Source organism: Oxyura jamaicensis, chromosome 7 (genome assembly GCF_011077185.1).
Source record: "Oxyura jamaicensis isolate SHBP4307 breed ruddy duck chromosome 7, BPBGC_Ojam_1.0, whole genome shotgun sequence".
In the NCBI taxonomy this organism is placed as follows: domain Eukaryota; kingdom Metazoa; phylum Chordata; class Aves; order Anseriformes; family Anatidae; genus Oxyura; species Oxyura jamaicensis.
In genome coordinates, this window is record NC_048899.1 from 26,243,644 (window position 1) to 26,367,193 (window position 123,550).

The window sequence follows — 123,550 nt, forward strand, 5'->3', positions numbered from 1 at the left end:
ACAGGCATACTGTGAAAGATGGAGTCATCGTGTTCACCTGAGGAGGATTGCACTCCAGGACATCAGACAGACAGCCGCTTCCAAAAGTAATAGGTCTAGCAGAAGACAGCGGTGTCCATCCCACAGTCATACAAGGGAAGTTTGTTGACTTTGACCGAAGTGAAAGAAATAACACTATTTGGGAGTCATAGTTTAATTTCTGGTATTAAAGTCATACATAATGTGAGTAATAGCCATTATGTTCCCAGACTTAAAATTCTACGTGTTTACCTTCACATATAATTGCAGAAGATGTACGTGTGCAGGTCAGAGAACATGAAAAATAATTAAAAGAAAGCCTTAATTCTGAGCACAGTTAACCAGGGGAACTCTCTGCCACAAGGCATTGTTCCGATTGCTTGGCTGTGTTTGAAGGAAAGATTTTAAAGCAAAGGTTAATTGTTGAGGCTACAAAAACCTAACTGGTTTGTGTCTTATCAATTTTCTTGCACTTTCCTCTGAGGCGTTTTTCAGCTGGGCATTGCTGCAAATGGGATGTTACAATAAATGGACCACTAGCTTCAGCCATCACAGTAGTTGCATTTATTAGGTTTTGGTGTGTGTTTTTTTTTTCTTCTTCTAGAGATGTTATTTCAATGCAGCATAGCACAAAGTGTGTAAAAAGTGAGATCTCAGAATAAGATCTCAAGGTAAACGTCTTAGTCTCTTTCTAGCTAATTCTGGAGTTACCTATAGCATATACAAGTAATTCTAACCACACAGTTATTTTCATAATTGCAAAGGTTGGAAGTTTAATTAGACAATCAGAAGGAAGCCCTCAAGCCAGCCCATTTTCTTAAACAGCTCTACCTAGGCAATGGGAGCAGCATTGTGTAACGCGGCGATTTATTCTGAATAGCATAATGTTCCCTTATCTTTTTTTTCCTGGTTAATTTCCTGACTGAAGTAGCACATAAAACCAAGCTGGTTAGACAACGTGTCAGGAGCCACGTGTCCTATTCAAATTTGAAACCGAGGTGGAGAACCAAGAGAGACTGGGTCTGTCCCTCTTTTCTTGCACGTCTGTCCAAGGTGCACCATGCTCCTGCCATGACACCACCAGCACCATCTTCAGATCCCAGCTCCTGCCACCACTGACTACACGGGATGGATTTTTTGTTCTCTCAAAGGTTTCTGGTCCTCGGGGATACAGAGAAAAGGCTTGAAAAATGAGCCAGAGTGAAATCAGCGTTTGCAAGGTAATTCCACCCACTGCCACAAGCAGAGGGCCATCGCCCTGCACTGTGCCAAGGAGCTCAGCCGGGCCCTGGAGGCCCTCCCTTCACCACTGCTTTTCAGTTTCAGTTGCCTCCTTCCCCAAACGCACCTGCAAGCATGTACACGCTCACCCCCTTTTCAGGAATTTTACTATTGTTTTAAAGACGGAAAGGAGGAAGGTAAATGCAAACTCTGCCAGGTCTGCAGAGCAGAGCAAGGAAGGATGAGAGTTGAACGGCTGGGAATGAGAGCGGGCAGCGAAGTGCAAACCAAACAAAACCCACGGCTGGGTGCTGGGACAGGGCTGCAGGACAGAGAGGAGCAGCAACCCCGGCACGAGGGCTCGGGGCTGTCCCGGGCCCCTGTCAGGCTCCCCGTGGACACCAGCCCCCGGCTGACTTTCAACGCACCACAGCCACTCCGCACGCCTGCCTCCCTCCCGCGGAGCATAAACAGAAGCAGCTGGGCCCAGCTCGGCTCCGTCCCACATCTCGCCTTGCCATTTGCACCCACGCGCAGCGAGCGGTACCCGGCTACAACAGCAGCAACGTTTCGCACGCACGTGACCGAGGTGCAAACGACAAACCCGAGGCTCTGGCACATCCACCGCCTGCCAGGCTGGGCCCCGCTCACCCCACCTCCCCCTCACTCCTCCCCCAGGCCTGCTCCTCCGCAGGCTTCTGCTCCCCGCCGAGGACAGCCTCCCCCTTTTCGGGGGGCTCGCCTTCTCTCAGGCATCCCCCCTTCTCCCTTATAACGCCAGCTTGCTTTCTACCCTCCTTACCTGCTTTGCTCTCTGGAGAGCCCTGCTTCCCACAGTTTCCAGTGACAACATTTCGTGTCCATGTTTAAAGGCCCCACACGACATTCAGGGCGCAGGCAGTAGCTCGGTCCCTCGCCACGAGGCATCCCTAATCAATCCTATCAACTAGGGCTCCTGTCCTGGACTGTCCCCACAGGAGCAGTGGGTGGTCTGGGAGCTTCTGGGCTGGATTTGGTGGGATTTCACATCTTTTTCTTTTGCGGAGGTGATACTATGATGCCAGCTACACTTGTTGTTTTTTTACCACATGCAACACCAACACACTGGCAGTTAACAAGCTACAACACAGCACCACTTGGCAACACAGAAAATGGGCAGAAAATCCCCAAGTGGGGTTGGGGACAAAAACAACAACAACAAAAAGACCAAAACCATGAATTGACAGCATTAAGGATGCATGAGAAAGAAGCACAGAGGCTGCCAGAGAGCAAAGATACTCTCCTGGGTCAACAAGGGACATCACCAAGGCAAGCACCTGCCACTTCACCCATCAGACACCTGAGCAGCTCCCCAAGAGCAAGAGAGCCCAAAAGACAGACTGATTATGATACCAGCTCCCTCCTTGAGATCAACTCATGTTGCCGGCCACAACCAGGGACCTGGGAGCCCAAGAGGTGCCACCCAGTCCTGTGCAACCTCTGACTTTGACCGTCCCAAACATTAATTACTACACGGGCAATACCTGTTCATAAAGACCATGGTGTAATACCGAAAATGCCCACCGCACGCAGCAATGTCCTGGAAGGCAGGGGCACAGGCAGCTCAGCTCCATCTTGGGCAGCCGGTGCAACGAAATGCCAACAGAAATGAGCTCGGGCAGGGGTGGATTTGAGGTAGGGGAACCCAAAGAGTTTCATTCCTGTTGCAGGAACGACGTTTGGAGCTGTCTTCACTTGTAACACCACATAATTCTAGGTGGCTGCAGATTTATTACTTTATTCTCCCAAATTTGGAAGGTTTCCACTTTTGACCACATGAAAGAAAAGCATTTTCCTTTTCTCAATACGACCTCCATTTTCTATTCCGAGACAAAATCCATTACAGCAAATCCTGGAAAAACAAAACATGTAATCATTTTTCCTGAGAATTTGTTATAATTCTGAAATGGATTTAGCTGGGCCAGAACCTTCCCCCCCCCCCCCCCAAGCACACTCTCCACTAGCAAGAGACACTGCTTGCAAGACTGTTTTCGAAAGCTAATGATTGCTCAGTGCTCACTGCAGAGATTTCCCATGTTATCAGCCCGACTCGCAATCGCATCCGAAGGCCTACACCATGAATTACTTGCCAATTAAACAGTGTGTGCACAGAGGCTGCGTGTTTTACACCTTGACAGTTATTACAGTCAGAAGCTAACTGGAGCTTTGTCTTAAATGGGAATTATCAAGTGCTGGACAGTCTGAAGCACAGACCCAAGCTGACTTAGAGGGAAGACATAACAGAGATAAATTTACTGTTAAAATTTTATCTTGGGTGGGAGTAAAAGCAGGAAAGACATAATCAAAATATCCATATCTTTCTTGCTCTTTTACATCAGACTTCTTAATCCTGCCTAAAGACACTCAGAAAAGTAATTTGTGTAATGGAAAAAATATCAGGGAAGATAGTTGCCCTCTGCTACAGCTAATATCATTAATACCTTTACGTCTGTTCCCCCACACACACCCTTGGAGGGTGGGGAGTATGCAATCTAGTTGGAGCACTGAAATTATTAGGCATCTTTGAGACAGAAAACTAGTATGAAAATGAAAGTGTGATTCTATTCATCCCATGTTTGTGCCTCGAGCAGTTTTCGGTTTAGGATCCCTGGAGTATCCCATGGGTGATGTCCCCACTATGGGACCTCGGAAGCTCCTCTTCACCCCAGCACGGGGGAGCAGCTGGACTATGCTTTGCTGCAGTTAAGCCCTTTATGGCGCATGTCGTCATTGTGCCCAGCCAAGTGCTGGGAGATGTTTCATTTACCACTTGTTTCAAAAAGTAAAGCAAAAGAGGTCTTTAAAGTATTTATGAGAGATTCACTTTGTTTATGCCATTTATTTCATACATAATATATGCAAATTTAGTTATTTTATCAGCAACATAAAACCTATTATCTAGTGAATTTCAAGCCTGGGGTAACTCCCAGCAACCAAATACAGGATTTAATAATAATTCTGTCATCAAGTGAAATCTTTCCCCGAGATAGATACCAAAAGCAGCCTGCCCACATAGCAAAAAATAGCAAGATACTTATTCCTTCTCAGAGGCTTTACAACAGGGTCAGACCTGAGAAAGTGGCTGTAGTGGCCCTTTTACTTCCCTGAAGTTTGGAGCAGGATTGACTGCAGCAGAGGACTGCATACAGCTTCCTATATTGTTCACGTTCTTGCTCTATCCTATTCCACCATCCTACAGTAATCCCCATCTACAGAACAATATGAAAATATCAGCTTTTTTCCTGAAATGAATACCAGGAGTTGTTGACCAGATGATAAAGATTTTAATATTCACAAAAACAGAATGTCAATGAAGAACATCTTGTATGAGAATTAATGCTTCCAAGTCGTAATAATCATTCCCAAAATGCATGCAATACTACCAGGAAAAGCTTTACTCTCTCCTTTCTCTTACATTGGGAAGTTTAATTAAGCACCCACTGAAGACTGAGAATTACCTGCTGGAATTGTTCAGCTGTTCTTTTTTATTATTATTATTGTTATTCTTGTCTGTGCTGGCCTGCAAGCCAAACCAGTTTTGATTTCCATATCTTTTATTTGTATATTGTTCAATCAGGCACGGGCCAATTCCACATTAAAAATAAATATACTATGTCACCATCATAAACTGCAGTGGCCAAAACCATAACGTGCTGCTGATTAAGGCTGTGCAAATAGAGCATCCCCTAAAGCAAGAAGAATGGGCACCTGCACTCATGGGAACTGAGGGAACAGCCAAAGTCTGGCTCTTCAGCAGCTTGGATGACCCTGCAAAGAATTATCAGCTCCCTGCTTTGCAGTAGAAAGATCTGAGCCTCCACAGCCTGGAGGGGAGGAAAAAAAGCAGCTCACAGATGTAGGTGATGTTTCCAGTCACGCTGTTCCACACCATGAGCCGAGGAAAGGAAAGAATGACAGGGAAACTCTTCCGTTTATAGACCAACGATCTGTAAGGTATTGAAAGCTCAGTTCCCCAAAGGCCAACATAAATACTTTACCACCAGGCTCCTGCACTCCAAGGGCTGAAGGCAATCTTCTCTTGCACCCCAATTCCATCTGCAGTTCTTACGGTAGGATATCCCATGACAAAGATCAAAAAAATTAACACCATCCTATGCCACTGTGCTCTGCATCCCTCATTACTGTCGTGATTTTCATACTGTGAGACCTGAGTTTGTGGTACGTGCGCTCCACTGCAAGTCCAGAAATCTGAACTCTGTTTCCACTCTAACATACATCTCTGGTTAGAACTAAAGCTGCACTAATTTAACCCAAGATTAATTTTTAAACTCTGGCAAGAAGCTTTATACAGATGCATATTTCTATTTAGGCTAAGTTCTTTCAGGTGCGGTTCAAACTTGGGAACTTGAAATAAACCTGATTTACACTGCAGTAGATTGTGTTTGCAGATTTCACATCTGAATCCATTTGATTCATATTGAATCTATTTCATCTGCATTTTTTAGTATCCATTCCCCGCTTTCTGCCCCTATTTAAGTGTTAAGCTCTGTCCTATTCATATGAAGAAATTCACATATTCATGTGAAAATGAGATATGCAGGTTCAGCTTTTACAGCTCTTCTCCAAATCCTGCCATGAAACAGACAGTTAATAATCATCACCAGACATGTTGAACCGTTTCCCTGCCTATTGAAATTACTATTCTTTCTCAACAATATCTTCCAAAAAATATTTTACAACCCCCAAAAAAGCTGTATGTAAAGTATGTGAGAAGAAAAAAGAAAAATCAAATATTTAATTTGATTTAATCACAAGCTGTGTTTTCTGCATTAACTCAGTCACTTTGCAGTAGTCATACCTCCATCACTCTCCTCTCCTTGCATGCTGGACACATCCACTACCTGTTCTCCAAAGGCTGCCTGCCTAGATCAGCGTGGCTGGGATATTTTGTTTGTCTCCATACTTAGTCTTTTGCTTTACCATTTTTCCCCTAAGGCCAGCTTTTGTCCTCCAAATGTAAACAAGCCTTACTTCCCACAATTTCAGACTTTCTGTGAGTTTGACACATTTGTCCAGCCTCCCCTCTACCTATTTTTTCACGTGACATAACACCAGTTTATTCCCAAAGACAACAGTCCAAAATACAATGTAGTTCCAGTTTCTGTGGATTACCTGGGACATCACTGTCTCTCCTTCCTGCTGCAGGGTGTTGGCCAAGATACACACTCAGGTTGTCTGCTCTGAGTAGCCCTGCTTGAGGCAAGTTTGGCCAGATGACCTCCAGAAGTCCCTTCTGCCCTCAACTGCTCTGAGACCCTGCAGTCTGGTACTGTAACTCGTCACCAGCCTCTGCTACACCAGACAAAAGTCTTAACATCTGGCTCACTTGTTTTTATGCATAAGAAGGCTGAGAATAGGTAGAAATGCCCTTTTACTTTTACTTGAGGTGATCCTTACTACCCATTTCCAATCGCTTTTGGGCCATCTTTCCCATATGATCCATTGGCCTTCAGCTAGACCTTAACTTCATCATTTCCGGCCCTCTTACTTGCACTATCTGGTCCCTGCAGACTATTCCCAAGTAATCTGGAGGAAAAAAAATTAAAAAAACAGCCTTCACAGATCCTCTGCACAAGTAAAAGCATAACATGGGCATCTTATACTTTCAGCAGGAGGAGCACGCCATTACCATAGTATTTCTTTCATCGTTTAATACATGCAGTTTTGCTCCACTGGTCTTCCTACAGGATTTTGCTGCAAAGATCAATTGATCATTAAATACATTTTGTTTGCAAGCTCTTTGGGAAGGCACCATATTTTGTTGTCTGCCTGTGCAGTGCCTGGAGCAATAAGGTCCCTTCACACCATAGCAATGTCGATAATATATACTCCCAACTGTGCTAGGTGCTATACATACATACAGTGACACGTAGGAGATTGGTGTTGCCACTTTTTTCTTTGTTGCCTACTAGTCTAGTTTAGGTAACAGATGAAGACAAGATAGGATGATAAATGATCCTGCATTATATGGTTGCACATCTTAAACAGTTAAAATCAACACATATTTGTAAGTGATTTGACTGGGGAAAGCATGAGGCACTACTAATGGAAGCAATCTCAGCTGCAGTAGAAAATACAGGCACAGTATCATTGAAGGAATATCCAGACTAATTTGTAATATTTTCCATTAAAACAGATTTTGTTAACCTGTAGGCACCAGGACACAGTAAGATATCCAAGATATAAAGGGGGGGAGCAAAAAAAAAACTTATATAGCAGCAGCTAGACAATACAAAAACAAACGAAAAAAAAACTTGTCCAGCAGTTTGCCACCAATGGGAGATAGTTCCCTGGGCTTGGGGTACCTGTGCCTACCTAGTCACTTGTCCACAGGCCTCTCCACAAAGGACTGCATAAATAACACAGGTGTTCCTCTTGCCTTTGTTAGAGGACAATTCTTAGGCTGCCTTGGCTTTGCGGTGGGATAGACATTAATAAGCACTATCAGCAGAAGCACCATCCCAGCAGCACATCTGGGCATCCACAAGCTGAGGCTACCTTCATGGTGATAGTACCCCATCCGGAGGTCAGAGAGAACCCAGCCCCAGCATGCTGGCTCTGACAGGTTCCTCTAACAGAGCAGTGCAGCCCACAGAGCAGGCTGCTGACAGGCCCAGAGCTGGGCTCGCTGCAAGAGGCCGCAAGCACTCCCGCCGTGCCCAGCATCACCTACTGGAGCAACTGGCCAGCACAGCCAGGAGTACAGCCGAGTAGCACGTACTCACTCTTCCAAGCTCCTCCCAAGCATGAGATCAACTTTTTGTTCTTACCCAATGCATAGATGTTTGCCAGAGATTAAAATAAACATTGCTGTGGTTTTGTGTTAGCATCAAAATCAGGAGGACTGTCAGGCGCTAGCGCTTGACACTGAAACCCATCTGCAAGGCTCTCTCTTGGTCTCAAGGGATTCTTCTTTGCATTTTTTGTATATTTGTGCCACTGCTGTTCTTCCTTGGTGCCTTCCACCCAAAAACATTGCATTACAGACAAAGAAGCAGACACCAGGAAAGTCATCAACTTAATAGTCCCTGTGCTGCAGGGCAGGGGTTAAATGCAAATCATCCTGATACCCAACCCGTTGTAGCTGGCTATGAGACCTCTTGGGCTGTGCAGCAGAAGCAGATCTGGGATTCTCTGTCACCAGAATTACCAGAGGTTTATTACATTTTGCTCCATTCCCAGAGGCAAGAGCGTGGAAGGTCTCACACACTAACAAGTCCCCCATCCCAGCTCCCCAGCTCCAGCAGCCTGCAGCAGAGTATGGCAGCTCACCTCTGCCATCAGAAGTTCTGGAGGCAAATCCCCAGGGGAGAGGCATGTGAGCAAGTGCTATTCTCTATTTGATACTCTGATTGCAGAAATAAAGCTTTCACTCTTGTCCAAATGGCACTAGCATTTTACTGTAGAAAAAGAAAATAACATTCTTACCTGCACTAAATTCCAGGCTTCTGCTTTCCTCAAAATACCCTCATACACACCTCTTTTAGGCAGGTAAACATGTTTCCACACACATTTCAGGCCTGCTTCTGAACCCATTACATCAATGTCAAAGAAGAATTACTCCAGTAGAGGCAAAACCAGTGTAAAACAAGCACATGGGGAAAAGAATCACACCCTTCCTTTTAGTTTCTGTGTAGCCCTTTCCCCCTCCCTTTGCATAAGCCTCAACTCTCCAAGTTCAAGGCAAATGCTTGCAATATTTCTGTGTTATCCTCAGTAATGTGACAAGAGTAATTACAGAGTCCAGGGAAGCTAAGTAACACTGCTAAAGCAGTGGGTGGTCTAACGGCTTGAATAGCTCCTGTGCACTCAGGTTGGAGGGGGAGTCCCCCAGGCCCCCACTTGGTACCCTAGGTAATTCAGCCACGCTCTGCAATACACTGGCCTTTTTGTCTGGGACGTCTTGGCACCAGCATTGCTTCACTGACTTGAGACATACCCAAGTTCTTTCAGGTGGTCTGCAAAGTTAACTCACCCTTAAAGAGTTTGTCCTTGGTACCCACCAGATTCCCTTCATCCTCCATTTCAGTCAAGAGCTCCAGGCTGAAGCACTCTGCACATTTTGCAAGGAAAAACTGCTCAGAGACAGCTATTCCAGGTGCACAGGCTTCTGCTGAGTACAGCATTATTTGGGGTGTTCTCTGAAAAAAAAATCTACTTTTACAGTAAAAGAGTCATTTGCCATGTGTAATGTGCTGAAATACTTTGCCACAGCAAAGTCTGGTCTAAACATGTTGTTGGCCAATAAAAGGGGGGAAACACACTGCCAGTAAACATTTGCGTGGTATGTCTTTGAAGGCTTCAAGGCAGACTAAATGGAATAATTGTGAAGATGTATTATTTATAATACAACAAATCTTCCCCACAAGATATAGGTCTCCATTAATCTAGTACCCAACTGCTTTTAAGTGCATTTTTTTAATGTGTTTACCCTGCTAAGGGAGTTATGTTTTATTATCTCCATTTTGCATTTGGGGAATTGAGGTACTGGGAGATTAATAGATTTGCTCGAGGTTACATAGCAAATCTCCAGCAAAGCACAAATGCAGACCAAGTGTCCCAGATTGTTCTTCTCCCCTGGATGTATCCATCGATATGCCAGGGCACATTAAAACATCAAAGGTCTCTTGTGACATGACTTTTTCCCTGTATAAAAAAAAATTGGTCTCATGTGAGCAGGCAACATTGTATTGGAGTCAGCAGAAGTTCACCTATTTACATGAAAGCTGAAGCAAGATCTGGAGCTGTTGTTGGAATATCCTTATTCTTCCCAGCTATCCAGTGCTTTCAAACAAATTCAAAATACCTTTTCACTGACGAAAACTGCTGCATCTGGCAAGTGACCTGTTCACTGATAAAGATTCACTGATCCCGCTTACATTTCACATGCTACCATCTGAAGTCAGATATTGCTTCATGTCTCCCTCAAGCTTAGCGGACCTGCAGAAAGGTTCAGCTTTTGAAAGTCTGCCCACTTACTGAACCTGCTAAATGGGGATTTAAGACAGTGGTTTTCTGGATAGGTTGGTTTGGTTTTGATCTTGACCCATGTGAACAGGTGATGGGAGTACTGCACTGGTCTTGAGCCCATCATAGAGTCTGGGAAACTAGGAAGACTGCAAGCCCCTCTCTCCAATTCACCAAATGCCAGCTCAGTCCTCTCAGCCCAATCCTCCCCGGGAGGATAAAACCCCAGCCAGTGCAACCAGAACATCATTGCATTCAAGATGATGAGGTTGAATTCATTTCCAAGCTCCAGTTTAAAGCTAAGCATAAGGGGAATTTGAATGAGTAATAGGGCTGATAGCAGCGACAGCAGAATATCCTGTGCCTGCAGATACCCACACATGCCCTTGTCAGCACGTAGAAGGAGATGACATAAAACCTCCATGTCTCACCACAAAAATAAAAAAGGGAACAACCAAGGGCTTTGCCTAAAGCACCGTGCCTGGCGAAGGTAGTAATGGGAGCTTGAATTATTCATTTACCGGACTAAAAAAATCCCTTTGGTTCAGCAAAGTGAGCTGCACTGAAGGTGTTCTGTGGAAAACACGAGACTGGTGAGCTGTTCCTTGTCAGCACGGACTGTGGGCCCACTTTAGCTCTCTCACACACACTGAATGGCAGAGCTCCTGTTCTTCTTTGAGGACAGAGACTCAGTAAGATTGCTCTGTGAGTCACCGTATCTAAGTCAGCCTCATGACTAGAGCAGGCGAGACACGGTCCTCACTGCAGAGCTACCACCAGGGAGCCCACGAGCAGGATTCACCTAGCGAGCAGGCAATACCTCCTCACAGCAGGGGACAATTTCATTTTCCATTTAAAATCAGGGATACACAGAGGTAAACAGCAGCCACGAAAGTGTGGGCTGCTCCATGCCTCCGCTCAGTTTGAATAAGGTTACCTCGGGGAGGAGAGGTGGTTTTGAGGTGAAATACAAGACCGAGGAACTCAGATATCCTTACCCTCCACCAAGGTAAGCCCCACATGCAGAACATGATGCTCTGCCTCCAGCACAGCGTCTGGGCTGCCCAAGACACGTCAGACCTCCCTCTCCAGTTAAAGATTATTCGGTGTCAAGCGCTCGCCGGCACTCTGAACAGCTGAACAATGAGTTTTCCCACTGCCTCTCCTGCTAATGACGAGCGAATGAAGAATCCCCTAGGGAATTTCCCTTCATCTGCTCACGAGTGCCACTTCGCTAGTCACATTTATCTGACAAATCTTACAGATGGCTTGGCATGAGCTTGCGACAAGCACTCCATCTTTGGAGCTGGGATTGGCTGCCCGAGCCACACGACGCTTCCTGTGGCAAATTGGACAAGCCCACGGGAGAGCCTCACGCTGCTGGAGAAACACCCCCGGCAACCCCAAAGCGGCATCAGGCACAAGACACTGACGAAGGTGATGACATTCCCAACGCCGCAGCCACCACGAGAGGAACGGGGTCTCTCAGCACAGAAGAAATTGTGCTCCAGCCCAGGCAGAAAGACATCCTAGAAAATGACTCCCCTTGAGCCATTTTCCTGCTGTTACTGTGCTGAATGTCTTTCTGTTAAAGATGAATTTCCCCCATTAAAATAATAGGGGAAGAGAATACGAAGACCCATCTGCAGGCCACATTTTTAGAGGGGTTTCTGTTTGTTTTCCAACATTGTCTGTGAAACGTTGGTTGAGTCTTCTGAGCTCTTTCCAGATGTGTACTTTCCTCATCCCATGTACCCAACTCTAATTCCATTTTGAAAGCTGTTTGACTCAGGCAAATGAATAGCAGGATTTTAAAGCAGATACAAATAGTAAAACTAGGGTTTTGCACAGTCCCATAGGTACTGTAGATGGGACTGTCCAAACACAGACCCTTCTAATCCACCAAGAAAATGCCCTTAAGACCTGTTCAGAGTCAGACTTAAACCCCATAAAATCCAGGAAATTCAGGGATAAGCCTGGCTATCTGGACTGATATTCTGTCCTCAGTTCACCTTACTGGGTAAATGTTAATGAATGCGTTTGTTTATTCCCTACAGTTCTATGCGGGGAATATCAACAATCTGATATTATGGGAGGAGGTGAAATTTTTTCTCCTGTATGTGTGTGTGTAGGAGTTGCTCAATATAATTTATTCTCTCACAATAAGACTTTACAGCTCCTCGATCCTTTCAGAGCTCTGAAGCTATGCAGGGTCTGTCTTGTAAAGCTTCAGAGAAGAGGCCTCGAAGGAAAATCAGTTATTACAGGAAACAGGGCTGATTTTCCGCATCACACAGCCTCTCCCCTCCATTCATATTAAGCTGTATTCCAGTGCAAAAGCCCATCCAGATGCTTCTCACAGAGGATCTGAACCCAGACCTTCACAGGCAACAGGAGACCAAGTCCTCCAGTCAAGAGCAGAGGGGAACCAGAGTGCACAAGGCTTCTGGAGCAATGGCTCACGTCCACCTGCTGCAGCACCCTGTGTAGCAGTGGTGCCACATCAAGTATGAGCAGAAGAACAGCCACACGAGTCCTCCTAGCCCAGCACCAGGTCTCCTGTAATGGTCAGAGGTCTAGAAAACAGCAGAAGCAAGGCAGTCACGTATGCTATTTCCCTCACATTTCAGCTAGCCATCAGCTGTTTTCAGATCAAGGAATTTCCTAAGTTAAACATGGTTTCTAACTACTTAGTAATCTTCCAGAGGTCCAGAAAACAGCAGAAGCAAGGCAGCCACGTATGCTATTTCCCTCACATTTCTGCTAGCCATCAGCTGTTTTCAGATCAAAGATTTTCCTAAGTTAAACATGGTTTCTAACTACTTAGTAATCTTTCATACATTTCTTTACACAAACTTGTCCAGCCATCTTTTGAACCCTAACAAGTTTTAGCCTCCACAGCAATGCTTGGCAGCAAATTCCCCACCTCTACTACCAGTTGCACAGGAAACATTTTTCTGTGCTAAGCCCGGCTTTTCCTAGTTTTTTTTAATGACCTTAAATCACATATTGCCACAGAAAATAAAAAAAAATCCTACCCACACTTTCCCCACTACTTTTGGTGGGGTCCTACCCCACACCAAAACCACCTCTTCTTCAGGCCAAGGAATCTCAGCCAACTGGATCTTTCCTTATGTGGAAGCCATTCCGATCACCATTTCTTATCCTTTCTTTCAATTATACCAAGCTCTGCTGTGTTTGGGATGAGCAGTCCAGAACTGCTTCTGGTATCCAGGGTAGTCATGTATTTCATGTATATTTGCCACTATCTCTTTTTCCTCTCCTCCTGAGCTCCCAGCATGACCCTTTCACTTCACACTCAGGAAACACTATCTTTCCCCTGTTATAGGCAACACGAAAGTATCAAAAAGGCTTGCCCTTAGTCTTACAGCAGATCGGTGAGTCAGCAGAGAAGCAGACCAAGATTTCCAGAGCCCTTCGTGATACTGTGCAGTCTGGCGGTACTTTCTGATGTTAGCCTCTGCCCTGGTGACTTGGCCACGTTCCAGTTTGGACAAAGTTCACTTACAATTTTTAAGTGAACAAAGCTGACCCAAGTTCAGTTATAAGTTTCCATACAGCACTGCTCTTTCATCCCATCAATGATGGGTACCTTGACCGAAAGTCAGGTGCTGCTACATTTAGGAACATGTGTGTGAGCTTCCAGGTGTCCTCTCAGAGTGAGGAACAATAGCCACAGACCCTTTTACCCACCTATAAAGCATTCTACACATCTATCAACTGTTTTTTTCCCTTCCTATCCCCAAAAAACACAGTACAAGTGAGTTTAGCTTGAGCAAAGATTTCTGCAGCCTGAGAGGGAAGATGTGCAGAGACTCTATGGAGTCTGCTCGAGGTTTTGCTATCAGCAGCTAATTTGGTGTGAAAGATATGCAGCTACTACTGTGATGGGTAGCACTACAAGCTCATAGGGTAGGCAAAGCTTCCATTTGTGACAAAATTCATCCCTGATAAAAATGGCACTATTCCATCAAAATCAATAAGGTTGCACCTGTGAGTGCCAGCTGTGAATCAAGTCCATGGTTCTCAAATGATGCAAAGTGCTTCAGGAGGAAAGATGCTATATTTAGGTCCCATATTATTGCTATGTAGACATTTTCATAACCCCTAATTATGGGGCTTTTTTTTGCAAGCTCTGTAGTATTAACTGGATTGGATAAATATATAATTAGAGAGTGTTTCAACATGCACACTCTTGATGCTGGAAGCTTTATCAGCTCTTTCTTCCCTTCATGATCTGTTTTGCTTTTCTTTTAAAGCTGTTTCTATCAATTATAGCAAGATTTACTCAGAGCCCCAATACAGGGTCACTGCAGACACCCTGGTAGGATAGAACAGAGCTACATTTGTTCCCAAACTCTTCTGATTTCCAGAAAGACACCTCCAGATTGTCACCATACCACAACATCACCCAAAGCCAAGCGGATCGGACAGAAAAACCTAACAACAACAAAAGAGCAACAAAGAAAAACCTTTCAGATGTTCCCTGACCCCAATTTGTTTATAGGCCAAGGGTTCACACTCCAACAGCTTGATAGAAAATCTAGTGCTGGATCCTGCCAGTGGACAGAACATAAGACCAAGGAAATTCTTTATTTTCTGACCATTGACAGAGATGCACAAGTAATTTCAAAGATCTCTAGACTGGAAGTAGATACACCCCTGCCTAGAAGAACAACCACCCTAACAAATTACTAAATTGGTTGACAGGAAAAAGCCAAGTTACTTTTTTCCAGCATCCTGCTTTGTCACGGTGAAAGAGATCACCGATGTTTAAATCTAACTAATCCTACAAGAGTGGGGTTGAGGGAAGTAGCATCAGCATTTTCATTCTGTTTCCAGCTGTTGAAGAAGCCTGTATCACTGTTTATTGCTAACCAAAAATAAATAAACCTTACACAAATACGCTTGTGCGCAGGCATGGCTACTAAGTGATTTATCAGAGTCTTTCAGATGTGCTTACAAACCTTTTCCTCTTACACCAGCTTACGCCCAGTGAGAATCTGAAAAGCTAAATTACAAGTATAAACACTTCCAAACATAACTTAATAATAGAAAGAATTAAGAACACTGCTCGAATGACACGATACGGATGCTGTATTATTAAACAAACGGCTCACAATGGTATTATGACATGAGTCATAAAGCCTGATGCCGTGAACATATTGCAAAAAAAGAACAATAGCTGTTATCGCCAGCTACAGAGATACACAGAGCACAATACCAGGAGCCCAGCTGCTGACTGATCTGAAGCAACGCTTTTGTCTACAAGCCAACGGGATAAATTCACACCTGGTGCAAAAGGGTGCAACCGCACTGAAGCTAGTAGAGTTGCAGCATCTTCAGCTAGGCTCCGACACTGCACCAGAAGTCCTACAGTCTTGCAGCCTGTTTATGACTGCAATTGACAGGGGAATTCCAATTTGGTAGGATTTTGAATCCACTTTCTGCAGGTGTGAATAGCTGAATCTGGCCCTACGTTAACACTAACATATTTTAAGCCTAGCAAATCACAGGGTACATCTGAATTGTTGTAATGTTAAATACTGTCACCAAAAAAAGTTTGCAGAGACAGAAAACAGGCAGCCATCAGCACGTGGACTGGTTTACCATTCCTTTTGTTGTCGTGTCTGGTAATTGTGGACTGCAGCTAGTGATGCTGAAGAAAAACTACTGTAAGAGCTGGCACATTCACAAGCCCAACAGACAGAGCATGGAATAAAATCCCGGGGTGCACTTACAGCATGTGCTTCCCATAATTAAAAGTCTATTTGTGGCACTTGTAGTAGGAAAAGCTTTCATTTGGGGTAAAACTTAAACATAACTCTGCTTCCAGACCATATCTCCTTGGACTGGGTTACTGCATCAAGCAGGAAAAGTAACGTCCTCCAAGCCCCACATCTGCAATTATCAGAGGGGGATGAGGACAACGTAAGGAGAACCCACCCGTAATATGAAACGCAGGGCTTGGTTCACTGTCACACACCGTTCCCTTAGTGATTCCACCACTGCGGTGTGCTGCTAATATAAACAGTCAGCTTGATTTCTGTGTGCATACCTCATGGCAAATAAGAGACACCCAGCACTGAGGCTTAGTGGGACCTACAAGGCCCAGGGGCCACCCAGCAGGTCCTGGTGTAGGCGGCACGGCCCATGCAGGACACGTGAACAGGGTGCTGCGATATTCTGCCTATTTCTCAGTTTTGACAGCAGCACTGGGGACCCCTGGCAGCTGCCCTAAAGGCAGCCTCAAGGTTGCTGTGAAGTATGCTAAAGACCAAGCCAGCTTCTGAACTATTTCAAAACACGGGTTGAGCAAAAGTGGTTTGCTGCGCTCTCTTGGATGTGGAGCTGGCTGAAGCACAGCCACATCTGAGCACAGCCTGCCTTCTCTTCTGCCATCACAAGGGCACCTACCTACCCTGTATAGAACGCAAGGAGGGTGCAGTACTCAGAAGTCAAAAAATCTGTTCAAAATAGTGATTAGTTACATTCCATTACCTTTGATCCATTAGCAGGATTCCCAAAATACATTTTAATAGAGATATTAACCTGGTAGAAGGTGATTCATTTGGAGAAAGTCTTACATTTTGCATGTGTTTACACATAAAATGCATACTCACCCGTACAAACATGCCACCCAGATCAAGCCAAGCATACACAGTACATAAGACATAAATAAATACTTATGAATCACCAATAACCACCTCATAAATTACACGGCCTTACAAAGTATCACTGCTAGAGATAATTCACACAATTGGATACAAAATACACATATACGACTCTCATTAAGACAGATAAGGACTGTTTGTTTCCTTTCACAAGAGCCCGAGGCCTTAATTTACTAAGGTGCCGAACTATTATTATGTTTTTTGTTTTTTTAAAGCTTGTAGCCCCACAGCTGTGGGTCAGTTCCAAAATCAGACCTAAAAATGAGCCATAAGAGACCAAACACAACAACTGCAAACGCAGCGAGCAGAAGACAGGACAGAAGGGTCCAGAAGTCCAGGAGCCCCCAGCCTGCTCCAGCTCACAGGAGCAGGAGCCAGCAGTTTCCAGGCAGCATTTACACCTCTTTATCCTTAATAGATGGCACTTCAGCATCTACCTCTCCTACCTGTTCCCGCTGCAATGCCCAGGACCAGCTCCCACTTCGCACAAACCAGGACCCAAGCTCCAGCCGCAGGAGAGCGCAGCAGCTGCAGCACTCCAGAGTTCACAACAAACTCTTCCACAGGACAAACACGAGCTGCTCTCCATCCGACAGAGCACAGAGGGACAAGATCAACCCTGCAGCCTCAGCCTGGGCAAAACCTAACTGCCACTCTGGTACCACTTGACTGATACAGCCCAAACACTGCATGTTTGTTTTGCTGACACAAAGGTTTAAGTTTGCTCCCCAGCCACATCTTCTTTCCTCTTGGATACAATACTCATCTTCATAGCACTTATTATAACATATTGCAGCAATGATGTGCAATTATCCTCAAAAACAAAGCAAAAGCTCAAGATAAAAATAACAGGCACTGAACACACTTACCAGCTGGGAGAAGGCAGCACGACTGCAGTCTACCACAGCGCAGCCATTTTAGGGAGGCAGCTGCATCTTCCAGGCTGATTTCAAAGGCCGGTCTACAGGAGGACAAGCCGGGAGGTGGGCTCTCTCCAAGAGCAGGCAGTGGCCAGGCTCAGCTGTGACTGCCCTGGTTCTGTGGAGGTTTCCTGAGGTAGAGACAAGCCTCAGGTGTGGGTCTGGGTGCTTTGCAGCTAGGTTCAGTGACTGCATTTGGGCTAGGTAAGAGCTTGAAATGCTTGGCACCTGGGAGGGCTCATCCCTTCATTAGGACTATTAGGTGCCCAGCAACCACAGCTCTCATTTTGGGTCCTCCTTGATGGCAATGTGTGACCCAGGAAATCAATACACCTCCTGGGTTTTCTTCTTGACCTCTTTTTGCTTTGTTGGATGTCTCTACTTTGACACTACCCACAAGAGACTCCTTCGGTGTCAAGTTTATTACTAGGCTCTAACTCTTCCATTCCCATGCATTTACAACAACATGTCATGAAAACAAATTATAGTAGAGAAAAAAAATATATCCAGCACCAAAAAGAGGGAGTCTATGAACTGAAGCAGTGACTTCAAATTCTCAGCAGCAGATCATAAACATGGTAAAACTGACCAAGTGTGAGGAAGCTGTATGGACGCCTGATGTCCATGTGTCTGACAGCTTCACAGATCTCTCAGGTTATACAGCATCTGTGTACAAACTTGGCATCTCTGCTTTGTACAAGGAAGACTGGTTAGAGCTGAACACATTCAAGGAGGGCCTCTGTTGAATAGTATTGGCCAAATCAGATTAAAAACCCAATATCTATGATGAAGGCTGCAAGCTGCCTGCTCAGAGAGGTTCCACTGATGTGAACCAGAAGCTCCTTGCATGTGGTCAGGCCCTAAATTTGATACTGGAATTTAAAAACAAATTAAGATTCCCATGCAATATTGACTTTTTTTTTTTTTTTCAAGAGTATAAGATTTTACAGCATGGAATGCTATATGCAGTGGTTACATGAGTCCAAGTAATTGTACCAATTATATAATTTGATATAATTGCACTAATTACATAAACACATAATAATGAAATATAAGTTATTCCAAGAGCTAAACTGGAAGAACATTAAAGAACCTAAATCTGCTCCCACTTATTCTAGTACAAATCAGAAACAATTCCCCTGAAATCAATGAAGTTACCCAAATAAAATTGGTCCCTAACATTACAAGAAGCCAGGTAAATGCAACTTTTGGTTCAAGGGCACTGACTGTGCAAGCAAATGAAAGCTACTGTGGTATTCTGTACTGAAGGAGTTTGCTAATTCCTGGCCAAATTCCAGTGTATGCAGGGAGCCTCCCTGTGTTTATGACCAGGTGAGTTGTCTTTCCCTCATATTCTGTATCTGTCATGCAGTATCTGTGGCCTTTGCTAAGTCTTTTAGCTGCTGATTCTAAACCTAAAGATGGATTTTTTTAGAAATACTGAGAATGAGTTAGGCCTGATCAGGATTTCAAGAAAACCAGGTTCAGGTGTGTCCTTAGTTATGCTGTTGCCTGAATTAAATCTGCAGACTTTAGGGGAGTTTCTGCAGACTGACACCAGTATTAACAGAAAGAGACTTTCTTCTTAGATAAAAGTTTATATTCCTGATCCATTTCACAAAATATTTTCAATGCTAGAAACCACACTAGAAACCACTCCAAACAAAAAATACTATTAAGAAGGATTCATTCAGTGAGGGGTTTCCCTCTTCTCCCATGGCAGGGGGAATGCAGTAATTAATTTCAGTTGTTGGCTTCATCTCTCACAAGTAGCAAAGCAAAGGACATGAGACCTGGCAGTTTTGGAGCAGGTGTCTGTTATGTGTGGAAATACATGATGTATGCAGAGTTAATCCACCGAGTGCTCTGTTGCACCACATCGTGACAGTCACCGTGTTCACACAGCCCTCATTAACACCAGTGGGAGTTCCAGCACGGGGGTTTTGCCTTTGCTAGAATATTTTAGAGGATAGAAATTCTCCAGCTCCAGAGATTGATTCCACTCCACAAAACAGTACAATGACTTAGCATTTACAGGACCAAACTCAAAATCTATAAGAGACAAAAGAGAGAGCAATTCACCTCAGACAGGGGGATATGGACCTCACCCAGGTGATTTTTTAGATACAGTGCCTAATGTAGCATAAGGCAAAGAAACTGGATGCTCAATTTTATAAGGCTAGGAATTAGAGACAGGAAAATAAAACCCCAAATTTTCAAAAAGCAACCATCAAGTTTGGGCATCTAATTTTTCAGCTTGCCTAATTTCAGAAATGCAAGGGGTGGCAGATGCAAAAAGCGGAGTCCCTGCAGCCCCCTGAAAAAAGCTAGCAAGAGCAGTAGCTTTGTCACATCCCTGAAAAACCAAGCCCAAACTGTCTCAGACTTGCTGCCCCAAATTAAGACCTTTTTAATTTTATTTCATTTTAGCCTTAGAAACCTGTGTGTCGGGTTGCTGTCAGCAGTAGGAGTCAGGAACACCTCGCTCGTACACTGTGCTCAAAGCAGCAGGTGATTCCACACCTCAGAAAACCCAGAGGGCTGCATCCAGGTCAGTTTCCAGAGACTGCTTCACATAAAATAAAAAGACCTAGGAACCTGGACTATGATCCATCCCCCTGAGGTGATGCCCCCACACCATATAGATTTATGCTCTCCTTTGCATTTCTACATCTGCCCCACGAATGGCAGGGCTGTGGCTTCACACAGGGGGACAGGGACAGCAGGGGAAGAAAGCTGTGAAACTTTTTGCCAAGAAAAGGGGGTTTTTATGCTCTCCTCTGTGAGATTGTTCAGGAGCCCAGGCTTGCCTGCGGGTTTGCAGTGGGATGCAGGGTGCAGGCCACCCCTGCTCCTGGCCAGCTCCAGCTCGCAGCCATTTGGGCTGCCAGCAGCTCCCCGGGCCGGGGGGTCCCCAGCCCACCCCCAGACACCCTGCTCTCCTTGTGGCGGAGCACACGAGTCCCCACGTCCAACACAGGGCCTGCATTCAGCCCCAGAAACCAACCACCTTACAGTGGGAACGAAGCCTAAACAGGCTCAGCCTGTGGGGCCCTGCACTGAAGAGATTTCTCCAATACATCCCACTTCTGAAAGTGCGGCCCACTCTTATTTACAAAGGCTGGCTTTGGCAGGGGGTGGGCAGAGCTGTGCTTGAATTTGAACTGTAACCAGAACCCATCATTAGCTGCACGAACCTGCTTCTTCAACACTTTCCAGGTCTCGGGGTCAGAGCTAACGTTTGCTAAGTCAACAGCAGTCCTTCTGTCAGCATCAGCTGGCGCTGGGTCGGGCCTGCGGGAGGAAGGATCCATCTGCGGAGATCAACGAAATCGATACCGGGATACACACGCAGCCGACAAGGACTTCTGCGAGTGTTTGTCAACATTTTTTGGTTCTGTTAGTAAAGAGGACATGTTTTACTCAAAAAACATCTCCCGGGTGGCAGTGAGTTTGAAAAATAAAAGTCCATCAGTGTTAGCGCTGACCTGTTTTTCCTGGAAGTGCTTTCCACCTTACTTCTCACTTCTGGCGAGCGCGCGGGGAGTGACCCCGGCGAGGAGCCGCATTCCTACACAGGGGGTGAACCAGGAACTCGCTCCCAGCCAGCGGCAGGTATGCGGAACGCTGCCCTGCCCGCACGGCGGCTCCGCCGAGCCCCACGGACCCTCACCGGGGCAGGCAGCAAGAAGCAGATGCTTGCTTGCAAGTGCAGGCGGCAATAAAGCGAGAGCACAACGCTTCAGGACGGCAGCTGAGCTCTGAGGCACGGCTTTCTGCAGTGACTAATACGAATACGGTCCTAACGCGACAGTTCGCTGCCTGCACCTGCGCTCAGTCCCGAAAGTAACTGAGCGTCTCCAGATGTTACACGCTGCACTAAATAATAATAATAATAAAGCACATCCATTTTTCAATCTTTTTTTATTATTATTTATTTAAACTGTACACAAATGTAAAATACTTCAACAGCAAATCTAAGTGAAATTTGTTTGGTTTAAATTATTATGGAACAGAACCTAAAAGGAACTTTATTAAATAAACATAAAAACTGGATTTAAAGGATGCACATATTGTAATGTATTCTACAATAGTCATTTTTTTCACTCTACTTTCCATGTGCGTATGGTATAGAAAAGACACTGAATAGAACAAACAGAATCCATTTTGTACCCTGAAACAATTGGTAGGCCTCGTGAGGGATTGCTCAGTATGACTACATGATATATGATGGCTTTGCCATCTCATAAAAATTATAACTAATATGTTGGCCTCTTTGGTTCCAAAATTTATGTATAATACATTTAACTGTATTCATTTTTTGCTGCTATAAAAATAACATTTTTTTCAAATGGCAGTTTTTTGACTAATCATGCAACTAAATCAGTGCAAACATTAAAAGCAATCATTCGCTTTAAAAAAGAAGCAAAAGATTTAATTTCAAGTATAAAAAAATATAAAAAAGTCATATCATAAGTCCAGTTTTGTCTAGTATGGGTCAACACTTTAAATTGCATAGCTCATGCGGCACCTGTTTACCTAGATAGTGAGCAAAGATAAGTGCACTATCAAGTACCACTTTTCAAGGCATTGAAATTTGCAAGTGCTATTATACGTGCATTCAAGCAGTTTGCAAGTGCTATGCTGTATCATTATTTTCTGATCTTTATGGCCATCCTTGACACCTCCTGGTAAGGAAATTGAAAGCACTCTCCTCTCTCCTCCTTTCCAAGACTTGTTAAAATGTTCCTCGCCCGTTATTAAATGCACTGCATTTTTTCAGAATGTCTCCACTGCATGACTGTCACTCCTCTTTAGGGTTCATTGGTTTAGCCATGGTAGCGGTCGCTTGCTTGCTTGCTCCCCACGTGGCGGGCCCTTGCCGAGTCCCCCGCTGAAGAACGCAGATTGCAACTTTGACTCTTTGCTCTCGGATTGCTGAGGGATGCTCACGGTCAACGCAGGGCAGATACGGTGTCAAATCCCCTCCTCCGAGACACCACAGGTACAGCCATCCACGGGATGCTAGTGGTCAGTTAAAGCATCGGACAATGCCAGCCCAGCTTGTGACTTCGCAACAGCCCGATGTCAGAAATACAGCCGTTGCCTACGCGTCTGTCTCCTTCTCTCTCTCGGATGTCACCACGTGATTCCTTACTGGAAGTGCTGTAGGGAGATACGGGTTTCTGTGATGCTTTTATTTAGATACATTTAAATTAAGAGGAAGTGATCACCTACAAAGGCAGGTGTCCTGCAGCTTCTCGCTAGACCTAAGAGGTGACAGTCGACTTTTTTTTTCTCTTTTTTTCTAAGTTTGGTCATTTTGACACCTGCGTGCAAGAATACGTCGTGTTCTCGCAGTCTGTGCTTTTGCCTGAGCAAAGGGAGCTCGTTTCGGTCTGACTTCGCCGGCAGGCGGGGAAACAGCTGCGCAGCCGTTCACTCGTACTGGCAGGCATTTAGGTACGTTGTCACTGGTCACTGACTTCCTGTGCTCATGTCCCTTTTCCAAGCTGCCTTGTGTCTGTGTCTGTGTGTGTGGGTGTCTGTGTGTGTGTACGAGCGCGTGTCTGTGTGCGTGCGCACGGTGTGTGTGTGTGTGTGTGTCTTTAAGATATTTCATAGCATTAACTTATAAGTGGTAGGATATATAAGTGTCCAAGATCCACAAACTGCCACTGTCCTGACACCAAAGTGAAATGATTTTTTTTTTGTCAAACTTTTCCACAGTGACTTTTCAACACTGATGCCTGGATACACAGTGAAACTTCCTCCAACACCATCTCATATGGGAATGTTCTCTCTCTCTCTCCCCCCCAAAAACACACACCTCAAATCAAGCACAACCACATTCTTCCACAATCATATTGGGAACGTCCCTTTTCACAATGTTGTATTCATCATCAAAGTACAGCATTGACATTGTGCTAAGTTTGGTTGGAATGCAACAGGAGTTCACGGTGCCCGGGTTCAGCCCCCGCATTCGGTACTGATTCACGACGGCGGTGTGAAAGGAGGAAGCCGACCCCGGGACGCCGGCCAAGTAGGCCGGGCAGCTCCCTTCACAGTAATTCCCATAGTAACCTGATGGTGCTATGATCCAGTCATTCCACCCAATGAGTCTAAAGTCAATGTAAAACTGTTGCCTGCAACATAGATTGGTCCTGCCATCGCACTCCAGGCCTCTTTTCCGGATCCTGTGTTTGTTATCGGCGAGGCGGGCTTGCACCACTAAAAAAGGCCGGTGGGATTCCTCCCCGGGGTCCACATAAATTGGCAGCACTGAATACTCTTCACAGCCCTCACATTGAACATCCAAGTTCAGTCTCCTTTCTCCTCTCTCAAACAGAGCCTGGATCGCCTCTGTCATGGGAAAAGTGTGCCAACCACTTCTTTTGAGATCGACTTTCTTTTCAACCACATTCCACTTGTTGCTAGTGTCCGGGTCTTGGAAATAGACTTTGACTCTTACTTTTCGCCTGCTGCCTTTCTCTAAGACATATGGAAGCAGCTTCAAGTAAAGCCACAGGCTGGCTTGAACGACAAACAAGTTCTGGTTCCCTTCATTCGAGATGAAGAAATAGAGGCGGACTCTAGATGAGGCCAGATCGTCTGCAAGATAAGGAGAGATCAGCAAGATTAAGTCAAAAAGAAAATGTATCTTTTGTGCGATTCTGGATTCAGCGGCAACGCCAGAAGACAGCTGATCGAAAGAGCGACGAGGCTGCATCAGCCAGAAGGCATGCACTGAATCAGATATCCCGAATTCGTAATCGAAATTAATTGCAAAGGGACTTCCCGCAGCAACGTTCGTACCCGGGCTATAGCCGAACGCGTCAGATCCGCAGCCACCGGTCCGGGCTCTCCAGAATACTGGATTTTTCCAGCCAGATAGCTGCAAGGACGCCGCAACAGTACCTTGAAAAGACTGGCGCTTGCGCTGCCCTATCTCACTCGTTTAAGAATAGTTTTAACTTTCAGCCGTCGGCCGATTCTCACAGGGAGAGTCTTTTTCAGTAACCACTGAAATGTCAGTGCCAAACCGGGGATTTTGTTTCAATTTTCACATATTCTCATCGCAGTTTGGCAGAGCAGATTCACGAGATGGGGGGGAAAAATATTTCAGCAGTGTGCCTGCTTGTCCAGCAGATTAAACTAACCCCCCTCTTAGTCGGGTACAATATCTGCCATTAATCATTCCCATCTCTGCTTTTCCCCCGTAACGATAAACTCACACCAAGGCGACCAAACGAAGCAGTTGCTCTCACTGCATCGCCATTACTGACTGCTCTCAGTACACTTCTCAATAACACCACAATTAAAGGAGCGAAATTATCGCAGAAAACCAAATGTCACCAAATGTCTGACATAACCCATTATTTGTAAACACGAGAGCCTGCTGCATAAATTGTGTCAGAAATACCAGCGTCCCTGCCGCAAGCCCGTACTGTAAGTCCTACCCCAATTTGGCGTAGGTGATAAATGTGCAAGCTGGCCTTTACAGCGGGGACTGTAATTCTGGTCCTTGAGTCGGAGCCTCCCCATCGCTATTTAAAATTATTGCTGGAAAGGCGTTTTCTCATCCATCCTTATCTGTTTGACTTCCTTCTGTACAGAGCCAAATGTAGATTTTTCTTCCTTTTCTTTTCCTATGAATCTTTAATATTTTTCATTCTCTGAATGGGATTTTTTGCATAGTCGGTGTCTTCATCTGTTACCCTAGGTGCCTTCCTAATGTGCCTGCAGGGCCCATTCGGCACCTTGTAAGATTTCAGGGACAAAAAAATTTCACTGCGCTTGTCTGTGTTTTACACCGACTCAATTTCGGAAGTGTTACAAAAGCCAGTGGTTAACTGAGAACCAAATGGAAGCACAAGCCCACCCCAGATCTCCCATCAACAGCCTGACAGAAAATAATAACACCGCAAATGTACGCTGAGAAAACCTTCCGTACGCTAGCAAATACACAACTTCTCCATAAACTGTGGTGACAGTGACAGAAAAAGAACAGTACGGTGTTGCTGCACCGATCCACATCGCTCGTGTTGTACGGAATTGTGTGTGCCCATAAATTTTGTATGTGAATATAACAAGCAGATGTATAATGCAACAGATCCCATAGATACTGTAAATGTATATGCCTTTGGTAAGTGGGAGGGTAGATAAAGAAGATGAGTAGGCAGCACACAGGCTAGAAAGAGATTTATTTTGTGGACAAATGATATATAGATGCCACGGGAAGATAGAGAGGGAGAAAAATGAAGTGAGTGAAAGAGCGATGAGGGAAAGGAGAGATGGGCAGATAGGCAGGAGACAGCTAATTTGCAGAGCGCTGGTGTTAGGGCCAGATGCGCAAAGTTCGCAGGCACAGCGGCTGCCTGGAAAAACCGCTGGAAAGCTACGCCAGAGGGATTCGGGGACGTGTAACCGCGATGGCTGCGCAGGACCGAGCTGGCTGGTACCGAGGGGATGGATGGCACAGTTAGCGCGGCCCGACGGACAGGGAGCAGGCAGACACCGCCGGCAGCAGGCTGCGCGCAGCGGACAGACAAGGCCAACACCATGAATGAACGCTAAATAAATGGGAAACGAACGGAAAAGGGCGGACAGGCAGATGCAAGTCTCAACAGACGGATGCACGCAGCGAAGCAGCTGAATGTGCAGGGCAGGCAGAGGAGGCGAGGGATGCAAGAGAACGGAGCGGGACAGGCGGAGGAGGGAGGGACGGGGACAGCGGCAAGCAGCTGGAAGGACACCGGAGGGGGACCCGGGGACACGGAGGGATGGGGGACGCAGGGCGCAACCTGGAGAGGAGCTGGGGCATGGGGCACACAGGGGAAGGACAGGACGGAGCAGAGGGCAGGGGTGAGGTGTGCGGGGAGGGAGGATGAGTGGGGGCAGGAGGATGAGCCGGGTGGGCAGGTGCCTGTGGCAGGCAGGGGGACAAGCGGGCAGGGGGACAAGTGGGGGAACAGGCAGGGGGACAGGAGGGCAGGGGAACAGGAAGGGGCTCAGGCATGGGGACAAGCAGTCAGGGGGACAGGCAGAGGCTCAGGCGGGGGGTCAGGCAGGGGGACATGCAGGGGGTCACGCAGGGGGACAGACGGGCAGGGGACAGACGGGCAGGGGCCAGGCGGGAGCGGCAGGGCAGAGAGCCGGGCGGCGCCCACCTGTCTCGGCGAAGCTGATGATCTCGGAGACGGGGTCGTGGGCCGGCGGCCCGGCGCTCGCCTGCCCGTCCAGGCTGGGGATCTCCACGCGGCCGTCCTCCCGCACCTTGCCGGCGTGCAGCTTGCGCAGCGCCGTGACCATGGCCGCCTTGGGCACGGCGTGCGTGATGTTGGGCCGGTCCCGCATCTGCAGCCGGCTCAGGATGTGCCTCTTGACCGCCTCCAGGAAATCCCCGTCCACCTTGCCCGGCTCCTCGGGCCGCCGGAAGCCGCAGGAGGTGCATGTGTCCTGCGGGGAGCCGCCGGCGGGGGCCGGCGGGGTCGGGGTGCCCGAGGCGCCCAGCAGGAGCAGCCCGCAGGCCAGCAGCGCGCCCAGCACCCCCCGGCGAGCCGCCCCGTCCATGGCGGAGGAGCGGGGGGCCGAGCTGGGGGCCGCCACCCGGAGCGCCGCAGGGAGCCCGTGTGCAGGCAGCGCCGCGCCGAGCTCCGAGCGCTCCGCGGCGCGGAGGGGGCGGTGGCAGCCGAGTGGGGGGCCGCAACCGCTCCGCGCGGGGGGGGGGGGGGGGGGCGGACGGGGCCGGGGCCGGCGAAGGAAAGGAAGGAGGGAGGGAGGGAAGGAGGGAAGGAGGGAAGGAGGGGGCGCCCGGGGAACGGCGGCGTGTGCCGCCGGGGGGGGAGGCTGCACACGCAGGCACCGAGGGCGAAGTTGGGGAGGGAGGGATGGAAGGAGGGAAGGGGGGGGAGAGGCTGGCGGTGCACCGAGAGCCCGGCTCTCCGACGGGGGAGGGGGCGGCAGCAGGTGAGGGGGTGGCTGCGGAGCCCGGGGTGGGGGGGGAGAGGGGGAGCGGGCCGGGGGTGCGAGGGGAGCCGGGGAGCTGGGGAAGGCGGCGCCGCGCTGCCCCGGGGCCCCGCGCCGCTTCAGAGGGGCATCCCCGGGCGGCGCCGCGCCTGGTCCATCGCTCGCTTCGGCAGGTCCGGGCGGGCCGCGGAGAGGAGCTCTTTAGTCCGGCGTCATGGAGGGGGGTCAGGGAGATAAACGAAGCAGATTTATATACAATCCAATTTATAGCCTGGAAGGAGGGGGGGGTGAGGGGGGGGGAGAAGTGCCACTTGTACCCCCCCGCCCACTCCGCCCCCGCAAGACGACGAGCCGCAGGCCGTGGGTGCGGGTCCCCGGGCGGCTCGGCTCGGCTCCGCACCGCTCCCCTCCCGAGCTGGCCCGGAGCGGAGCCGGGGGCTGCGGGGAGCGGGGCCGATGCCGGCAGCCCCCCCGGCGGCGAGGCTGGCCCCCCGAGCCCCACTCCGGAGCGGCGGGGAGGCTTCCTTCGAGGCTCAGCGCCGAGGATGCTGCGGCGGTGCCCGGCGCGGCCCCGCACCGGGGACTCGATCGGCTGGATCCCGGCGATCCCAGGAGCGGCTGCACGGATCCACTCGGTCAGACCGGCTCTTCTGCTCGCTCCCTCGCTCGCTCTTTTTAAACGAGATCTCCCTTGCCGGTGGTTTGGGGTTTATTATTGTTGTTATTGTTATTATGATTTTAAGTGTGATTTTTGTTGTTGTTGTTGCTGCTGCCGCTGCCGCTCCAGTTAATCTGTCTCCCTCTCTGCCTCTTTCTCTCTCTCTCCGCGTCTTTTTGATCTTTCGCTCGCCTTGTGCTGGCTTGAACGCCGTGTTTGGGTTTGTTTTGGTTTTTTTAACGCGTCTGATGTTCCCTCGCGGATCCGCAGTGGAAGGTCTCGGGGAAGCGGCTCGCTCCTCGCTTATCTTCCTCTGATCTCCTCCTGCTAATTTTCCCCCCCTGCAAAATCACGACATTGTGGCACTTTCTACTGAAACTTTTATACAGGAGTTAAAACCACGTGGGAACTCCAACCTATAACAGAGACGCCATGGGTTCCTCACTATTTAGGAGATTAAGTTAAGTCTTTTGCCCCCTGGGCTATTACAGTAACTTCCTGGTGTTGGAAATATTAACTGCGCTGCTTCTTTAACTCCCCCCGTCCCCTCCCTCCCTCCCGGTTCCCGCAAACACACCCACCCCGCACACCGGCCCGGCAGGACGGACGGACGGACACCGAGCAGCGGCATCCCCGGCATCCCCCCCGCCCCTCCCCGGGCCGGGAGATGGATGCCCCCTCCCCCGGGGTGCTCCTTCCCTTTTAAGCACTTGAAAGAAGAAGTCATTAGAAAGTTTCCCGTCGGGTTGGCTTCGCGACGGGGCGGGTTTCTGTTTGTTTGTTTGAATGGGCCGGGTGAGAGCTGCCGGGGCTGCCGATTTTCCTGGGGAGGGGGCAAAGCGGGGGTCTCGGGGCGGCAGCGGCAGATAACGGGAACCCGGAGCTGGGTGAGCAACCCCGGGTATCTCCCCGATATCCTCGCCCCCCGACGGGCTAGGGGAGATGCCCAGCAGCCAGTAGCCTCAGATGCCCAGAGGCTACGGGAATCCTCCTCCGCTCCCCCCATCCCGGGGCAAAACGGGCTCGGGAAGCGCCCCCCCCCCCCCCCCCCCCCCCCCCGCGCGCCCCCCCCGGGGGAAGGCTGGGCACAGGGCGCCCCCTCCGGGCCGCCACGGGAAGCGGGAGCCGGGGGGCGAGCAGCCGAGCCCCGGGCCCAGGGGTGCTGCTGCTGCTGCTGCTGCTCAGGGGCAGGGTGCCGCCGAGGGGGAGGCAGAGGGAGGTGCGCGCCGGGGGCTGGGATGTGGTTGCAGAGCTGGGGTGGGGGCTCTGACAGCTCAAGGGGCTGCCGGCTCTTCTAATCGCAGCTTGTTTTTTTTTGTTTGTTTTTTTTGTTTTTTTAACCCACGAAGGAAAATGTAACTTCAGGAATGAAAGCAAAGCCCAGAACCTGCTGCCTTTTCAGCGAGCTGAATGCTAGTTTTCAAGGGGTAGGTGCGGGATGTGCAAAGAAAATAAATAAATAAATAAATAAATAAACAAACACCTTTTGAGTGTTTTAGTTTTTAAAAGGAAAATAAAACTTCTTACACATGTCTAGACTGCGTGCACGTGTGAGCTCTGTTAGCTGTCACTAATAGCAGCAATGCGAGAACGTAAAGGGGTCAGCTGGAGGATTGGATTGTTCCTGTGGTTTAGGAATTAAAGGGAGAAATGCTATTCTCATGTTAGCATGAACATTTTTTCTTGTTCTGCCCTGCAAAAGTAGAGACTTTTTTTTATAACACTTGATGCTGTACTGCAAACTCGCACTGCAAGCCCGGTCCGATTGTTCATGTTGGGTTTAATATAAAAGGAGATGATCTTTAAGATCCCTTCCAACCCAGGCCATTCTCTGATTGTGTTCTGCGATGCTACAATAAACACTGGCTGCACACACAGTACCGTGAATCAAAGCTAAACCCTCAGTATCACTGGAGCTACCCTGACGGGAGATCAGAATTAGATACTGTATTTCCTCCCTCCCATTAGCAGGTTTTGAATGGAAAGCCTGGAATGTAAAAAAAGAAATAATGCTAAAAATCCAATCACTCTGACATCCTGTAAGCTAATAAGAGCACGTGAATGCAACAAGCTTAGTACTTCACAGTAATTAATTTGACAGCAAAGAGCTAACAAGAAAACAACAGGCAGAGCAGTGATGACTGGTTCATAGAGGTCACCATCACACAAGAAATAGGTGTAAACACAGCCCCTCTCCCTTTGGAAACAGCTGTCTCATTGGCCCAGTAAGAATGAAATGCCAAAGAGGAAGAAAATACCATGCCTTCCACGGGGGGGAACAAAACTGGGAAGGTATTTGTTGTCGTAACACGAGGTAGAGATTTTCTTTTTTAAATGCAGCACTTTTGACTTGTCCCTGCTCCCCGCTGCAGTGGCGTGTTTTGGCTTTTTTTCCTCCTCTTCTCTTTTGGTTAGCCAAAGACATTTTGCATATTCAAACACTGGGAAGACTTATCTTCTCCAGCAATTACTAACAAACGAACACACTAATAAACCCCATTGTTATTTAAAGTGTGTCCACCAGAACTCTGGAGGCAGCTCTCGCAGTGGACCTGCTCTGGCTTCCTCCTGGAGACGCAATCAAACCTCAGATGCTTTCGGGCAGGAGAGCCTACAGGGAGGGCAAACAGGGCTAGCAGCAAGAAACGTGCCGTTTGATTTCTCATCTTGCTCAGGGAGCACGGCTTATTGATTGAGTCATAAAGCTCTGTTAATTTTAAGATCTCCTCAGCTTTCAGTTCTTTCCCCTGGGCATAAACTTGTTGCTTACCCCGAGCAGATGAACCAGCAGGGAAATGGTAGCTTCACGCTCCCCCCGCACCTCCCCCCGTTCTCTGTTTGTTCTGAGCTCATCTGTGTGAGGACTCGTTTTCACACACACCTTCTCAAACCGGCTGCTGTTCATCTGATTCAGGGTCATGCTTTTCCATACATTAAACGCGAGGGAGAACTGGGAAGGAAATGGCCGGGATTTGTGCTTAATGGGCAAGCGCACGTTTTGCCAGGAAGCCCCGCTGTGAGAAGTGCAGGTTTGGAGGGCATTTTCTGCAGAAACATCAAGTCTCACGGCTGGAACCTGATGCTTATTAAAGCTACTGGTATAATGAGATCATGATGAACTCAGTTCCTCAGCCAGTGTAAGCCAGCGTGCTTCTGAGGCATCGGACTGCTACAAGTCTCTCTCTGCAGCCCAGCTATGTGCCAGAAGGCAGCCGGTGCACAAGTCACGCTGTCCCAGAGGCCAGGCGGTGCAGCCCTGCGCGTCCCGAGTCTGGAGGATGCTCTAAAGCGGAGGAGACAGCAATGGCACGAGGCAGCTCCCTCCCTGGGTTGTATTTTCATAACACCCTCAGTGGGACTGTCACAGTTTACACTAGCTGAGGATCTGGCCCCACACATATTGTTCAAGCACCTTTTATGCTCTTAAACCAGTAATAATATCTGTTAGGTAACCTTACTAATCCCTTTGAGGAAGGATTTTCTTTTACTGTACTGATGGCTGAAGTGACTAAAGCTTTATATATAAGAGGCCTGGTTTGTGCTACAAATGCTTCTCCTTTGATACCAGCAAATACAAGTTTCACTAGCACAAGCATCTTTTTCTGCAAGCATTTCCCAAATAAAATAGGCTATACCGGCAAAAGCACTTTTTTTTTTTTTTTTTTGCTCATATAGCTGCATCTACACAGAGGATTTTTGCACGTAGTAGAAGGCAATCTGTTTTAAATGGCACTTCAGAAGAGCATTGCTATCCCACAGAAGTTTCAAGGATAGAACTGGAAACATGCACTTCTGCCCTGTATCTGAAAGAGCTTTTTACAAGTGGCCATAATATGGCCAAGAAATATGGTTACAGGGATGGGCTGCGGGTGCTGTGCTCAGTCTGGAATTTTTATTCATGCCCTTCTTTTGCTTCAGATGAAATTATGTATCTGTAATCAGGCTGATTCCTCAGTACCCATAAATACTTTTAAAACAACTTCAAAAAAAATAAAATAAAAAAAAAAAAAAAAAAAAAAAACAGTGAAAGTTTCAGAAGCACCTTAGCTCTGTAAAGGAAAAGTCCTATTGGAAATCAAGTATGTAAATGACATTCTGGAAAAAAAAAAAAAAAAATGTATGTTTTCTGAACTTGCAGAGGCAAACCTAACTCATGGCAAAAAAACAGCAAGAGGTTCATTTGGCTTCTTTGCTCCGCCAGTGCCTCTTTAAGAGAAAACTGTCTGTTAACAGAGCTTTGTTCTTCATAGGAAAGGCTCCTATACCGAACAGCAGCTGGAAAAGAGGGTATAGCAGGCAGAAGCAAAGGACCTGGCCACCTGGGAATCCTTTTCTAAGGCAGGTATAGTGAGAATCTGGAAGATGAGTCACAGAGAAACAATGAGCTGGTTTAAAACAGAGCCCTCAACAGGTCTGGAAGAGCACCTAATGAGTTCCAGCTCCTTGAACAGGTGTCAGGCAGCAGGACATGGGGGCAGGCAGAAGGACTGGATTTCAGGGGCACACCGACAGTCACAGCCACCCATTCCCGCTGCCCCTGTTCTCGGGCAACTGCAGTCCCGCTCTGGGCTCCATTACCTGGTGGTGCCGCACAGGCAGCATGCCGGTCGATCCGTCCTCTTCTCAGCCCCTTTGTGCTCCAGGAAGGTTTGGACCCACCCTCCTGGGCTCTCTGCGTGACACAAAGCGCATGCGGGTGGCTTGTCCCAGCCAGGTCTCCGAACAACGCAGTCCCTTTCGGTAAAGGGATGTGCTTCAATTTCCAAAGTAAAGGAACCAAACACCGTTGGGTAGATACCCCATACGATATTCAGAGGGTGTCCGCTGCTTGTGGATGGCCCAGAAGTGCTCGTTTTCCTCGCACACTCTGTCCTCTGCAGTCCAAAGACGTAGTCTTATAATCAAGCAGTGACTTCCTCTGAAGTTGCTTGTATTGACCTAAATAGGTTGGGGCGGGTGAGGACACACAGACAACATGAAAAAGCTGTGCTGGTTGCCCAACAAAGAAGTGTCTGCTTTGTGGTGAGCACTTTTAACATATAAGCACTTTTAACATACTGTTAAAGAACATGATTTTCATGTTTGCATTAGTTCACACCAAAAGCCTTGCAAAGTAGCAAAGTGAGTGAAAATAAAATCTGCATTTAAGTGGTAAACAAAACAGTTAAAATTTGACTTCTCGTAATTTGAGTGCTACACACTAACACAATGCATTTCAAAGTCAACTGGTGTATTTCTTCCATATATCCAGCTGTGATTCATCTAGCAGATCGGGAAAAGAAACACTAGGATGGAGCAATGTTAACTTTAGCTGCCCTGAGAAAATCAGTGATTATCAAGGAGTGGGGACGAGATGGAGAGGTCTCCCTCCAAATTTAAATAGTGCTCAGAAGCAAAAAAACATCTGGCACCTTTGAAATGCTGGGGGGGGGGGGATATGTGTGTGGTATGGGATACAGAAGCTCCAGCCATCTCCTGATGGACAATTGGTAGCACCTGATGAGCACCCAGACATAAGCAACTCTCTCTTTTCTGCAAGCAAGCAACACAATTTAAAGGAAGCGTCTACATGTAGGCCAGGCTGCAGCCAGAAGACACGTGCTCAGGCCTGAATTTTTTTCTCTGTACCCCCTTTTCACCAGCTGTATGTCAAGTATAACAACATTCAACCTTTGTGAGTTGCTTTGAAACCAAGCAGAGAAAAGTAGCATACAGAAATTCGTCCTATTCACAGAGGCTGACATTAACAGCATGGCCTTGGTACTGCCTGGCAAAAGTCATTTTCAGTCTATTCATACTTAAATTGCCCAAGCTTATTTTCTGTGAGTCTTTTGTTACGGAAAACCAGAACTACTATACCGTGTGTCTTATTTGCACAAGAACAGTTGGAATTAGCTTTTAAATATTATTGTACTACGATTATGCAGTCACTGCTAGAGCTGGGGGCAAAGCAGGAACCCAAGGAAGGTTTCTGTGATGGCATGGCTTACCCCAACTGCATCCTCGTCCACCAGTCCGAGGAAGGAGCATCTTCCCCCGAGGCTGAGCAGGAGCACCTTACCACATCGAGGAGCTCTGTCGATTCAATGCAGCTGAAGCGCGGGCCCGTGCGACTTGCAGCCGTCTGCCTGGCGCGTTTGGCCACCGCAGGCCTCCAGCATGCTTAGGCCATCTTGCCCAGTACGTGAGCCATGCTCACACGAGCCACACACAAGCTCCTCTGTTCCCACTGATGTTTCAGTGCTATCAAACCATGAGGGGGCTTATTAACAGAAAGCTCCCAACTACCTTCTGCCCTGCCCACACAGTATTTATGATTTTTCAGTCAGCACTGCCTGCCCCCTCATGAGGGAATAGCTTGAGCCTGCCACGTGACTAAAACAAAATGGATGGTACACTCCACAACCTGGGTGCTAACATCTGCCATTTTGTGGTGCTAAGGGACATAGTTTGGGAATGGGACTCAGTAGGCTGGGTTGATGGTTAGACTTTTATAACTTTGATAATTCTATGATTCTTCCAGAATGCCGCAAAAGCACATACCTGGTGACTTCGGCTATCCTTTCTGCTGAGACCCCTGCGATGCCCCCTCAAAGATGTTTTAAGGATGAGGGAACTTTTCAGTTCCCACTCACAGGCAGGTCCCATACTGCTGTCTCATCCACCACTGCCTTCGCAGCTGTGGGGCACCTTATTAGTAAAGAAAAACCCTTACACTTCTCCACAGCCCTTTGCCATTTCTGAGCAAATCTCACCCCCTAACATTTATTGTTGTGGTTTAAGTCCTTACAGCAACATTATTGAAAATAAATCATAGTATGTTGAAATGTTACTGTGAAATATGCTATTATACAAACCACTGCTCTGCAGACAGCAAGAAGAGGAGCACATGGACCACATTAAGCAAACATTGGGCCCACCAGACTTACGCAGGTACTGAAACATTAGGAGGGTGCAGAGAAACAACAGGAAAGTGTATTGTTTTAGGGGTTTTTTGCTTAAAAGATGAGAGAGAGAGCCTAGGGGAGAGGAACGCATGAAAAAGAGGAGGATGAGCCTTTTTTTTTTTTTTTTTTTTTTTGGCTACTCCAGATGGGGTTTTCCTCTGTTTAAATGCTGAAGGACAGAAAGATTTTAAATTAAAATCTTAATAAATATAGCCCTGAGGCTAGTAACATTATTACATCCAAGATGATTACAGCAACCAAGCCACAAAAGAAATATATATATATATATATTTATTTGAAGCATAATAAGCCTCAATATTTAGTCAGGAGAAGGCTAGGCAGCTAACTGACTTCCAAAGCAGTGAATTTTGCATTCCGCTGCGCTGAAAGGATAAACCAACACCGTATGTACTTTGCAGGGCTTGGTTTCATTTCTGTACAAGATAGCATTATTACTGTTTCTACTTATATATAAATTACAATTGCTCAGACCACGTGCATAAGGGTTGTCAGAAGAGAAGCCCGAGTCTGCAATAAGTGATAGGAGATATGGAGATAATTAGTTAGCTTCCTTGTGAAAGGACAACTTGGGTCCTCCAGCTTGCTTGAGTGAACAAGGTTTGTTCTCCTTGAGATATCTGCCTTTTTTCAATTGATTCTAATTTGAAGACAAAGTACCACAATTTATTTGTGTGTTGTTTTACTGTTTGTTTGTTTTAATTATGGGAATATTTTAATAAAGGATATGGGGAAAATACAGGGATACAAAGAAGAGGATACAAGCTGATAAAGATGATTAAATCATAGAACGACTGCAGAGTGGGTCATGAAGTGTTATAATCCCCAACTCCCCTCTGCTTTCTGCCTCAATGTGTTAATGCATCACACTTTAGTACAGTGACACTTTCAGCCCTAGGTGGAAATTCACACATGATGAAGAGGTGGAGGAGGATTTCCAGATGGTCAGACCTCAGGGAGTGCGAAAAGGTGGGGGGAGGAAGGGAGAAACTGCTGAAGGAAATCGGACTTTGGTCACATCAGTAATTTCCAGCTGAAAAAGGAATATTAAAAAAAATCCCATACCAAAGCCAGGTGCATTCAGGTTTGGATGTTGTGTATGATAATTCCTCACCACTGCTGGTCATGAAAGATGCCTTGGAACTATTGGCTTATCCATGTGTAACAGTAGAAGGGGCGAGCTTAGTTTCCTTGGCCAAATTTCAACATGGGTACTAAAGCATCCCAACATAGACCCAATTAGTTGCTCTATTCTCCACAGCTCCTCTTTGCTAGAGGCTATTACAGAGTAGTACTTGCTCTGTACTGTGCACAAACTTTCCCTACAGCAGAGATTGCATTTGATTGCTGTGTGTCCTCTGGGGCCCTGTTCTGCAGGGCCACATCTCCAAGCTCAGTGAAGGGCACCGAGAGAGAAAAAATGTAAGGCCTGCAGCTAGTGGGTCCCCATCACACCCCAAAATAGGCCCCGCTTCCCCTTTGGGAGAGTACAAGGCAGCAGCTGCTATCACACAGCTGGACTTCTCTAAGGCTGCCTCATTTACTGTGGCCTTTTGGGGGGAACGGGAAAGTAGTCATGGTCCAGAGTTCAAGAGGTCTGGTCCTTCAGGATGAGAGGTGCTAGGAGTGCATAAGGAATTTGCAGTAGATAGTACTTTGCACAGCCACAGCTCTTTCCAGCTGTCAGTGTCAGGGGACCTTTAAGATAATCGCTTATTTAGGCAATAGAGTACCTCTACACTAAGGAGAAAAAAAAAAAAAAAAGAGATTGTCTCCTTAAAATAGTATAAAAGGTGAACATTAGATATGATGACTCTGACCACAGTTCTAAAGGCTCTGCTTCACTTCTTAGGTGTTCCTTGGATCAGAGCATTTCCCCTACCGCAAAATAGACACTAAGGATGCCAGTGGTATGCAGTCATGATGGAAAGCACTGTTTTGTTGAATATCACCAGTATGATTGTACACTATTTACCTGTATTTCCTGGATGGCAACAAAGTAAGTTGACCAGAGGATGATGAACTACTTGGACAAATGTCATGAGAAATGAGGCTGTCGCACACTGTTTACACTTTGGGGAAATGTTTGTTGAACATCCACTCCCTGACACTCCCAGTACAAACCACATTGTGCACACAGGGTCAGGAAAAAGCTCAAGGAGACAGATGAAACTGCTTTGCTTTGTTCTGCTCTTGCTAGTGCAGCTTTAAATCCATGCTTTTAGGTGATGCTGAATACCTCCACCCATTAAATGACTTAAAATGTTAAAATCACTGATGTCATAGCAAAAGGTGAAGGAACATCAGGCACCTGTTGTGTTAGTGAGTCCCATCATGATATATCTAAGATGCCTAGGTGCCTGGCCCCAGCTTTAGTGGCAGGCCCAGAGCCTCTGGACCTGTAAAGCCTGCAGCATCCATCTCAGGCTTAAGCCCCTTACCATGACTGAATGAACATCTCTGACTTTCTTCCCTAAAGGGCTCAGCGCAGCAGGTGTTTTCAGTCTGCCCACCTTCCAGATCAGGTGTCCAAAACTGCAGCAGTAAATATCATTCTTTTCTTCCCTTTTCCTAAAAGAGCTCAAGGTGGGTGGAGAGAATGGCAGCAAGCTATTTTTGTTCATACCTTCATTTAGTCAGTAGTCCAACAGTTCACGATAGAAGAGCTGGGCCCAGTCCCCTTCTCTGCCTTATGCGAGTCCTTGGAAGCACGAAAACAAGTCAGGTCTCCTCAGGAGGAGCAAACTATGGGGTGATGCTGGGAGGGGAGCACTGGGGTGCTCTCCAAGCCTCCAGTTGCACCTGTACAGACCCAAGGGTGTGTGCTGCCATTAGGTATGCTGAGAGTCATGAGGCCAGACCCCCTGCTGCAGCATGCAGCCAAAACATCCTAAAGTACCTCATCCCCATCAGAACAGCCTCCAGAGGACAGAGGCAGTCCCCACCCTGGCACAGAGCACAACCCGATGAGCACACTCTTCTGGGAGAGGAGACATGCAGACTCCCTGGGGCAGAATGGAATTGAGCCATGTGAAATTCCCTGTGCTTGGCCCTAGCCTTTTGAGTGCGGAGCAGTGTGTATACAAAACATGGCAGCGCTGCCAACCACCCTGCCTTTCCCTGACAAGAACGGACCCACGCTCTGTTCCTGGAGGAAAGCCAGGAGGGAGTCAAAATTGTGATGCCCAAGGGATGCTCAGCCCCTGAACAAGGTAGACTTCAGAGGCAGCATTCCCCATCACCTACTTGGGCAGCAAAGCAGCCTTTTGGATTTGGTGGCTGCTATTTTGAGGGTGTGCACAGTCCAGGGAGCTTCGCTACAGAATGAGAAGATCTGGGGTTTCCAGTGGCTGCCAAGAATTGGAATCGCAACGCTCTCCGTGGTGGCACCCAAGCCTTTTTGTAAGGCTGCTTTCTTAACAGTGGAAGCATATTCCCTCAAACCAAAACATTATTGCAGTTGCCCTAATAGCAGTCCACAAAACAAGAGTAGATGGAGCTCCCCCACAGTTACCATGCAACACACCGTGCTGTCTCAGCTGCCCGAAGAGCAAGCATTACAGGAGAGCACAGCTCACCAGTTCAAGGACATCACATTGCCAGGTGATGCTCTTCCCCTCTCCAAGTGGCAGGGCACAAACGAACTTGCAGGATTCAGTCTGTAGCAGAACTGATCCCACTGTTACCTAGACAAGATAAGTTACAGGGCTTGATTTGTTCATCAGTAGCTGTTAAAGAACAAAAAAAAGAATACAGATATAAGGCTGGATTTAGACAAGGCAAACACTCAGCTATGTATTAAGGACTGAAAGTAAAAAAAAAAAAAAAAGTGATTGATAGCAGCTGATGGAAATCATTCATCCAGCAGAAGTGGAAGAGCTGAAGAAAAGTGAGGTAAATGGATAGAAGCAGAGTATTTGCCTGTAGCAGGACTGCTGCTGTTAACTACTACAGGCATGAACAAGGAAGTAGTAAGCAGGTGTTTATCCTTTCTGCTCCTTGAAAAGGCCAGAAAGGTTTCCAACACCAGCCATGAACTGAGCGCAAGGCTACCGCCTCCTGCAGACCTCCAGCTCAGGCCTCTGTGGCACCCAAAATAGCTCTGAACTGCCCTAGTGCCAGGAGACTATTCCACATGACAGAGGAATAGCGCCTAAGCTTTCTGGGGAAAAAAATATCACTCAGAAGCTTTAACCCCCATGGCCAGCCCAGAAACATGGAGCAGAGGCCTGCAGAGCAGAGGCCTGGTGACCAACTGCAAATATGTCCTGGTTTCTCTACCAGACTCATGCAGCCCAGAGACAGCACGAGGAACAGGCCAGCCTGGCACACAGCAAAAAAAAACTTCATCTCACTATGGACACCTAAATTCAACAGGTTGTATTCTGGCTTGGGGCTTCTATCACAAAAGCACACGGAAAAGGCCTTCTAGCAGGAAACAACTAGCACCTTTAAACGGGAAGCCAAAACTATCAGTCTTGCAGATACCCTTCCTGCCCCCAAGCCCTCGGGTTAGCTCCCAGGACAAGAGGGACCACAGAGGAGGCTGCGACCACCAGAAGACCCCGCTGGCAGCAGCGCTTGCTGCGTGCATCCCCTTGCTGCGGGGGAGACCGCACTGGCTGGCAGGAAAGGGTTACCAGAAGAGGTGGGGCCCTTTGGAAACAGGCCTGGATGCTGCAGAGCTTTTCACCTTTAGCTTCCTTCGCTTTTCCGCAGCTAGGTGCGGGCTGCCAGCCCATTCTAATTTCTCTGCTCGGGATGGATCCTCACTCCTCTGTTTAACAGAGTTCTGCCAGACTTTTTTTTTTAAAAAAAAAAAAAAAAAAAAAAAGGGCAGAAAAGTTAGAAATGGACAGAAAGTAAAGCACGCATCCCTTTGTCACAAGCCTGCATTTCAAATGCTCCAAACCTATTTAATACCTTGGACTTCGCTAGATTTTTGTCTCACGATGAAGACTATTCCCTGGAACCTCTATCCCCTTTTCTTTCCAAAAAAGAACAAAAGATAAGTTTTAACTTGGTGTTGATGCAATATTCACCCCACCCAGAACAGTGTAACCAACTTTGAAAGCTCATGTAAAAAACATGAAGAGTAATTTTTACTTAGCTCTTGTTATGAACAATTCAGAGATAAGAAACAAGGCAAGACACGTCTCAGCTGCAAGTGTGAACATGATCTCAACACTGCAACATTTTCCTTGCCTGGCTAGAGATGGGTTGGCAGCATGAGGTAAATGAAGGTAGGTTACAGGTGACAAGAATGTAAAAAGCCTGTTATTAAGCTAGGTGTAAGCAGTCTTGAAACTTCATTAGGGCCAGGGAATTCAGCCCTGGACATTGCACCTGCTTGATTGTTCACTGAAAATTAATGTTAAACAAATGCTGTAAAGTTGAAACCAAGTTGGAGAGGATTCAGATGCACCTCTCCCTACCCTCTGAGTGGGCAGTGGATAGAAAGAGGATGGTCTCATGGACACATGCCACGCTGCTTTTCCTCTTTCAGGAGGGAAGCAAAGTCCTTTTCATCACAGCATTCCCAAGTGTGTAGGGCAGGTTATTTGCTGTCCTCCAACTGTAGCTATAAGCAGGAAGGAACTGCAGAACTGCAGCACAGTAAAGGTGCATTTGAGCGCTGACCTATTTTTGTTCATCTGCCATGGGAGAGACATGTGGAAACATTGTGGTTTGATGCGTTTGATTAAAAATATGCTAATGAATAAAGAAAATTAAGTGCATCCCTTGGGCTTCTGGCAAGCTGCCAAGACAGACACTGGGACCACCAACAGGGGGTCCTTATGGTTCAGCTTTTGCAAGCTTTCAGCTTCCAACTGCAGAAGACGGTGACCCAGCGGAAACGGGGCTTCAAGTTGAGTATTTTGTGTGTCCTGCCTCCACTCCTCTCCAAATGCCACAATATTTGAAATTTTATGCCCCAGGTACTGGAATCAACAAGCATAAGAACATCTTTGTTTGCATTAAAAAAATACTTCTACCATCATTGTTGCAGAAAGCAAGCTTGCAAACATGAAGCAAGTGCACTCAAAAGGCTTGGAAACAAAAAGACTGAAAGAGAACTCCAAGTTCATTTTCTAAAGCATCTCATTATTTCTAAACCAAACGTAGTTTTGGAGGCCTAACTTATGGTTTTCAAGCTCCTGAGGCAAAGCTGCAAATGTGGCCTTTATTCCCACGCAGAAGCAGCTCTGCCTGCCCTCCTCCCTCCATGCTGTTCAGGGAGGGGAAAAGGAAAAAAAGCAAATCAAAACAACTCAACCAGGCACAGCATTACCCTCCGTTCCACAAGTGTTTGCTGTACTGCTGTCATCACTCAAATGGATTTACTCAAGGTACCACATTAGAAAGCTCTAACCTGGCGATGGGAATAGGCAAATCACCTGCTCTGCTACTGCTCCACAGGTCGGAAGCAGCTCTCATGAGCAAAGTCTGAGGTGTCCAGTTCTCCCAGCACTAATAATCCTTCTGCGGGTAGTGGTTCTTCCCATAATCTGATTCACTCTCCATCACCCTGCAGTCTTTAAAGCTGGAACTGGGCAGCTGACCATGCTTGTGGAAGCAAGTGCCTGTCACCTGGTGGCACTGCTCAGCACCTAGTTAGAAGAGTCACCAAGAAGGAGAGAAGGGCTCTTGTCCAGTTAAAGCTATCCGAACCTAAGTAGAACCATGAAGATTTGCAACCCTAGAAGCTAGGCTTCCACAGACTTTCTATAAAGAAATGAAATCTGAAGCCCTAGAATGGAAGAGGTTCTCCCTCAGCCCTGCCCAGGGTGCTAACTAGAAGAGTTGCTGTATGTAAAACCAAACACCTAATCTACCCCGCAGGCATCTGTTTAGCAACCTAGTAGGTCTTGGTTTTCATAGCTCCACCTCCCAAGCAGGAAACAGTTTTTAACTTCTGAATCCTGCAATTTTGGCCAAGGATCCTTTCGTCAGGGAGATTTGCATCTGGCTTGGACTGTTTCTCTCAGGTTTTCTTCAGCCTTTCTAAAACTGAAGAGCCAGACAAACTTTTCCGAGTAAAACCGTAGGCTATCTTGGGCAATGTTACCATGGTCGTTTTCATTTAGAAGCAGGAATTTGGCTATTTTTAAGATAATTGCTCCTTCCCCCAGTCCACAGTTGTTTTCCTTGTTTACACGTACAGCAGCATAATGCCGTCATTTTGCGGGGAGGGTAATCATGTTACAGAGCACTCTTACAGACCACAGGGTGAGAAACACTCATCTAAACAGCAAGTTCAGTTTGTTGTATGTGTTTTCCTTTTAAATAAAACCCAGTACTATTAAGCAGTAACTTTCCTCATCTCTTAGTGCTACATGTATGTACAAGTTTGTCCTGAATTCTGGTATTTGGCCTATGAAGCCAACATGCATAAAGCCTCCGATAGCCTGAACACTATTCTTTAAAAACAAACTCTGTAAACTCTGATTATATCGAAAACATGATTCTGCCTCAAAGCCAAGTAACAAAGCCCATTGGAAGGAACTTACTGTAAACACTGGAAATTAATCAGCCTTATCAGGACAGTAACTGCAGAGCATTGGGTCCCAGTCATACCTCTGCATTTCACCTCTAACCCCACTGGAGTTGCAAGGCTTAGGGGGAGAATTTGCTGGCATTTCCCTAGCAGATTCCATTCCCACAGCAGACATGAAGCAGTTTGTAGCTGGGGGGGGAAGAGACTGGGGAGCAGGAAAATAAAGGTTTTTAACAGGATATACCCACCCCCAAACTGAGGCTTTATGCTGCAAAGAAAAAACAGCATCTTCAGTTACCCCTAGAAACAAAATGTTTTGTGAAGTAATGCATAGTCCCCTGGAACAATAACTATTCTTTCTGGCATGCAAATCAGTGCTCAGCAAGCAGAACAAACTTACACTTGCAATGCAAACTGGTTTAATGCTATAGAAATTGTAAAGCCACCATCCTCGTGAGAAACTGCTGGTTTTGCTGCACACTAGAATGTTTATGCAAGAGTTAATGCTGTGTTTGCAGGCAAAAGGAAAACTTTAACTTAGAACAAGGTCTCCTACTACGCAGGAGAATCATATGGCAGAGCAAGAATAGAAGAATCTAGTTAGGAGAGATTTTTACACATAATTCAGGTAGCAGATTAACAGCAGCTACTTGTAATCTCATCTGAGCATGCTGAATAGCCCCTCTCCATGGTAGAGCTTCTAACTTCTGAAGCCACAAGATGGAGCCAAGTTCTCAGGAAGAGGTGCCTGTGCCATCCCAGGAACTGGGAGAGCATTTAGCACACAGAAGAAACCACACTAGTTTCTGGTTTGGGCAGAGCACAGACAAGCACCAAGGCTGAAGTCAAGCCATGTATGTGAGATCTTACCCAGTTTGATGCAGCTGTAACTTAATGGAGGCCTGTTCCTCGCAGCCATCTGAGAGCATCTGAATAGAAGGGCCTCATTCTGTGCTTCAGGTACGGCTATATAGCACTGTCCAGAAGCCTTTCCTGCCTCTCAAGTAACTTTTCAGGTTCTTCATGCCAAGATTATTTTAAAAATAGGCTTCACTGGAAAGGACAGCTACGTAAGCCACCATGTCAATCCGAAACAGAGGGCAAACATCAGGCAAACACCTCATAAGCAAGATTATTCAAACAGCTGTAATCCTTGGCCAGGAGTCATCAGCAAAGGGAAGTTCCACTTATAACTTATATGGCAGTGGCAGTAGAAACTGCACCCAACGAGTTTACTGTGAACCCCATTTCTGTGCCATTCAGAAGTCAGTGACATGAACAGTGCAGTGAGTCTGTCTCAAACCATCCTACCTCAGAGGCATCTCTGTGGAAGTTTGTTCATCACAAACCAACACAGAATAGTCTCACATTCAAGACTAGGTATCAGCACTTGACACAACGTTGTTTATTCTGTTATTTGCCCATCAAGATTGACCGAGAAGAGAGGAAAGGAACTCTGTTTACACTGTCAGTGCAAGCTGTCTGTTCTAGTTATGTTGCGGAAAGTTAGCCATGAGGATGAACAATTCAAGCCACTGCAGTGGTGTAATTCTGAAACATAGGGAGACAGTTTCACCAGCACTGATGAGAGGATCCTCGCTCACTTCTTCCTCCCCTCCTTCCTCACAGCCTGGAATATAATGATAAAATTGATACAAGCAAAAGGTTAGTTCCAGAAACTGGAAGTCAATGGCTGCTTGGTTTAAGAATTAAGGAATTAGACTTGCTCATAAAATACTGTAAAAGTCAGTAACAAACAAATACGGTGCCTATTTTTCTTTTTTTTTTTTTTATTATCAATAGTAATACAAATCAGTTGTATTAGCATGATAATGAAAAGTGACTTTTTTATAGACATTAGAAATGTTTGTGCAAGTTAGAGACAAAGCTCTGAAGCTATGTAAGAAAAAAATAAGTTTACATTGTGTAGTATAACATACATGGTTTAGAGGCAATCTTATTAAATCTTGCAGTCACAATCACTTCCTCTATGCTAAACCTCTTTCTTGGTGTTAGAGATAACACCTTCCCCTCCCAAGAGGAACACCTGCCATTTCCATGAAGTGTGGAGATCATGGTGAAAATCATAGCTTTTTTTGTTCCTCTTCCTTCTCCCAACTACAAAGTCAACAGGAGGTGAACATAGCAACATATGCTTATAGCAATTAAAGAAAGCTTCTGTCTACATAAGCTCTGAGTTGAATTGATAAACAGTATCCTCTTTCTGACCAAGAATTGATAGACCTGTCAGCCCCAAACACTGGGTTAGCACTTTGGAAAGTTTTAAAAGGAAAAAAATCACAGTGAGTATTTACGCAGATGCATCCACCCTCCCCCCTACATTCCAGATTGGAGCTTTGTGCCTTAGACCTAAAGTATCCTTAAGCACTGTATTAGCCAGACAGGATTCAACTGCAACTTCAGGTAGGTGGTGAAGTCTTACTGAAGTCTAATGCCCGCTAAATGTATGTGCGCATCTTTCTTCATCAAACCTAGGGTTTACCTAGAAATTGCAGTAAAAGGTTATTAGCCTGTACAGAACACATAGCACAACTCATTGAAGATGCTCTTCATGCTGCATCTGTACTCTCATTTATAGACATCCTTCTCTAGCCAGGAAAAGAGAAGTCAGCTCTCACACTCCTGGAATTTAGCCTGCTTTTTGAAATGGAACTTTATATAGTGACTTAGGCCCTGTTACAGTGGGAATTTGTCTCCTACATACTTGTTTGCTCAGATCCAAAGGAAGACTAGATCACTTGAATATCCACAACCAGGCCAGATACAGAAGATTACATACTGCAGTAAACAGCTCCCCAACTTTACCTCAAACCCTTATGCAAGAATAACATCTGACAGTACACTTGCACTTCAGCATTCAAGTCTTTCATGACCTCCAGTCTCAAATATCCAGTTACTTGCCTACAGCCATGCTCTAAGAAGGCCATGAAAAGACTACTAGAATATATCATCTTCAACGTAGTCTTCAACTGCCTCAGCTACACAGCATGGCGACCAGGCAGCCACACACACTCCTTGCCAAACTCCTCTCTGTTTGAGGTACCAGAGCTGTAAGTACTCTTTTGGATAAAAGCGAAAGCTCCCTTTATTCTGCTCACAGGAAAACCCAAATCTAAAAGGCAGCATTTCTCCACGTGACTTTTTATTCATTCCAGTCAACCCAGCTGATATCAATGTGTACTGATGTCCAGTGAAACACATCTAGAAGTCATTCAAGAACCCTCAAATTGCATCACCCCCATTTAGAAGAACATATATTTGGGCACCTCCACCGTATGATTCCAGTCCAGGAGAGCTATTTTACTGCCTTTCTGGTGCAAGTCAAAGATTGTTTCCCACTGTTACCAAGTAGTCAAGGTAGCTGCCTTGTTTATTGTGTTCTCCGCTGTAACTGGAAAGTAAAATCCAAGTTTATCAGAAGTACAGAAGAGGATACTGTAGAGGTGCTGTATTTAGGCTATGCCTAGAATTTCTGGTAAAGGTGACAAGCACAGAACACTGAAGAGATGCAGTATCAAGTCATGAAATAGCAAGCACCATTTTCAAGCAAGTCCATCTTAGTGGTAAAGCTTTATCGGTTGAAAAAAGTAACCCATGTGAAAAGAGCACCCAAACCATACAGACAGCCATGGGAGACAGCCTGTTCTGAATAGAAATTCATCTGCCCCATCAAATACTGTCATGTATTTTATGATTAATTTTATGATTAAAGAGACCAAAGGTCAAGGCATGCAAGTCACCTGAGTTACCAGAGTTGAGCTGCTTATTGTGAGCTTTGCCAAGTTCATTATTCATATAGCAAGGAAAGCTTATTCGGCTTTGTTAGATATTTTTTACAGTCCACCTCGGAGGGGCTTGACCTAGTTAAGCTTGCAATGCAAACTCAACTGTTGTTTATCCTTTAGGTTAATTAAGGACTTAACCCTCAAGCCTCAACTAAAAACAAACCTGAGTGGTCTGCTTCCAAAGCAGACATTGATATGCTGTAGGCACAGTGTGCATTCAGAAATTGACTTGATCCATGGAAGTTCAAGAGGAAGTTTTGTTACCAGCATTACAGCTCCAAGTGTCCCATTAGGTATTTAGATTTCAGACAGATACTGCTCAAGTGGTTCTGTAAGCCACCAGGCTCCTACAGCCTCTGTGCCTCACAACTCTATTGTTACGTTGGCTTTGTAATATCAATCATGGCATTACAGTAAATATTTCCAGAACTGGTAACCATTCTTTCTGTGCACAGAGGGTAACATTAACAGAGAAGGAATTAAACTTGACATGAACGAAGATTACAGCACCTTTTATTTAGTACATTTTCCCCAATCCAATGAGTTGCCTGACACATTAGACTAATTATGGAAGACGATGAGTTTGTGATAAGTCCCTGTAAAGCCTCAGACCAGAAGTTCTGATATCTAACATTTTTCCTCCAAAGTTCAGACATTGAATGCACAAGAGCAATCTAGTACATGTTAAAAATGTTTTTCATCTTCAAATTACAATATGAAGTACAGAACAGTATTTACTACTCCTTTACCTCAAGAAAAAGTATTTGTTAATTTAGTACCGCAGTGTGCTTCATTGAACAACCACATAGCATTATCCTTTCACCAAGGGTGTTTTAAGCATCTAGTTAAAAAGCAAGATACAGTCACTACTTTTCAAGACTGCCTACTCCTTCAAAATGGAAGAGAGAGACTCTACAAACAGAAGAGACAGTTACTTTCTACAACAGGGACAGAAGTATTTTTTTTTTTGGCAACTGCACTTAATTTAAACTGCATCAGAAAACACAGTTCAGTCAGCTGACAAGAGGACCTGCTAAGAAATGACTTCTCTTCCATTTTTAGGCTGTTTTTTGTTGACTAAAACATGACCACCATTGCATAACTAACAGCAAAACTCAACATGCATCTCCATGTGCTAGGCTGCTGTGCATCAGAAACAGTACATATAAAATTAATAGTGAGTAACAGATGTGGCAACTGCTTAACTCCATTTTCTTTCTGCAACCGTGCAAATAATCACTGAGAGGTAGCATGTATGCCTCACCTACTCCAACTCATGACCGTGTTGTGAACCACCCTTACTCGAGGTCTGTTTTCAATAAGACATGGAATGGATGCAGATGTTCCCACTCTTCCAACATGATCGTGGATTTAATATAAACAAAACACAAACGTTGATTTTCACTGTTCCAGTACTAGGAAGGAGAATGATGACCAATGTAGAATGAGTGCAATCGTGTCTAGCCACAAAACATGGAAGAAACCCAGGACATTTCTAGGAGGCTGTGACAACACTATATGTATATTCCTGTTGAAGAAAGGCTTGAGTCATTTTCTCACCCCATACCACTAATTTAAGGATGAGAAGATGGACCAGTGGGGAATGCATCTGACCAGTATTTAAATATCATAGTTTTTATTACCTAAGTAAGTCTGAAGTGAGTCCATAGGCTTGATTCATGAATGCTGTATTGACTAAACAGAACATGGAAGAAACTTTGTTTTGAGTTGACTCAAGTGTCAGTTGCTATTTAAGTGGAGCGTAGGAAGGAAAAAAGCAGATTTCAGCATAAGAAATCAGTGACCACTAACAGAAGATGGAGACTCAAACTCTTACCAATTGTCATCTGGCTTTTCTGCCATTTGCAACATCAAGTAGGGCAACAGTGAAAAATTGTTTGAACCTGAACAGCTACGTTTCTTAAGGCCAGTAGAGGTTCAAGAGAAACATTCTGAGAGACATTAAAGTAAACCAGGAAGTTAATACGAAAAGAACTTTGTATAACCACATAGAATGATTGTAGTTCTGAAATTCAGCATGTTTCTAGTTCTGAAAGACACTAGGAAGACAGAGCCCATTTCAGTCTACATAGGCATAGGTTTTGTTGGATACCAGAAATGGTTTCAAAGTTCTGTTTTCACATTTTGAAGGTATGATATGCAAAGCAAGAGATAAGGGAGTCAATACAGACTTCCTTTCATGAATCCAGCCCTATATCCTTAGTGGTATCTTATCCATGCCACCTGGAGATAGATATTTACAGTTCCCAAGCATCACAGTAAGCAGCATCTTTCTTTAAAGCTTTTCTTGTTCTTGCCACTTTTCTTGCCATTCTTGTCTTTGTTTTCAGACATTTTCTTTGCTCTGATTTCTCGCATTAAATCAAAGAATACCTGAGGGGGGAAAATAAAGAAAGATTAATCAAGTTCTGCCACCTGAAGGCAGATAGTTGCTGCCCAATACAGTAGCCCCTAAAAGATGTAGCACAACACAGTATCTAACAGCAGAATTGGATCTAGACATATATCCCAGTGACAGACTTGAGTAAAATTATAGTATCTGAAGCAACAGCAAAGAAGCAAGACAGTTCTATAATTCTATCTTAACTGGCTCCCAAATCATTCAGCACCCCTTTAAGAGCTTTTTATTGAATGTTCTTCTTGCACAAAAGTAGCATTCAGAGCTTATGATAATATTTGTCTATGCTCTACAAAAAAATTCCAGACAAATCACTCACATTAGCCAAAATATTTAGTTCAGTTCTCTCCATGTAGTTATACAAGCACACACACCGCTGTGTAATATTCTGCCTGTTTTATAACTTAAAAGAGCTACAGCATTCAAGTGACAGTATCACGTATAGAAAATTCTCAGACTTTGCTATATGAAAGATGCAGAGATTTTTACCAAGAGTTCTAGATGACTTTACCCCTGCAAGTCTCCTGCATAAGTACATACTGTGTAAGATGTAATAGCTGTTTCACAGTAGAGAATTACTAGGAAAAAAAGATTACGATTATAGGACGGGAACTGTGTTCTCCCACAGAGTTATTCTTTTTAAGAGGACCTAAACAGGTCTTTTACACTTGGAAACGAGACCATGTTATGATCAGAAATAGAACAGCTTAACATTCATAACCCTCTTACGGGAAAGTTTTATTCTGCTACAATGTCAATGCAGAACCATCACAATGGCTGGTAACTTCTCTTAACAGACAAGAGTGTTTATACATAGGAAAACCTGTATGTCACATAAACTACCCAGAGAAGACCTTGGAGAGGTCTGTAACACCATGCTAGTGTAATCTAGACATACAACTATATTTCTGTTAATATCCAGCAGTCTGACTTTCTAGTAACATCACATGTTAGAGAATGTTTTTTGACCAAGTTTAAGTTATGCCATGTCTTTTATATGGAAGACATCTGAAGAGTTTTCTATACACCGTTTTAATACATAATGAGATAATAGAAACTTTTTATTTAAGTTGTGGACCAACAACATTTCTTAAATTAGCAAGCTAACAAACTGTCGACAACACCTTCACCCTTAGAGTTCAGCTAGCTGCCAACATTCTTTGGCCAAGCAGAAAGCTGCTTACAATTTGTAATCTTGAAACACATGCAGAATACCAAACCTTAGGGGCCCAACAGTAAGTTTCCAGTTATCTTCTGTGGACTAGTGAAGTCCACAGTGAAGAAAAATGACACCATCTTCAAGAACCCCCCTAACTACATACATCATGAAGATGTTTGAAACTATTTTTCCTACTGGGTGAACGAACACTCAACAGTCTTAACTCATCTCTCATCCAGAATACCCCAACCATGTTTAATCAAGAAACAAGCTGCAGAAACATGTCATGATTATCATAGACCAGGGTGTACAAGTCAAAAAAGGTCACAGACGTTGCAAGAAGAGTTCCTGTCAATTCAGAGCAGTCTTGGCAAAACACAAGGATCAAACCTTTAACATTAGTCACAGCACACAGCTTTGTAAAGAAGGGGGGAAGAGAGTTTATAAGCACCTATAGCTAATAGACCTGCTTGGAAAGCTGGTTCAGGTACCAACACCTAAAACAAGGCAGTAGTTTTACCTTGTACTGGCCTCTAGCTCCTCTGAGCTATGTATTTGCTTCCATGTACACATTCTAGTAAATTCATTCATTTTTCATAACCTGTGCTTTCAGAGATTCAACTGTGGATTTGCTTTTGTTCCAGCCAGGGTTAAGAATTCATCACTCATCTGTTAAACAACCTATATCAATCTAACTGTAGCAGAAGCAAGTCATTTGTCTTACCTTATCTACATTTGCTCTAGTTTTGGCAGAGGTTTCTACGTACTGCACACCCCACTCCTCTGCCTTACTTCTAGCCTCTTCTACAGGCACTTGTCTGCGCTCTTCCAAGTCAGATTTGTTTCCTACTACCAGTAAAGGGATTTTATCCTCTTCGGCCTTCACACGCAGGATCTGTTCCCTAATGCATCAGGTATTCAAAAATAAAAATGTGTTAGTGGTAGCAACAAAAATGCCTACCCTTTACACAGTGGATCACGTGGCCTGCACATTATTTGGTGTTTACAACAGTACTTAAGTCATTCCCAACAGTTGAACGTGCACTTGAAATGATTCCAAGTTTCATATACTAATGCCACAGGCTTTACACCAAGCAAAGCCCTCATATTTTCAGGAAGGCTGTTATTCCTTTTTGCTGGAAATTTTGCTACCCAGTGTCTAAAAGAAAAGCTGTATGGTAGAAAACAACTCACAACAGGAGTTCACATCTGAACGACGAAAAAAGTGCAAGTACAACGTTTGCCAAATTGCAACCAGCATTCAGCCACCACCCTCAGGTTCTAGTCTGCATCCCACCTCAATACAGGTCCACGTAACATCAAGGCTTTGCCAAAGAAGTAGGTTGAGAACATCATTAGTAGCTGGCAAGGATATTATTCTTAATGGCTACTCATGCCTTGCACAAAGGAGAAAGTTGATTAATAATAAAGGGCTAGCACATCTTTCATACAAAGCCTTCTAGAAGAAAAAGTGAACCATCAGAATTAACCTTGCTATCCTGTTTCATCCAAAAAGGAACAGCATCTGGGAAAGGAGACAGAGCAAATGCTGCATGCCAGTCTCAAAGCCCGTCCTGTTACTGGAGTAAAACACATTGAGACCAGACTGACATGTGTTGCTGTCCATCTAGGATTCTGGAAGAACTGTACCAGTGTGCAGATATTTTTAGACTATTTTTATTTTTAGTTATTTTCTTCCTTAAGAAGGGTTTTTCAAGCAGCCAATTCTTACATATCAGCTTAATAAATAATGAAATTATTTATTAAATTATTGAAATGGAGTATTTAGTTTTCTTCTAAACCACTGAAAAGGAGAGGATTCTCCAGCTCAGAACTTCCAGGCCCTCCTTGCTCACCTTGAGGGCCAGCATTGCTTTTCAATTGTTTTGACGTTCTGGAATCTTGAACCAACACATAGTTAACCTAGTTACAGAAGTCTAATAAAAAACAGAGACTGCCAAGATAAGCACTCCTCCTCATCCAAAGCCTTAAGCCTTGGATTTACCCTTACATTTCAGTTAAGCAGACAAGCCAAGAGGCAGGCTAGGTACTCCCAGGAAGTATCTAATTTTCTACCTGTTTTTGAATGGTATCTGACTTTTTCTCCATCTTTCACTAGGTCAAGGTCTCCATCTTTCACTAGGTCATCTTTCACTAAGTCAAAGTATGTGATGTACGAACAACATTTTTGTACCTTTTAGGAGATTATGCAGTCCACTATTACTGCTGGAACTGTATAATACATTAAGAACCTAGACTAGAAGTCCTAGAGTGCAAGGAGAATTTGCTATAGCTTAAAAAAATAGAAATAACGTCCACCTTGCTTAGCACCAGCACTTATATTTCCAAGTATCTGTTGATCTTGTACCAACAAAACAAAATGAACGTAAGCCAGACTGATAAAGAGCTTTTCATCTGGCAAAGAATTCCTAACACGTTCCCTGTGTTGTCGCAAGTTCCACTTCAAGTTGCACAGATGTCTTAGGGAATCTCTGGATTATCTTTTGCTAATTAACTGTTGCCTCAATGTAGAAGAGCCAGAACACTTGCCCTGAAGAACCTGGATACATGAGTTCTGAGACCAGAACACTGGATTAACACCCCTGTTTTTCTTTTACACTACGCAAGTTGTTTCTGTGCTCAGTCTGGTGCTGATTTTTGCATTAGAACTACTAATCCTGAGAACAAAAATTGAAGCATTTACTACCACTGTGCGTCTTTCTAGGAATACGTCTGCCTACAATAGTACTGCTTGGCTGCCAACCCTTGTTTGGCATCAATCCATACCTGAGAGTAGAGGCTAATCCTTCCTTTCCTTAGAGCACCTGCTTCTAGCAGTAAGCAACAGTGTCTGAAACCTGGCCAAAAGGCAGACTTAATTCTAGAAGTACTGCTCTAAGATAATTAAACTCCACATCCACAAAGACTGAAAATTGGCTTGAATACATATGTTTTAGGAGTCCAAGAATCTGTTGTGTGTCTGAAGTTGCTGCTGGCATAATGTACTCACAAGTTGAAGGCATGAAGACAACTATAGCCAGAGGCTAGGTACAGTGGTTTTAGTTACCAGTTATTGAGAGTAAAATGATTGTATGGCCACTTTTATTGACCAAGTGATAAAGGGTAAAGGACAAAGGGCTGTAGCTTTTAAAAGCAGTTGTCAGAGGAGTATCACCCCCTGTCTGGGAGAGGAACTACTTACCGAAACTCTGCTGTTGCTGTAAAGGATTCATGTTCTGTTATGGAGAAGACAAGAAGAAACCCTTCCCCACTGCGAAAATAGTTGTCTCTGATGGCTGCATAATCCTCCTGTCCTGCTGTATCCAAAATGTCTATCTGAACTTCTTCACCATCCAGAACTACTTTCTTTCTGTAGCTGTCAGCCTTGGTAGGTTCATAGTCTTCTACAAACTGAAGATGAGAGGGATTAGTGTTTAGAATTACTGTTACATGGTCTTAATATTTGTTCATGTCTACTCTCTCATTTCGGTGACAAGAAGTCCTGAAAACCTTTTCATAATTCAGTCAGATACAAAGTTCCACCGCCTTTTTTTTAGTTTTACTATAAAAAGCAATTGATTTAAGTACTTAATACAAAGAACCAGCCCACCTAGTCAAGAGAAATGGTCTTAACAAATAAAATTATTGAATTTCAGCACAATTTAAGGGTCAACAATGCAGAATAAGCTATCAGCTTATAAACTGGTTGCATTATCTAGATCTCCTACTTCAAGGATAACATATTTCTGACTATACTTCACTTGACTGTATAGCTAACCAAAGCTTCAGTAGGTGTAGATGACAGCATCCAACTGTTGAATATGAAAAGCTGTTCTATAATTATACAGTCATGTAGTTTAGTATATTCAATACTGATTGGACCCACAAAGCCACTGACAGTTAAATTTGTGGTTCTGTGCTAACAGCACAGGTCCACCATAGGCTCCTTATGTTTCCAATTCATTTTTCTCAGCCTTGAAGCACAACAGAAAGCTGCACCATGATCCTGAGATCAGGCTGACTGGGTTTCTCTAATGACCATGCCAGAAGAGGTACAGCAGGAAGTTCACACCCTCAAGCTGGCATTGCCACAGATTTCTTTATGCCAAACTCAAGCCAGAGGCCAGTCTCCAGCAAGCCAGCTGATGTCCTGGGTTATCTCAGTGTAGGTACCACAACAGTACCTATACCATCTCTCCCCATAGATTAAGCCTGTTCAGATACTCACATTGCTACAGTATGATTGGACAGCCTGCAAATAAATGCTAACTCCTGAATTACAGGGTCAAGCACTCATTCACATACAAATCTGGACTGTCTGATCTAGCTTCCTGCATATCACTACTGAAGAACTCATTCTCTAAGCACGCTTACTTCTCCATCTGGCTCAGAGTAAGCCAGAATGCTTATTTCTGACTTCAACCTTAACTGGCCTAAAATAAACAGCAACAAAATTAGTTTCAAAAGCAATTTCTAGTTACCTCTGCAAACAATCAGACAAACCAATTCACATTCTGCATGTCTTTTGAGAAGTTCCCCCCTCCCCCCCCTCATTGGAAAGCATCAATTTTGTCACCCTTGGTCCCCAGAGGTTATCTTTCGCCTATTCCTATATTCTTCTTTGGCCACTCAAGTCACTAGGCCTTTTGCTACTTACATTTAGTCCCCCTGACCCACTACAAAAGTTTACTGAGATGTATTCATTTGTTACTGAGATGTATTCATTTGTGCTTTAAAGAAGCTGAACTAAAACTACTTACCTCATCATACATGAACTGGAGAGTGAGTGCAGATTTGCCCACGCCTCCACTGCCGACCATAATTACTTTATGAAGCGCCAAGGAACTCTGGTTCTTGCTCTTGCTGGCAGCCATTGTCTTGTTTGCCACAGAAGTGCCAGGCAACTAATTAGATCTGCTGACAGAAAAAAAACAACAGTCACCATCCATGACATCAATGGCATCACAGCAGCACACAGGGGAGGCATCGCATTACTGTGCAAAGACCAGACTAAAACCCTGCCCAGCAAGCCTGAAGAATAGGCTATTGATGCACTGGAAAGCAAGTCAAGTCACTGGTATCTCAAAGACAAGTAGCAACCAGGTATCAGAACAATGTCTTCTCTGCAAGAAGGACACCATTAATAGAAGTGCCAAAGGTTTCTCACAGCAGCCACTAGCTGAATGAGCTGCTCTCATTTGTAAACCCATCCTATGCAATTGCCACCTACAGATGTTTCCACAGAGACCATGATTCCACTGACAGGAAATTAAACGTTTTTGTAGTTCTTGTTACAAGGCTTTACGTCTTTCTGAAGTATTTCTTTAATGTCGATGCAGCTTAGTTTCAGCCTACTAACAGAACTATACCTTAGATCTGCTTATAAGAAGAAATAACTTTTGATCTCTTCTCTATATAGGCTAATAAAAAAATCAAAGATTCACAGTAAGTTCTGACAGGAACAAATTGCTAGAGCTTCCAACAGAAAACCTTATGATATGGCATTAGCATTTATTTTATGCAATTCCTACCTTTTGATGCTGCTGTTTGCTTTTGAAAAAATTCTGCTTTACTGCAAGAAATTCTCCTGTACCTGTTCTTCTCATGATGTTGCAAAACCATAAAGAGTACGCTTCAATAAATAAGTACTTGTTAAAAAGCCTTTGTTTTTTATGTGCCATGCAAACTAAGTACTTAGGTGCAATAGTATTTTTTTTAAGAGGTCTCCAGCACTTAAGAGTAGCTGGACACAGCAGTTGGGATGGAGAAACACAAGCATCAGCTGCCACGCTGATTAGCACCGTGCAGCAGCTCTGTAAGAACAGCCCACTGGGAACAAAAGCAGAAGTAATTGATATTTAATATGATGTGTCACCAGTCACGATCCCCACACTGAGGGGAAAAAAGGGATGTGTACTTCAGACACGACTGCTATAATGGAAGCGCGAGGATGGCAACACTCGTGTCCTCACAGCAGGACAACTCAGGGCCCCAAACATTCACAATGTGGCTGAGTGCTGTAGAAAGAACAGCAGACCATTCAGGGAACATTACTATGGAAAGTGACTACACCAGCCTTGATTTGTAAGTGTCCATATTTCAGAAACACAAGGCTTAACTATGAACAGGCCTACCACGGGTCTCAAGTTAGCCTAAACTAATCAGTCTAGAAGACACTGCAACCACCATGCCATCAAGTTCTACCGGACAGAAACACGAGGCCTACAGCAGAAGTCACATGAAGCACTATATTGGAAAAGCCTTCAGGATAACTAACTGTCCTAAACAAAACTAATTAGGGACTGAAGGGTTGTTAACCTACAAACACTATAGGAGCAGAGAGGCTGGGAAGGACCTCTGGGCATTGCCTAGTTCCAGCACAGTTCCCTCAGAGCAGCTGGCTCCATTCACATGCACTGCATTTGGGGACTGGCAATTCTACCACCCACCTGGCAACCCATGCTGGTATACGCCGATTGGGAAGGCTCCCCCCCTTGTCATGACTTTGTTCTGAAAAGCAACACCTCAAACCAAGTTTTCACTGTCTAGTGCAGGCCATACCAGAACAAACATGCCAACAACGGAGAAGCACCCTCAGGACAGCGTTTTCAAGCATCCGAATTACTACATTTCTCCATGTAGAGTATTTTACTCCACCTGTTTACTACAGATGACTAACTTGCAGTACAATATGCGTTCATTCTGAGGTGAACACCAGTAAGTGAAAACATGCATTCTTCTGTGGTAAACTTTTGTTATACAGCAGCCCCCTCATCCAGGAGGCTCCCTAATACACAAGTGAAGGGTAAGGAAATGGGATCTGATGACTTTTCATAGATTCTTCCTGTTCAGCACACACACTTCTGGACAGCAAATTCAGACATTATCCCAGAGGTTCCAAGACAGGAGAGGGCTGCATGTGTGATTTTAGCTCTGACACCAGAGAGTAAGTGGATGAGGATACAGCTTGCTGACAGGCATGTATGGAAAAACCCAAGAAAACACAACATACAGCATCTGACCTCCAGAAGTTACAGCTGTAAAGCCACTTACACTCTACAGACAATAAGGTAGGATTCAGCTTGCCTCAACACAAACACCCAAGGCATAAAAGCTACAGACTGATCACACAGTGAGATTGTTTGGGGGTAATTCCTCTTAGAGGAATTCATTTTGTCCCAGTTCAAGTGTAGTCTGATTTTGACAATGGTAGACAAACTGCTTGCTAGAAAAGCCAAAAGATCCCTAGCGACTTAGCAGTGCAGTTGTGACTTTTTAAGCCTTTGAGAAGCATGCTAAGGTTGCTGCATTATCTAATGAGGTTTTCAAATTAACATTTTTTCTGGTGACACAAACTTAATGCTGCTGCATATGAAGTTGAAACACCAGTTGACCAAGTAGTAGAAAGCCACAAGACAAAGGGATTCCTGATCTTGCACTGTGCTATGCAACTATAATAGAAGATTTACTAACAGCCCTAAGAAGCCAATAAAACACTACTTGATTCCCTTCAACTTAAGGCCGATCATCTTAATATAGCTAATTAAGAACCTGTTTTGAGCAAGTGTCCAGACAAGCAATACCATTCTGTGACAAGTATTCCTTCCCCTCTGATACTGTTGTATTTGCTGGGAGTTAAACTGTACCCAAACAGATCTTCCTTCTCTGACAGGAAAGGAAGCAATCCAGTCAATGGCCAGCCCTTCACTCCAATCTGTCATTCCACCCTCAGGTGGAACACCATGCTCAACTTGGCATGGCAAATATCACGAGTTGTAGAAATAAAACCTTTTGGAAGATTTTGGGTTTCATCAAGCTACTTACTGTTCATCCTGCTTTGAAATAAAGTGCTAGCAGAGTTTAGGCCAGAGCATGAACTTTTCAGGAAGCCTTTCATCTCTAAGAAACTAGAAGTAATTACCTGATTGATTTGCTTTAAAAGAAAAGGACTAAGAAAAGGACTTGATAACTGGACTTTTTGATAGTACTTTACACAAAGCCATACACACAGTAGAAGCTTTGTGGTGCTACTGAAAGATGCTCTTTAGACCAGAAAAACAAAGACTTTATCAGACAGACTGGCCACATGAAACAACAAGAGCTACAAGTCAAGCCACAGGGGTTCCTGAAAGATTTTATTTAGGCTTCTGAAGATATTACTGGCAGAATTAGGCCTGTGGTCCAGTGTGTTTTTGCAATCAAACCATGCCACCCTCAAAATCTAGCCTTAAGCTCACCAACAATTTCAGCCCTCCCCCATCTTACCCATAGATTGTGACTTCTCCAGGTTAACTAAGGCCTCCTACCATTGAGTAAACTGCACAATTTTGTCTCTTTCCTGGCTGGCCCCTGGGAACCGAGTACTTCAAGGCATTTTTGTAAAAACAGCTTCATAAAGTCCAAATTTAAGCACAAATTCGCTAATTTCTCTACCCTCTCCACATCCTAAACAGTTAAGCACTTCCAGAACACTGCCAACACTCAGGACTGGTTTACCTCATGCCAAGATTCAGAGATGACTCCTGAATAACCACCTACATTTTGAATCAGATGACACTTTTACATCCCTTATTTCATTCTCATTAAGACTCCATGGTTGTGCAGTCACTTAAAGAAAGGATATAGCACTTGTTGCTTCACAAGAAACAAAGCAGTTTTGCTAGTGCCCACCCAAACATGGAAGAAAAAAACATGAGAAACTTGCAAGTCTACTTGCTTTCCAGCAGACACTGCTACTACAGTAAAAAAAAAAAATCTAGACACCTCCAAAGGCTTTAATTGGAATTGCTTCTAGTTTTATATCTCAAACTGAATTGGAAAAAACTGAAATAGAGCTCTAAGCTCAAAATTGCTGAGATCAGCCCTTGTTCTCTTGCTGTGCAGCTGATATTCTTGGACATTTCTTTTCATCACTACCCTGCCACTGAAAGCAGCCATTCTTTGGATTTCAAAGTGGGATTCTAGAAACCCTTAACCCAATAGCTTTGACAGAGCAGCTTTGTTAAACCTTTCAGATACCTACTTTTATAGGAAAATCTGGGTATTCAACCTATTAAAGACTTAAATATGATGTCATCAAAAGCAAGCACAGAAAGGACAAAGTTTTGCAACACTATTTTAGTGATCCTCATTTATCCGAATATGAATTAGGGGCTTTGGGGTGTTTGGTTCTGTGATACGCCTGCAAGAATGCAGTCACAGAAATTCCCTGGATCACAAAACTAATTAGCAATCTCACTGAGCTATGAACTGTAAGAGCTCCTCAGCTGTTCTGAGGCTATCCAGAAAATATTTAAGCAGTGAAATTCTATTAGCTTTCAATGGACTGTAAACGCTCCAACTGGTAGTTCAACTATAAAAACAAGTTCATTGGAGATTAACTGGCATATTTAATGCTACTAAGAATTTTGGGATATGCATGCTAAAAATAAAAAATGCTACTCTACCTTTTTTCACTGTGCTAATATCTTCTATTGGCATGTCTCCAGTTATTGGTTTTTACACTAACCATTATGAAGTGCTCAGCACAAATTCCTTCTTTTAGGATATCTCTGTATCCTTCCCCATTTACTGCTGGGCGTTTCTACCTTTTTGGTCAAGGCTATAGGTTTTCCTGGGCCATGCTTAACCAGATCAAGGACCTTATTTGGCTTGAGATGTCTTCCAGAGCAGGTGGAGGCAGCAGTTTAACCTGCTGCAGAAAGGGGGAAGTTCCTGCTCCTGTTCACAGTGTGCTCCTTCACGGTGTGCTGGTACAGCCAACACCCTGCTGCAGCACATGGGCTAAGAGCAAAACCCAAGCCTGAGACTTGCTTCTGGTAATTAGACTTTTTTAAAAAAATCTGTGCAAAATCTATTAATAGTCTTGAAGTTGCACAAGTCATGATACCAGACAGGAAACTAGCAATGGATTTGGGAAACTTAATACTTTATAACCAAAGGGAAAATAAGAGTTTCTAGAGCACAAAACTATCTCCATAAATATGAGGGATATACTCTCTGTAGACTTGATCCTTGGTGGAAAGGGTGGAAACTACACCTAAATGTTACAGAAAAACTACAGAATGAATACATTTACTTGGTGCACTGAAACCTACAGTTTCAATCAAAATTAGTTACTAGTTCCACCCGACAGAATTTATACACCCATTTAAAGACATTTGTAATCACAGCACCCATCACCTCACGTGCCTCCACACGCAGGAAAAATGAACTTGCTATAATAGAGACCTCCAGCATTTTTCTGAAATATGCACACCTAAAATTATGTAGAATAAGAACTCGAAGAATAGAGACACCCAGCTACATTGCTGCTTTAATTAATCACGACACTAGCAACCTAAGCAGTCTAGCCCCTTATTTGCAAGAAGTTATAGCTATGCTGGGGCAACCCCACTTTCGAAGGCTGTCCTCAGATCTGAGTGACCAGGTATCTGGTCTGTATCTGTATCTGACTAAAGGTTGCAGAGGTCAAAGTTAACACTCAACAGGCTGATAACAACAGATCAGGAGACCATCAATGCACGCAGTCATCTCAACAGGACGATTTTCAATACTGCAGTCACGTGCTCACACAGCACTGCAAGTCATTTTGTTTGGAGCTTGAATACAGACACTAGAATACAAGCTTTATTTCTGCTGCTTCATTTTGGTCTTGGATCTCTTTATATAGATCTGTATAAAATCTATGACAATTATTCTATTTTTGTCTCAGACTGTTTAGGTAGGCATCTCCATTTCCCAGCTTAATAAAGCAGTGCCTGTCTTGCCCTTAGTCTTTATAAATACAAAGAGCATTCAGCCAACAAAGGGAGGAATCACAGAAGGCAGCATTAAAAGACACTATTAGAATAAGAGGACAGTTATACAGAGCCTTTCCAATTTGCTGCCAAGCTTGGACTACGCAATGATACCAAGTTCATTCCTGCTCAAACAAAACATATATCTTATCCCCAAAATCAAGCTCATTAAGCAGAATGACGGCTACTTCGTTGTGCAGTAATGTGCCTGTCTGCATAGAACTGCCTAGGTGAACAGCAACTCGCAGTTGTACAAGCATCACTAAACCAAACAGGTTTCTGTTATTTACATTCTTGCATATTGAATGCACACCAAGCAGTGGAAGTATCTGCAGGAACAGAAGCTAACGGCTGTCTCCACTGCTGTTCCACTTCACCTACCAAACCACACTATCTGAAGGTGAACTCTTCTGGGACATGCCACATGAAAACAGCCCGAGAACACTGTGGCCCTACAGTCATTAGGTGAGTCATCTCCATCCAGACTTCCTTGGAGGAAGGAGATGAACTGACAGCCTCCCCTGCAGGCTTCCCTATAGATCCTGATGGAGGCCAGAAAACAGACAATGTAAGGGAGGGAAGACTGCCAGAACTCCAGCATGCACCAACTTCCCAGGGAGAGCACCATAAAAATCTGTTAACGAGTCAACTGTAACACTGCTCAGTTCCTGTTCAGGCTGCTGCAGAGTCACAAAGTGTAACTCATCACTCTACCAAGGCACAGAGAGACCCAACATGTACCTGTGCCTTCAGGAGATCATCACTATTTGGAAGCTTGAATTTCTGTCCTGGCTGCAGCATCAACTGTAGTGGCACAAACACAGGAGGAGGAAACAGTAGCAGCAAGGCAGAAAGATTCAGTTACCCCTCCTGACTGGCACACAAACTGGTCCCCACAACACTGCCAGTTAACATAGTCACTGTTTTAGAGTAGAAAGGCAAGGACCTTCCAGGACAGCCATCTTTGAGGAACAGAGTGCTACCACGTTTGAGAATTTACATCACACTCAGCAGTGCTTACAGAACACTGCCTTTCACAGAAAGGTTTTCCCTTGTGAAAAGTTGGGAATACAACAGTGAAGGGAATGGGTCTCCTTCACAGCAACTGGAGCCAGATTTGGGAAGTTCCTTGTATTGTCTGGTCTTTAAAGGCTTTTGGCATCATTTTCTACAGTCGGTGTACACCTTTGATTTTAACCAGATGGCAGAATTGTAGTTTTAGTGTCATACCTGTCCTTTTAGATTCTAGTAGCAGCTTTGTATCCTTCCTGCTTCGCTCGGTACAACCTACCAGCTCTGCCACATTATTGCACCATCCTGTCACACGGGTATGGGCCCAGGTCAACGATGAAGTAGACAAGCACAGAACACATCACTTCCCTTCCCTAACTAGTAGGGTTACCTCTTTCCCAGAAGAGACAGAGAGTACATCAGGCCCACAGGCATTACACCCCCCAGTAGGGCACGCAGCACCACCCTGCAGGGGGGCTCCATCACAATCCCCCCAGCCTCTCACAAAGCACTTACTATTTAGACAGCTACAGTCAGTTACTAACACTTTGATTGCCTCATTGTTTCACAGATGGCACCACAGAAGCAGTTTGTTTGTTTTCCAGAAAACTCTAAGACCAGCATCCCATTTTCTATGTTACTGTGCTGAGTAATCAGCAGTATGTATGTGACACCAAGTAAAGCACACTGTTCCAAAAAGACAAAGCATTACCTGAAATAGAAATCTTAAGACACCAACACCATTACAGCTAAAAAGCAGTTGTAGGGATGTACCCAGTCAGACCACTCCTGGTACTTGCAGGATGCTGGCAGGTCTAGTATTAACGCCTGGAAAACCTTTCAGACATAGTACAGACAAGACTGACCTACCACACTGCTCTCAGCCTAGCAAGAATTTGCTAGGAAACCTGGTAAGTCTTCTGCAAGCATAAGGACTGAGTTAACTGCATTAATTGGTATTGCTGTGGTAGGTTTGTCACTGTGGTGGTAACTGCCTAGTGGCCTAACTACTTGCAGTGAGCTAAGGACAGCATCTCTTAACTTAGTCAATGAGCCTCATACCAGATAAGTGACACTAAAAGAGAGTTGTACAACACCCTCAACTCCTGCAATTGAGTTGCAAAACGTATTCCAACCTTGCTACCTCTGAAAGCTCCTCTGTGCAGGAGCATACTCTTCTTCAATACACAGCACACACCAGGTCTGCCAAAGCACTGCTGAGAGATAATGACATGTTTCAGATGTTAATCTAATACTGATTTTTAATCAGACCTCTAGGAACGTAACAGATACCTCAGACAAGTCAAATTCTCAGCTTATGCAATGCGTTAAGTAGGTTCACTTTGAATTCCAGTGTGCTAACTTCAAATGCTCTATCAGTATGAGGTTACAAAATGGTTTCAGTCATTACTTCAGTGGATTACCTGCAGCTGTGCAATGCACAAGGAAGTTGCCACTACCATTGATCCAGTAAATTCCTGCCAACACTAATTCAGCCACGAGCTTGCACAGTTGCAGCATTTAATTCTTCTGTTCTCAGGCAGCATTACTAAGCCAGGTTTCTTTCCCTACCCTGATCCTTAGCTGTCAGAGCTAACCCACTGTTCTTGCAAATGCAGCACAAGGCAGCAGGCAGGCAGCAAGCTGCTACCACTGCTCATCAGAGGATGGATCTGGGCAGAGCCTGCCAACTGTCTTCAGATTTCCCAGTGAAACGGGCACCCAGGATAAACCAGAAGCCCAAACATCATTTAGCCTGCCTTAGGTACTACCAGCAGTAGTGTTTCTACCCATGCAATTGCCCGTCAAACATTCCTTGCTCCAAAGCTGAAACTGGAGTCCTGTGCTCGCAGCTCTGTGATGCCCTGAGCTACTCAAATACCTGCTCACATTTGATGGATGTAGTGGACAATAAACCCCTAGTCCACAAGTTTACTATTAACCATGGAGGCACACTTCCCCATGAGGGCTGGGGAATCATCTCCCTGTAGCCTCTGAAAGTACTTACACTATTTTAAGCACCAAACTGAAGGGCTCACAGATGCAGACTGTGAGTCATTAAGCTCCCTCAATCAGGCACACTGCACTGGAGTGCCAAGCACTGAACCTTTTCCCCATCTTTCAATCAATACACTTGCTTCACACAAAGCAACAATAGTGACATTTAGTATTGCAGATAATTAGGAATTCTCATTCAGCTGTGTTAAGCCTCCAAGCCTCCCTTAAACAGAATTCTTCACTCAAGTTGCCCCAGTCGGAACAGTGAATACCTCACCCAGAATTTACTGTTCTACTGAAAAAAAAAAAGACGTTTTAAATAAAAAGGCAGGTAGTTTTCCAGTCTCTTTTCACATGCTTTACCTCAAAGCCACAAGCAGTATTTCTATCTTTAAATGTAGTGCTCTGACAGCCCAGTTTCCAAGGGCCACATGCAGTCTCAGTATCCCTAGGTTAACCTAGAAGCAGCTGACTTCAACACAGAACTCGGCACATACTTAACCCAGGACACCTCCCTGTGTACGACCTAGCAAGAGACAGGCCACATAGAAAATAGAATCAGTGCAGGATAAGCCATACATTTACCCTTGCCTGCTCTGACACATTTCTTCTCCTCAGAGCTCGTTAGTAGAAAAGAAAACTGCTACCCTGATGCAAAGCCAGCCCATCTCCTAGCTCTCATGCCTTTCCAGGGGAATCAGTACAGCTGGGTGCTCAACACACTGCTGTGTGCAGGACAGGGAGCGAACAGGAGGTGCTGGGGGTCTGTGTGCAGTTGCAGGGGCTGTAACATCACTAGGATCACAGAGATGCTCTTTAGGATGCACAGGCTAGGAAGGCAAGGCAGGAGAGCTGCCCTTTCCTGAGCGCAGCGGGAATGAGTGACGCTCTGCCCAGGGATGGACGATCAGCCAGGGGAGAGCTTTAGGGCCAGGGTTAGTGTAGTCAGCAGGAAAACCAGACTGGAACATCTCCAGAAGCATCTTCCAGCCACAGAAACTATGAGGCAAGCCAGTGCCCCAGCAATACAGCTCCTACACACCTTGTTTCTGGGGAGCCTCTGGAAGAGGAACACCTACTTGGTGACTAGCACAAGTACAGCAAACCTAAAAACTTACAGCAAGTCCTGTATGACAGACACTTAATTAGAAACTTTGATTTTTATTTACAGGAGTACCTATCTGGCAAGTACGCCTGCTGTTATACCATTAGAAGACAGTTATGAATGCTTATGGAAAGCAGTTGAACAAAATCACTGCTTGATCCCGGTTTTACAAACTAAATGAGTGAAGTTGGATATAGGAAAAGGCTGGCACTGATACTGTACAACTTTTTGAATTAAGTGTCTCCTTCCTGGACAGCACCAGAACAAGATTCATCCCATAAAGCTGAGTTTGATTTTAGTTTGTATTAACAAGGACAACCTTAAGCAAATTCTCACTGAGCATGCAGAATAGTTTAAAAATTAAATTACTTCTTAAATTGTATTTTGAGAATAGAAACAGAATGAGAAGCAGCACCAATTCCAAGCACACATTCCACTTTTTCGAATGACCATTTCTTTAAATCGCTTGGCCAGTCTGTTTTATTATATGGTGGATAAAAGCGGAAAGCTGCCATAAAAGTCACTCAGTGAGACTCTGTGGTGACTACACTGATGAGAATTCCTTACCTACCCAAAATGGGATCTCAGTAAGCCAAAAAAAAAAAAAAAAATAGCAGAGGATTACCATCATGGGGAAGAGTTTCTTATAGCAGCAGCAGTTTAGAGAAAAGGCTGCATCAGAGATCACTACATACTCTAGAATTAGTTTTTTCTAAGCAGGGAGTGGCTTCCTTGGTTACCAAAACCACCTCTTCTCTGGACAGCTGAGGAAACCAGCACACAACCTGATCTATAAAAACACTCCACTTGTTAAGCTTCTGCTCAAGATAGTGCCCTCCTGGGTAGCGTACTGCTAACCTTAAGAAAAACACTATATTTAGCTAATGCTCTGCAACATCGAGTCCAGAGCTTGGATAACTCTTGCAGTTAAGCTTTTTAAAGTGCTCTGACATGTTTTGAGTGTCATGAGGATGACACTGTAATAATCTCATCAGCAAGGTGTTTTTCCCCCTCTTAATCTAATGAAAACCACTAGCTTGCAAAAACCTTTGTCATCAATATTAAACTTACCATTCTTTCACTTGGCCATCTAAATGAACAAAACTTTGCCTGATGTCCGGGCTAAGTCTAGGTCTCCGGTACCCCCCTGAAAGATGTCCTTTTAGTTCAGGTGAAGACATGCACAGAAGGAGCCAGAAACCAAAGGAGTCACAGCACCTACATAACTGCATGTTTTCAGCTTTTCAACCCTATGCTTTGACTTCAGATTAGTTCTGCCACGTTCCAAATTAAAGAATATTAAAAACTCTAGCTTCAACACACTTAGTTGCCTGAAATATCTTTTTAATCACATCAACTGACAGCACCACTAATTCACGAAATAACAGCTGACAGGCTTTTTAAGACTTGTAATCCCAGAACTGATTTTTTTTTTTTTGTCTTTGACGTATGATCCCGCAAAGCTTTCTAGTAAAGACTGTTCCCATTAAGTCTCACATTCCCGTAATCAACCATTATTTGCACCTTTCTGAACCACTTCTGCAGCCCTTAGAAAGGCTACAGGCTCAAGGTCCATACAAACCAGTTCTAAGCGACTGCTCTAAGTGAGCACCCTGCCACCCTAAAGAGATTCAAGTATCTACTTGCACAGGAACCTCAGTAACATTCCCGTATGACTTCATGGCTTTCATTTTGACAGGTCTTAAAAATACATTTGCACATCTCAAGCGCAAGAGACAAAACAGATCCTCTAATATCACTATTAAAGCAGCATTCAGAAGAACATGAAGAAACAAAGCACGAGTTATGTAGACTTAACTTGTTTAACTGACAAGACAACTTGATATTTCTGGGGCAGGCATTGATGAAATTAGCTCAATCCTGTTTAATGGACTAAAAGGAGCTACTCACAAAGCAATCATACCCTGGCAGCTATTAACAAGTACTTTTTAACCATCCGCTCCACAGCCTCTTGTGAAGAGTCACTACTATATCTCAGAACAAAAGCCACTAGGAACAGCCAGGATTGTTTGCTGACATTCCTGCTGCATACAACAGCAGATAACAAGCACTGGAACCTTATCACCACGGCTTGGTGGTGGCCAGAAGTTTCCAAAGACAGGGCAGGGGGAGGGAAGGGATACAAAAGAAAGCCTAAAGAACAAGGCTTTTATCAGCAGGACAGTACTTTCAAGTCGAGATAGAGTTTGGAAGTGCAACTGCCACCTAACCTGGTTGACAACTGGGATCAGCACCTTTCATAAATCAAGCATGCAAGAGCTACAGGAAGCCATGCACACAGGGTGTGGGAGGCAGCGAATGCCAGACCTGTGTTCACCACTTCTGCAGCACCCCCACAGCCACTGGATTTCACTCAAACTCCCAAAGATAACTGCTTCCATCCTCAGTTGTTTGCTTCAGGCACAAGACACCTGCTGGCCTTGGGTGCTGCTTTTGTCTTGATACCACCATGCACTCCCATGGCCTCAACACTCGCTGCCTGCACAGCTGACATGATAAACTGGCTCCTTTAGTACATCTACTGCGAGAGGCCATTAATGAAGATGAATTCATGGTGTAATAGAAAGCAATTCACTTAATCAGTAGTTAGTCACATGGAGTTTGAATCTAATTACTCTAGTTAATAAGAAGTTATCAATTCAAAGTACAAGTACCCACTCCATGGAAAGGGAACAGAACTCAACAGATAAAGAGGACAAGATCAAACTACAAACCAGACTGCTGAAACACGATGTTAGGGCTTGTCCTGCTACACCGCCTAGCCACTTCTGCTCTGTTCACCGAACACAGCTGCTGCCTGTGAAGCCTGGACCCCAACGCTTCCCAGAGAAGTAAGCCACTTTACACAGCATTCAGTCAAATCACAGTCGGTGCTAAATCAGTAAAGTTGCAGCTGAAAGAAACTTAAAACCTCAACAAGGCATTAGATTGTAGAATGTATCATCCAGGTTTTCAGCATACATAGAGTTGTCTAGGCAGCATCTCAAAATGCCGCAGCTGCTCTTCTAGCTAAACATCCAGCACCACTGCACTGACAATTAGGGACAAGTTTGAGAGTTTTAAAGGCTGACTGAGAAAGGGCACTGTCTGGTCAAATTAAGCTTTCAGTTAACAGGTTTTGAAAAGCATTCCAACTAAGCCTTTGAACTAGACATTTCTCCGCAGCATATACATAACACCAGTGAAAGCAGGTCAGCTTCACTCTTCTCCATGCACGCCAAGCAGAGTCAAGCCGGCCCCCTCCAAGAGGGGCATACAATCTAGCACAGGGAACTTATTCAAAGAATAGAAGTCTGCAGACTATTCCCATAAATAAAAGTTATTGCATACAGGAAGTGAATGCAAAAACCTTCACTGCGTCAAGTTGATATCATCTGATCATAGCCAAAAAAAATGAACCTAAGTTCAGCGTGAGGAGGCCAGAAGTGTGATGAAAGCAGCAGATAAAGCTATTTTAACAAGCGAACAGGCTATAAAGATGCTATTGCCAAGCGAAAGCGAGCGTTGCTATTCGTTTTTGTACAAGTTATTTTTGGCCATCAAGCAAATCACTCACAAGAACTGCCGCATGCCCGGTCCCCAGCCGCTAGCCCCTTCTCCCGGCTTTGCTAACTGCTGGACAGGGTAAAAAAGTTTCTCCGTGAAGAGCCAGCTCCCCGAGGAGCCGAGGATGCTCCTGGGCAGACCGGCACTCCACAAAAGGCACGGGAGCCTCAGAGCTGAGCAGCACAGGGGACGCCACCCACGCTGCACAGCCCAGCCGTGGCGAGCCGAGGCCGGCCCGGTGAGGCGCAGGGACCCGCTCCCTCTCCCCCAGCGGTGACCAGGCCCTGCTGCAGGGCCCGCAGGAGCAGCCATGCCCAGGTGCGGCCGCCTCCTTCCCCCCCCCGTCCCCGGAGGAAGGGGAGACCCCCATGCCCCCCGCCCAGGCCCGGGCCCCACCGCCTCACCTGCGGGCCCGCTCCCGGCCCGGCCGCAGCGCTGCCCCCCGCCGCGCTCTCATGGGGGGGCTGCCGCCCGCGCGCCCCCGCCGCGCACTTCCGCCCTCGTCGCCGGGGCCGCCCGGCCGCGGGAGCGCGCCGGCCCCAGAGTCACGTGGGGCGTGCGGGCCAATGGGCGGGGAGAAGCCGTTGGGGGCGGCCGTTGGCGCTGAGGCGGCGGTTGGCGGGGGGGTGGAGGTGGCTGGCGAGGTAGTGCCGCTGATCTCCTCAGGGAAAGGGGCTGCAGGGAGGTGCTGTAATGGCGGGGACCCCCGAGCACTGCTCCTCGGTCCTGTAGGCGAGCTGTGACCGAAAAAAGTCCGGGCTCTGCCTTAAATGCACCGCCTGGGTTTTGGTGCGAGCTCAACTGACGGCTGGTGCCTGAGAGCGAATGGGAGCTTCCCCATTTCTCCTCGTAAATGTTGGGGATGCTGAGCCTTTTATCCTGCCAGATAGTCGTCCTGCAACACTGCCGTGTGTGTGTGAGGACAGAGCACTTAACTCCTCAGGAAAAAATAAATAGCTACTGCTAAATTTACTGCAACTCTTCCTTCAGATGTGCATCAGTCCACAAATCCAAGTTCTGTCCGTCCAGTTCTAATGTTACCAACCCGTCACACAACCGGAATAGCAGTCTCGCCAGTCACAAAGAAATGCATACATTTTCTCTGCTTTCCTGTCTTTAATTCACTTGTTTTTTTCTAGATTTAAAAGGGGAATTTGACTTATTCCACACACTGAAGTTAGAGTGAATATCTTGGGTAAAGTTTTTCCTTCTCAAAAAACAGCAATTTGCATGATCAGGCCCATTTCAGAAATTAGAAAGTCATTATTTCCACTGGTCTCTTTGGTTTGAGATCCTCTGGGTCAAATGCAGGAGAAGTGACAGTTCGAGTAGTCAGCTCCTGCTCTCACACAGGGCTTCCATGGAGCCTCCTATGGCAGTGCCTTCCGCCTCTATTTTCACCTCTGTGAGTGAAATTGTATTTTGAGACTGGAGAGAATAAAAAAGGCCTCTCACTTATGGAAAATGCAAAGAAAAGGGAAAAAAAAAGGCAATAGCAACACAGCTTTATGAAAGTGATAGGTGAAACAATGGCCTATTTCCAAAACAAAGTAAAATGAAGGAGGAGGAATTGAAGAGATTTACTATAATCTGTAATTTCACAATTGGCAAAAAAATACCCGAAACTGAGAAAAAAGACTTACAGAGACAGAAAAAAAAAAAAAAAAAAAAAAAAAAAAGTAGGTGTGGCTCTGAGAATCAGCTGAGTATTTCAGCACTGCATAAAAAAGAAATATCTTCCGATTTTCTCCTTCCTTGAAGGAAACCAAGTTTTCTGCATTGCTCGTAAATAAACAGGACTGACATCATCCTTGCATCATCACTAGCTTCTCCTCTTGACTTAAACAACTGAACAAAGCACCAGATTTTAGTTAATCCCTTAGACGGGAATGTGACTTTTCTACTTTCAGGTTTGTGCATTGGGAAAGGTCCCAATTCCTGTATTTTTTTCCCTCTGCATTATAGGATGTATTAAATTAAGAACTGCTTCATGGAAGCTGGCAGACTAAGAGCCATTTACTATTTGATGCCATCCATGCAGAGAAAGAATAAGCAAAGAAAAAGATATTGCAGAATGTGAAAGAATGCTGGTTTATAGCTAACACTTCAGTTACCCAAATCTTGTTATTTCTAGGATTATGCATTGTTTTTTGATACATTTTGTGCATTTGTATGGAGCCCAAAAAATATCCAAGTCTCCATGGCCATCTTTCATGCCACGCTGGCGATAATGGTGGGACCAGTCACTCTGATGTGACTATTCAAAAGAGAGAAATGTTTACAGCAAATCTTATCTTTGAGTTAGAACTACCAAGAACCTAAGAAGCTGGATCTTTCCAGGCAGACCACAGTATTAGTCTGCTGCCCATACCACAGAGCTGACACTTCTCCTTGCCCTGTTGCAAAAACAAGGGTTGAGAAATAAACCACCTCTATCCTGCTTCTGCAAATTGTTTAGGGGAAATCTACTTCTTTATAGTAAGCGAGTCATGACAAAGAACGTTTGTCTGAGGCCACATTTTAAATCATTATGCATGTTGCCTGGCATAATCTCCATGGTTACCATAGGTGTTACAGATATATTTTTGCTTCAGTACTTTAAGAAATTTTCTATAGAACAATTTAGGGGAGAAAATTCCTTTTATCATTTACATTGCATTTATTTTATTCTAAGTGCTTTACAGACAATAAATGTTCACTTTCTAAACAAGTAAGATTTCAGTAGAGATGGAAAAAATTATCTCCAGCTGTCACTTCATCATGCCATAATATGCTTCAGACTGCAAACTCTTTGAGATAGGCACAATATTTTTGATGCACGTATTTAGTTTCCAGCCCACTAAGGTTGTAACAGAGCAGTCTGTGCCACTGCTAGGGCCATTGTGAACAACATGAAGTGGGGTGGGATAACTGAGCAGTAAATATTTTTTTCTTTTTCTTTGCAAAGGTTAAGACTCATACTTCCTTTCTGGGCAATTCTATTTTGTAAGTAGAAATGTATTTTAGAGAGACAGCTATCTGAAGCAAGAATTAGCTGAAATTAGCTCTAGAAACTAGTCAAGAGAAAGATATAAAACCCAGGTAGATAGCTCTATTTTATTTATTTATTGTGGAAACAATTGGCAAACAAAATCAAGGAGAAGTAAAGAAAGAATTAAATGGAAAGGACAGATAGTAGACGCTAAACCTACCCAGTGTGAGGCAGGGATGAGTAGATCTATGTGATTATGGGATCTAGGGTGAAATACCATACCCACCACTAATGAGAGAGAGAAGCTAAATGGATAAATTCATGCTGGATGGGGCTGCCAGTTGTCTTGTCTTGGCCCCAGTGTTTGTCATTTACACCTGTACAGAGTATGTGCAAAACCACCATCTGCATTCCCAGCTCTCCTTTGGCAGTGTTTTATAGAATCTCTGCCCTATTGTGTTTTGTTTGTTTCTTTGTTTTCACAAGTGACTGTGGGAGGAACAAGGTATGGAATCCGGTTCAGGAAAAAGTGTATTTGAGGAACTAAAAGACATAACAGGTTGCAAATGATGGACAGAGGGAGTTCCCTGTTTCTGCTGGGAGCTTGTAGGAAAGGTGTTTAAACTGTTTTTAAAAGACTTTAAAGGTCTTGAGGAGGATCTTGGAACTGCAAGGAAATCAGTGCTGCATAGAAAGGCAGTCTTGCAGAATTCCTTCAGTAAGTGATTTGCAGTCCCTGGCAAAAACAGAAGAGGCAGCTTTTCTTTGCTTACATCTCAATGCGGGATAGGGACAGCTGCAGGGTAAGTACCTGATTCACAACTTTTGCCACAGCATCAGACAAGGGACTGAGACAGGACCTGTTGTTTACCTCTACTGCCAGCAATGACCACAAAGTCAGGAATCAGTGGAGAAAGAAGTGGTCCTGCCACGACTTCAGCACTGAGGCTGAGCCAGTAACATAAGAACAGGTAAAGGCAGCAGGGGCTGTTCCCTCTCTGGTAGAATTCTTCGTTATACTTGCCAGTGCCGTGTAGCACCTGTGCAGCACGAAACAAAGGCTCACTGAGGGTAACCAGACCTGTAAGTCTTTATTAATTTGTTCAATCCAAAGCCACTATATTATTTTTATCCTGCTTACTGAACCATTCTGCAATCAAAATGAATGCTAGCATAAAGCTGGGGAGAACAGAAGAAAGCAGAAAGGAGAAAATAGGGGGAAAAAAAAAACAGTACCATTGCATTAGCTAGAATGCTATGATATCCTTTTTGTTCTCAAAATACATCATTTTTTGGATGTGCGGAGTTCAACTGCCAGAGTTAATCTAGGTTTAGATAGCTTGTCAGAAGAGGTACATGTACACAGTGTGCATTCAGAGCTTGTTCTAAAAGAAAAATAATTTAGTCAAAAATCATTTTCTCTTCAGGCCTGGATAGTCTAACAAGAACTACATTATATAGATTATTTGTATACTGACTGAGAATTAAGTTGACCTTGCAATGATTTATGAATTTCAGCATTAAAAAATCATAAAGCAGTAAAACAAACTATATCAGAAACAAATGATAGTAAATGAAATATGATTGTGGTTTTGGCCTTGTGGGAGTTTATGGTGTTTTGATTATATCATGCCCTCCATTTTTGTTACAAATACCAGGAAGTCAACTCACTAAAGTTCACTATGGAATCACCTTGCAATTTCAGGTGCAGCTGGGATTCTGTCAGGATCAAACTACAAGGTCATTTTAAGGAGATTCTTACTGAAAAGTTGTGAGGTAAGGAATTTCACACACCCGTGTTACAAGTGTTAAACTTCTAATCATCATGATTATCAACAGCATGACAGATTTAGGGCCTGATCTTGGAGACTTTACAGAAGGAGATAACTTTATTGTAACTATCTTGATAGCCTAGAATCAAAAGAAAATAAAAGGACTGGAGAGAGTCATAGCAGGTGAGGTGGCTCAAAGGCAAGATCAGTTAGTTATACATGATCTTGGCATGTACACATTTTTGGCATGTATTTGTTTAATGCAATGAAAATTGCAGCATCATCATAACCATTTATTTAAAATATTGGATTACTTTATCATAAGAAAAAAATTACCAATATTTACCTTAAATTACTTTAAGTGTCACTGGCTACTGTTTAAGCCTATTAACTAGTTGCAAAGTGGGCATAGCAATCAGATTTTTCTCTTCCTTTCGCTTCAACCTGTTAAATATGAAAAAAAATCATTATTTTTTCACTCTTCTGAATCACTTTTTTTCTTCAAAATAACACCTTTTTTTTTTTTTTTTTTTTTTTTCAGTTGTTCCCTATAGGCCATGTTTCCTAATTGCCAGTCACTCTCTTTCTTCTTTGGCCTCTCTCCAGCTGGCCCACATTTCCTCAAGCGCACTGCTGAAGCAGATACATTAACTAAGGCTTTACCAGTTATATGCGGGGTAGAAAATGTACATTAGTGTCTTACAGATAAACTTGGATGTGATTATCATACTGAAACCAATTATGTGAAAAGTAGAATTATTGTGGAACAAGATAAGGCAGGGAATTTTTGCCAGAAAAATAAAGCAGCTAGCTAACATTATTGAGAATTTTGCTCACTGAGTTGAACATTGCTTCCTAACTGAATAACTGCTGTTGGAGAGTGATTTGAGCATTCATGAAAAAAAATAATAACTAACTAACTAAATAAATCATGTTATCAGATCTTCTGTCACTTCTTCTTTAATCATTTTTTTCCAGATGAAATTGTTGGCAAATATATTAAATTAATCGTGAAAACTACTGGCTTTGATAGCAACCAGCATTCTAGCAGGGTGGGATCAGTTCTTTAGAAAGATTTATCAATGAAAAAATATATATAATTTTAAGTATCTGCTTCTGCCTGCAGACTATAATTTACCTAACTTAGAATAAGGCTAAAATGTCCTTCTGCAAATTAAAGCAGAGAATATTTTTATGCAATGAAAGCTCTTCATATTTAGACTGCTCTCTTCATTGTTATTAATGCATTTTTCTCTTTTCAGTGTTTAATTGGAACATCTATTGCAAATATTTGGAAGTCTCAATGCCCCCTTACCACTTAAGTGGCAGTAAAATTTTTATTTCTCAAACACCTTACAATTTATGAGAGGGATTTGGGGACCTGAATTTTGTAATAGAATTATTTATCAGTATAATAGTATTTTACCCATGCTTCAGTGGTATACTGTATGGAATTAACTCTGGTATGAGTGAGTGGCTAAAAATCAGACTTTTATTGCACCTATAATGTACCTTTGCATTATTATGCTGGAAAATGTCAAATTGAAGAAGGTCTGAATGTGAACTTGAATGGGCAAATCTCTTTTGGAAATCCAAGTGCTGTGTGAACTGGATTTGATGGTAAAACAAATGGCTACAAAGTTTGTCTACCAAAACGGCTCTTCACTGCACTTGGCTACAGATTCTTTACTCCCCAAACTCACACAATATAACACTGCACTGTTCATTAAATGCTGTATTTCAGCCCAGAGGTAACAGCCTCAAAAAAGTGGGTAAAGTGGTTATTGTAGGAAACCTGCAGGAATTTGTTCAATCAGCAAAGGTTATAAGGAAGTTTGTCTGTCTACAAATATGCGAACATAAGCATCGTATTTTTATGCCACCACTCTCAGTTACAGAGCTTGCTTAGAATATAATCCAGTCATGTGATAATACTGCTACAATGAAAAAAATTTTGACTGTTGAGCTGAATGTTCATGTGTTAGTTTACACAGCATTCTTCTCTTCTAGAAAAGCTATGTTCTTGCGGTTGATAACCTAATACAGTCTACAAACAGCCTCTCCTTTTTTTTTCTCATGTTAATTTGATAAGAGTACAATATGCTTTACATTAGGGGATTAAGGGGAGTAATTTCAAAATAAGCATCCATTGTATCTCATCTAGATAACATCCCGGCTTCTGTATTGTCTTTCAACTTTACAAGCTGTGTTACAGGCTTGTCAGAGCAATAATGGCCAAAGAATGGCTTTTTTGGCCATTTTTGATCAATTACAGTTTATTGAAGAGTGTTGTGTTTTGTTTTTCTCAAATCTTGTTTACTTGATTTGACAGAGACTCTCGGCACACCCAGCACTGTTTGCTTGCCTCTATTCGCTTAATAAATTACAAACTTTAATTAGAATCCTATTTGGGACTCAATCATTTATCACAACATGATCATAAAGGAGAGCAGAATCCACATATATCATATACTGCAAATCTGCATCTGTACTACTGCTGTATGGATCATGAGAATCTGTAATGTAAATCTTGAACAAATTCTTTCAAGATGTTCTATCTACTCAGACTGAAAATATGAAATTTACAGTAAATAAGGAACAAGCCCCAACAGTGTCTATATTTTCTAAGAAGCTTTGAGAATTATGATTGCTCTTAATCATACAAAACACCTTTGTATAACTTTGAGATCTTCAACAAAAAGCTTTACACAACCTTTCAGAGAACAATAAATCAAACTTCTGACTTTTCAAAATTGCTTCTCTGCATTCAGGCATGAATTTCATCCTCAAGCTGGATTTCTTGAAGGGCAACAACAGACCTTTAGCTGCATTTTTTTCTGATCAGACTTTCAGCAATGGAAAATGAATTACTTTGATCTGAGTCACCTAACTACATTTATTCCCCTTATAACCCTTGTCCCTTTATAAGGCTTTCCTTTTTCTATACAATGGTTCTCTACCATTTAAAATGGAATTACAACCAGGTCATAAGACATACAAGGCCTGCTTTTCTCCTACATTTTCTTCTTCCGTAGCAATCAATGTCTGTAAAAACATCTGTAAAATGCCAAATGGCAAATGATACAGATATAAATCACTACAGAAATGCTCAGATTGTTGGTCTTAGGACAGTTTCTGTGCTGTAAAAACCAATTTCATATTGAATCATTGTGATCATCATAGTTTGAGTTGAACAGAAAAAGGAAGTTATCTCCCTTCAAGATCTGGTCTCTGCAGATAACAAATGATAGTGTACATACATAGTATAGGGGGGAAATTGTGGGTTTTATTTTCTGCAGATCAATAGAACACTTCAGTCTGCAAGCCTCCAGCTTAAACTCTCATATGAGTCATTGTAAGTTAACTGGTAAATTTAAAAACTGGCATTGCTCATTTACACTGTCTCAGAAGCATACCTGGTTCATGGAAATAGATGCACAATGCCAAGCAGATACTATAATCCTGCCCATGGAAACCAGAACTGTGAAGGCACAGATGCCAGCAGTGCAGGCATTCAATGTGCTCCAATCATTAGGTAAGATTAAATCACTCTTGCTTGTACCCTTCCTGGTTTAGTGAGTTTTATAGCATGCAAACTGGATCAGTTTCAACAAGAAAGACTAAATACATCCCTTGCCTAGCACAAGATAGTCTTTAGCTTTTACTGTTTGGAGTATTTTCCCCCTAGATAAGGGCTCCAATCACCTCAGTGGAGGAGGCAAGTGATCTCTGGTTTCCTACAGGCTATATAGATCCTGTATTCCCTAAGACATCAGATACAAAGGATGAATCTTCTTTCTATGATTTGAAAGAAATGACTGCTATTCTCTACTTCCATCCCACTTTCAATTTATGGAGAAGGGCAGGATTTACAAGATACTCTATTCCTAAATTCTTTCCTTTCAGCTTCCCACTGAACCTGTTGGATTGCATAGGAAGAGAAGGGATCTGAGAATTTTACCAAATCTGGCTGTGAGGGCTTAATGTGCTACTTGCCCCAAAGTCTTTTGGTAAAGGTTGTTTCTCTTAAGAGAGCTGTAGATGCTAACCTTTGTGGTCTTAGTGTTTCCATTTAACAGTTATAAGGCTGGAAACAGGCAAACTAAATGGAAGATCCAAAATGTTTAATGATTTGTCTTTTCCTGACAAACATTTTAACCAAAGTAGTTATCTACTTGTAAATTTAGAAAAGATCTTTATATAGAGCAAGCCTGAGATAGTATAGTCTTGAGGCAGCTGCCACTTCCTTCCAAGAAAGGGCAGCCCTTCATGCTACTTGGAAGGCAAAAATGCTATGGATTTGGCCATTGTGGCTGAAGATATCCATTATGTCAAATGCAAAATGCAATAGTCATGTCACGTCCATGCTAGATTCAGCTTGATGTAGTTCTGCCTTTTCAGTTTCTTTTCACAGAGCTTAAGCAATGTGGCCACCTGCTGAATCTCTCTTTTGATTAGCATGTAAAGAATCCTTTGTTTGGATCAGCTGGACTCCTTTGACTTCTCAGCACTGGAGGCTCAGCAACAGTTTCCTTGAGGCTTTTCTTAAATCTCTCCAAGGGTTTTCTGGGGATGATTTGGGAAGCTTTCAATTTGGGAAGAAAAGGAACTGAATTTTACCATCTCTACTTAGCTGATCTGTATTTTCTTACATTTTTGTTTGATATTAACAGAGGTAGAGCTGCACCTATACATTGGCACTGCAGTCTAAGCTATCATTTTTAAATACAGTCTGGATCACGGCAGAAAGAGCTGCAGTGTTAATGTATAGGTGCTGCCTGCAGAGTTAAAATTTCCTTAAACTTCAGGGCTCATATTTTAAGTTGGTTAGAAATGAGTTTGTTGTTACAATACTTTCTACAGTTCTTAGCTCAGAGAGAGCTGTGAATCTGACAAAACTTCCAGTGCACTAAACCATAGATGGTTTCTCTGCCATTGAAGTTCTTCGCATCTTCTTGGAAGCCTTGGTTCTTAGTTCTTGTCAAGCAAACACATGACAGGTAGAAACTAGAAGCAGTAAAGACTGGTGTGAAAGAAATTAAAAAAAAAAAAAAAATCAAAACTTGTAATGAGGGACTGTTCTGGAAATGGAATAAGGTTCAGGTAGGACTCTTACCTCTACTAGAAGAATTGCTTATCTGCCTTAAAATATAGAAGTCCTTCTAACATGACTGGAGGGCCTTTTCCCTGTTAGAGACTTCACTCAGTGAAAAGTTGTAATTAACGGGAACACCAACACGTAAAGGTAATCAGCAAAATGGCTGCCAGCTTTTTTGTCTACACAGACTCCTAGTTCATGTAGCAAATTTCCAACAATCAAGCTCACTCTCATGCAGGTTTGGATCATGGGGAGGGTCTTGGGCTGCTACTGCTAAAAGAGGTATGAAAATATCTTAGTCCAGATCTAGCAGACGTTGAGCAGCTCCCAGAGCCACTATATGTTCTACACGTTAGATGGTACCACACTTGGGGCTACTCCTGGTCTTACTTTAGATCCACACCACAGAGCTATTTCCTATTTCTATTTTGATCCATGTGCACTTTTAGTTCTTGAGAAGCACGTTTTGTGTTCCAGTGAGAACTGGAGTAAATTTTTACTCTTATTGACCAATATTCATTCTAGCTTCATTTTTGTTTGATTCCAAATTTTGGCCATTAATTTGTCAGTACAGTTTGTTGCTCCAGGATATAACTCATTTGTACTCTGAATTCACTGAAGCAGTCTTTTTCAGCATGCCAGAGACATGGCTCTAGTTTGTTAGGCAGCTAGAGCTTTTATTCAAACCCCAGCTTTTGAGCTTAAGCTTTTTCTCAAAAGCTACTGATGATTTCCAAATCTAACAAACTAGTTTGCTGGCAACCTTGTTTTAGTTATATAAAAAGCATTTTAGTTCCAGTTCTTATTCTGTTCCATGTACAAACATTTCATTCTAATACTGCCAAACCTTTGCCACTCTTTTTCTAGTTCCTGTTAATAAAATGCATAGCTTCCTGGTCTGCATCCTGTTAGTGCTGACACAGGCTCCTAATATCAAGTACAGATTCATCCCTCCAAGGACAGGAAATGTTCTGCTTTGCTGATTCAAATCTGAGCAGAAATAACACAGCCTAAGAAAGTCTTAAGAGAGAAAATTTTAGCAAAGAATATGAGAGTTATGAATGTAACAGTCGGAGTTATAAATGAAAAGGAGAGGAAAATCTGGCTTGAAACTGGTCTGGAAGTCCTTGATAAATTGTAACAGTGATAGTAATGAAACAGCCCGAGAATTCAGCCTTACATCAGCAATCTTTTTTGTATGTTTTTTCTTCCTAAAGTTTTGTTATTTTTGTTTGCTTGGTTTTTTGTTTGTTTGTTTTTTAATTTATTCTATGCTGTATGACTTAATATTAGATAAATTGGTGTGAGGAAATTTCAATTTAATACTATTTAACAAAGATTTTGTAAGCGTTTTTGTAATTTAATGTTGCTGATAGCTTGTGTGTGAAGTTGCCCCATGAGGATGACAACTTTAAATCTGTTGTTTACCTTGTCATTTGTGTTCATTTGCCTAAATGCTGTAAGACAACTGAATCCATTAATAAGCAGTTGAAACAATAGACTACGTGGTTAACAGTGGCTGGTTCTTGAAAACACTAATATTACAGAAACTGCCTATGGAACTGACAACTTCTAGACAAGATGCTAAGGATTGAACTCGGATGTTCCTTTCCAGGTCATTGGATTGCTTTGGTTTTGGGGATATGGCAATTCTGCATGTAAAGACAGGGTATTGTTCTTTAAACTGTGCTATATAGGGTGATCATCATACTAAATGTAGCTGAATTTCACAAATTAACAAATGGACCCTAGAAGTCATTCAGCTGAAAAGAAAAATAATTTCAGATGGGGGGACTTTACTGGGATGTAAGTAGAGGCATAGGATAAGGAGATAAAAACCGAACAAGTGTGCTTGATAAAGGGAGACAAACAAAGACAGGTAAGTCCTCAGGTTCTTAAGTTTACAGTTTCTTTGAGTAGCCTAGCAAATCACAGTACAGTTGAGTGAAGTTCAGGGGGCTGCTTTGCCCACCTATCTACAAAATCATCCTGTCTCTTTCCTAGTCAAAATTGAATATCCTTTTGCTTAAACAGGGTAGTGCAATGGATTTACTGTTTTCTTAGGGACTCTAGCTGATTTAGCATGACTGGGCAGGATGCTTTCCTTCCTCCGAGCTTGCTAATGGGCAACAGGAAGTGTTGCCTTCTTTCCCTGCTCCCAGCCTGCTGCCTCTGCAACATCCCCTGCCTTCAGTGACAGGGCTTCCTTGCCGGATTCCTGCACACATATGCACACACTGCTTAAAAAAAGAAAAATAAAAAAAAATAAAAAATATATAAAAAAATAAAAAGGAGAGGATAGTCCAGATATTTCTGATGTGTGTAACAGTCTTTCTTCTAATCTGTTATATACCATGCATAAATAGCTGCCATATTTTACCTAGTGGTGAGTGCATTTTGGTTGTGGTGGACTGTGGTGGAATAAATAACTTTGTTACAATAATTATTATAGCAACATACTATTTGGGCCATGTAGACTAATTAGAATTTTGAAATTGAAATCTGTGAGAGTGAAGGAACACTGGAAGAGGTTGCCCAGAGAGGCTGTGGAGTCTCCCTTCCTGGAGATACTCAAAACCCACCTGGATGTGATCCTGTGCAACATGCTCAAGGTGACCCTGCTTGAGCAAGGAGGTTGGACCAGGCAATTTCCAGAGGTCCCTTCCAACCTCAACCATTCTGTGATTCTGTGAAAAGTAATAGTGTTGACACCTTTGGGCTTGAAATATATCAACAGATTTGGTGCATTCCCACTTGCGGGGACTTTTTGAGTTCTAGCTGTCATGTTCACGTTTCACCTCTGTAGTAATGGACTTCTCCCTCTGATGACTCAGAGGAAATAGTCTCCACCCAGTCTTTCACAGAATAAAACACAGTAGTCCCCTACTTTTTTCCACAGCAGAAAATCACAGCGACTGTAGAGCAAGAATTTAATGTAGCCCCAAATACTAGCATGAAAATGTGATTAGACTGGATTTCATTTAGCCTGTGACCTCATTTGAAACAATTGTGACCTCACTAGTTATAAGAGCCTGCTTTGGGAACTACTGCTTTATGTACTTCCAAATAGCGGATTTGTATTTCTGAATTATATTGCCACCTTATAGCACAAAGCAGCATAGATTCAGCATGCCCTGAATAGAAGACTCGGGTTATTTAATTTCTGCATAGCCTAAGATAAGGGGCATGGATCTATTAGAGGCAGCATTGCCAACCTTCTCTCCCCTTTACTGTCTTCTTTGCATCAAAAGCTATGATTGTATTTCATTGCAGTGACTTCACACCAAATCTGGATTTACATTGGGATGACAGCAGAATTTGACTGCTAATCAAAGCAATGCTAATTTGTATTGTAAAATTAGCTTGTTTCCTTCTTGATTTTCACTAATTTACATAAAGTTACAGACATATATGATGCCTTAAAGGTGCATAAAAACAAACGCCCCTTTCCTGTAGAGATTACAATCAACAATAAGAAATAAAAACACAGTATAAAGAAGTACTGCCAGGAGGAAATGGATTTTTTTCCATGGACTGTGCTTTTCTATGGGACATGCACTCAGTAATTTTTAATCTACAATCAGTCCAGGTTAAGTACTTTGTTTCTTTTAAAGATGTAAATAGCAACGCCTAGTGGATTAGCATAGAAACACTTTATGGAAGAAATGCCTCTTACAAAGGATTTGAATGGAGATAGCATTGTGATTTCTTCCTAAAATCTTATCAGAAAAGAATTCACAGCGGAGAAGAATAGCTCCTGCCTTTTCATCACAGTTATTTTCAGAAAAACAAGTACTGAAGACAGATAAGGACACTTTCTGGTAGATTATTCCTATTATCAAATAGCAACTTCACTCCACCCTTCCCTTGTATTTGGCTTTGTACAGAGTGCCTGAAGCTACAGTTTTGTTGCAAGACTACCCTCAGAAAAATCCCCTGCCATTGTCAGACATGCTAACAAAAGAAAGAAATGTATACTTCTTACGAAGAGGAAGACTGTAATTAACTGCTATCCATCAAAATTAGGAGAGGTACCTGTTTAGGTTGAATAAAAGTAAATGTACCTTTCCACTGTACCTTAACTGGCTGCATGTGCTGAAACTGAGCCATGGGCACATCCAGTAGCACTTTTCCTCAAGCAGAAGTTTCAGCTGAGATCTACATCCCTGTCCAATACTTAAGAGAATTTCCCTGAAGATAAAGTAATTGTTTCAACTTGTTTTTAAGTCGGAGCTCTCAGTTTTTGTAATTCATACGTAGGTCATGTTAAAATTAAACAGATGTTTTATAATTTTTCCCACTGGCTTTTAGTCTTTGGATTAGCTCAGAAAGGGGCCTGTTCCCACTAGTGGAAGAGCTTTGCTATCAACTCCAAGGACAGCAACTTCTGTTCTGTCTCCATCACCATTATGCTTCCTCTGCTGACGGAAAATAGGACTCAGAATCTGCTGGGTAGATTCACTTGAATAAAAAGCCTGCAGGATAAACCCACAGATCCTGTAGCTTGTATGCATACAGAATCCATGGTTAATGTAATTATTTCCTTAATTACTAGAAACTCATAATTCCTGCAGTTGTGCAGGGAAATTGAGTACATGCATCACACGTAGATGGCCAAAGAAAAGAAAGACAAATAAAATACGAAGAATACAAATAAAAAGACGTGTTTTCATACATGCCTTCTCAGTGAGTGATACCTACAGCACCATAACGTGTATTAATCACAGAATCACAGAATAGTCTAGGTTGGAAGAGACCTCCAAGATCACCGAGTCCAACCTCCGACCTAATGCTAACAAATCTTCCACTAAACCATATCCCTAAGCTCTACATCTAAACGTCTTTTAAAGACCTCCAGGGATGGTGACTCAACCACTTCCCTGGGCAGCCTATTCCAGTGACTAACAACCCGTTCAGTAAAGAAGTGCTTCCTAATATCCAACCTAAACCTCCCCTGGTGCAACTTTAGCCCATTCCCCCTTGTCCTGTCACCAGGCACATGGGAGAATAGACCAACCCCCACCTCGCTACAGCCTCCTTTCAGGTACCTGTAGAGTGCAATAAGGTCACCCCTGAGCCTCCCCTTCTCCAGGCTAAACAGTCCCAGCTCCCTCAGCTGCTCCTCGTAAGACTTGTTCTCCAGGCCCCTCACCAGCTTCGTAGCCCTTCTCTGGACTCGCTCGAGGACAGGCCTACACAATCCTATCTCTACAATCACAGACACTGGGCAACATTATAAAGGAAACTGTCATCACCCAAGAATTTAACATGCAGCTTATGGCTTTTGGAGTCATCAGTCCTTACTGGAAATGAACAAAGACCAGCATGAGCAAGCTTAAGAATTACATTGAACTCCTGTTTCTAACAGCGGTAGGCAGTTTCATTTATCCTCTGTTACCTCATTTGTAGTTATGACTCTTCTCCATTCTGGAACAGAAACCCAGAGGTCAAAGCACAGGATTAGGAGTCTGGTAACTTAACTGCCCCCTTAACGCTAGTTCCTGTGTATTGTGGCACTGCGGAGATGGTTGCACAGCGTTATGAAGGAAGGGGTTCTGCATCACAGTGCTGAGGTGGGAAAAGTACCGCTCAATGGAAATTGATGCTGTGAAGCTATGGTGCAGTTTTAATGAGATAAATACTATAATCTAAATGTTCCTGTCAATTGGGAATGCACCTTGTTTGTAAGGCTACAAGAGTAGAGGGAATGTCCATCATTCAACTTTAAAGGGCAGTTTCTGAGTAAAAACAGCTAAGGTTTTGACTGGCTGACACTGAGACAACCAGGACTGAAGGAAGCTGGAAATTAGATCACAGTAGTAGCAAAAATAGATGACGGAGCAGAGCTTTGAAAAGTCCCTCAGAGGGAAAGCTTTGGGCCAGAAAGGAAGTGAGAGGAATGGAGGGTGCTGCTCATTAAGGGGAGGAGATAGGAAACAATGATGCTATTGTGGCAGTGGAGCCGATGAAGGTCAGAGAAGATAAACTCTGTTTTGCCTGGTTGCAAAACACTCATGCAAGTTGGGAATTTTTAGTGAAACAAAGAGTTGGGCCAAGGGACATTGTGGCCAGGGAGTGTGGTGTATTTGTGTGAATTGTAATCTACAGTGCTTTCATTTTTCAAGTGAAAAGCAGTGCCTTCAGCAACTTTATGCAGAGCATATCTGCTTATGTCTGTTTTATATCTGAAGAATTAGCTATAAACCTGAAGATCTGGAAAAAAGCCTGTCCTAGCTGTGGTAGCTGGAGAAGTCACCTCTGGACATGGAACAGGCAGCAAGCTATCAGGGCTAGCTCTCAGGAAGAGATGGAAAGCTGACTATTTCCACCCTTGAATACAGGCTTCTGTGAGCCCCCAGTTGAAGAACCGTGTCCAGTCTTTAACTGGACATTAGAGACAAAAGTCTGAAGGGCACAGGACCATAGCTGGGTCTTGTGGAAGTAATGGGGACAAGTCCTAACGGGGCCACCATACTAAATTGCTTTTGCAAAAGTTGCTTATAGGAACCTGTCTCCTAGGAAACAGTATTTGTCTGAATTAACATTCTTTACCTAGCACTAGATGTATAGAATGTGCCTGGGTTCGCTGCTGTTTAGATTTCCCTCCTTTAGCATTCCTACAGCTTGCCAGAAAGTCTGCTTCTGCAGAAACATAGGTTAATTAAACACATCCGCCCATTAGAGCGAGGAGAGAACATTACAGTCTGGCCCAGAGCTACCTTCTTCAGCTGTCAGCACTGAAAGACACTTGGAACCACAAGTTAGTCCTCAAGCAAAACTAGTTTCAGCAGAAACTGCTTGTTTTAATGAACACAGCAGTCCTTCCCCATATGTACAGTTTGAGCTTGTACCTGCCTCACTGTACCGAGTTCCAGCAGGAAATGTACCACTGGTATTTTGCAAGTTGCATGATCCAAGATATTTGGATCTTTACAGTGCCATGATTAACACATAATGAGGAATGTTGGAGAAAAATGTACCTTGCCTGCATTGCTAACTCCACCTTTTATAATTAATACAATTTAAGGTAACTGATACAGGATTTTTTCCGTCATTTGTGACATTCCTTAGCTTTGTACCACTCACTGTGCTTGCACAATAGAATTAAACTGGTTGACTACCTCATCGTGCATTTCTTTTCACTTTCAGTGCCATTTGCTGGTTGTAATGTGTAAGCAACATACTACCACAAATACTTTCTCAGTTCTCCAAATGAAATGTATGTAACAATATAATTATTATATTAACTCTTCAGAGTAGCTGTATGTCTGTACCTCAGTTTCCTTTCTGCTGTCTTATAGGGAATGAAGGAATACAACACATACCTTTCACAAACATTTACTGTTGCCATGTGTATAATCCCCACCACTGCAAAGAACTGACATTCCTAAAATGTTTCCGTTCTGTGATGAATCAACAGCAGAGGGCTGTGATAGGCCTATTAGCAAGCAATGACTAGTAATGAGATTACTGAGGTAGGCAGGATACATGGAGGTTTTCACTGACAGATTCTTAAATAAATTTAACAGTTAAAATAGGATGTCCATTTAATCATTTAGACTGACTGCTCTCTTCAACAATAGAGGAAGCAAGTCCAAAATTCAAGGCCCATCTTTAACAGAGCTCTTCTCAAATGAGACAATATATTATACATCATCCATTCTCATTCAGATTATCCACGAGCTGATCCATCCTTCACTCCTATTAACTGAATGGTTGCTGCAGAAAATGATTCTCTGCCCATGAACTGTATGTGCATTCATTTAATTTCAACTGTTCTATTTAGTTTTGATCAGACACAGATCACAAAGACTTCTTTCTATTTCTACCCTGGAAGAGAACACCTAGGCACATTGTAATTTCAAACCTGCTTTTTACCAAATATTAACCTACACTTGATTAAAATTTGCAGCTTCTTAAACATTATTGCCATCACATTTGGCCGGTTAGTCATAGGACCTGTCAATAAAAGGGGACATGAGTGAATAGCCATGGAAATGTTTTAAATTGTTTGCATTGCTTTCTCAGGTTTGGTTTCAAAGTCTGTGAAGTCTCATCTCCTGTCCACTTTGTACTGGACAATTCAGACAATTCGTGCCTGGCTTTCAACAACCCCTTTGAAAGGCAGCATCTCTAAGACCTGATAGATGGGTGCTGACACAGTGCTCCTGCAAACTGTTGCTCACTTGGCATCAGGCTGTTTTCTGAAGTCTGTGAGGAAAACACCTTTTCTCTAACAGAAACTGAAAGCAAAGCTGGAGCAACACTCCAATGACACCAATGACAGCTGGCCACTGATGACAGAGCCCTAGTGACAAGTATAAAATATGCTTTTTAAGAGAAGATAAACCCAAAAGAAAAACAACATGACCCTGGAGAGGAGACAGGATGGCCTCTTGGAACATGTCCCCAGGACTTGCTACCTGGAACCATCTGCGTAACCCCCAGTTCAGCAGGCAAGATGTGACTCTCATTTCTTTGCAAGTACAACATGTTACATTACTTTAAGTTGTTTCTATAAATACAGTATGCTAAAGCTTATTTAATGATTTTACCACCTAGGAGTGTTATTTGCATTCAATAATGAAGCAGTTGAAATTTTAAGGTATTTTGTTGTTAAATTGCAATGAAGTTAGAAAGGCTGCTTGCCCACATTCCCCTTTCATTACATATGGTAAAAGTCCTTACAGAAATCTAGGAGCTGGCTACAGCCTTGTGCTGCTTGTCTCACATGTAGCAAAAATATATGACACAAAGCATTATATAAGCCTGTTTAACAGACAGCTATGTTTAAATCCAGGTTTAATAGGGAACAATGTATGGTAATGTTACTGCTGTTTCCTCTCCTGAGTCTCTCTCTGTCTTGTGCCTATGTACATATTTTCTGGGCCATTTATTCTTCCCTGTACTGAAGAATATTATTAAACAGGTAAGATAGGGAGTACTGGAAAAAATATTTATGTCCCATCAACCCAAACAAAAACATGGAGTGCACTCAAAAAGCTATAAAGCTATTGGAGCATGACATTAGCCTGAACACAGGAACTATTTGTTTAAACAAGTTTTCAAGGTTTGTACATCTTTATGTACTAGTTTATCCTGAGATGATACAGCATATCATTCAGAATTGCACGTCTAAGCAGATATTTCTTAAGATGCAATTTCTTTGTGCTTCAGGCTACATTTTCATTTAGTCATGACAGCGTAACAAGCAGTCTATCTCTTGCATTCTGTGGGGCAATAACTTCACTATGCTTCATTTAGTAAAGCTATGGATATTATTAAGTGGAACTGCTGTTGAGAGTATGAAAAAAGAGTATTGCTACATTGATATCAAAGAGATTGCCATGAGTTTTAAGTGTGTTCCTTATCCTTTTTTCTTTTTTTTTTTTTTTTTTTTCCTCCAGAGATCTGTTTGTGTATATTTTTAAAGTTCAGGATTACTGTAAGCAACATGTATTCAGATGCTATATCTGAAGCTATATCTAAAAAGGAAAAACTAAAAAAGTCCTAAGCATGAAAAACTTTTGCAAATATTTCAGCTGCTTATGTGAAATAAAACACAATAATCTAACACAGAATTGAGAACAAGTATTTTAATAATTTAAGGAGTTTGCTCAACTTTCGAGTTGTCTGGTTTAATGATTAAAATACAGAGCAAGGAACCAGAAGACATAACCTCTATTTTCAGTGTTAGCACTGACTCACCGTGTGATATTAAGCAAGTCACTTAATTTAACTGTCTCACTCTCCATCTCACCTGTAAAATGAGGGAACCTACCTCACAAGTTCTAAGTGAGATTAATTAATTAAATGTTTGCTGCACGCCTAAAAGTTCTTGGATGTAAGGTGGTGGAAAATTTATTATTAAACACATATATAAACAGGATACAAGTGCAGAGCTGGGTGGTTTCTATAAAGGAAACTCATTTCTCTTTCATCTCTGAATTTTTTAAGCATGACAACAAAATAATTAACTACAGGAAAAACTGTGGGTGAAGCCCTTGAAAAGAGTTTTTAAATTGAACATAAAAAAGCATAGCCACAAACTAGACACTGACTAACATATAACTAAGAAAAAAAATATATGATTCCTTCTTCAATAGGGTGCAAAATTAAAGACAAAGGTGACTTTTTCTCTTATAATCCAGAAGTAAATTTACATCTAATGACAGTGAAAGGCAGCAGATTTAAATGTGGAGAAAGGAAATAATGTTTCTTAAAGAAAAAACATTGTTATTGAACTCATTGTCACACGACATTGTTGGAATGAAGATCTCAGTGAATTCAAGAAACAAATGTTTATAAAGAAATGTGAATATCCATTGTGATATTTTACAAAATGAAAGAGTTAAAAAACATCTGTGTTGCACAGCACAAGTTAACTGTTGGCTGATAAACATTAAAAGAATCTGCTGGGAAGCTCTTTGAACAGATGAACACCCTGGGTTTACCTGCAGCTGTGGCAGAGCACCTAGCACAGGTCACTGGGGAGGCAAAACTCTGGAGCTGGTGGGCCTGTGGCCACATCTCAGTCAGCAACACCAGCACTCCGTCGGCTAGGCCGCACAGATCACCTTCTACTCTGACCATTGCTACGCTGAGAAAATGGCGGGTTTGTTCAGTCACAAAATTAACTATGTCAGCCACAGAAGAGAGTCCAGCAACTTTTAACTAACGAGGATTTTCTGCCTTGCGTTCCCTCAATGGCAAGCTCACAATGCAGCTGAGATAACACAAAGCAACAATTTTTACTGACATTGTTCTGTGGCCTTATGAATAAGCTGATCAAAACCACAGCGGGCAAAGGAGAAATTGATATAGTGTGATCAATGACACATTCAAAGGTTACATATTTCCTGGACAATTGCTTACACCCAATATTTTTGGGGGAAAGGATGCAACTCATCTGCACTTTTCTGAAGCCTTTTATTGTTATCTTGTATATTCATAAACATCACTGCTGCTTTCTGTTGGTCCCACTCAAAACAGAGTGAGGCCTTGACATGAACCATGATTGTGAACTTTTCACAAAGCTTTGGCATGCCGCTGGTGCATCTTACTCTGGCAGGGGCACATGGACAGGAAAATTCATGTGCTCTGTCCCCTTAAAGGCAGCCTTCTAGGATAATAAATAATTTAAATTATACTACTTAGTAAACTTAAATGCAAGTGAATTATTGACCTTCATTGTAACATTTTTTACGCTGTGAATTCCAGAAAATACTAAGCTATTTATCTACTATAAATGTAATTATAAATATATATTTGATATAGCTAATAAGTTTCTACCCAGTTAGCATTGCAGAGACATCCAGACAAAATCTTAGGCCCTCCACCAAGAATGGCAAAACCTTTCAATTTAGCCCTCTTCATTACAGACCTAAAAGACCAAGTTGGAGAAGTACAGAATTAACAGCAACAGCAAGGGTTATGTAGCTATATTAAAAGGAAACAATGACTCACAGTTAATATGTTTACTTGGCCTGTATGCTTCAGGATGAGTGAATATTAGTATAGAAATCTAGTTCTTTTATTCTCTTTTTATTTAGCTTATTACTAGCTAGTACTACTGCCTTGGTTAAGTCAAACAAGACTAAGAATAAACAAGAGGTGCTTGTCACCCAGCATTACCACAATGCCACGTGCTCACTCCGAGCTGCTTGTGTATACATTTTAGCAGCTGTTTTTTCCTGTCCACAGCGAACGGGTAGGTTGCCTCATAGAGTATGTGCGCCTTGTCCTTTTCCTGCACCCAGCCCATATCTGTAACCCTCTCTCTGCAGCCTGAGAGCCTTCCCCATTGCTGCTATCCCTCTTCTCACCCCAGCTGGGCCAGAGAGCTCCTTTTTCTTCTCACCTCAGTGACCGAAAATGAAAGCAAGTTCGCCTTTCACGTGTATGTCTGTCCCAGGCTGCACACACATAAATACATAGGTGATCTTTCTTCAGTGCCACATTACAAGCTAGAGAGATCATCTGCTTTCTTAGCTGATACTCACTGTGCTTAAGAAGGGTGTTCGTCCTAGAGCAGCAATTTCTCAGGGAGCGTGAATCAGGCAGAGGATGGCAGGGGCAGCTCCGCTCCCGTTTCCAGACCAATTCACCCGGTGACTGTGGCTGGACTCCTCCTAGTGCCTCACGGAGCTGCAAGAAAAGGGAAGGGCTCAGGATATGATATCATGCGCTCGTTCTGAAAACAAGGAAACTGTTGTAGATGATTGAAAAAGTAACAGCTTCAAAATTCCTCAATGGCCAATAACAGGGAATTACTTTCCTGCTTCGCCTTCCCAACCCTCTCCAAAAACCGTTTCAGTAAATAAAAGTGATAAATTTAGGAAACAGTATTTACCTCATGACTAGGACTAGCTGAAGAGATGTATTAGAGCTGAGCCACCTCAGAGCGTTGTTGTGTTCCCTGTCACGGTCTGTTGTCTGTGCGTACACCACATCTCAAGCTCTGACCTTGCTGCCCAGAAAGATACGTTCAGGCAAACACACGTTGCCAGCTCCCTTCAGCTACAGCTGGGTTTGCATAAGCAGCAAGGACTCCCAGTCATCCACTCCTTGGCAGTACCCAGACCTGTTTATTGCCCTTTGCAGTGAAAGTAATATCGTCTAAAGCACCTAAGTGACTTAGGAATCCAATTAATATTTTCTAAAGCAATGTAAGCAAACAGGCTTGTAAATCTCTTGGAAAGTCAATGTGATTTTGTGCAGATTTGTTAGGGTAAGTTTTATTCCCTAGATCTCTTTCTACTTGCAAGCCTACTTTAGAAATAATAATCCATTTGCAGGGCTATATTATTATAAATTTATTCCACAGACCATCATTTATGGCCTTTAAAAAAGAAATCAGTAAACACTTGAAGCAAAGCAGATGTCTGAACTCAACACAATTATTCCTAACCTGAATTTATCTTTGAAGTATGCTGTTTCTGTTTCAGATCTGAAGAAGCACCTGCGTGCCTAAAAGCTTATCTTTTTTTTTTTTTTTTTTTTTCCAACTTTATCAATTGGACTAGTAAAGGAGTCACTTATTTTTCTCTCAAGTTGCCAAGATATTTTTATTTCTGTTGTAATCTCATAAAACAGTATCAGAAGAAAATTTGCTACAGCCTTTGAGCACACAACATTTTTATGTTGTTTGGAATTGCTAAGTACTCTGCTATGGCATTGTGCTTGCCTTTCAGATTTCTTTTTTTGTGTTAAGAAGTTCCCATGATTTTTTTTCATGTAATTCATCCCAGATTCAGCATTAAGACCACCCATGAGTGATATATTGTAGTTTACTGTCATTTTCAAGCTCCTGTATTGGCCTTTGGCTTAATGGCTTGGATTTGGGGGAACCTTATCATATGAAAGCAGTTTAATTATTTGGTATTTTATGTTTCAGTATTCATCAGAAAAATCCTTCTACTGTGCTGTGCAACAGGGTGTTGCTCTTTCAGCTCTATTGTTTGAACAGAAATATTTTGCTGCCGGATTTCTTGTTCTGTTTGTGCGCTTTGTTAGTGGACTTTCAATTTCAGGAACTTGTTCTGTCTAGGAGCATAGTGGAAGAAGAATACTTTGTAATATTCATAACATTTATTAAACAGATGATAGTAGTATCAATGCTTGTTTATCCAGTGGTGATGTGTTGCCTAAATAAACCTTTTAAAAGCAGTAGGAGTGAAATAAACAGGAACACAGAACCATTTTCTTCATAAAGACTCCAAGGGCTTTTCTAATTGCTGGTATTTCTGATGCAAGGATTAATTGTCTTTAGTTGTTCTGTGTAGTGAAGGACATTGGAAATTGCACAGACATAAGAAATTGTGAGGCTGAGGAGTGTGATTTAAAAGCACTGATACATTTAATTTTGTAGAGTTTGAGACGCCCACTCTCAAAAGCGGAGATACGATTTACGTTACATTTCTGCAGGAAACAAAACAGGTGGTAGCTTGGAATATTCCAGCTGAGGATATTCACAAGACAACACACATTAGTAACAAGGCCTTGAGTCCAGGCAGATGATGTAACCACAGGCATGTTGATATTGATCCTCTTCTTGGTTCTCAACTGATTTTAACATTTATCTGACTTCATCCTGAATTACTTCAGTGCAGGAAAGATGAAAAGCAGACCAATTCTGCATGGCTCTGGTTTAGTTTGTGGTATTCCTTTTTTTCTCTTGCCAGAACACCACCAGCAAGAGATTCTTGCTTCCTCTCCCTATTTTCCTTCAATTTAGAATTACTGAATCATTAAATAATTTTGAATAGAAGGAACCTCTGGAGATCATCTGGTCCTTTCCCTGCTTGAAACAGGGCTAACTTCAAAGTTACGTCAGGCTGCATAGGGCCGTGTCCAGTCTGGGTGTGAATCCCTCCAGGGGTGGAAATTCCAGTTTCACACGGCATCCCCTTTGAGGGTTGAGCCACCCTCACTGTGAAGTCCATATGAAGTGTAACTCATGTTCCTCTGTGCATGTATAAGACTGTGGATGTTCTCCCACATTAGCATAAGCAAACCTGGATGGAGAAATAGCTTGGGAAGGAGATGGGAGGAAACTACAATATGTGGAAATGAGGGAGGGGAGAAAAAAAATTAGTTTTACAGAAAGCAGGAGGAAAGTGTTGAGTAGAATGAAAAGGGATCATGGCAGGAAGAAAACAAAGGCACGTTTCACAGGGCAGGAAAGGTTGTGTGTGGGAGGATAACTTGGGTAATCAGAAGGCAGCAGCAGGACCATAACTAAACTGGTCACCACCTCCAGATTTGGGTACCTGTCACATCCCTAAATAAATTTCCAACAGTGTGTCATAGCTAAAAATACCTTGACAGTTCAGGCATGAAGTTGATTACAGGTGCTTGCAGATCATTTTGCTTCCTTAGGTTGCATGTGCAATTTCAGTGGGATTGTACACTTCATGTTTAAGATATTGCAGATATTTTTGTCTTATACTGCTTTCTGTTCCAGAGAAATTGGCCTTTTGGTAGCAAGTGGTACAGGTCCTACAGCATACAAGCACAGACATGCCTGATGTTTCTACTGGGGTTATATCTATAGACAGCTCCAGTTTAGATCACAATTAATCCTCTCAGAGGTCTCTTGACTGGAATGTGCTTTACAAACATATGCTAAGATTATTCCTCATGACATACTTTGAGATTGTTTCTCACGACAACACCAAGGAGTTGGAGCAGTCATGAAAAATTTTAGTTGAGTACTATGATGTATAAATCATTTTCCAACACTAATAAAAAGGAAAAACAGAAATTGAAGAAGAATTACTTTTCCTTTGCTGATTACTTCATTGCTCAGGAAAAATTCAGTGTGACTGTTAAAACTGCTTTCACATGTCCAAGAGCAACACTAGCTGCAACTGCCCTTTGCAGCAGCATTAAGCAGAGAGGAATATGGATACATGAAAAGAGGGAAAAAGTCTTTAGGACAGGTGGGATGAGCTTGTGTTCCTAAGAACTAAAGTCTAGGTGATTAAGAATGCAAAATCATTTTTACTGATGTAAACATGTTAACTGATGAATCCTCACAATACTGTTTTGAAGCAGGGAAAGCTTATGCCTTGTTTTGACAGGCAGAGAAACACGGACAGAAAAGGCTAAGTTCTTACCAGGATCCTTGCCAGCTTCTTTCAAAGTAATTTCCAAGGAAGATCTTCCCCTGCAGAAATCTGATAGCTACAGATATCTCTCCAACTTTCCCTCTGGTACTACAAGAGAACAGAGAGGGTCATAGTTGTTAATGCTATTGATCTGGCCTTTTTTGGAGCTTGGACTGGATTATAATCTGAGCAGAGAACAAGCAGAAACAACCTTTTCTATATGATGACTCAACTTGCCAGAGGAGGATTAGTCAAAGGAAATTTGTGTCTGTCTGTACTAGTTAGAAATATGTAGCCATCAATGTGTAAGTCAAAGCGATGCAAACTCAAAGCTGTGTAGGGCAGCAAGAGTAGAAACCTGAGTTGAGCAGTCATAGCTTTTTTGTTGTTGGCACTCCAACATCAACAGACGTAAAAGGAGAGGAATCCCAGGCTGATTTCCAGCACTGTAAGAGACCATTAGCCTGAAGGATGTCAGGTATTGAATCTCACCTCTCCCTTTTGCCATTTTCACTCACAATCTGTGCAAGGCATACTCCAAACTGTCCCCAACATACACTCTCTTTTTGCTTAAACTTGGGTCAGTACAGGATTGCTGATTTTTCCTAGGACTTTTCACAAAGGAAATCCAGGCTAAATCTTAGGTAACTTTACATTCATTTTATACTGCCTTATTAATTAGTAAAGTGGTTGGGTGGTAACCAGAACCTCACAGTAGCAAAAGTAAGTGAAGATTTAAGAAGTAGTTACCTTCCCATTCAATAAATATTCATGAAAATGCTTTTTCTTCACTCTGGTAATTGACCCCACTTGCGTCAGGTACTTCACAGGCCTACTTCAGCTTTGCCACTGCTTCTTAGAAGTGTCTGGAATAGAAAGACTTGATTATTTGTCAGCTAAAATAAATTCAGTTAAATTTTCCCTAATACAGATAAAATGTAGCCTGAACGTTGTCAGCAATAGGGTTTGGGTATATCTGTGTTCACACAGCATTTGGAAGAGGCCCAAACAGCAAAATCTTTCTGGAAGCTCTCTTCATTGTAGCTTCTCTGTACAACAAAGTGTTGGAAAAAAAAAAATGGAGACAAGTGGGACCTCAGCAGTGTAACTGTGTGCATTCTAGTGTGCCTAGAACTTCAGGAGTTTAAAACTATGAATTCTATCATGATAATAAAGGTTGCTAACAACTCTGGAGAAATGCCTTCATTAATCTTAATAATTCAGGGGCTATCATATTCTCCGTATGTTCACTACTTGTTAATCCCAGGAGGTTTATAAAGTCCCTTCTTCCAGTGTGCCTTGATGAACCAATAAACTTTGCAAATTTAAACCCACACAACATCAGCCTAAAACGCTGGATCCAATCTCTGGGTTCCAAGCTCCTAACACAATCTTAAGCGTTAAGTTTCTAGGTTGGCCCGTTCAGAGTGAAAAGGGAAGACAAAAGCCAAAACCAAAACCACAAGTATAGCAAAGGATTTTCTTTATCACCAACCTTAAAAAACCTCTCAACTTACACATCTTTGCAAAATAGCAAGTCATTTGTCTTTTCTCAGTCTGATCGCACTCCTGTGGCTTCCAAGTTTTATCAGCATCTCAGGTGAGATAGAATACCTCCTGTTGCTCTCTCTAGATTATTTGTCTTACTATTTGGCAATGATTTGCTCTCATCTATGGAGAAGCCTCCCTCTTTATACATAGACTGCTTCCTTTTGTCATTTACTCCAGCAAAAATACTCCAACTCCTCCTTTGTAAATTAAATTAGTCATTTTGTGGGGCTGGGGTAGGAGCGAGAGACATTCGGAGATAACAGCCTTTGACTGCTAGGTGTTGAGAACATTAGTTGTTCCAGGAAAGGTCAAGAACTGTCCCTGGACTGTGCTGTATAGTAGTTGACATATAGTGCAGTATAATAATATAATAGTTGACTGACATGGTTGAGGTCAATCTGGACTTTCAGTACTCAATACAAAATACAGATTGGCAAACCTAATATAAACAGGATCACAATACAAAAAGAGCTTACAATTTGATGTAGATATTCTTGCTTCTATGATATGCATCTCATCTTTTGAACAAAAGCTATAGGAAGACTAAATCATTATTGGTTAGGATAAGAAGAAAGGAGGGAGAGAATAACATGATTCAGACTGGGTTACTTGCTAAAGAAAATAATTATTTAAATATTAAAATACAAAAAGCATTGTACAGAAAGGGAAGTTCTCTATTTAACTACTCTTTGCAGTTATATTTAGTCATTGTAAGTTATCAGGTGTCACTTGGTCTTATTAATTGCATCCTGAATTACCATGCATAAAATAAATGTGTTCACTTGAGGAAAAAAAGAACAAAGAAGAAAAAAAAAATGCATAAAGGCTGTGATCAGTGATTTGTCTCTGTTTATTATCCATCCCTCCTGTACCTCAGCTTCTCCTAATGAATTAAAATATTCAGTCCTCCTGAAAACAGGTAGTAAATACATTTTAACCTATGTAAGCTTCAGTCTGATCACTTTTTCACAAGTAGACAGAAACACAAGACTAAAACTCATCACAGATTATCCTAGTCTAAGATGAAGTCATTTCATATATTCAAACTGCACTTCAACCACTTGCAAGGCCTTCAATATTCACTGAATTGTCTGCTTTGCACAACAATGCACCTTTTTGAGGTTATCATCTTCATTTGCTATATTCCATTGAGCCACTAGATGTCCCTCGTTCCTTCATAAAGCTGGAGAAATGAGAAAATCATAATTAACCAGAAACTAAGTTGGAACGCAAGCTGTGTAGAAGCATTCACAGTACGTAGGATTTTCCTGTAATTAACACTGGTTCTTTAATAAACTCTGAGTGTGCCTGGGAATTCCAAACACTGATGTGCCAAACACACAACCCTATTCGTGTTTGGACAAAGTGCATATAGGCCAAATACAAAAATGGGGTGAGGCTGAAGAGAACAAATGTAGAAGGCTTTGAGCAAAATAGGCTACAACCCCCTGGATCACAAATTAAACTGGGTCATTCCATTCCTGACTATTCATTGACAACAGCATTTTCCATATCCACGTGTTATTACAGCCTTTTCTTGTTATTTGTTAAATAAAATGGCACAGTCTTGGCAGTTAGACTAGATCTTATTTAATCAAAGAATGCATTTGACTGTGGCCTAGTTGGGGTATGAGTGGGCCACACCACTGTGTCCTTTTAGATAATAACAGACCAGATGGGGAATGCTCACTTCAGTATTAGACCGTGAGCATTGGGCAGTGCATAATGGACATGATAACAATAATGACATTTGCCACTGGTAATGTATCAAAGCAAAGTCAATCTCTGCTCTGAAGGAGACAAAATGTTTCACCAAGTAAATTAGTATCAGGAAGCTGCTTGTAACTGCCCACAAGCTGTACAACTCCCTTTCCCCTTCCTGCACTCTATCGGCCTTAAGCAAGTTTCCTCTGTGCACACAGGCCTGACCCCATGAGTTAATTTGTACCATCAGCACTTTGCAAGACCCCGCCACAGAAAGTGCTGCATCTCTAAATCCATTCTGAATACTCTTCCTCAGATTAGGACTCATTTCCTTAGTAGTTTAATTTCATGGACTAGAAGAGAAAGGTCACACTTCAGACAAAAACTGAACAAACCCTACCTCCTGGCGAGTTTTGCTTTTCAGTCATGCAAGTGGTGGCAAATTACACCTGTAGAAGAAATAGGGCTCTGGTGGCCAAAAGCATTGTCATTTTCCCTCACCAAAATGCTTGTGGCAGAAGGTCACAGCATTTCTTTTCACAATTCTCTTTGAGATTGTGCCTGAAAAACAAGGCTGCTGCCATTTTCCAGTCAGGATATGGAGGGGTCTGCCATTTTGTGCTACCAGTTTCCTAATGACTGGGTGATACAGACTGTCACTGACAGTCAGATCATGGCACATGCCCTCAGTATTAGTTATGCTTTTAATGTCTGAGGATTTCAGGGTGAGCCTAAGCATCTAAGTGCCTTTACGAGTCTTGGTTTGGTTCTTAAAGATGAAGGGGGAAATTGTACAGTTCTCAATGACATGTTTGTCCAAGGCATTGTCAAAGCACAAAGAGCTGAAAATGTAATAACTAACTCCTACACAAAATACTTATGGTCTTCTTTACTTGAGGTCTTTGAACTTATCTTGTACTTCCCCTCACCTCTCCTCAGTCCGACTCCACAGGAGCGAGCAGTTGTTGAAGGCCCAGCGTATACAAAGCACCAGCCATTTCTGACTCTGCAGCCACTGCATTGCCTGCAGCTACTCGGATAAGAGTTACGACAATCTAGCGATTAATATACTACATATTGGTGACCAGCTTGCCCTAGGCCATCTACCAGTGACATTAGAATCAAATCCAAAGCCCAGTGACTATCAATGTGAGATTTTAACACCGTTTTGAATGGGATTCATATCAGATTGTTATTCCCAATGATAAAAGATAAACCATTGCCAGACTATAATTCTTACAGCCCCAAACAATCCTTGGTGCTCTTTCTAGTGCTTGATAGCTCTGCTCTTACCAGTTATTTAACTTAGTGTGAAGCTAAATGTTGTTGTTTTGTTTGTTTGCTTTGGTAGACTAATACGTACATTAAACAGGATCTTCTTTCCCCTCTTTACTCTCATTGCTAGCCATCTTTTTAATAAGAAACTGAGAATTCAGAAATTGAGAGAACACACTGACCTATTGAACTGATTTCACTCTTCGGCATAGCTGACAGGAAAACGGCTGCCTTAGCTCAGGATTCCAGGAAGGAAAAACCAGATGTTTCTTGGCTGCATTTCACAGATGTTATTCCAGTTTGCAACAACATGTTAAGATGCATATCCCAAGAGTATATGCATTTCCAAAGTATTGGAAGAATGAAAATGTGGAAATTTCTTGCAAGTCCTAAAAAGTAGTGCCAAGCATCCCTTTTTTCTTTATTTCCTTTTTTTTTTTTTTTTTTTTTTTTTTTTTTCCAAATGAACTTCTCCAACTTTAGCATTCCTGTGGCTGATGCATACAGCAGAACATGCAGTGGTGCCTACATGCATTAGATAACCAAACTGGGTAGATTAGCACTGCCACAGACTTAGCATGTTACCTTGGGCAAATCACTTGATTTCTCTGGATCTCAGTCCTTCACTTGTGCTACCTGGAGCTTGTAAGCTCTCCACAACAGAGTGTCTCTCTCAACTACCAGAATCTACAATATCTAGTGCAAAGAAACCATAAGTAAGTCCTGGGTTATTACCATAAAACAGATTAAAAAAAAATAAAAAAAAAAATCTACCAGCTACTCAATAGATGGAAACAGCATATAAAAGAAAGTGGGTGAGGCATGAGTTCTTTATCGGGTAATTGCAGATCATCCCATCAACTGTGGATGCTGCAAGTCCCAGAATAAAGTTGAGGGATGGAAGGGCAGAAGTGTGGGAAGACAAGAGTTTCCAGCCTGTTCTCTGAACAGATTCAGGTTGAGTTGTTCAACCAAAAAAGCCAATCCTTAATTAAGAGCATCTTCCCAGAGTAACCAGATTATACTGGGGCCATGATAACCTCATGATAAAAATAAGACAAAACTAGGGAGGATAGGAAAGGTGTCCTTCAACATGCCTACCCTGAACCTGCCAGGTTTGCCTCTGAGTACATTTAGCACAGGTACAGGAGCTCTCCTACCAAGCATCACAGAATTAGTATGATATTATTCTCATGCTACAAATAGAGATTTAAATTGACAGCATATGTGTGATAACCAAAAATATAAGTTAAAGATCCCAAGTCTGTAGAAGTGTGCATTTCCCAAGAATAAACCTTAGCCCCTACTTACATGATTGCCTTCTTCCAGTTATGTGAAGTAAATCACAAGAGCTGGCTGTGATAAAACACTCTGAGCACTTCCTTCCCTGGCTGAAAGCAGATATATACTTACCAACCCCAAAATAGAAAATGGTTCAACTTATGTTAAATCCTAGATTTTTCATTGGTTTTAGAGAAGGTGAAGATGGAGAAGGTGACTTCGCTGAAAGAGTTCTTGACTTACCAGATATTCCTGATATCTGTACAGATTCAGGTTTGGGAGAAGCAAAGCTCATTACAGGACCAACAGAAAAGAAGCAGAACAAATTTCATGAAGATATTTCCCTGATGTTCAAATGTATTTACAGAAATTTTCTGGTATTCTCCCATACCCTTCATTGATACATAACACATGTACAGGAAAAGTTAAGCCAAATATGTTATCTTTATCAAAGAGTTCTTGTGGACATGATTCAATTTCACCAGAGATCTGAGATAACCACAACTTGTAAATTTAGTCCAAAATTGATTTCATTTCAGAAAACTAGATTTAAAAATAATAATAATAATAATAATAAAACACTTTCACAGAATTATGTGAAAATATTTGAGTCATTTTCCAACTATTTCAAAATAAAAGTCTAATGTTTAGGATTCAAACATTTTGAACATAGAGACTAGACACTTTAAAACAAAGACTTCAGATGTTGACTTTTGAAATGAAGATAGCTTCTTGTTTTGCAGCCAGACAAAATTATTTTCTTGTATCTTTATAGAACGGTGTATATGATATAGCAGGTTTAAGAGTAAAAAAACACTGACAGGTAAAAGAATAAGGGCTGATTATTAGAATTTAGTGTAGTCTGTAACAACACAGAAGAACTGAAGCTGGGTGCCCTTGGTCTTTCATGACCACAGTCTCTATGCCTTAAGTTTCATAAATTATTCAAAACTTTATTGATAGAATTAATAGCCAAAATACTGCTGCTCAACATCTGTTTCATATTCTTCTCCCAGTTACACTGGTGCAACTCTAAATTAAACTGAATGCCTTATGTGAAGTCACTCCAAATTTATGATGGCATACAGGAGAGTGAACTTGGTTCCTTGACTTTAAAAGATGTCTGTATTTGCAGCCAAATAAAATCACAAATGCTTATATACTCTATGGCACAAGAGTGCCATCCAGCGGATGTTCCTAAATGTGGATTAATGAGAGAAATCCCCATAGAGTTGATTGACTAGTAAATGGCGTGGGTTATACCTGCTAATCTGGTAGCTGCACATCCAAACCATCAGCTAGCTATTGCTGGACTGAGATGAGCACTTCTATTAAAAATGAGTAATTTGAAGTACATCGTTGCTTGCCTGAATGTAGGAACATGCTGAAGACAGGTTCCTGGGCTGGCTAGGCTCAGAGGCAGTACCATCACCTCAACACACACTACATTGCAGCTAATAAGCTCCACTACTTTTCAGCCCTTTCTGATAGCATGGCGTTACCCAGTTCTGATCAGTGCTAATCTAAGTAACCTTGCACTGAGCTTCACTACCCACTGTAGTATGTCCTTTGCAGGGTCACAAATGAGAGTGATCAAGCTTTGAAGCTGGGTTCAGGTGAATACTTTTGTACACAGACATCAATGTGACTACTGATCTCTCTGATCTGCAAGGAATGGGCCCTGAACTCAGACCTTCCACCTCCTGGATAAATGCTTTACCCACTGCAGTATATCACAAAAATGTCTTTTAAGAAGGAATGGGTTCAGTTGCATTTGTGAAGACTCGGCCCCACTGGCACACATTACAGGGATTGGAAGATTACCTCTTGAACTGAGCCACTCTGGGGACATGCATGGGTTTTAGCTCCTGTTTGAGATATGAGCGTGTGCCAAACTGCTCAGCCTTGTTGAACTGATACAGATCTGGGTACTTGCAGAGAGGTTCTCCATAGCCAAGTAGCTTACCTAAAAAAATGTAAGGTGGCTTGGGAATTCAGGCATGATGCAAGGTCAGATGCAGCTCACTGGGGCTTTTTACCTTTTCTGTTTTAGATTTAGGACCTCAAATTCTGACCTCAAATTCTGGTTTTTGGACTTGGCCTGTAGCCAATAAAATAATTAAAAAAAAAAAAATGTATTTCATGCTGATTTTACTGATCTGCCTTATTCCCTGTCTCACCTGCCCCCATCCATAATGTTTCCCTTTGTAGTTAACTGTATCTCTTGCAATGCAGATGCATATGAAAGATTATGAATGATTCATGGATTTGTTTGGCCTGATTGCCCACAGATTAAATCATTTTGTACAATGCTCCTGTTAGTGTTCTGCATTTATCTAAACAGAAATTAAATTATTTGGGGATCTGAGGTAACCATTGCAGATAATACTTGCAAGACGGAGAGCTCATCCCAGTAAGTAGCCGTGTCTGCAATGGCCTCCTCAAGAGATGTAGAAACAGGAGGAAGGATACTTTTATTTCTGGGTATAGTTCCCCTTTGATGCATCTCTTGCACTAATATTTGAGATCAGATACCAAAGATTCAACTTGCTCCCATAGGCAATACAGCAGTTGAATATCTCCCTTTAAAGTCTGCAAGAGACCAGTGGGCTGTATATAAAGAACTTGATCATTTAGCGTGGTTTTTATGGTCTTCCACTTCTGAGGACATTTTACTCTGTTTAAGAATGATCAAGTATGCACTAAAATAGTAAAAAAATGAACTATTTTACTTAGAACTGGCTTAGATCAAGTAGTCACATTCAAAACTATCTGAAATATTAAGGAGCATGCAAAAGAAATTCTGCACAAATATCTGCCATAGAAGAATAAACACTTGAATGCTGACAATGAGATTCATTCATTAGGAGTAAAATTAATGTAATTTTACCTGTGATTTTAGCATGGTACAATTGCTCTGAGACTGTGAGAGACCAGTAAATCACCTCTCTGTATGTTTTGTAGTGATCCTCATATTATAGATATGTAGAAAAATTAAACAAACCGCCATTTATGTTTCTTAGTTCCACAAAAGAAAGCAAAAAAGCCCACCCACACAACTCAGACATTTTCAAATAGATCTGATCCTTTTTTGTTAATTAAACCCATGCCCACAATTCAAAATTTAAGAAAAACAAGTCCTCCATTTCAAAACAAAGCAGAACCTAAAGGCTTATGACCAGAAACAGATATTATTTGGTGTCCCTGGGGCTATGACCAGCTTCCTTGCATTTGTCCCGTAACAAATGCACTCTTTTCAGGTGAGCTGCCCTCTTCCATATAAGATTTTATTGCTGGCTCCTGTACACTTTATCTGTTCGGAATGCAAGTGCATTGCAACAGGCTGCAGTGGGCAATTGCAGTGACAGGATTAACGCTGACCTGTTTTCCAAGCAAAGCACTGGAGCAAAGGTAGAACACAGAGAAAATTAGTTTCCATTTTCTGAAGCTTTTTTTTTAAGGTTTACCATTTAGGAAATAACAACATTGATGGGGGGAATACTAAATTTAAGGGTGAGGCCAAGCGAAGCCTCGATACTTTTCAGGTCAATCTGTAGAAGGAAAAGGGCAGCTGGCACAACAGCATCCGTCCAGGGCACTCACAGACCTCAAAGGATGAGCTGAAGCAAAGTAAGAGCTGCTCGTGTTCTGCAGCAACGAGCAGACACATAAGGATCTGCCACCTTCTGTTGCTAGTGAGGACGATATAATGACGGAAATAATTAGTTAATCTTTCGTTTAAATAAAGCATTGGGGGAAAATGCTAAAAATAAACACTGATTCATTCCTTGTCAAGGAAGTTTCTCCTGTCAATTATCACATTGTTACTGCTGTTTTTAATCTAGTCAGATGGTGAGATTGGCAAATCCCTTCTGCAGGGGCTTCTGGGTGTTATTTTGTAGAGAATTTTGCTTGAAGGACTGATTACTGCTTTTATGGGAGCCAGTGGGAGTTTGGCCACAGTCCTTCACGCATGTTAATTTGAGGGACTTCCAAATGTTAGCTAATGATCTCAGACTTCTTTTTATGAAAGATGTGTGGGTTTGTTTGGGGGTTTGTTTTTTTGTTTTGTTTTGTTTTTAATCCCTAGCAGGAGGCAATTAAGAGGCTCTGGGGAAAGTTCTGTACTGAAGCTCTGGTCTGGCCTCTCAACAACTCCAGAAGAACTAACATTAAAAAAAAAAAAAAAAAAAAAAAAAAAAAAAAAGTATACATTACCACCATACTGGCAGATACTGTAAATTTTAATTGAAGATGCTCATATTATTCATCTAGCCCAGGCCACGTGCTTTGCATTGCTCTGGGCTGGGTGTATTTATTGGCCTCCACTTATAACTTGAAAAAACAATTACACGTGTAATTTTTTTTTTGCCAGGCACAATACTAATGAAGAAGCAGTAGCCTCGCCCCAACGCAGGAAAACACGTCAATGTAGAAAATAGAGGCACATGTGGGCGGGGGAGTTTCAATCCTGATTGTTTCGTGAAGCCTCACGTAGCTGTAAAGGAGAAGCAGAGAGCAAAATAAATAAATGAAAAGAAGAAACCATGGAAGCTGCAGTAGACGCGCAGGACGCCAAGGACACAAGCCCAAGCAAGCAGCGGGACCGCGGCTCCGCGGAAAGCTTGCAGAGAGGATCTCGGGCTAAACACTGACTTAAAAGGGCTTGGAAGCGCTTACAAAAACAAACAACCGCTCCTCAAACCCCCTTCCCACCAAAAAATAATACAAAATAAACCCCAAAACTCTGTCCCCGGCTGTGCTGGGGCCAGCCACCAGGTGCCATGCCCTCCTAGTGACAGGCAGGGACGGGGCACGGCCCGGCCCTCACCGACCCCCCTGAGATGGCGGCTGCCGGCCCCCAGCCCGCACCCCCGGGCCGCGCAGGCCCGGGCAGGGCCGCGCCTTCCGCCCGCCCCCCGGCTGCGGCTCCCGGCCCGGCTGGAAGCGAGGGGGAGCCCCGGGGTCTGCGGGCAGAGCCGGGGGCAGGCGGGAGGGAGCCGCTCCCCGGCCGAGGCGGCCGCTCCCCTTCCTCGCTGCGCGGCCTGGCGGCGCGGAGGCCGCGGTGAGTAGCGCTGCCCCCGGGCTGCGGGCAGGGCCCCGGGAGGTGCGGGAAGGACGAGGGAAGCTCGGGGGGCGGCGGGCCGGCTCCCTGCACGGCCCTTTTCCACGCTCAAAAAACATAAAGCGGCAAAAACGCCAAGCAAAGACAAAGAAATGCAAGCATCCAAAGCCCAAGCCAAAGCGGGTCTGGCTAGGGTTGAATGCTGGACCACGGTAGCTGGGAGTGAGGAGTTCTCAGAAAGGCAGGCTCCGGTCAAAAATGGGCTCTGTCATTCTGAGTCTGAATATGAAAACAGCTTGCAAAAACATTTTTTCAGGCTTCTAACAAAAGAGTTTGGTCCTTCTTTTACCCTGGTATCTAGGCTACATTGTGCAGGCTCATGCGTATCACTGGTTTTATTCACATGAGTAATTCCATTTGAATTTGGACTGACAACGTGCGTGTGTAAAGTTACTCATATGCTTTCTGTCTTCTTTATATATTGAAATTATGTGGGTTTGTATTTTTCCCATTTGCTGGTGCAGCCCAGTAGCTGTTGGCATCAAGGTTATTGTGAGTATTGTGAGGCAGCACAGTTATCACCCTTTGCCTGCCTGACACCATTTATTTTTCACTGACAGACTGAAATCTAACAATCCCTCTGAATGCAATCTATTCCAGCGATGCAATCGTATCATCTGTCTTTATGCAGCCATCTCTCACCTGAGCGTTTAAATTTATTTTCCCTATAAAAGATCCTTTTTGTACTGACAGGTTTTCCACTTGTGCCATCTGATTCTTTTTCACTAAGAAGTCATGAAGTCTTTCATGACTTTTCCCATACTGTATCATCTAAATTCATTCTGATTCAGACACGATATCTGGATGTTTTAAGATTTGCCAGCTGGAACATTTTATTATTCTCATTGCCAAATGCCCTCTCTTTTCTCTTTTTTTTTCAGGTTACAGCTTCTGCTATTCTCACAACCTTGTGCATCTTCTCTGCCCCTTTCTCCATGCTTGTCTAAGGGCAAAATGTCTTTGGAACAGGAAAGGCGCATTGTCTGTCTGCCACGAAGTATGTTATTCAGTTGAGAATGTTGCTGAGTGTTATATTAGGGTTTCTTTTCCTCAGTTAGGGAATATAAACAATAACCATGTAAAAATCAGTACAGATATTTTAGTAATCAAGTTGATAGCTTTTCATTGATACAGTCAGCTGTAACATATACACCACAATACTCTAATTCATGCCTGAGGAGAGTAGGCACACTGGGTAGCCACTGTCAACCACATTCTCCCTAACTTAGAAAATTTTGAGATTTAGTGCAAAGTAGTCTCCTGTAGGAAATACAGTATTTAGAAGCTGCTTCAATGGCAGTCCGTGAGCTGTGAAAAAGATGCATTCAGTCACATCTAAGTGCATAAGATGTATTACCTGGAGTCTCCTGGGCATCTACCTGCTCTGTCTTGAAGAGATCCAACCAGTAAGTTTCATAAAGCTCTTGTGAAATCCTGCAATTACACCTTCCAGGAACATTGAAAACTGCTCTTTCTGAGGGATAGGGGTGATGACCCATGTACTGGAATGACCTACTTCCAGTGCTAAGAGAACAGATTGCTACCAAGGAAAGGGTAGAAGGCCAAATACATATCAGACTGCCCTGTGAACATGGTGGGAGTTTCTCATTTCTGTCAGCTTCAAGTGTGAGAACCAAGAATTGTATTTTCTCCCTCTGCCATATTTAGAATGAGAAAAATTACCTGTTTGTATCAGCTGACATCCAAAGGACCGTCTTGCTGTCATGACACTTTAAATCACGCTATGTATCCCAGTTACCTGGTGAGACCAAGAAAGAACGAGCTCTTGCCAAGCCTATGCTGGAATTTGACAACACAACCTTAAATAATATTTGAAAAGCAGATAAGATTTCTGAAATAAACATTCCCGTAAGGTTCAAAACCCATACATACTCAAATTCATTATCAGCATAAACTTTTGATTAGGTGTGGCAGGTGCATTGGATTTATCAATGTGTTGTATTTGTGCTACCTACAGGTGCCTATTTCAGGAAGCTCTTTCCCAGAAACTTAACTCAAAATTGTGTTGCAGTCAAATTGTTATTTGCAGTTTTGGGGAATCAGAATAAACAGATTACCTGGGAAGATCTACTATATAGTCAAAACTATAGATTCTATTTTTTTTATTTACATAAAAAACAGATCTTAATTTATTACAGAAAATAAACCATGAAAGTCAGGTAGTATAGATGTACTTATTTTTTGTCTGCTCCATAAGACTTATTTCAATAGAGTGAAAACTGTGATTTCCTGATTCATATGCTATAGGTGTACAGAAAGATGTAGTAATCCCAGAAACATTTTAGTGTACTGAATTTATTTTTTCCCAGAAACCACCCCCTCATCTATTTCCCAAATATTGTAGAAATATTTACAGTATTACACCAAACGAAGTTGTATTTGTTTACTTAAAAATAGGAAATATATCTAGCACATAGAAAATACAGCTGAATATATTTATACTTCTCTCTTAATACATTGTTAGATTAATTACTATTTAAGAACTTAGTTTGTAATAGGGAGTAGTGCTACACACTAATGAGCATAACAGATTTCTTCTAGAAAAAATACAGAAAGAGATCAATAATGTCAATTTGCAAAAGAAAACAAAATCTGCAGTTCTGAAATCAGAGCTTGAACATTAACGTGATCTGAATAAGGAAGACAATACCTTACCTGCAGCGTTCCAGGAGCGGGCAGGCAGCTGTTAATGACAACAGATTATCAACACCCTCATCTGCTGTGCAGTAAAGGTGCCAATGCAGGACTCCACGTTCCAGAAGTGGTGGTTACATAGGTTAAGTTTGCAGTATATAGAAACTGTAATGACACACGACCGTTTCGGAATAGTTGCCTCCTTTGAAATACATCTTCACTACAGAAAGCATTCAGAAGCACTGAAAAATAACAATGATAATGCTTAACTTGTAAACTTAATTGTAAAAATTAAAGTAAGAGCTATTTAACATAATAGCCCTTCAGATTTTTAACATAAAAAATCTTACAGATTTTCTCTAAATTTTCACTAGGTTCACTTTCAGCTTTATAAAGACAACCGGGATGTTAGTGCTTTACCTGAAAGTACCTGGCACTTCTCTGAAACCTTAAATCGGGAGCCGTGTGTCCTGCCATGATTTTGGTGCTGTTTTCCAAATCCTCTCTGTCTGTCAGCTTCCCCCTGTAAGAAGAAACAACAGTTTCCATCTCCTTCCCTTTGTCTTGGCTACTTCAGTCATAAGCTCAGTCATGCAGTAACCTCATCTTTACAACATGTAGCAAAGCAAGGCCCTTATTTCAATTCTGAATTCTAATTAATATGGAAATATTACTGATAGTCTACATTCCCAGAGCCATCCTGGACCTGTGGAAATTCTGAAGCTAGGCATATTTGAAAATTAGTTTCTGTATTAACAAATAAATAAATAATGGAGACAAAATGACTTGAATTTGAAGTAACAAAATAGCAATCCGTGAGATGCTAAAATTTATCACACACACACGTTAAGGCAATAGAATTAAATCTGATATACTGAAAAAAAAAAAAGCTGCCATCTAAGCTATACAAAGAAAAGTGTTTCTGTTCTTAAAAGTAGACTTTCACAACTGCCTTACAAGATTTTGATCAAAGATTTCTCCTTATTCATGCTGTCCTGTTGGAACAACTGTTAAATAAAACCACGACAAAAGCAAGGGTTTATTTAGATAATCAGTAGAACCAGGAAGACCTGTAATTATTTTTGAAGAGCACTAAAACATCAAATTGCCTAAGAAGAAGATATAATACTCTTCCCACATAAAGGTTCAGAGAACTGGGTCATTAACAACATCAAAAAAAAAAATCCCCAAATGAGTGATTTCTTATCTCACTGTATTTCAGAAGTCTCGATCCTCTTAAATCTGAAACTTTTCAGAGCATATTGAAAACAGATGGAAATGAATCAGGGGACCCAGATAGAAAAAAAGCTTTAATGAGCATGTATTTAAGTAATACTTAAATAAATCATTTGTCTGAGAAACCACATCTAATAGAAGTATAAATAATTATATAATGAACATATAAACTACATTTCCTGAAGTAATTTCTGTCTTTCTACATTTCCTGAATTATTTTTATTTTGAAACAGTAATGTGGCGCCATTAATTGATAAGTACTCTGTGCTATAGTTACCACGCTAATTGCAGCTCTTTAGGGCCCCGTCTCCCAGCTCCCTAAACTGTTGAACAATTGGGATTGATTGCACAGGGGTTATTTTTAGTATGAAACAGCAGAAGAGTTTGGAGAGCCGCAGCCATTTCTCGTGCATTACAGCTGGTTTGGAAAAAGTTGGATAAAAATGTTCTGAGTTGACTTTTGGGTGGCTTTTTTATTTTTATTTTTTTAATTCTTCTGAAGTTAGAGAGCTTCCTATTGGATAATGAATTTACCAAGTTGAAGCTGAGGACAGTGATCGTTTACACAGAGAACATTTTTCAGTGGCATCAGAAGAACAGCGGTTTTCTTTGGAAACAGGACTGGTAAGGTAGGCAGTAAGTGAACAAAGGCAATCTAGGAGTTGAATTTATAATTTGAAATACCAGTGATGAAAGGCAAGATTTGGGATTGTTAACTTCTAAGTGCATCATCCAAACTCTGAATTGAAGCAATTTGTTAACTGATCTGTTTCAGAGATTGTAGGTCTGCCTCCAGGAATGCCTGATGCACAAGGGTCAGCGGATGCTTGCAGGTGTGACCAGGAGACCCCCATTCACTTCACTCCAGCCAAGCCTTTTGTTACCCTGCCTGCCTTACGCAGAGTTCAGCTGGGGTAGACAAACTATCGGATGGGATTTTGTTGCTAATCTACTGTATGAAATCAGGACTTATCTCCTTCTGTGAATGCTTATATAATAGGAGACAAGGTTTGTGTAGGAAGAATAACAACCAGAAATATGTAGGAAGAGGAATAACTAGTTTCATAGCTGGGAAAAACAAAACTCAAGGGTACAAGCCCATTTTACCATTGTTAAGTAATAATAGCGGAGACCTATCATCTTTTTTCACATTAAATTATATCAATAGCAGTGGTAATACCTTAAAGCTCCTGCACAGCACTGCATCAGCAAATTTGAAGTGTTCTACTAATGAGGTGTCTTTGTCCCCGTATATCTCTGTAGATGTAGCTGAAAAATAGGTGAATTGGCTAAGGTTACACAGGCAGAGTTAAAGAGAGAATCTGTATTTCATGACTTCAGCCTTTTCCCTTTTCAATGGCATGCAATAAAGTATTGCAAACTTAGACATGTATAATGCGTCATTGCTTTATAGCTGCTAATTCTCCTGGAAAAAAAAAAAAAAAAAAAAGACATACACCTTTGTAAATGCTGCCAATCTTGTATTCTTTAAGACAAAATATTAAAAAAAAAAAAACACCCTTCAGTTTCGTACTCTAATTCCTTTCAATGGCAGTTTGCATAAAGTGGATGAATACAATTTGAATAGCTAGTCTTAACAGAACATGCCAGAAGAGATTCTCTCACACATTTTTGTCCCTGAATCTATTCTAGTCTTAAAAGTGATAAATCTTAGAGATAAATTGTATGATAAACTAAATGACATTAGATACGTGCATTTCATAATAATGTCCTCTAGTTATTCTCAGTAGCTTTTTTTAACTGTAATCTTTTTTTTCCCCTCTAATTATGTGCATCTCTGCCTGGATTTCCCTGTAAACACCTGAAGCTAAGAGACGCAGCAGGGATTTGTGCTGTAAACAGCTCCTGGGCTCACGTCCTTTCATTACTGACCATGGGAATAAATAGCAATAAGTACAAATTTCAGATACAGTGAAAGTACAGGCATAGCTTTTGCAAGTAGATATTTACTATCGGAAGTTTCTTACTTTAGCAAGCTATATCTCATTGTGGCCATTGTGATTTCAGGAATCAAAGCAACAGTGAAGCTGTTCATATTTTATAAAGGCTGTGGCTTAAACTTCCTGCACATTCATCTGAGAGAGGTCAGTAATATCAGAGGGATACTGGGCTGCAGTTCACGTGGTAATTTTAGGACAGTAGCAGTGGTGATACCCCATAAAATGGAAGGAGCTGGGATAATAGGCATGCTCCAAAATGCACTTCATACTACCTGTGGTACTGCCTGAGGCCAGCTAGGCTTTCTGTCACCAGCTCAGCACAAGCCTGATGGAGCCAACCTATTTTAAAGAGGGAGCTCAGTAGGTACCAGTGTCTGCATTTTTCCACCATAAGAGCATAGGAGGCTACTGGCATAAGGGGACCATCAGAAGCCTCCTTGTTCATCATGGTGGAGGGAATAAAAACTGATGAAGGCTCACGAATTTGCCCAGAACAATTTTCAAAAACTTCAAAACAAGCTTTCAAAAACAAAAATGTTGCTTGAAATGCATCGGTGAAACAAGATATAGGATTTGGGGAGGAAAACAATAATAAAGGCTTACTATAGAAATGCACAGAAAAATGATTATAAGAAGGGTTATGCTGTTGGCTGACATTACTCAGCATGTTTCTGGATATATAAAACTGATTTTAGAAGCCTCTCTGATAGTCCTGTTTTTAGTTAACTAACATCTTTAACATCTTTGAATCCAAGTGAACATCAGGCTTTCCTTTCATAAGACGTCAGCTTCTGATAGAGATCTAGGTACTTGGTACTTTCTCCCTGCACACACCCCCTTATCCTGTAATCCAGGGTGAACAGTGCTTATGTTGACCTTCACTGGCACACAGATGGCCAAGTGCCGTGTTACACAGTGCAGGCACACTGACACTGACTTAAGTCACACTGTGGCAAGGCACGTGGTTAACGTACCCACACACATAGATATGAGGAAGAGGCCTTCCTGTATCCTGAGCTGGCCGTTGCTGTACTTTCTAAGTAACTTCTGGCTTCAAGAAGTTTAAATGACCATTTGCAGGAAACAAACCTTACCTGGGTGTGGTTTCTGATCAGACAGGCATTACTGCTTTTATGCAGTTTCCTTGTGAATTAACCTGGGAAACTGAAACTGTTCATATGCTCTCAGCACACACACAAGTTGAAGACCCCAATGCACTGAGCTGGACAAATCACCCTGGTGCCTGCCTGCACTGCTGCTTGTGGTGTGAAATTACCAGGCTTTGTAAAAGCTTTGTTCCTCTCCTCCCATTTCTGAAGAGACGGAGGGAAAATTTCCCTTGACACTTCCTTGTTCAGGAAGGCTGTGGGCAGCAGAGGTAATGAAATCTCTCTATGGATGAAAAACAATTATTGCAGTATATCTCGGGCAAAGCTGGTATGTCTGTATTTTTTTAACTAGAAATAATCGGGCTAAGTAGCTATAGGTTTATTGCATTTACCTCGGAAATGGTCTCAAACAAAAAGAATGGATTTGCTAGACATTTGTTACACTGAGCTTAGAATTGATCCAAAGGGATGCTGTGCACAGGGTGTGCCCATACCGATGGACTGGGATCCATCAATTTCCAATCCTAGATCCTAAATAGGAATCTGGCTTTCACTGAAATAGTCTTAGAATTAGGAGTCCTCATCACCTCATGTGGTGACGTTTGTCACCTCGGACATATTACCAAAGCAAATCCCATGATTTGGCTTAACACTGAATATAATCTGTTTTAAAACACTGGCCATGATATATGTTGAAGAGGACGAGATGCATGTTGTTCCTGGTGTCCTGTCTTCACAGGACATAGTGACATCTTGTGGCAAACGAAGGGATAGCGTCTCCTTTTTCCAGATGCATCCTAATTTCAGCTGATTTCAGGGATGAAAGTCTAAATAAATTCTGGACAAGTGCTAATGAATTACTTTCACTTGTATATTCAGCTCTTTCCCAATTTTGTTTCAAGCACAGCTTACCTGAAACTCATAGTGAAAAAAGGACAGAGCCTTGCTTTCTGCCATACTGCAGATGTAGCGTGCCGCACTTTATCCCTTCAGCTCGCCAACATCCTTTGGTAAATTTTCAGCTCCAGGAATTTGCTTGTCCCAGCCTCGCTGATACATGGCTCTGAGTCGACATTGCAAATGCTTTACTCTGGTTATCACAGGTGGCAAAAACTGTCAGGTTGCTTTTGATGGAAATTAAAAGAAAAAAAATGGAATTTTGTATCGTAAGGCATAGACTTTTTTTTTCTCCATCACCATTTTTTTAACCTAGTTTTTATTTTCTGTTTGTTTTTGTCTTTTTACAGACCAGGCAGGGTTTAAACCCTGTTGCTGATGTTTTGGGACCCTCAGCTGACATGGTCATCCTTTCCAGTTGATGCTGCTAGTTGTCAGCATGAAAGGAAAAACGGCACACTGCAATTGGAAATCTGCACCCGAAAAGAAGCCCTCTCCCTGCGATCGATATAAACATGCTTGTGTTATTTGCAGAGGATTTGTTTATCTGTATGGAGGGAGGAACACCACCAGTCTAAGAGATTTTTGGAGATACAATCTAGGTAAGTTTGTCCCTTCACTTTACATCAGTATTAAAGAGAGAATGCATCCAGTCAGTGTGAAACTGGGGACTCCATAGCTAACAGATTCTCCCAATTTAGTGTTTCTCCATCAAAATGAGCTTCTACTTCAAGCAACTACCTAAGCCTTATAAATGCTGTTGAAGATCAAAGGATAAGTGAACTGCATTATGTTTGCTGGGCAAAGGGTGTGTGTTTGTTCCTTTTGCAGGTGTCCCAGAAAGCTTAGATTTGAGTTCTCTCTCTTTTTTTATTTGACCAAAAATACTGATTTATTTGCAATAGGGATATGACAGACATGGATTTACTGAATCTTTAACATGGAAATAGTTCATTCACGGAAAAATGCAAAAAAAGGAGCACATTAATAAGATTGAATTAGTGATGCACCATCAAATATGACACTTATTTTCTGAGGCTTAATGTACAGTGTTCCCTGTCAAATGTTGTTCCTGGATAAAACACACAGCTGTGGGGTTTTGGCATAGGTAACAGTATAAGAATAAATTTTTAAAAAAGATAAATTTCCATTCTGTTTAAGGTTGCTGAATAAAAAAATGCCCATAATTTTATCTGGGGGGGGAAGTGCCTTAATATTCTGAACTAATAGGGGAAAGATGACAAAAGGCTTTTTTTTTTTTTTAAGATGGTCTTCCTCAGAGCAGCAACTCTGTGATCTTCTTGATAGCAAACAAGGAAAACGAGGGAACATTTGTTAACCTTCATCCCTCATGGACTCTAAGAGTACAGCCAAATTCAAAGCTGATCTTTTCCCCTTTTTCTTACTGTCTATATGTTGTTTACCACTGTCTTAACTTGAGCTTTGGTTTTTAGTGAGGAATGAATGGGAGATGCTGGATTGCTCAAGAGATGGTCCAGAAGAACTGGAAGAACATTCAATGGTGGCTTATGAGGTAGGAAGGCAAAATTGTCTGTATTTTAACGTTTATTTTCCTATTGTACAGTGAAATAAAATGCCATATATTACGTACTGAAATACTATACCCAGAAAGGACTTCTGTGTCAGTGCAGTTCTGGGTGTAGCTATACAATGTTTTGGAATGTTTCTGAATAAAGTCACGGTATTTCAGCTTTGCAGCAGCGTGCAGCTCCCTGATTTCCTCAGTCGATGCTCAGTACATAATAGTAGTACAAAATAAAGACCTTGGCAGCACATTCTTTGACTTAGTTGTACAGTTGTAACAGTTGCTCTGAATTCATTTGCATGATAAGCAACAGCATAAAAACATTCACTTAAGAACTTGCATAGAAAAGGAACGGGGGAGTGAAGACAAATAAGAATTACAGCTTTGCTTGTGAGGGGGAAACAGAATTTGGGATATCAGGAGCTGCGACGCAAAGAAATCCTTCTACAAATAAGAGTAAACCTAGTATTACCTGAGCGATGTCTCTGAGAGCTCCGGATCTGCATCCCTCAAGCTGTCCCAGGTGAGGAAGAAGTAAGTGCTTCTGGGATGCTGTCCCCGTCGGAATAGCACAACCTTCTACAGGGTTTCCTACTGGGAGAGGATAAAAATAAGATGAGAAGATAGTGGCTTGTGATTGCCTCATGAATTGTTAATAGGTTATCATTATTGTTAATTATATTTTTATGATATCAGTCTTTTCAGAATTATTTTTTAAATTATTTTATGCTACATGGCTACCTGTACGTGACAGACATTTTTATTTCCATTTTGCAGGGCATCCTGTGTATTTTTGGTGGAATGGTGGATTCCGCTTTCACACAAGCAAAAACCCCTCTCTGGATATATGATACCGGTATGATACACAATAGCCAGTCTCTTCCACGGGACATTCCAAGTCCATAGGTACTAAAAAATAGTAAGACCCAAACTGTTTTCTGCTGCCTGTAAGAAGCTTTCTCTAGCTTTACAAGAAGAAATGCATGTAGAACTGTGGGAATATTTTTTCCCTAAAATTAGGCTGTTAAGCTATCAAAGAGTCAGGTTTTCCTTTAATTGGAAGGTATTCTTTAGGATTTTTTTTAGGTATTCTGTCTCTGGGATGATGGTATCTGGTATCTCCAGTCATTCAGATCAGTGATTTTTGACTGTTATCTGAGGACTATTTTCCATGAAATGGAACAAGAAAAATAAGGCTATTGTTACATGGTTTAAATAACAAATAAAAGGAACCATACTTCCACTGGAAAGTTTGGTTATTTTGCAAGTCCAGCAAATGCTGCAAATCACAAATTATTTTTGTGTAGTGAAATTTAGCCTTAGGAAATTCAGTGTGGCATCTCAGTGATTTGATAGCAGATAAGGATACAGGAAAACTGTGAAACTATGTCTCTGTCAGCTCCCTGGTACTTCTGTATGAAAGGAAGCAGATTTCTTCATCCTTCTCAGCGGAAAACACCAGGCTGGGATTTACTAGAAAATTAGATTTGTGATTTGAAAAATTGATGTTAGAGGAGTGTCCTCTTGTGGTCTGGGATATAAACTGCGCTTTATTAAAACAATCCCCTAGATTCTGCAAGATGGACAGAGTGCCGTTACGTACCAGCAGAGACTGAGGTAAGGAGCCAGGAAGTGGTGAATGTGTGAATCAAATGCCTGTTGCTTTGTTGATTAAACAGATTGCTTTGAAATATGTTCCCCCAAACAGTTCCAAACTAATCTCTTCAGAGACGTGGCTGGCTATACTTTATTTCTTTGCACTTTCAATAACTAAGGCTTTTTCATTCTTTAAAACAGTATTTAAGAATACTGCTCTTAAATTTTAAGTCTTATGTAGAAAAATTAAGTCTTATCCTCTACTATGTTTTCTATTTTTTTGAAATACTTATCAACAAAACAAATTCTAAATGATGCACTGCAACCACCAAAAAAAAAGGCTGCTTTTAAAAGTAGGCTTGTGGAAACAGATTGGCAGTCACAGTAATAGATTTTGAAACGTGAAGTGCAGCATTTCCCGTTTCTTTAGTCTGAACACATTGACTCACCAAGATACTGCCGCTTTTAAATGAAACCTCAGTCTAAGTGTTTAGGTCATGGTCTGACAGGATTGGTTTTATATCACTAGGTGTGAAGATTCAGTTAATAGTTGCTATCGGAAGTTCATCCTCACACTATAAAGTTGCACAAAAGTTGTTAAGATTCGACACAGCTACTAACATGGTTACTTGTCTTTGGCAGAGGAGTTAAGTTTGGTTCTACAGGGTTACTTGTGAGAAAAAAAAAGAGTTTGGACCTGTCCCCCACATAATTCAGTCCCTTGTAAAGCACAGCACTGTGCATCCACTTTCAATGGAATTGCTCCTACATTTAAGAAGGAACTGACAGATGAATGGTTTCTTTCAATTATCTTAAATGATAATGGAGATACTTAGGCAGAGATGGGCATGGCTCCTCCACCTCCCCAAAACTGGGCTGTAAATGAACAAAACCAACCACTTACCTTGTATTTTGTTTCAGCTCCACCTGGGCCTCCTTGGGCTTGGGTCCACAAGTCTCAGCAGCGCTGAGGACTGCTGCAGACACAGTGAGCACCGCCTGGAGTCCTGCTGAGGGCCTGGCCATGACCTAGGACTTGTACCAGGGAAATCCACACCAAGCAAAATGATGGGAATATTGTCCTTGATGGTGGAAAGGGCTGTGTCCCGCTATTACATTCCCAAGAGTTGCTTGGAATATTTGCAATATGTCCTGAAACTAAACTGTTCCTGTGCGTAGCAATAGCTATGAAAGCAGTACTGGTGCAGGTGCAGAGACAGGGAGGCTGTAGGCATGTGGTGGTGGACTTAAAAGGGGCAGGCTGCTCCGGTCGTTGGTTTATCCTGTATTTTTGAAGAAGTTTAACACAATTCAGTGCAATGGTTTTCATTGCTTGGGAATATTCCCAAGGTGGACACTGCCACTGATACGACTGTGTTAACAATTTTGTTTACTTTATTACTAAACTGTTTCAGAGCTTGGCACCAACAAACAGAAAAGGTCACAGCGGAGTAGTGTACGATTCCAGCATGTACATCTATGGGGGATACCTTGGTATCAGAGGCATTTCACAAGAATTTTGGTCTTTCCATTTTGGTAAGTTTAAAAGTGAAATAAGGTTTTGAGCCAGTACAGTCACTGTGAAGTGATGACTGCTGTAGGATAGCACGGCTTGCTCTGTGAAGAAAATTCCTACCAGCACTAATGTTGTGAGTTTTGGCTTGTATGTGGCAGCGTTTAATTATGAATTCTGTCAGTTAAACTAATCCCCATCTGAAATGAATTGGACTGTATTATACTGGAAGAAGTTCTGCAGTATTTGCCAGTTCTAGAGTTGAGAATCAGGGAGTGTGCTTTGCTTTCTACTCACTACGTTCTTCAAGGATTACTGAAAACTTCCAGTTGCAGCAGAGATTTTCCATTACTTCGGCCTATTAATGCCACCTTTTGAATCTCAAACCTAGAATGAACCCTCGGGAGCTGAACCTGACAGGAGATGGTGTCATATTCATCATTAATCTGCTGGTTGCAAACCAGATGGATTCCCAGAGACTTCCTAAACGGGTAGCTTTTGTTATCTGGTGGCCATTCAGTAGCTACTTTGAAATGGATGATGGCTTTATCTCATCCTTCATTCCCTCCCAGGCAGAATGAGCACAAGCATTAATGAAGGAATGGTTTTGCTGGCTAATTTTCCCTCTTATACCTAGGAAATTATCTTTCTGTGACAGAGATAATGAATTAACTAAGCTGTAGAAAAAACTGTTCTGTAAATAAAATTTCCATGGCATCTGTCATTCAACATCTGACATTTTCATTAAATGTTTATGCACTTCTGCAGCGTCAGAAATTAAGCTGTTAGCTTATACCATAATAGATTTAGAGTAGAACCCACCTGTTCTCTAACAGAATAGTTACTTTGTTCTTGAAATAAATCAATTTTTATATATTAAGGTAAATTTGGTAACACTGTTAATTAATATTTTGCTTTCAGATACAAGAAAATGGTTGTGTGTTTCCACCCCACCTCAAAACAGTGGTCCCGGACCTCGTCACGGGCATTCAGCAGTGGTTTATCAAACAGGCATGTATCTCTTTGGAGGACTGATGGGGCTGAGTGAACAGAAGGACTTTTGGAAGTGGGACTTCATAAACAGCAGCTGGTACAACATCAGAACAAGGTGAAGCATACTGTTTGTTAAACTAAATTGACACAGAAAGAGGGAATTAGCCTTGCCGTATGATACTGCGTGCAAGCAGAGGGGGAGATACTGATTTTTCAGCAAAGGTAGGAGTTGTTCAGATTAAGACAGTACTGCTGCCATCCCTGAGGCTCCAGTTGGCTTTGCTTGGAGGAGCTGTTGGCAACATGTTGATGCAGCCATCAGCAATATAATTCTGATATTCCAGTGCAGCTGTTTAGTTTTAGTGGTCATTCTCTTGAGTGAAAAGAAAAATAGAGGCTAAAATCAGTGCTAGTTTCTTGTTCACCTCCCCATAACTGCTGATTTCTCTTGTATTTAGCCAAGGACCTCCTCCAGCGGTAGGACACGCGTCAGTGGTCTTCAAAGACTCAATGCTGGTTTTTGGTGGAGGGATTTCAAACTCCAGTCCTAACGACAACCTCTGGAAGTACCATTTCCACACACAGACGTGGAAGAAGCTAAGTAGTATTACAAAGGCAAACTTTTTTCCTAAAATGTATCACTGCACCCTAGGAATTGGTGTTGCTTTTCAAACTACCTCAGGTTCCCGTAATACATCCCCCAGTCACTGGAAGGGCAAGCAGAAGGACCGCCACCCGCTGGTGACCATCCCAAAGCACAGCCGCTTGTGCAACTACTTCCGTCGTCAGCCTCTATTCCCAGCGCTCAGCAAGGAGCAAAGCGACGCAATTGAAATGAAAACCTTCAGCTTGCCTCTGGAGCCAGCAAGCTTCTGTGCATTTCAAACCACTTTGGAGGCAGAGCTAGACCCAACCAGAGCAACAAGCGTTTTGTCAGAGGAAAAACCCACCCATCTGTTTGTCTCTTCAGAAAAAGAGACTTTTGCTGCTGCGGTGCTCGTGGAAGAAGAGGAGGGAACTGACTGTCGGGACGCGACTGCAGTGGGTGAAATTAGCAGTGACTCCAACGTGCTGCTGGTCATTGGGGGCAAACCTTTGTCCAGCTTCTCTGAAATCTCATTCTGGCAAATAGGGTGTGATAGCTTGTCACCGCTTTGATTGCAAAGGAGAAGGATAAACTCCCACCAACGTGCTAGGAGGTGCTGAACCAACCACTTGCAAGTATTTTGTTTCCTAGTGGCACACTGGGTAAAAAACAAAACCTTCCTGTATTTGCTATGAACAGACCTTTTAGAATATGAACAAAAACCTCTATATATGTAAGTCACAACTTAGATACAAGTTACAGTTTCTGAGAGTAGCATGTGGGAACACTGCTGCTTTTGTTACTTTTTCTTCTGGTCAGTTAATGTCAAGTTGCAGTGGCCAATGCTGCCTTGAAAATCACAGCTACAATAACCCTACCTCCGTACTTGCCATTTGAGGTGCAGAGCTTATTTTGTGCTGGGGTAAGCAAAAGAAATACTCATAAAACCACTCTGAAATCAAGTTTGTGCACGTTACAGTCATGCTTGGCTATAAGAGATCTGTTGAATCTTAATAGTACCGTTTTCTAATACACTTAAGATTGCATTTTCTTCAAAAATTTCTGCCTTTTTCAACTCCATCACTGTTTTGTAAGCATACATATCAAGTACTTGTTACACATATCCCCTCTGTATCAAGTAAAAGCAAATCCTTAGCTTTTCTATGTTTTTTGTTTGTTTGTTTAAAAATTCACTAGCATTTCAACTCACTGAGAAAGATGCTTTTATAAAACTCAGTGTTTCAAGTGTTTATTTTTGTATTAGTTACTAAGATACTGGCCTTTGATTTAATTTCGCCTCACATAAGAAGAAGTGATGATGAATGAAATTACTGGAAAGCGTTATTTAATACTTCTCAATATTTGAACAAATTCGTTCTCTAAAGTTTCATATTAAATGAATTTTCAGTGGGAATATTTACAGGTACCTCCTTAATCTCTTTACAAATTGCTGTAACAGATCAATAGGAAAACTACACGTGTTTGCAAAAAGCTACTTAAAAGTTATTTGGACATTCAGTGACCTTTTTTTAGGACTGTATGCTGCCACATAAATAAAGCCTGCTGCATTTCGTATCAGTGTGTGCTTGTTCTCTGAGTTTTCATGAGTTTACAATATGTACTTACATTTTCAAAGTGAAAAAGGAACTTACCTTTCTGAACAAAGACCATGCTTCCACAAGCACCTGTCATCTCACGGCAATCCAGCAGGCCTGAAGGACTGCCCAGGCTTTGAATTTCTCCTTCAAGAACAGTGAATTGCCCAGTTGGCAGAGGTATGTTTGAGAACTTCATACAGCAACTGGGCTGAGCATGTGCAGAGCACCCCAACCTTTAATCAGTAGCAAGTTTTTCTTCTGCTGACTGACACATCTGTTCTGGCATTATCCAGAGAGCTGCTGTAACATTCAGACTTTTATCTAGGATTGATGAGGGAATGAAATTTATCTGGAAAGGGTAACAATAAAACAGTGATTTTCCAAGTAATGAGAATGGTTTCTGGCATGTCCACGTATCCTGGGGATGCGCAACAGCTCCAGGAAAATGCCATCCAGCCTCTGCCATTCCTTTTGTCCTCTTCCTGACTCCCTTCTCTTTGGCAGCCCCACAAAGGGTTGAACATTTACTTGGATGCGATGCAGGCAGGACACGAGCCAGCCCTAAGGCGAAAGCTTGGCACAGGGAGCAAAAAGCAGCTTGCAGAACATGCCCATACTCCCTGCGTCCTCCACTCGCCGCTGCTGGTGAGCCAAGTCAAGGGGCTGCACCAGCACCTTTGGCTCAGCTCCAGTTTCTTCCAAGCAGTGCTGAACCTCTCAAATCACCCCACTGCCTGGGGCCTGCCAGCCCCCAGCCCCTGTAGGCACACAGGAGCTCAGGGAGGGGCTGAAGCCACTGGAGGCTCTTTTGTCCCCATGGGGGCCCATTCCCAGCTCTTTACCAACGAGGGTGAGCTCTGCCCAGAGGGGAAAGGGTCTGAGACGGAAAGCGACTGCATCCCACAGCCACTCAGCAGCAGGAGCGTTCTCCCTTTGTGCACACACAACCTGTATTTTGTGTCCTGTCCCAGAAATCTGCAAACAACATTGGAGACCAACACAAGCAATCCTTGCTCATACCCCTGTTATTCCCTGGGACACCTTGTTTCAGAACTCAAACGGCGCTGTCAGCTACACTTTGTGTCCTCTCAGCACCTCAAGTGTTTCACTCCCTGTTTGCTGGCGCACAGTTCCACTTCGGTCTGACGCAGTCACCCTTTCGCAGCAGAGTCTTTGTGGAAGTGCTGTGCCATTTCTCCACGGCTGCAGCAGTTCAGGAGAATTCATCCCAGACCCAAGCCACTGACTAAATACTGCTGCCATCTGAAAGCCCTGCGGTGGCTTGCAGGGAGTACTGAATGGAATTAGTTCAGCTGATGGCAAGTACTGAGAAAGGAAACAGCACACACCAATTTTGGCTGGACACAGAGTGGAGAGGCTGCAGCTGAAGCTTGCTGTTTTAAAATCTCTCTGAAAAAAAGGGAAGCTTGTAATGGCCACAGCCTCATTTGATCCACAGAATAAAAACAAAAGGATACAAGGTTATTGTAATCTCATAAAATCATACCAAAATTAAGGTTGGAAAAGACTTACAAGATCACCTGGTCCAACCATCACCCTACCACCAATGTCACCCAAAAAATCATATCCTTAAGCACCATGTCCAACCTTTCCTTGAACACCCCCAGGGATGGTGACTCGACCACCTCCCCTGGGCAACCAGTTCCAAATCCTGACCAGATTTTTGAGCAGAAATGTCTCCTAATTATTTTAATTGTTGAAGAGTACTGCTCTTTGTTCAGTTCTTTAACTGTTGAAGAGTAGGAGCATAACATTTCCTCTTTTCCACTCACCAGGGACATCGCCTGAATGACAGGACTTTTCAGATGGGAAAGAAGCACTCACGCAAGCCCTGAGAATCAGCAACAGAGTGGTTTATTGCTGGGATGTCCTGCAGGTAACCCTGCGAGATGTCCGTGGCTCCAAGCTAGTGCTTGGGGTGGAGCCGGCGCAACAACGAGTAGGGAGCTGGCCGGGCACTCCTGCGATGCTGTTTGCGCGCTTGGAGAGCAGAGAGCAGGGACATGCTGCGCGAGTCCCAGGTCTGTTCTGGTGGAGGTGGATCCACTTCCATCGGTTCCTCCACGTCTTCTGGTGGATCCACCTCCATGGGCTCCACGGTGTTGGGCAGAAGGATGAGCCAGTCCTTGCCCGGGACTGCCCACACGGGATGCCTTCCATCTGGCATGTTTTCTGGCCAGGGTGGCGCACCAGGGAGTCGTCCAGTTCCACGCCTTGGTCTCTTGCCGCTGTCAGGTTGTTGTTCGTGCGTGGGTCTGACGCTGCTCTCTCTTTTATGGCCCCGGCTGGGTCCCGCACTGTGTTCTGTGGGATAGGCACGCCTGTGCTCCCCACGGCTCTCTGGCTGATGTTCCTGCCTTTGCCCCATGCAACCACTGCGACTGTGGCAAGGCCCAGGCCCGCTGTCGCTGCGTGTTGGAGCGGATGGCCTGCTCCCCGCATCGCTGCGGTGCCAGTGGTACCGCTTGTAGGTGTTTGGGCTTGCTCGATAGGCTCGCCTCTGCTCCATGTGGTGGTCTGGCCGATGTTCCTGCCTTCCCCCCACGCGACCATTGCGTGAATTGTAACGCCCATGGCCCGAGTCGCTGTCTGCTTTCGGGGAAGGACGGCGCACGG

At 42.9% G+C, this 123,550-nt stretch overlaps 3 protein-coding genes and 2 long non-coding RNA genes across 13 annotated transcripts; 1 reads left to right on the forward strand and 4 right to left on the reverse strand.

Moving 5' to 3' along the window:
* Positions 1 to 23,183: 23,183 nt before the first annotated feature.
* On the reverse strand, positions 23,184 to 29,685 carry INHBB (inhibin subunit beta B). Of its 2 annotated transcripts, XM_035330995.1 has the most exons (3): positions 29,568 to 29,685; positions 27,052 to 27,962; positions 23,184 to 24,493 (listed from the first exon to the last, which is right to left on the reverse strand). In XM_035330995.1, exons 2-3 carry the CDS (start codon positions 27,452 to 27,454, stop codon positions 23,718 to 23,720), a joined length of 1,179 nt encoding a protein of 392 aa, XP_035186886.1. In that variant the 5' UTR covers positions 27,455 to 27,962; positions 29,568 to 29,685; the 3' UTR covers positions 23,184 to 23,717. The 2 variants fall into 2 exon arrangements, with proteins under 2 accessions (XP_035186886.1, XP_035186887.1); XM_035330996.1 differs by lacking the exon at positions 29,568 to 29,685 and having other exon boundaries at positions 27,052 to 29,536.
* A 362-nt stretch (positions 29,686 to 30,047) lies between these two features.
* LOC118169608 lies at positions 30,048 to 34,670 on the reverse strand. Its single transcript, XR_004752192.1, has 3 exons — positions 34,499 to 34,670; positions 33,087 to 33,446; positions 30,048 to 30,132 (listed from the first exon to the last, which is right to left on the reverse strand). It is a non-coding gene; the product is annotated as an uncharacterized LOC118169608 (long non-coding RNA).
* Positions 34,671 to 47,268: 12,598 nt separating this feature from the next.
* Positions 47,269 to 90,823, reverse strand: RALB (RAS like proto-oncogene B). 5 transcript variants are annotated; one of them, XM_035330998.1, is made up of 5 exons: positions 90,679 to 90,823; positions 55,116 to 55,269; positions 53,558 to 53,766; positions 51,080 to 51,257; positions 47,269 to 49,171 (listed from the first exon to the last, which is right to left on the reverse strand). In XM_035330998.1, exons 2-5 carry the CDS (start codon positions 55,227 to 55,229, stop codon positions 49,052 to 49,054), a joined length of 621 nt encoding a protein of 206 aa, XP_035186889.1. In that variant the 5' UTR covers positions 55,230 to 55,269; positions 90,679 to 90,823; the 3' UTR covers positions 47,269 to 49,051. The 5 variants fall into 5 exon arrangements, with proteins under 5 accessions (XP_035186889.1, XP_035186892.1, XP_035186888.1 ...); XM_035331001.1 differs by having other exon boundaries at positions 55,116 to 55,272; positions 90,679 to 90,815; XM_035330997.1 differs by lacking the exon at positions 90,679 to 90,823 and adding an exon at positions 69,240 to 69,360.
* On the forward strand, positions 87,002 to 120,893 carry LOC118169603 (leucine-zipper-like transcriptional regulator 1). Of its 4 annotated transcripts, XM_035330992.1 has the most exons (10): positions 104,989 to 105,163; positions 106,105 to 106,220; positions 106,920 to 107,066; positions 113,432 to 113,683; positions 114,536 to 114,615; positions 115,405 to 115,483; positions 116,198 to 116,244; positions 117,639 to 117,759; positions 118,658 to 118,844; positions 119,188 to 120,893. In XM_035330992.1, the coding sequence occupies exons 4-10, from the start codon at positions 113,503 to 113,505 to the stop codon at positions 119,885 to 119,887; spliced, it is 1,395 nt and encodes a 464-aa protein (XP_035186883.1). In that variant the 5' UTR covers positions 104,989 to 105,163; positions 106,105 to 106,220; positions 106,920 to 107,066; positions 113,432 to 113,502; the 3' UTR covers positions 119,888 to 120,893. The 4 variants fall into 4 exon arrangements, with proteins under 4 accessions (XP_035186885.1, XP_035186883.1, XP_035186884.1 ...); XM_035330991.1 differs by lacking the exon at positions 106,920 to 107,066 and having other exon boundaries at positions 104,998 to 105,163; XM_035330994.1 differs by lacking the exons at positions 104,989 to 105,163; positions 106,105 to 106,220; positions 106,920 to 107,066 and adding an exon at positions 87,002 to 87,132.
* On the reverse strand, positions 104,365 to 110,426 carry LOC118169607. The gene is made up of 5 exons (XR_004752191.1): positions 110,295 to 110,426; positions 108,299 to 108,401; positions 107,900 to 108,120; positions 106,907 to 106,982; positions 104,365 to 104,596 (listed from the first exon to the last, which is right to left on the reverse strand). It is a non-coding gene; the product is annotated as an uncharacterized LOC118169607 (long non-coding RNA).
* Positions 120,894 to 123,550: the final 2,657 nt, after the last annotated feature.

Coding starts and splice junctions, on each gene's coding strand:
- LOC118169603 (XM_035330994.1), top strand. CDS start 113,503: ATGCTGCTAGTTGTCAGCATGAAAGGAAAAACGGCACACTGCAATTGG. Junction 113,684..114,535: donor TTTTTGGAGATACAATCTAG/GTAAGTTTGTCC, acceptor TTTGGTTTTTAG/TGAGGAATGAATGGGAGATG. Junction 114,616..115,404: donor ATTCAATGGTGGCTTATGAG/GTAGGAAGGCAA, acceptor TCCATTTTGCAG/GGCATCCTGTGTATTTTTGG.
- INHBB (XM_035330995.1), bottom strand. CDS start 27,454: ATGGACGGGGCGGCTCGCCGGGGGGTGCTGGGCGCGCTGCTGGCCTGC. Junction 24,494..27,051: donor CATCAGCTTCGCCGAGACAG/GTGGGCGCCGCC, acceptor CTTATCTTGCAG/ACGATCTGGCCTCATCTAGA.
- RALB (XM_035330998.1), bottom strand. CDS start 55,229: ATGGCTGCCAGCAAGAGCAAGAACCAGAGTTCCTTGGCGCTTCATAAA. Junction 51,258..53,557: donor ACAGCAACAGCAGAGTTTCG/GTAAGTAGTTCC, acceptor CTGATGCATTAG/GGAACAGATCCTGCGTGTGA. Junction 49,172..51,079: donor CTAGAGCAAATGTAGATAAG/GTAAGACAAATG, acceptor TTCCCCCCTCAG/GTATTCTTTGATTTAATGCG.